Below are 142,428 nucleotides of genomic sequence, written 5' to 3' on the forward strand. Positions count from 1 at the left end.
TCATGAAGTGGGCCTTAACTCAAATTAGATATTTGTTGTTTTCTCCCACATATTTTGTGCCATTATTGCGCCAGAATAGAGGTGCAAAAATAGCATAACCATTGTAGATGAAAGGGTTTGTAGTTGGGTTGGAGTTTACCTTTCTCTTTCAGTAGTGCACAGAGTACCTTCCAGTATCATGGACACTATTTTTTAGGGGTGAATACTCTAGGTAGACACCAGCCTGACTTCTTCATGCTCAATGAATTGTGTAGGTGTTGTCTTCAGCAATAAGACCCTACTGTCAGTTTGCAGAGAATAACCAATAATCGTGGCAATAGCCTGGGTTGTTTGGGGATTCCCATGGGATCCCTTTGGCTAAGAACTCAATTGGATGCAACCCATATCCAGTACTGAAAGCTTCATTTGGGGAAAAGAGATGTCCAGTTGGTACTATGTCGCCCCCATTATTTAGTGATTTCATTTAGACTGCCTACATGTATATTTTAAGAAGCTTTACTGTACTAGGTTTCCATATGACCCCTCAAATGACCCTTAGTTTTATCTGTCCCTCCCTGTATTCCCTTCCCTTACCCTACCTTTTCCCCTCAGTTTGACCCTCCTATTCCAGTACTACCTCATCCATCCATAACTGTCTATTCTATTTCCCCTTCCTAGGGAGATCCATCCGTCCTCTCTAGTCCCTTACTCTTCACCTAACCTCTGTGGTTATATGGATTGTAGCTTGCTTATCAATAACTTAACAGCTAACTGAGAATACATATCATTTTTGTCTTTTGAGTCTGAGTTACCTTACTTAGGATGATTTTTTTCCCCTCATTCCATTCATTTACCTGCAAATTTCATTTTTTTTTTTTTTTTTTTTTTTTTTTTGGTTTTTCGAGACAGGGTTTCTCTGCGTAGTTTTGCGCCTTTCCTGCAGCTCACTTGGTAGCCCAGGCTGGCCTCGAACTCACAGCGATCCGCCTGGCTCTGCCTCCCGAGTGCTGGGATTAAAGGCGTGCGCCACCACCGCCCGGCTGCAAATTTCATTTTTTTAACAGCTGAATAATATTCTACCATGTAAATGTACCACATTTTCTTTATTCATTAATCCATTGATGGACATCTAGGTTGTTTCCAATTTCTATCATGAACAAAGCATCAGTGAACATAGTTAAACAAATAACCTCCATAGTAGGGTGAAGCATCCTTTGAGTATATGCCCCAGAGTAGTATAGCCTGATCTTAAGGTAGGTTGATTCCATCGTCCTGAGGAACCACCACACACATTTCCATAATGGTGGTACAAGTTTGCATTTCCACAAGCAATATATGAATGTTCCCCTTACTCCACATCCTCCCCAACATGAGCTGTCATTTGTTTTATTGATTTTGGCCATTCTGACTGGGGTAAGAGGAAATCTCACAGTAGTTTTGATCTGTATTTCCCTGACGACTAAGGATGTTGAACATGCCTTTAAGTGCTTTTCAGACATTTGAGTTTCCTCTTTTGAGAATTCTCTGTTTAGATCTGTACCCCATTTTTTAATTGGGTTGCTTTCTCAACATCCAGTTATTAGAATTCTCTCTCTCTCTCTCTCTCTCTCTCTCATATATATATATATATATATATATATATATATATATATATATATATATATATATATATCAGCTCTCCATCACATGTATAGTTGGTAAAAAATCTTTCCCCATTCTGTAGGCTGCTGCATTGTACAAATGATGCTGTCCTTTGCTGTACTGAAGCTTTTCAATTTCATGAGGTCCCATTTATTAATTGTTGTTTTGAGTGTCTGTGCTAATGGTGTTCTGTTCAGAAAGTCTTTTCCTGTGCCAATGAACTCAATTCCCCACTTTCTCTTCTATAAGATTCAGTGTATTTGGCCTTATGTTGAGGGTTTTTATTTATTTGCAGTTGAGTTTTGTGCAGGGTGGAAAATATTTACATTCTTCTACATGCAGCTGTCCAGTTTGACCAGCACCATTTGTTGAAGATGTCATTTTTTCAGTGTGTATTTCTGACTTCTTTATAAAAAAAAATCAGGTGTCCATAGGTGTCAATGTGTCTGTTTTTTGTACCGATACCATCCTGCCGTCAGATGACAGCTACTTTTACCCGCTGAGTCATTTCAACAGCCCTAAACTGAATTGTTCAGAAAATAGTGATGAAGAAAATGTCCTTTGTCTGTGTATGTTCAGTACAGATGCAATCATGTTAGCCCTAACTACATTTTCCACCCAGGACTGATTTAATCTGAAGATACAGAACTGGTAGATGGGGATGGCCAACAGCACTACAAGCAAAGCTAAGGGAATATTTATGTAATGAAGGAAACACAAGCATCAGTTTTCAAATGTTCTTTCTCTAGTATAATTTTACTTTGAAAAAAGATTGGCTAGAGTATCATTTTTATTTCAAAGGCACAAGTTAAGACTGCTTATTAAAAATTTACCTGACAGCCATTTGTCATCACAGATATGGACAAGAAAAAGAAACCATTGTCTTTTTGGTACTGGCAAAACATGTAATTTATCTTTGATGTTGGTGAATCTTTAGGTACTGGCCAGGAGATGCATCAGTGAGCTTCTATGTAAGTTGAAGATCTTCCTGATCACGCTACATCCCATTACAACATGTGTGAGAATTCTATTATAACTTAAGGACCTTATATGTATAAAATGAAGAAAGTCAATGGCATGTGTCCATTTTGTGCATGCCTGACTTTAACATTTTGGCAGCCCAGTGACTGAATGTCAAGTGTGGATCTGTGTTTGTAACCACAGGAGGCTCCTCTTTTTATTCCAGTCAATAATTTTCCCATAAAACACTTTTATTAAAGAAGTCATTTATTTTTCTCCCATACAACTCCCTTTAATGGATCAAAAACAGCTCTCTTTCATACATTTCAATAAAATCTAGCAAATTCCATTAACCAAGCTTGTAGAAATCCCCATACTTTTAATCAAATGCATAGTATGCATTCTATAAGGCATACTGTCTTAATATTCATTTCTTAAAATTTTCAATAATGTTTTCTGTGCATCTCTCAATAATACCTGCTGACAAAAGATTACATTTCTTATTACCATATTGCTTTCGTGTATTATTTCAACCATTTTTCATGGTAGAAAAGGCAAATGTTTCCCTGAGGGCATGTGGCTTTTTGTGATTTGCAATGACTAGGAAGCACCAGAGGAGTTTTGTATATGTTTTTTATTACATCTAGCAAAAAGTGAAATTCTATATTAAGCTGTACCGTGATTTTAAGCATCAGTGAAAAAAATGAAGAAAGTTTATCCTCATGGTCTATATATTTCTTTTTTTAAAAAATAATTTACTAATTATGTAGCTTTTTTCTAACATTAGCTAATAACTCAACAGCAAAAACTTTTAGGAAAATAACTTTCATTACCAGTGACAACTTGTCAACCATATTCAGGTAGTTATTTTGAAAATGTTAAATGTTTTGCTATTGTTTTCAGATCTCTATTGTAATTTCTATTTCCTTATAACAGGAGTAATGAACAAGATGGAGTGGTGGCTTAGCAGTTAAGAACACCTGCTGTTCTTGCAGAGGACCCAGGTTTGATTCCCAGCACCCACATGGCAGCTCACAATCTTCTGTTAATCAATTTTCAGGGGATCCATTCCTGTCTTCTGGCCTCCACAGACATCAGATATGCATATGATGCACAGACATGCAGGCAAAACACTCACACACAAAAAATAAGGATAAATAAGCTGTGTAAAAATAAAGCAAGTTATGAAGATCATATAAAGAATGAAGAGGGTCTTTCTAGACATTTTCTTTTCTTTCTCTTTCTTTTAGTCAGGATTTTATGTATCCCAAGACAGGATACTTGCTATAGAGCTGAGGATGACCCCAAGCTTTAATTCCTCTGCTCTATTTCCCCAGTGCTGGGGTTTCAGGCGTGTGCCACTAAACCCAGTTTATGTCATGATGAAGACTGAAGCCAGGGCCTTGTTCGTGCTAGAAAAGCAGCCTACCAGCTAAGCCACATCTGTAGTCCCAAATACCTTCCTAATTCATCTTATGCATTATTGTCTCCTATCTAGATTTCTCTGTAGACATCGTACAAAGACATTTGTTCATTTCACATTTGTTCACTCAAAGACATATTGGAGTGACTGAGGGGATAGCTCAGTGGTAGAGCACCTGCCTAGCTTACACAAACCAGGTCAATCAGCCCTGAGAAAGAGAAAGAAAACAAACAAAAGCCACACCCGAAACAGGTGAATTGAGAAGAATCTAATGGATGATACAGCCACCATTTTCTCTCTACAAAGCTAAGTTCTTAGAAATTCCAAAGAGTCAAGATCTACCACCTATGATGCTGTGAACAGGGAACACCCTTCTCCTATACTTGGGGGAGAAAACTGACCTCAGGTTTGAGAGGATTGAGTTCTTCATTCTGAATTTGCAACCAAGAGACATTTTCCTGAGCGCCATATTCTCCCCCTGAAGGAGTAAAAACAATCTATGGAACGTCATTCCTCCCATTCCCTAGAGTGATGCAGATGAGCAAGCAAGGAAAGGCTCAGCCCTGCTGAAAGGCACGTATTATGATCACTACAGGCACGCTCCCTCTGCCAGGAGCTCTGAGGGAGAATTTAGCTGATGCTTGTATCCTGATAAACAGTTGCGTTAACCAAAGCCTGATCAGGCTCCAAATGTAGATCAAATGAGCCTGGGGACAAGCCAGGTCAGGCACTGCATATTGTTAGTTGGCTCTGGGTCCTCAGTTCTGGCAATCTTCAGACAGAAGTTAGGATTTTATGTGGCTCTCTATAACAGAGATTCCTCACTGGCTTAGTCAAATGGGAATAGAAGTCACAAGGTCTGTGTGTCAAGGAAAGGGGCTTGTTAAGAAAGTCATGAAGGGCCTTAGATCTCGAATCCTTTTAGCCTCCCATCCCACTATGCCCTGCCCCCAAATTAAGTGACTCCCCAGAACTTTCTTCCCACGCCACTCTCTCCCAAGCAGTAAGAAGGAGTGAGTGGGAGCCATGTGTGGTCTCTTCTTGGTCTTTGCCTCTTGTTCCGGAATCATACTTCCCAGAGACTCTACCAGTGAATATTTTGTTGTCCAGGACTGTGGCTATCTACAAATGTCTCTGAGGAGTCAAGGTCTTTGACTGAGCACACACTCCCCTCAGCTCAAATCTATTTTTGGAAGAAAGGATCTTGAGATGAATAAGGATGTCTGGGCTCATCTCAAGGATAAATTCATATTTCAATTGCACGTGCATAGGCCAACCCTAGTTTGGTTATCATCCCTTCTTAGAACCTTTTGTCATGCCTTGAACAACAAAGCCTTGGAAGATAGTGTTGGAAAGCATCACTCTGGGACACTCACCGGCTTCCCTGTGTTCTTGAAGTATTTCAGTGATAGCGGCAGGAAGTGAAGGCGTGGGACCAGGCTTTCGATTACTTTAGGGTTTCTCTGCTCTGTGAGGAAGAGAGCACTCCTGCACGCTTTGACCAGTCTTTAACTCAAGGATATCTCAGATCCAGAAAGAACTGTAGCCTTGTGAATGCTGTGTAGAGGAAGCTGTGCCTCAGCGAAGGCTCTGCAATCTCCACACAGCATTGCTGGCTGCCCCGGCCTGAAGGAGCCTGCTTTCAGCATTCCTGAGCTGCTCAACAAAGGATCCGGACTCTCCAGGAGGGCTCTGGGACAGGTAGCTAACTGTGCTTGAAGCCATGACAGCCCTCTAGCTCCTTGGTGGATTAGTTACTTTTGTTCCAGCCTCTCGGAGCAGTGAGATGGCCCATTGATTTCCTTCAAACTTAATTGAACTAGCATTTCATTTTGTTTCTAGGAAGAACTAATCGTCACCTATATGGATGACTGGAAGGACAGATGCTGTTTCCCTTCTTCATTGCCAAAAGCCTCTATGCCCTGCAGGAATGCTAGAAAACAAATGTGTGTGTATGTGTGCATGAATTGGTGTGTGAGGATGCCTCGAACATAAACCATGGCACTGTGTGGTAGTCGGGATAACCTCAGGGGTCGGTTGTCCCTTTCTACCTTGACACGGGGTTCTTTGTTTCTGAGAGTTTTTTGATTTGTTTTTCACAACCCCCACCCCCATTGCTTCTGCCTGGTTAGCTATCTTGTAAACTTTCAGGAATTTTCTTATCTCCACCTCCCATCTCCCACGAGGAGAGGTGGGATTAGAGACACACAGGCTGCCACACCGGGCTTGCTATGGGTTCTGAGGAACCAGTCTCAGGTCTTCAAGCTAATGTCGTAAGTACTCTACTTAGTGTGCTGTTGTTCCCCAGCTTCAGAAAACTTTAGAGATACAAGACACATGAACTCTTCATAAATTGTCAAGGGGAAATGTGCCTAGCAAGACACACGTGGTAGAAACTGCCGTTCTCCCAATATCATTCTCTAGTTCTTCATTTCTTCCCGCAACCTTCATTTTATTTAGGGTAGCAATGGCCCAGGTGAAAGACGACCATTCTGAACCTCCTGCACAGCCAGCAGGTGCTAATAGGTTTTAAATGGGGCTTCGATTAGGAAAGATTCCTACATAAAAGGAAGTAGCAAGCAGGGCACACAGACATACCCCTTTGTCCTTTCTCTCCCCACTTTTCCTACACGGAATGTGGGTGTGATGGCCTGATACCACAACCATCTTAAGCATTTTAGAATTAAAACTATGGGGCGGGGTGGTGGTGACTCACACCTTTAATCCCAGCACTCAAGAGGCAGAAGCAGGAGGATCTCTATGAGTTGGAAGCCAGCTAGGTCTACAGAGTGAGTCCCAGGACAGCCAAAGCTACATAGAAAAACCCTGTCTTGAAAAACCAAAAGAAAAAAAAAAACTATGTGCTAGAGATGGTGATGAAGAACAGTAAAAAGAACCTTCATCCCTGATGACTGGGTACCACTTCCGCCCCAGTTCTAGAATAGCTGCCTCTGCCTTTTTGTTATTATTGTTGTTTTCCTTTCTGTTTTGAGACAGGCTCTCACTAAGTTACCCAGGCTGTTCTTGAATTCACTCTGTACCCAGGCTTGTCTTGAGTTTTTGGTCCTTCTGCTTCAATCTCAAAAAGCATAGGATCTCTTATGAGAGAGAATAAACTAATGTTTAAGACATGGAATCAATTCTTCATTAACAACAACTCAATATAATCCCCCGGCTGCTCCATTGCTAAAGGACAATCCAAAAAAATGTTTAGGAGAGCACATTTCTCTGGGAGGACATCTAGGGGATGAGAGGAAAAGTTGGAAAATGATCCTGCCCTTGCCCCTCTACCCACTCCTTGGGTCAATCATGTGCTTTCTCTGAGCCTCAGTTTATTCTCCATGCCTTGTGAGAAAAAGGCTAAATCCTCTCTTAAAGGGGTCATTGGTCGGGACAGCATGCTGCCCTCTGGCTTTGTGGCTTACTAGGTTTGCCGGGGCAGGTGGGCTACCCAGCTTCTTGGGACCCCCACTTGCACCACAGTGGCTTAGCACACCACGTGCACAGGGACCCCAAGGATAAAATGGGGCGATCCTTTGCAGTGCCACCAGAAGAGAGGGGTTCTGAAACTCCAATGGCTCCGGGGCTGGCTTGAGTTTGTCCAGGGAGACAACCTGGCCTTTTCCAGCCTCACATAGCACTTTCGTTCTAGGTCTGTGCCAGGTCTTGCCTATCCCTTTCTTACCTTCACCTTTTCCAAACTGCCACTCAGGAAAACCCAAGTTTTTCGGGGAAAGAAGAAAAGGGGATGTACCTGGGGGAAATAGACTTAAATCCCTCTTAAGAACGAAACTCCAAAGACAATGCCCTCTGTCTTCTGGCTGACCCCTGGCCCCTTCCAAGGGTGCCAGGGAGTTCTGCCACCATTTATCTCCAAGGCAGGAAGATGCGGTCATTCAGAGAGCTCCTTGCTTCCCATTGGCCCAGAGATCTACCTGTGCTGTGGCTTTCTGACAGGAAGTTCAGTTGTCCTGGCACTCAATCTCCATGGCAACACTTGTTCCAGAGACATTGAATGGAAACTGCTGGCATGGGGAGGCCAGTAGCAGAATACTGATTTGCCCGGGTGTCTGTAACATCGACTGCATTTCAATACCTTTCCAGATACCCAAAGAGCTAAAAATACATCCAGCTCTGTCTAGGGCTCCCCAGCCAGCCAAAGCATCTTAAAGTATCTCTGTGCTGAGTCTGATCTGCTAATATTAGTATCTTTGCCAGTTCAGACTTGGGGGACTCAGAATGAGACTAAATGCCAAGGTTGTAAAGCTCAGGTCTGTAGAGAAGCACTGTGAGAAGAGGAGAGCCCCACCCCCTATCCCCAAGGAAATGGAAGGGTTTGAAAGAGGAACAACAGCAGAGTGCATGTTGAATCCTAACTCCTTGCAGAGTTTTAGGGTATTGCTGGCTCAATGCAGGTCATCTAAGCATTTTTCATTTGCTTATTCAATAAACGTATATTCAGCATCTACTCTGCTCCAGGCTCTGTGCCAGGCACGGGGGTTGCAGGTGTGACTAAGGCAGCATGCATGTTCCCTGATCTCAGCAGACCTTACACGGGAGTTGAAGTCAATATTAGCTGTGAAAGTCTAGATAGACTACGTGTCTATCTGGCTGACATATCTGCAGGCAATGAGCTGCTTTGGCTGGAAGATCCTTTTGCGTCTAACCCTGGCACCATTTCCACCACCTAGTAGGCAGTAAACTGATACGGGATTAGATGTGATGGGACAGAATAGAAAGGCGCTGTGGTTCCAGCTGTGGCCTCTTCCACCCTAGTGATGTAGCTTCTCTATGGGCCTCCATGAGGCTTGGCTGGCTCTGCAAAGTGCATGCTCAGGCTATGAGGTACTGTATTGGGGATAAATGAGGTGACCGTTGCGCTGACACCTGCTAAGGGAGCTCACTATAAAGTGACAGGTTGAATTAATTCCTAGTCTCTCTGGCAAGATCTACAGACAGTCCTCCCCCCACCCATCTCCTTCTTCCCGTAATCACTGCACATGTCATTCAATTAATTCTGCATTTCCCAGAGCAGGAGGCTGTACAGTTTAAAGCATGCACTCCATGCCAGGACTGCTTTTAAAAAAAAAAACAAACCAGGTGCCATGCACACTTGGCTCCAGCCGCAGCTCCAGCCTCCTCCACAGGCAGATAAGCCACAGATGGGAAAATAGAACATGACCTTAGCTTTTGGGGACTGTTCTTGGATACCCAGTATGGGCAGGTAACTTAGGCACAAATGATGCCCCAGATTACCCAACAATGTTGTGATGAGTCTTGGGGATCAGACTCTGCAGAGACAGAGAAGGGGCTGGGTTCCTGGAAGCACTCCTGATCCTCCTTAGTCCGGCTGAGAATGAGAAGGAATATGAGCTACCTAATCCTCAGTCCTGGCAAGGCAGCTCCAGGGATGCCTGTGGGGAGGGGGAGGGCACAGCAGTGCTACTTCAGGTTCCCTCTGCAACCCTGCAGTTAAGACAAGAAGAGCTCATTGCTTCCTTCTGCTCTATTTCCTCTGTCAGGTGAAAGGGAAGCCAGCCTTTGATGCTTCCCCTTGCCTCCCTGCTGGAGCAAGGGTCTTGGGGCTGCTTGGAACCTGGTCTGGAAACCATCCGCTGTCTCCATTGGAGGTTTACTGTGGTCAGGGTGTGGGGCACAGACCCTGTAGATGGCTAAACTAGTATTAACTGGACCCTCTGAAGACACCTGGAAGGTCTTCTCTGGACAGACTTCAGCGTGGCTGGGGGACGAGTTCCCCCAGGTTTCTCCTGATGTGCTTTTCATCCCTGCCCCTCACCCCCAACATGAGTTGCCTTCAGGCAGCCTGATGATCTCCTTCACAAGGCCCTAGCAGGATCTAAGTCACAGGAGAAGCAGCAGAGAAAACCGTGGACAGAGGCGATGGATCCATTATATGTCTGCAGTTTCTGCAGAGAAGGGGTGTTGGGTTTGTTGCTGTGCTGTTCCTACACACAGCTAGTCACCTTAGCTACATACAGCACCAGTCCCTCAGAACCTGCCCCACGTCAAAGGTTTCAGAAGGACCCACTGGGACAATGCGCATTCAAAGGCTTTGAATCACAAAGTAAAGCTGTGAGGAGTGTCCGACTCTGTGTGGCTGACCCTGGCTGTGCATGGTCGCAGGTAGGGAAGGGATGGCCTCCACCCTGAAGAAGTTGTGTGCTCTGGAATGGACCTCTCAGGGCTGTGAACAATGTGACTTTTCGCATAGTTGGTGGCTGCTCTTTAGGGGACACAGGAGGAAGGCACACATGGGTGACACAGGAGGACACACAGACAGACAATGACAAAGGGCCTTTGGGGTCAGTAAATGCAACAAGAGACGAAAGGAGGGGAAGACAGGAAGGCCCAGAGTGTCAGGGGAGCCTCCATGAAGAAAGTCGTGAATTGGAGTGTGAGGATATACAGCCATGTTCCCCTTGTTATGTTTCCACGAGTGAAGAGCCAGATATCTGTCGGTGCTCCCACGAGATTCTGTCACCTAGCAGCACCACAGACATCTCGGTTTGAACACACTTAGGGACACGCATCCATGGAACCACCTGAGGAGACATTCCTCAGAACACATCCCTTATTAAGCAACCCAAGACTGCCTTCCTGGGCTTCAGCTGAGTATATCGGCTGCGGTGGAGAGTGGAGAGGACCCAGCCTGCAGAAGGATGGAGCCTGTGGCCTGGTATCAGTTTGCTTTCCTTCTGAGCTGGCAGGAGGTGCAGTTCTAAACAGGGATTGGTCATCTCTTCCACATATGGAATTATGCCACATAGGGTGATGATGTTCCTCCCAAGAAACATGCACTCTCTAACACCCCCTCCGGGTGCTAGGCAACAACCTTCAGTTGTTGGTAGTAGGAACGCAAGAGTCTGTAGACTGTAACCGTCTTGTTAAATAAGAAACACAGAGCCAAACACACAGTTAAAAGCTAGGAGGTCAGAGCAATAGCTAAGAGCTGAGATTAAAAACCTTACCCTTCACTGTCGCTGCTGTCCTACCTCTCCGCAAGAGAGCTACTTCCTGTCTGTCTTTTTTATTGACTTTCTATTCTGTCTTTTCATTGGTTGTAAACCCAACCACATGACCTCCTCGTCATTGCCTGTCTGTACAGACCTCCAGATCTTCTATGGTTGGTATTGAGATTAAAGGCGTGTGTCTCCATGTTGGCTGTATCCTTGACCTCACAGAGATCTGCCTGGCTCTGCCTCCCAAGAGCTGGGATTAAAGGCGTGCGCCACCACCGCCCAGCTTTTGCTATGGCTTGCTATTAGCTCTGACTCCAGACAACTTTATTTATTAACATGCAAATAAAATCACATTTCAGTACAAATAAAATATCACCGTAAGAGTCTTCCAAGATAATATGGGATATTGCCATTGCCCCTGGTTGCCTTCCAGGACTCGAAGGTAAGACCCTGTTGCTGAAGACACCACGCACTTTGGGCACAGGACTTGGAGAAACTGAGCTAACTGACCTGGAATCTTCTTCCCTGAGGAGTTGCTCTTATAATCTATCAGAAGGTGCTATGCAGGCTGCCAAGAGGAAGGAGCAAACAGTGGTCCTCCGTAACTGTAAAGCCTACAAACACAACAATGACTGGACTGGCATGACAGCCGCAATGGTGTAATTAATAGCGGCGCTTCTGCCTTGACCAACAGCTATCTAATTAGACTCAAGGCTCATTCGATGGGAGGAAGTTCATCCATGGTAGAGTCAACCCGGCCAGTTCCTCGTGGCTAGAGAAGTCATGGACCGAAGAGGAGAACCTGCTACCGCCATTTTTCTAAACCAATATATTTGCTGACTGTAACCTAAATACTTATCATTACCCCACAAATATCTCCTCTCATTAAAGAAGCTCCTTTTTTTTTTTTTTTTTTTTTTTTTTTTTTGCAACAGACAGAAAATAAAGAGTTCCACAATTGGTCAAAATAGGTGGCTGTGAGGTGCCCAACCCCAACTGATAAATCTGCACCATAACCCCGTACCTAAGGCCCAGGAAATTTGCACAATAGCTGGGTAGAAAGATGGCAAGAGCCAGAGGCCCAGGACACTTGCTGCTAAATAGCACTCCCTAGATATGGCAGGGGAAATGCAGCCATCTCAACAATACGGCTGTCTGAACGAGACCAGCATAATGACAACACAAGTTGAATGAGGACGGGGCAAATTCCGCATCGTCTCACCCCTAGATGGTCAGTGACTTCCTCTGAGAGAGGGAGAACCACTTTCCTCCAGGAAGGAACTCCCACATAGATTTTCCAGTGCCAGGAGGTATACCCTGGACACATGCACATACAAACAAGGCCAAATGGATTCAATAGGTTGTATATGCATATATGCATGTACATACATTGTATATGCATGTAATGTTGATAGCAAAAAGAGATTGTGAATTTTGGAGGGAGAGGGGAAGACACAGGAGGATTTGGATGGGGCAAGGATGGTTCAGTGCTTGTGTATAACATTCTTAAAAACTTAAACTAAAAAAAAGAAAGACAGGCTGCCACATGTAGCAGCACCTCATTTGCCTGAGTTTGGAGTCTTGGAAACTTAACTCTCCTCTACTCTCCTACAAACGGACCTCGAGAGCTTGTCTTAGAGGTTCTAGAAGGGGCAAGCAGCTACTCAGAGACCCTTAGAGATCGCAGAACTAGCCTCCTCACGCAGGGAAGGTCATCTTCATACACTGAGCACACAACTTGGAGAAGGACGCACATGGAGCAGTGGGGTAGAAAGAGGCCATCCACCTAGTCCACCAGATCTGCTGAGGTAACCCTGGCCATCAATGAAGTGACAGTTGCCACACTAAGATGCCCCCCCATCCCCATCTGGCCCATCCACACTCTCCTGTGACCAAGGGGAACATTTCAGAGTACTCCGACAAAAAGACGTAACTGTGCCCAGCAGGGAGAACCCACTGAGTGGCAAAGCCCCCGACTCATCCCAGACTGGAGTTAGCAAGTGAAGCAGGCCTCACGCCCACTTTGCCAGGCAGCCTTTCATCTCCAAAAACCCCAGTGACCAATTCCATAGCTGGAACCAGGCTCGTTCAGGCATTTGGAAACAGCTCTCCTCCGGTGGCCAGGGATGCATTGTGAACCTCATTTCTTTGATGGAAGGAAAAAAAATAAATCATTTTAGTGGATTTATTTTCTTGCAGGCGTACTGAGTCACAGAACCTGGACATCCTTCCCTAGCCATGCAGACTCTGAGCTCTTCAAGCTACCCCTGCCAAGGTCTCATCAGATAAATGCACTCAAGCACATGGCCAGTGGGCTCTAGGTACCTTGATTTGAGTGGAGGCGGCTTGTGGTGGGCTGCCAAGGTGACTCATACTCTGTCCCCACCTCTGCCCTTTCCCTTCGTCAGTCCTCAAGAGACCTAACTGGAGCAGCTGGACAGCTCACCAGTGTGGGCTTGTTCCCAGAGTCCAACCAATGTGGGGCTCACTGGACTCACGCCTACAGGACGGGCAGCCTGCAGGAGCAAGGCCAGAAACACTGGGGTTGAGCTCCATTTGCTTTAAGGATGGATGAGTAGCCCAAAGGGCCTTCACCTTTGGGTGTCTTGTTTTCTTTGCCTGCACAATAGGATCTCTCTCTATGCCCGCCCTGCTCATCTCCAAGGGCTCTTGTAAGGACCATCTGAGTCAAGGACCATGTTGAGCTCTCAGAGAAATAGCTTATAATTAATCACAGCCAACTCACCTAAGTGCCTCCTTCTCTCTTGGGCAAATAATCCCCAATCCCTGACTTCTGAGCAAATTCCACTTCTGTGTCTTTCTGCTACACACTTCATGCTCTTGACCCGTGGAGTTGAAGTGCTCCGAGATGCTCTAACGGTTCGGGGGTAGAGGATGAGCATGGTCCTCGCCTGTGTAGTTCCTAGCCAGCAAGCCCACACCCCACAGGCATTCCTGGGAATATACGAAGTGTGGGTATAGGCAGCTGCTAGGCAGGAAACCTGGCTGTTTCTTTCTGTGCCTGCCAACGCCCTTCTCCTCTCTGTCTGCCATGGCCCTCTTCCCTTCCCCAGTGCTGACATCAAAGCATGAGTTGAGCCTGCAGAAGGTCAGGTCCAGGCTTCCTGGCCATCCAGGGCTTTCAGCCACAGCCTCCTAAGGGTGGGAGGCCTCCGAAGCCAGGGCTTCTCTTAGGCTGCTGGTCCTTTCCTGGCAGGATGCTGTGTCTCGATTTATAGTCATCCTTCAGAAGGTCTCTCTTTCCTGTTTTCATTTCATTGTTTCCCTCAATGAAGACCCACTGTGGGTCTGTGGCATGACTGGATGAAAGCAGGAAGGAATGACTGGAGATCTCAGAAACAAACCGTCCCTTCAGGATTCCTGGATTCCTGACAGGAATTTCAGCCCCCATCACAAGCCCCTCTGCCACACCCTTAGACCAACTGTGTGGACACATTGTCAGGATAATTTTATCCCATTCCTTGAGAATCTCTCATGCCAAATGGCTGAGGCTTCTGATAGCAAATATGGCACAGCAATTATGCCGAAAGCTCAACAACCAGATCTCTCACAAATCCTGGGTAGAGGAGGGTAAATCTGGCTCTCTCCTTTGTTTCCTTCTTCCCGATGCCACTGATTGAGTGATTCAAAGGCTTTCAGAGCATCAGGTCATGCACACAAAACAAAGCTTTCTCCTTCGGGGAATTGAATGCTTATTTACTCTTGATTTGACAGCCTGGAAACATGGATACAGGTTTCCCCAATAGCGTGAGCCATGGAAACCATTCATGGAGCTTTTATAGTGATAAAACAAAAGGAAGCCACACATGCAGGCATCTTCAGCTCCATTGCTAGAGACATTATGTGGGTGGGCAACAGCAAGGCAAGCTCGTCTCAGGTCCCAGATGCTGACTGCCTTCTTAGCTTTGGGATTGGTGGAAACTAGTGGTCTGTTAAGTTAACACAGTCTAGATTTAGCTAATAGTCACAAGGGTATTAGATCAGACACGGGGTGGACAATGAATGGTTGTTAAGAGGGCAAAAGATAGCTTAAGATAATTTGGTTCTGGAAATGCAACATTCCAACTCTCCACCATCATGAAGTTCTAGTCAGTCCGTCCATCTTGCAGATTCTTTAGTAGGTCTGGCTTTTTCTTGGTACCATCAGTTCCCAAGATGCATTGGTAGATGTGAACCATACCGAGGGTGTGATGTGAACTATGCCCCAGGGAGCTAGTATAGGAAGCAACAAGGACAGAGACTCTTCAGTGGAAAGCCCAGAGCACAGGAAAACATGGAAGAGCCCCCTGTGTGTGGGGGGGGGGGAGGAGTACAGCTGATTTTCTAGGGAAAGGTAAGGTTTGTGCTAAGAGGCCAGTCCAGGGAGGTAGCCTGCCCACTAGGAGGAAGAAAGGTTGGGGCTCAACAGCTGGGCTGGATCTGGAGACCATTTGGAAGACTGTTCCATTTGATACAAAAAAAGAAGGAGCTGTGGCCTGTTCTTGTCACCAACTGATCCCCTGTGAAAGTGTTGCTGTTAGAAAAGGGAAAGTGGTATTTTATAACGGCCTCAAGGTGGGGCCCCTTCTTAAAGGCTTCCCCCCTTTTTCTGTCCTGTTTTTTCCCTCCCAGCATAGCCTCACTGGCTGCAAACACTGGATTCCCATGACTCAGTGTCCCAGTGCAGAGAGCACAATGGCTTGGGAATCAAGCAGAATTGGGTTCAAAACTTGCTCTCAGTCACTGAAGCAAGTCAGCTTTTTTCAAACCTCACTTTCTATAAAGTGGTGGCCACCATCTCCATCCCTAGGGCTGTTGTGCTGGTTAGAGAAGATCCTGTGACTATACCTTAGAGCCAGCATAAAATAGCTGGTTAGAGAAGATACTGTGACTACATCTTAGAGCCGGCATAAAATGGCCCGGACATGCTGCTCTTACCTTGAAAAACTAAACACAACATTGTCATAGGTCCCAGAGTCCTACTTTGTGAGTATACTCCCTCAGAGGATGAAAACGGGGACTTGAGCAGATCTTGGTCCACCCGTGTCCCTGGCAATGCTATCCGCATTAAGCCAAGGGGATTGGGTGGGGGGGTGTCTAAGTGCCTGCCAATAGATGAAGACAAATAAAATATTGTCTACACGTATGACACTATTTTTCAGCCTTGAAAAGGAAGACAAGCCAGGCCTGGCAGTGCAGGCCTGTTACCCTGGCTACTCAGGAAGCTCAAGCAGGAGGATCAAAAGTTCAAGGGCTGCTTGGCCTTCAGAGAGTTCAAGGCTAGCCTGGGCAATTTAATGAGACCTTGTCTCAAAATAAGAGAGTTTTAAAAAGGGTTGGGTGTGCAGCTCAGTGGTAGAGAATCTACCTACCTAGCATGTTTCAGCCCAGTAAAACACACACACACACACACACACACACACTAATTCAGACACATGCTACCTGGATGAACCTCCAAGACATTATGCTAATTTAAATGTTGCTGTTAAAGGGCACATAGTGTACTGTTCTGTTTAGATGGGGTACGTGAGTAGTCAACTTCAGAGAAAGAGAGTAGAAGGATGGCTTCCAAGCGTGGGGTTAGGGGTTAGGGGACTGAGTGTTTAATCCGTTTAGAGATGATGAAGAGTTCTGGAGATGGATGATGTGACGGCTGCACAGCAGTGTGAATGGACTTAATGTCATGGGTGCAATAAAAACGGTTTTAAACAGTAAATCTATGTTGTCGTTGTTTTAACAATTCAGAAAAAAAAAAAATGTTGCTTTTACTCCATTCCAGAAGCAAAGGTTTTCCCAGTTTCTTCTTTCTCTTGAAGAATGTGGACAAGGGGAGACTCACTGTGGCACTTCTGAAAGGTCACCAGCCCTGAGCTTGATACCTAATTATCAGCTGATCCTGCCCAGACTCCCAGAGGGGGCTTTGATTAATGGCACTCTGTTCAGGCCAAGAAGTCTATAGATCAGGCTCATTGGAAGCTGGCTCTGTGCTGGAGCGGGGCAGAAGGGAGGAGAGGGCACATTCACGTCCACTGCATACCAGGCCATGTGCTAACCAGGTGCCAGGCATGCAAATGGAAAAATCTGCCCTCAAGGAATTGGTAATCACCTTCGGACCTCAGTTGCTTGCCAGCCAGGCTTCACTGTGAGGATGCCCAGGAGGAGATAAGAGACATATTTTTCCAATTATTGGTCAAGACTCGGGACCGAGAGACATTTCTCCAAGACTTCCATATGACCTGGCTCTCGAGGTGGGCATTGCTACTTGACCTCACTACCGACCTCTAACAATAAAAATGCCTGGGTCTCGATGGAGGAGCATGAGGCTTGACTGATGGAATCTTTGAAGCACTAGAATTGGCAAGCACTCGGGCCCTGGGGCAGGGAGGGTAAGAGGCCAAGCTGACTCTCACTTCCTGGGGAACTTGCGTTGCCAGCCTCCCTTTGGGATCGTAGGTCTCAGGAATGGAAGAACAACCTAGAATCTGGGGGTCTGAAGAGAGGATCGCATACTTTTTCTGCCTCTCTACCTCTTAGGTCTGCAGCTCACAGGAATCCTATTGGGTAATATGGCTGGCAGTACAAACTTAAGGCCCCAGTCCCAAACAAGTGCTTTGGATTCACTTTTTATTTATTCATTTATAAGTCTTGATGTAGCATGAATCTTAAAGGGTCTTGTTAATAAAAACAAACCTGGAGCTGGGTATTGGGGTGAATGCTGGAAGATCAGAGAAGCAGAACAAGCCACAGCTGCCTCACCTTGCCAATTCCTCAGCTGATTCTGTTTCCTCAGACTGGAAGCCTCTGAGTTCTCATCCAGAATGAATCTCAGCTGAACTGTTGCTCAAAAGCCTAAAAGCTTAACCAGGCCAAAAGCTTAACCCCATGTAGTTCCTGGTCCTCACACCTTACATACCTTTCTGCTTTCTGCCATCACTCTCTGGGATTAAAGGCTCACTTCTTGGAATTAAAGGTGTGAGTCACCATGCTTGGCTGTATCCTTGAACACAGAGATCCAGGTAGATCTCTGCTTCTGGAATGCTAGTATTAAAGGCATGTGCTACCACTGCCTATCCTCTATGTTTAATATTGTGGGTATTCTCTTCTCTGACCCCAGATAAGTTTATTAGCATGCACAATATTTTGGGGATCACAATGGCACCATATCTTGAAGTAATGTTAGGCATGCTGGCAGTTTAGTTTTTGCTTGAAAGCTGGGCAGAGACAAAGACCTAGCAAAGCATAAGTCTTCTTTTTTTTTTCAAAGTATAATTTTGAAAAAATTTCTTAGAAGGAGAAAAAATGTGAGTCTCATGGAAAGATCTGGGTGATTGGTAAGGAGGATTTTAGTTAGAGGGGTGAGAGAGAGTGATAGGGGGCTGAAAATGACCAACATTCATTATATACCTGTATGAAATTGTTCAAGAATTTAAAAAAAAAAGAAACTAGGTGTTCCCAAATATTATTTTAAAAACAACAATAAAAGGTTTCATTGAATTCGTTAATAATAAAATGACAATGTTGATTTAAAGACCATTTGAGGAGTAGCACTTAAAAGAAAAAACAAAGATCCTATTTTTTTGTTGTTGTATTCTTTTCTTTTTAACATGTAAGACAACTCTGGTTAATGGCAGGGCAATAAAACTGAGTTTATTTCATAGAGAAAAGGAGTCATTGGTTAACCAAGAAAACATGATTCAAGTTAACACGCAACTTTATGGTCTGGATCTGCAGTTAATCCTAATGATAAATGAGAGCCCACCTTCTGGAGCTACTTCTATGGGTATGATTTAGCGACTTCTAGTAGCCACATTAAGAAATAAAACCATGGGGTTGGACAGACGGCTCACTTGCTGCTCTTTCAGAGGACCCAGGTTCAATTCCCAGCCCTGCATGTTGGCACACAACCACCTCTAATTCCAATTGCAGGGGAGCCAGCACCGGCTTCTGAAAGCACCATGGTGTACAGGTGGACATACAGGCAGAGCACTCCCATTAACAAAATAATAAAGTTCATTTTGAAAGAAAGAAAGCTGGGGGGTTGGTGGTGCATGCCTTTAATCTCAGCACTTGGGAGGCAGAGGGAGGTGGATCTCTGAGTTAGAGACCAAAATGGTCTATAGAGCCAGGTGCAGTTCAGCCAGGGTTACACAGAGAAACTCTGTCTCAAAAAGCCAAAGAGAAAAGAAAGAAAATAAACAAAACCATAAGTTGGGTGTGGTGGTACAGGACTTTAATCCCAGCACTTAGGAAGAAGAGGCAGTTGGATCTCTTGTGAGCCCAAGGCCAGCCTGGCCTACATAGTAAGTTCTATGTAGCTCTAGAGCAGCCAGAGCTACATAGCAAGGCCTATCTAGGAAAAAACAAAGAAAGAAAACCAAAAGCAAGGTGTGGCCCACACACCTGCAACCCCAACATTTAAGAGGTTGAGACAAGAGGATTTTGAGTTTGAAGTCAAATTGTGAACCTCTAAAGAAACAAAACCCACACACAAAAGAAGCAAAAACAAACACAAAAGTAATTCAAATAATATGTTTTAACCCGACAAGTCCAAAATATTGTCATTTTGGCATATGGCACTAGCCACATTTCAAGAACTCAACAGCCATCTGTGGATTACAGTTCTAGAGAATTCAATAATCTTTGTGTGGATGTGTTAAACAAAGCTTCCATATGACATTGAAGAAATGTCCTCCACTTGGTCTCCTCTGTACTTGAGATCATTCTTTTTAACAAAGATGCCTAGGTTCCTATGACCCAACAAAGGCTCCAGGAAATGTGACTCTAAACTATGGATCCTAACAGGACTTATGCAAAGCAGTGGGTGTGCAGGGCTACAAGACAGAACATCCGGTGGACAGCACATAGTGGATCAGGACAGGTTTCAGTTTGCATAGTGGAGGGACACTAAGCAGAAGGCCAAGTGAGCCCAATGCAGGGAAAGGCACAAGTTCAGGGAACAGTGATGTGGGGCTGTGGCTGGGGAGCAGGGTGTATGGAGGAGAGGCAGGGACCGACTAAGGTCTGGTAGGCAGACTGAGACCTTGAAGTCAAGGGTCTGGAAAAGCCATGGTAGCATATCTCATCTACATGCAGAAAGGAAATGACGTGTCTTACGAGTAAGCTCCTTCAAGGAGCTCAGCCTGGCAGCTGGTCAAGTCTTCTCCAACTCTTTCCCTCCAGTTACCACCACTGTGAATGGGGATAAGATTTGTACCAGGCTTGGTAGCTAAAAATATTTTCTGGCCATCAAATGACAGATATGTCTAAACCCAGGATGATGAAAGCGTTGGTAGAGGGGGCAAAATGACTGCTGAGATCTCCAGTGAACAAAGACCCTTGGGACTGAGGGAGGCTAGAAGGTGGTTTATGGATTGTCAGCTTCATGCCTGATACTCAGGCAGCCTGTAGGTCAGGTTCACAGGAGATATGAATATCCAAGCCCGGCATTAACTCACCCACTGGCCAAGTGAGCAAGAAAGGGCATCGCTGGACCGTTTTCATCCCCATCATCTGGAGGGAGATAAAGAGGTGACTTGGATTTCTCTTGCCCTTTCCTTGTGAGAAGCTCAGAGTTCTTTGCAAGCATTCTCTAAGTCACTAGTCTCAGCTTCTAGAAAAAACAGGCCAAAAGGGAGTAGGTAAAGCTGGGATAGATCACAGAGTAAGAAGAACCGAGAATGATTCAGTTCTTGGAAATATCCTCCAGGGTCCCCCACCCTATCAACGTCAGAAGGGAACTGGCTCCCTTCACTGCTAGTTCTATAGGAGAAACAGTACATGGGCACAGAACAAGCATCTATAGCAGAGAGCCTGTAGCTGCCAGGAAGGGAAGAGGCAGTGTGGGGGAGATTTCACGATGCTCTGCGGTCAGCTGACTCTCCTGCACACTCGTGTGTGCGTGGGGACAGGGCTGGGTCTTAAGCCAGCTTCTTGGAGAGCTGGTGTGTTTGGTAGGCAGCAGACTCTAGCTACAGTCCTCATTCCACTTGGGGCTACGCAATTACCATATGCAAGACTAACCATCCAGTAGGATCAGGGAAATGCTGATCTCATCTCCTTGGAGATAAGACTCCCTCTGCTTCAGTTCCCACACTTCGGCTATGAACTGATCCGCTGCTGGGTTTCACAGGAATGCCTTCTGATGATAGTGAGAGGAGAGAAAACTAAAGCCCCAAGCAGCAGAGGCTACTGAATTGGAACTCGGGAATGGAGCCAGGCCTGCCAGTTCCCAGCTCCATGTTTAGAAATGAGCTCCATAAAATGTCAAATAGTTGGTTAAAGCCAAAATGCAGTGTGATCTCCAGCTGTGCTCCAAATATCACACACCCGTTGGGTTGTCTCTCTACCAGCCACCTCAGCTGCCAGCACTTCTGCTGAGACCTCTGGTCTCTCTATCTCCCACCTTCAGCCAGATCTAAGCATCCAGCCCCAGCCCCTCAGGAGAGGCTGTGGCTGACTGTGCTCAGCAGCTACCCCGCCCCAGTTTAAGAAGATGTGAGGAGACAGGAAACTTCATCAGAATCAGTTCCTGAGCTCAGTAGTAGGTATGGGATTTTATTCACACCCCAAGAACCCAGGAAGGTTGACAGAGCTATCCATGAATGATAACAAGTGGGAGCTGCAGTTCAGACAAGTTAAGCTAAGGTCCTCAGGTCCTGTTCACAATCAGGTCCAAAGAGCCCTGATCTGGACTGGAAAAAACAAAAAACAAAAAAACAAAACCAGGGAAGAAACAAAAACTTCTTGGAAGATGGAAAAACATCAGCCAGGGATGGCTGTCTTCAAAGTCTACTCAGTAAATAACCCTTTACAATTTTTTTAATAACCTCCGTGTGTGTGTGTGTGTGTGTGTGTGTGTGTGTGTGTGTGTGTGTGTGCATTCAATATGGCGTGCATGGGGAGGCCAGAGAACAACTTGTTGGAGTCCATTCCCTTCTTCCCACCATGCAAGTCCCAGGTATCAGACTCAGGTCATTAGGCTTAGCGGCAAGTGCCTTGACCAGCCGAGCATCTCCTTGGTCACAGAGTGGATAACTTCAAGCCTGAGTTCCTCCCAGTGCAGAGGGGAAGGAACAAACTCCACCGAGACTCTAATGGAACTCCAGGTCTCTTTTTTCTGAAAAGTGTGCTTTAACCCATAGATACAAACTATGCTACACACGATGGAAGTTCACGGGCTTTAGGAGTCGGTCAACTTCCTTTGAAGACCAGGAGTCTACAGGATGGATGCTTTGGTAGAAAATGAGTGCTGTAGGTAGCATGGGGGTGGGGGCAGTGTTTTGGCAGGGGAGGAGAAGGAGCAGAGGGATGATGCCACTGGGGCCAGAGGAGTCAGCTGTGCGATGGTTGAGGGCCTAGGCACTTTTCAAGACGAAGCTTGCCGGTGTCCTGGTGTTGTGCAGCAGTTTCTTCTAAAAGTAAAACCTTCCACTTTGGAGAGAAACCGTTTAAGACACAAGATGCTCACAGGAAGGTGAAATAATAGGGAAGTTCCAATGGGAAGAGAACACTCCATCCTGTAAGGAAGCTCTTTAAGACCCAAAACAAACCATCAAAATAGCTCAGGAAGTCCCTGAAACTGATCAGACTCACTAGGTCCCTCCTTCCCTAAGTATGTATATAAACAGTAAGGACTTCTGAGAGATACTATCAGACCAGCTGAGCAGCCCATAAGAAGCAGGGCCCAGCTAAGCTGCCTAGAAGCAGAGAGACCAGCTGAACTGCCTAGGAAAGGCTCAGACCAACTGATCTACCCGAAAAGGACATTCTAACCTGTTGTGCCGCCTGCAAACTGAGCACTTGCTACTCTTGTGGAAGATCTGGTTTGATTCCTAGCATCTACATGGCAGCTTACAGCTGTCTGTAATTCTAGTTCTAGGGGATCCAACGCTGTCTTCTGATACCCTCCTCTGGCTTCTGTGGGCACTGGGCATGAACATGGTACACACACACACACACACACACACACACACACGCGCGCGCGCGCGCGCGCGCGCGCGCGCAAGCAAAACACTGATACACATAAAACAAAAATATATTTAAAAAAAAATCTTTGCAGCCAGCAGCATCCATACATAGACTAAAAACCCAGAATAGTCTTGGTCCCAAAGTAACTTTACACTTGCCAAAGATGGGTGGTGTCAGGCTAACTCACTTCTAGGCCAGCCTGTTAAAAGTAATGATTGCATGAGGAAAACATCCCCAGAAAAAGAACCTTAACTACTTCATGCCAGACTGGAATGCGCGTCTCGTGGACTGACCTACCTCTGAGGTGAAAAGATCCGCATCTTCCTTGAATTGCTGTGCCTGCTCCATCCATTTGGGCGTTTGCTCAGCAGATGAATATGTGGGGTTTGCCCAGTGATTCTATTTCTAGCCTGTTTGGTTCATTTTAGGCTTCATAGCTTTGGCCTTTGGTCAGGCGCTCTCTCTCTCTCTCTCTCTCTCTCTCTCTCTCTCTCTCTCTCTCTCTCTCTCTCTCTGTTTTCCTCCTTCCCTCCCTCTTCTCTATCCTCCATTCTCCCATTCCTTTCTTCTCCTCCTCCACTTCTAGACTCCTGATGTTCTAGTCTGCTTCCTGTGACTGTAACCAATACCTGAGATAATCAACTTTGTAGGAGAGACACTTGTCTCACAGTTTCAGAGGCATCAGTCCATGGTCACTCCGCTCCGTTGTTTGGAGCCCAGGGATAAACAGTACATCACAGAAGGAACACACGGCAGAGCCATGCAAGGCAGTGTGAATTGATAGCAGTGGTGGTGCTGAATGAGGGGTTAGGTCTGCTCATGTCATGGAGTCCCAGCAGCAAAAAGAAAGGAAAGCACTGGAACTCCAATATCCCTCTTAATGCCACTCCCCCGGCAACCTAACTTCTTTCCACTAGGCCTTAGATCCTATAGGTTCTGTTGCTTTGCAATAGCATCTTGAACAGGGGACCAAGTCTTAGGGGATACTGAAGACCCGAACTATAGCATCTGTTTCCAATGTGTTCTGTGCTTCCTCCCATGCCACTGTCTCCTTGACTCCACTTCCAGTGGCTGGTGTGTGTGTGTGTGTGTGTGTGTGTGTGTGTGTGTGTGTGTGTGTACAAGTCCTGGGTCTTGGGAGAGAGATAAAGAGCAACTTGTTAAAATAAGGGCTGAGTTACATCATGGGCAGCAAACAAACACATGTTGTCCTGCCTCTGGGTCACCGAAAAGGAAATGAAGCACCAGTGAAGAGTCTCATGATTATTAATATCCTAAGGCCTGGCCTCAAGCTGGAGACACACCATTCCGTCATCCCACAGTGAATGGCCTTAGCAAGAAATTTGAGGGATATGAATTCTGTTACTTCCAATGGTGGAAATCAGGCCTGAAACTTTATCCCCTGGCCAGTTTCCCCAAGGACATAAATTGATCACTGTTCAGCTAGCTGGGTCTGTCTGGAGTTTCAGACGTCTGTCTCATCTCTCTACTCCTCTCAATGGAGTCTGAGATGTACAGTTCCCTGGAGGAGAAACCAAGCTCAGAGAGGTTAAGTCATTTACCCAAGGCCATAGAGTTCCCAAGCAGAAAAAATAGTTGCAGCTAGAATTAGCTGAACATAGTGTGAATTGATAGTAGTGGCGGTGTTGAGTGAGACCCACAGCTAGGTCTGGTCCTAGTCTCAGTGGGGGGCCCACAAGACTAGAACCAGCCCCAATGGTTTGTGTCCATGAAATTTACCTGCAATCTCTGTTGAAACATTCCCTCCGCTCTGCTTTCCTTGTCCGCACTGGGGTTGTTCAGATGAGTGACTGCCCAGAGCATGGAACTAGCTCGAGTTGTCCAGGACCACATCAAAGGGAGGTGTGTTCTCTAACTTTCCCGAGTTAACTGCCTTTTCTGCAGAACACCCACATCCCTACAAGGGCAGGGGATTGATAGCCCTTCACCCCAGCTCCTGCTTTACAAGGTCCCAGAGGACCTGTTCAGAGTCTCATTTCCCTCAACATCTTCAGGCGATGTGATGTTTGTGTGGGTTCATCCCCATTTCACAAGTGTGGAGGCTGGAGCTCAGCAGCATCATGGGCCTGGCTTGGACCCCATGGAACACTGCTTCCCTCTCCAAGCCTCTCTTTCTGTGGCTCCCTTCTACAGCAGGGATTTTTGTCCAGGAGCACAAACCACATACTGAGTGAGAGCTGGGGAGGGAAAGAAGCGCAGAGCACTCTTCATGAAGACTGTGAAGGAAGAAGGCTGAAGGGAAAAGACCCAGTACACAAGCCTGACTGTCCCGAGTAGACTGTGCACAGGTCCACAGCCACTAACTAAGGAAAAAGCCTTGTTTAGAGCCTGGGAGCTGGAGGGCTGAGGTGGGAGCTGTGGATGGGGGAGGGCATAGAGACTCAGTGGTGGGATTGTAGGGCATAGCATCCCAGGGGATTGTTCTGAACAAATTCTGAAACTCAGATGTAGGCTGGAAAGACAGGAGTCAACAGTGGGTGGCCAACTCATTCACTATTGGTCTATCCATTCCCCTTGGAGCTCATGAGCAACGAGCAGGGGCTTAGCTGAGTAAACCAGCCAGAAGTCATCACTGCGATAAATATGCAAAGTGCTTATTGCGCACTTTGCATAATGAAGGACAGCAGAGTTCTCCCTGGGAGAGCTCAGGAAAGATTCTCAGAGGTGATACTTGAGTGGGCCTTGAGAGATGTGTAGTTTACCAGGAAAAAGACTCCATACTAGAGTGTGGGAGGGGCAAAGCAGAGAAGGATCTCTTAGACTGAGGCAATGCCAATGCGTAGCATTTCTGATAGTTTCCTTCAGTGCCGGGGATTGAACTCCAGGCCCTTTAAATGCTGTGACAGCTCTCTATCACTGAACTACAGCTCAAGCACCTTCATTTGCTTTGTGGTTAATCAGAGCCAGGCGAGAATTCCATGTAGAGCCCTATCATCTAATTTTACCCACGCGTGGAAGATCTGCCTTCTTCTCTAGATTTAAAACAAAACAAAACAAAACAAGCAAGCAAACAAAAACTATCCTGCTTAGGGCTCTTTGGTGCTACAAGTTCCTGTAATAGAGAACAAGGCTTTCACTCTGAAAAGGTGAGAGGTCATACGGTTTTATCTCCTGGGAAATAAAACATGCATGGGCCCTAATTTACACTGGAATGTGGATGATTAGCATTATCTTGTTCCTAGAGTACCTGACAAAGTGCAAGTGAAGAGGATGGAAAAGCCCTGAGCAGGGGCATGGAGAAGGCAGTAGTGAGAGTCCCCTGGCTGGGAGGTGGGAAGTGGCTGGGAAGAAACGAGAATTCTAGAAACCAACATTTCAGCCCTGTTTAGGGAAGTCCAGTTTGTCGCAATCCAGCACTAAGGTCCAGAGAGAGAGAATGGTCACCCCGGGGCCTTTGTGCATCCTCCCTCCCCATCCTGCCCAGGTTTCCTGGGAACTGGTTGCTACCTCTAGTGGGGATCCTAAGAGACAATGACATCCCCAGCGAGTTTGCCAGGAGTATAAACAGTGCTGTCCCCTAAGGGGATGGGAGGGTCTGCTACCACACCGGGTGTCACAAGATGTCAGGGGAGGGCTGGCCAAACTTCTGTTCCCCAGACATGGAAGATTACACTGACTCGTCACTGGCTGACTGGCTGATGGCTCAGGAAGGGGCTGCTTCTCCACAGAGGCAGCCATGATGGTGATGGTGCAACTTTACACTTCTGTTCTCCATGGCAACTCGGGAGCTGCCACCCCAGGGAAACCACTATGGTAACAGCTATTGTGGAACAGCTCTGGGCCTCCAGGCCTTCTGGGCTTGTCCCCTTGGTCTTCCTGAGGGTGGCTGGCTCATCTGGGCCTCCGAGAAGAGGTAGAGGCAGCCACTGCTCTAAGCCTCTGGGTCTGAAAGCCTGCAAAGAAGTCTCTTGGTGGTTGGTTTGTTCTGAACATTCACCACTGACCCATAAGGACTTTGAACGTCACTGGGCCAGGGCACCAGATACAAATGACAGAAAGATGAGATACTAAGAGGGTCATGGAAATCAGGGGTGGAGTTGAACCTTGGTTAAGGAATCTTGGTCTCTTGTCCCTACAAATGTTTTCCTCGTGGGCAGTCACACCCTGCAACCCCAGTAGGTATGTGGCCTACAGCATAGGAAGCCCCTCTCATGAGTGGACCAAAGAGCCCTATCATCCCATCTGAGGTCTGGACAGGACTATGAGGCTTGAGGATCCATGAAGAATAGGATTACTGGGAGTAATGCCTGGAGTTGGATGCTGGGCCAGGTGGCTGGGTCCTCCTTTCCACTTCCTAGCGTCATTTCAGCCCCCGCCCCCCACCGCCTCTTTCTCCTCAGCAATTCTTCACATCTTTTTCTTCTTTCCGGCTCTAGCTTGTTCTTTTTTTCTGCTTGCTTCTTTCTTTCTTGTTATTTATTCATTCAGTTAAACATTTCACTGAGCATCTACCATGCAGGAGAAGCCAGGAGTCAGCACTCTTGAGAAGCCTGTGGCAGGGTAGGGGTACTCCACCAGTGCCAAGAAAAATCGGGCAGAAAATGGAGAGCTCTGAAGAACAGAGAGATGAAGAGCTGTTGTGCTCTCTCTCTCTCTCTCTCTCTCTCTCTCTCTCTCTCTCTCTCTCTCTCTCTCTCTCTCCCCATCGTTATTCTGACAGCTTCTCAGGCAGGAAATGCATAATGGAAAGAGAAGAGCTTTCACATGTTCCCCAAGGGCTCCCAGGAATGTCCTAGAAGTGAGGCGCACAGGCCAAATGGAGGCAAGGCTGAGTATAGCCGCCGTGAGCCAGGCTGGTCTCCTGCTCATTCATTCATTCATTCATTCATTCATTCATTCATAAAACAGGCACTGAGCCCCTAGGGTTGTGCTAAGGCCCTAGAAATTCACAGAGGCCACCAAGAGGCAGATATGTAGCATGAAGAAAACAGCTGGCTGTGATAGAAACGAGCAGGGAACAGGGCCGGGGCTCCATTAGACAGATGCCTCAGTTGGTAAAGTGTCTGCTGCTGCACCAGTGTGAGGACCTGAGTTCAGTTCCCCAGCACACATTTAAAAAACCCCAGGTAGGGAGGTATCCACCTTTAACCCTAGCACTGGGTAGAGGGGGACAGCAGAGACAGGTGGGTCCCCTGGAGCTCGTTGGCCAGTCAGTCTAGATGAATGGATGAGACCCAGACTGAGTGTTTCAAAAAGGAGAGGGTCTAGAAGGTGGCTTAGCAGCTACAGATGTTTGCCACATGAGGACAAGGCCAGCAACCTGAGCTTGATCCCCAGGACCCCCATAAAAAGCCCTGATGCAATGTAATCCCAGCATTCCTACAAAATGGAAAGGGGAGATGGGGGATCTGCCAGAAGTCCGTGCGTCAGCTAGCCTGGAGCACGCCCTGCAGTGACAGACACCGGTGGGAGGTGAGACCTGACTTTAGAAAGTTGTTCTCTGACCTCCACATGCAGGGCATGGCATGATGTCCGCGTGCAACAGGAACATCTACATACGCATCGTCACACAAATAAATACAGATAACAGCTATAGCACCAATGGTCACAGAAACGGAAACGGCAAAAGTAAAACTATACAAATACATATGGAAAACAGAGGTGAGGGCTGGGACCAGGCGAGAGGGCACACTGGGGTTGAGAGTGTGGGTTATTTTGCCAGATGCAAAGGGTCAGATGGACTCGGCCAGCCAAAGGGAGTGGGGAAGAGAATTGGTCATGTGAGGGAAACAGCATGTGTCAGGACATTTTCAGTAGTCTGGCCTGAGAGAGGGGGGGAGGGGAGGGAGGAGAGGGAGAGGGGGAGGGGGAGGGGGAGGGGGAGGGGGAGGGAGAGGGAGAGGGAGAGGGAGAGGGAGAGGGAGAGGGAGAGGGAGAGGGAGAGGGAGAGGGAGAGAGAGAGAGAGAGAGAGAGAGAGAGAGAGAGAGAGAGAGAGAGAGAGAGAGAGAAAGAGAAAGAGAAAGAGAAAGAGAAAGAGAGAGCTAAAGAGAAGCCAAGCTGGGGTCTCCTAGGAGCCGAATACAGAGGTGGGATGAGTCTGCAGAGGTGGAGGTGGGCTGGGGTAGGGACAGGAGCTGAGAAACAGCCGTGGCACAAGCCCCCTTGAAGACTCTGGATTTTATTTGAAATGCAGGGAGAATGAAGCCACCAGGGGTTTTAAGGGTAACAGGATCTGGATTCCATTTTCAGCTGCTCTCTGGTTACTGGGTGGAGACCAGTGACGATGATGGAGGAGCGGAGGGGTCCCAAGGAGGCCTGGGAGGTGTCTCCTGCAAAAAAAGACCAGGCTGGGGACCTCAGACAGAAATGCACCAATCTGGGAAGGGAGCAGGAAGAGAATATTTGATATACATTTCCAAGGCAGAAAAATAGAATGTCTGGCCTGTTTCTCCATTTAGCACACAAGCTCCATGTGGCCAAGGGTCCTGTTGACTGCTCTTTCCCCAGGACATAGCACAGGCATTTAACAATTTTGAGCTTGAAAACAGTGAGTGAAGTAATATGTGAGCGAGGTGAGATTGTGGATGTACTCAGCCCCCCTGTTTCTGGTCAGCTTTAGGGTGTGTGGATAGATGGTAGGAAAGCAGAGGATGAAATCAGAGGCCCGTGGAGTAGCAGGAAAAATGCTGCGACAGAGCCAAGCAGGCAGTGTTGGGAGCCGCATGGGAATGAAGGGGTCCACTATGTGCTTGCTGAATGGCTGACTGAGCGCATGCGAGAGGGAATTTCTGAAATGGGGATCTTATCGCAGCATCTGTACATGTTTAAAGTATGAGAGTGGGTAAAGTCACCTAGGAGACCGTATGGAGGAAAAGGGGGCCCCTCCCAACAACCAGGGATTGTTGCATTAGGCAGCAGGGACCCAAATTCAACCAAAAGCAGGACCCTGCATTTCCAGTAATCTAGTCCCAAATGACTCTCGTACATACTTTAACCATGCCCTTGCCAGGAGTCCCTGGAAAGTCGAGCAGACACCTGGCAGGAGGTACCACTGGGGTACTTAAGGGACAGCCAGGTCTCAAGAGCCCTCGACAGTCCTCTGGAGCAATGCATGTTGTTTGAGCCTGAGTATGATGACTACAGCCCCCAGGGACTGGGCTAGCTCACACGCCAGCTTGTGTGTGAGTACAGCCATGCACAAAGGTCTTGGAGCTCTAAGTACAAGTGCTCACTGTGACAATGCCACAGGGATCCCTGGCAGTTGATGCTGGGTCACAAGGCAACCCAAGCTCATATCTACTGAGTTGTTGCTATCTCGACGTGTCTCAGATGTTCTTTGCCATGTCAGGGAATTTGGGAAAGTCCCATCGGGAAAGGAGCTCTTCTGAATCTTCCCTGAATCTCTACGTTCTGGACCTGCTCCAGCTGAGTCAACCTTCCAGTCGGAGGTCTAACCACCTTGCACACCAAGCAGAAATTCTTCCCACAATCAGCACTTGGCTACTGGTGTCCCTTCATACTTCTAGGAATGGCATTCCCCTTCAACCTATGGGGACGGGTCTGTTCCTAATCTTTGGTCATTTTTTTTTTTTTTTTTTTTTTTTTAGAAAGCTTGATTTTGAAAGGCCTGGAAGACCTTGACCAGCTGTTCACAGTGCCACCTCTTGGGGGACAGTGAAATGCAGGGAAGGAGATCCGGGCTTCTCTCCTGAGTTGGTGTGGAATATTTTCTAACATTTTCCCACTAAATTTGTGAAGGAAACAAAAATAAGGTGTGTGTGTGTGTGTGTGTGTGTGTGTGTGTGTGTGCAAACTTGGGTGTTGTTTTTTAGACAGGGTCTCTTGCTAGCCTGGGACTTGACAAGTAGACTAGACTAGCTGGCCAGTGAGCCTCGAGGATCTATCTGTCTGTCCTGCCTCCCAGTGCTAGAATTACAAACACACATGGCCATGTTCAGCTTTTTAAAAAATGGACGTTCTGGGAATCAAATGCAGGTCCTCACGCTTGAAGGGCAAGTACTTTATTGACTAAGTCAGCTCCCCAGCCCCAGAATAACATTTTTCATTCTTCCACCCAACTGGCCTCCTTAACATTTCTACCAATAACTGGAACCCACTAAGGCATAGTATTCTTCAAAAACCTGACATCAGGAGCTGGTTTTCCACCAGATCTTCTCCAGGACAAGCTGCTCCTCATGGAACCTGGTTCCCATGCCAGTCCCATCCAGGCTTCCCTTCTGTGGGTCACTGGCTTTGCACTGGGAAAGGACTTGTCACTCTCTGAGCTAGGTGTTGCCACCTGATCATTAATTAAAGAAGCCAAGATGCTCTTTCCCCCAGGATGTGTGTGTGTGTGTGTGTGTGTGTGTGTGTGTGTGTTGTGTGTTGTGTGTGTGTGTGTGTGTGTGTGTGTGTGTTTACACAGACATGAGAGAGTGAATTAAATTACCCACTTTCCCAAGCCCTGGTTTTCTTATCTTCTAAGAGGGAACCAATACTTTTGCTAAAGGCATCAATTGAGATTAAGGAAATGAAAAACAGAAGTTCCACACCAGGCGTTTTACCTCCCAAGCCTTATTCGGTTTAGATGCTGTCCAGGCATTGGGACAGTAGAGCCATTCTGTTGGGCCTGAATCTCAGCTTTGCTTCTTACAGGACTGTGACTCTGGAGGAATGACCTTATGTGCTGTGCTCCACTTTCTTCTCTGTAGAGCAAAGGGTCACACCAATTTCAGAATGCATTTCCATGCGCGTTATGTGCATGTCTCAGGTGAAACACGTGCATTCTGTTTAATTAGTCCCCTCTCGTATGTCAGAAGGGTCTCCCTGAAATAAGGTTAATTCAAGGCACTTCTTTTGACAAGCGAAGGCATCAAACCAAACTGCTGCTGGTGGTGAAGGTTGCTCCACAGTAACCTCCCATCCATGTTTGTTTAAATGCAATGATTTTTAGTAATTTATTTATTGGTGTGCATGTGGAGGTCCGAGGACACTTGCAGGAATCGGCTCTGTCCTTCCACCACATGAGTCCTGAGGGATCAAACTCAGGTTGCCAGGCCTGGCAACAAGTGTCTTTACCCACTGAGCCACCTTGCCAGCTCAGTTACGCAATGATTATGCCATGCAGAAAGGTTCCTTGGCGGCACCTTGCATCACTCTGCCACAGCTCAGTACACCCATTGTTTGCTACTCCAGTTATGACAGTGAACGGAGATTCAGGCAACCTCAGCAACTCACAACTAGGAAGTTACAGATCTGGGATGAACCTCTGAGTCCCTCTGACTCTAAAGGTCCCTCCCAGCACTGTTATTCTATCCCCTAAGGCAGCTCCCAAGTTGGGACTCAACTCTGGCCCCAGGGACAGCAGGAACCTACAGTGTGCCTTCCTTCATGGTGCAGCTGCTGGGACACATGGGCAACTCTGCATCTGCCCATTCCAGAGTTTTGAAGGTTTCACTATGTATCCCAGCATAGGTCCCCTTTAGGGTGTTCCTAGCATCCAATACTCACAAGCTGTTTGCTAGGTTCTTAGCCCATAAATATGGTTTCATATTTATGTTAAAAACAAAACAAAAAACCCAGCTAAACTAAAAAACAGCCATTCTGGATGTGGGCCCTGATGCGTAATGTCATTAGGGAGCCAGCAGTACATCCCATCCCATTATCGCCTGGCCAAGCTTCTCTGAGCAGCCTGGCTGCAAATGGCTTTCTCTTGGGGGGTGAGGGGGGGGGGCACAGCCCTATCTGCCCTCCAGTTGGAGGAGAGATTTTATCTTTAATTGACAACTGGCCGCCTGCCACCGCCCAGCCTCTGCTGCTGGCCCAGGCTCGTGGCTGGTTTTCCATGCCACTTCAGGAATAGGTTTCCCCTGGTTTCTTCCTTCCCCAGGGCCCTGCGGTCCTCACCCTGCCATTCTGCATTGCCCTAGACAGCTCCGAGTGTGCTCTTGTCTTTTCTGAGTGTGTTTGGACATGAAGAAATCTGCAGAAAAAAAAAAAAAAAGCCTGAGCTGCAGGCAAGGGTGAGGAGGGAGCTAGCATTTTATGGGAGATCTCCTGTCTCCTACATGCTGTGTGCAGACCCCTGACCCTGGGCCAGGCTGTTCTGCTGTCTTTGGAATGGGCACCATTATTTTACAGGCATGAAAACAGATCGGAGGCATTGCCCCCAAGTTACATAGCTAATAAGTGGCAGATCAAGACTAAATGGGGGCTCCTATGGCTTAGTTTGTGTAGACAGTGAGGAGTGAGGAGACGAGAACATGCGCCCGGACCTGGCTCTGTGATATGTAGAGCCCGGTCCAAATGAAACCACAGCTCTTGTTGAGGATTGGTAACTCTACAGCGATGACCGTATGGAGCCCCTTCTGGGTGACTGCAGGGCTCCGCATCCATAAAGTCAGCCTTGTGCACGCCCCTCTGTGGGAGTGAAAGGGGCAGCGAGGGTCACCATGTATGAGAACTTGCCACTTCCCTAGCCCATGGACCCCAAGTATGTTCCTCCTCCATCCCCAAGAGGCCCTTGGTGGTGTCACCAGTCCAGCGCTGGCTCCAGTCCTTCAGCCATCATGCAGTCCTCGCGACGGCTGGCCTCCCCAGGGCCTTGGCCCACTTAACACTGATGCAGCTGCAGGGAGAGGGAAGTCCCTGTACAAACAAGCAGGCACACAGTGGACTTCCCTAAACAAGGAAGACTTAGTCCATGCTACGGGGGGAGGGGCATGGAGCAGGAGGGTATCAGGACACTGCCCAGGAGTCAGGGGTTCAGAGTTATGTCCTTGGCTGCCCTGAGCAGATCACTTTTGAGTACTTACTGCTAGCTGTAAACTGCAGGAGCTGGGCCACAGGGAGGATCCCTGGTAGGGGCTCAGGTGTGCTTGCATTCCTGAGACACAGATGGTAGGTTGGTTGGAATTCAGGGAGATCCCCCCCACAGATCCACAGCCAGAAAAGAGAGTCGAGGCAGATGCTCACAGAGGAGCAGCAGGACACTTGGATGTCTTTATTGGTGTTCGAGCACAGCATGACAATTGAGGGCATGCAGACAGGGCCCAGTGGGCCCAGCCTAGGCGTGCCTCGGACACACACAAGGGGACAGCTTTAGAAAAGGACTGACCGAGACCAAGGGTGGGCAGGAAAGGGCAGAGGGAGGGGCAGAGGCCGAGGCTGAAGGGGTCACCTGGCCTCTGCTATTGCACGCATCTTCTGGCCACCGGCCAGGAAGTACAGTATTGCAACTAGTCTCCTCTCGCCGAAAGTGTCCCCTTCTCAGACCCCTGAGCCAGATGGGCAAACAGATCCCCTTCCACCTGCCCAGCAGCATCTTTGAAAACAAGTGGACAAAGGAGACTCACACAGAAGAAATGAAACTCCCCTCTGTCAAAGGCACAGAGGGGTGCTTGGAAGGAGTGTCAAGGGCTGTAGAAGAACCCCTGGAAGTGCCCCCACAAACCGGGGTGTGGGGTGGGAGGTAGAACCCCAATCTGGGGTGGGGTTGGGCTAGTGAAGCAGTGGCCCTGGAGGGCAACCTTGCCTTAGCAGACTTCCACAGGCCACCTGCTGGCAGGGGAAACACCCCCAAGTGAGAGCAGCCTGGGTCCACCCAGCTGGAGGGGCCGGTTCCAGGTGCACTTTTCCTGGGACAATCCATACAACACGGTCAGAAGAAACAATCCATGAAGGAAGAGGGGGGTGGGGGACAGGGTGGGAAGAGGACTTGGGAGACATAGCCTAACAATGAAGACAGACCACCAGTAGCACGTGCACTACACACAAGAGTTATATAGTATGTATGAATATAGATACTATATGTGCATATATGTCTCTTCAATGTACAGTAGAACAGAGTATCAGACCCAGATGGCTCTGGGCCCCGAGAGTCACATGGGAGGTTTTTCCACCAACCAGTCCTGTGCAAACAAGGATATCTGAGTCTTTCCCAGCGAAAGATTCGTGCCTGGGTTCCAGAGTTTCCCTAAGCCTCTGGCTTTCTGTCTGTCTGCCTGTCTTTCTCACGTTGGTGCCGCCCGCGTTAAGAGAGGGTGAGGACTTCAGCGTGGGCATAGTTGGACGAGAGGGCGTCTTGGCAGGTCTCTGTGTTTAAAGAGCACAGGTGTGAGACACTGGGACGCACGCTTTCGGTTCAACATTGCCTTCTGGGGGAGGCAAAGAGTTCAGCAAAAGAAAGAGAGAGACAAAGAATAAGACGTTAGAAGGAAGCCAGCCAGTCGCTGACCCGTAGGCTGTGGGCTAAGGAACAGCCAAGAGCAGAGCTGGGACGCATAGGGAACCCAGGGCTAAGAGGCGAGGAAGAGCTGGGGTGGTACAGGGGGTGGGGTGAGACCTTCACCTCTCCTCTGCCAACCAACTCCAGGCCAAGGAGACCCAGGTGACGGTGAACTCAGGGAACCATTTCCAAGTACTAGCCTTTCCGGTCTTCAGAGTTCTAATGCAGCAAGGAGAGGAACCATAGCAAACTCCATCTGGTCTAGCAGGGAGGCAGTGGGCCTGATGTGGACAATGGCTCATGGCCCATCACCCATTCTCTACTCTATTTGTGCTCTCCCCCAAATAGCTCCATCTGCCCCCACCACCATGGACAATCTCACTATCCCCAGGAGCCAGTGAAGATGGCTCTAGAGCGTGGAGCCATGTCACACCCAGCCCCTGACCTCAAAGTGATAGGCAGAGTCCTGAGGCATGGGGTATGGAGGGCACACAGCCTCAGGAGAGCAGGCTGGCCCACAGCATCTTACTAAGAAACCCATGCCCTCAGCTTCAGATATCTGAGGCTTGGGTCTTTCCCCCTATTTCCCAGTGGCAGTCCTGGCTAGACAGCCAGGAAGACTGGACTAGTAGTGTGGTAGAAGTTTCCACCCGCCCACCCCCCCAGGCTGACTAGTACAGTTATTAGGCTTGCAGTTAAAGGTGGGTACGCCATTTGGCATCCAAGCCTCACAGCTGCTACTCTGGGGTTCCCTGACATGTTCAAAAGCTTTTTTCTTTGATAAAAACATGTTCTCATCTCAGCATGACCTGCTACCACCTCCTTAAGACTGTGTCCCCGATCGCCCCCTTAAACACTGTCCCTTGGCCTTCTAGAGTTCTAGGCCTTTGAGTACTGTCCCTGAGGAAACCATAGGAGTGAGCCCAAGACTCTTTGGTGCTCCGTTTCTGAGGACAAGACAGAGCTACCCTTTGCCCTGCATGTCTAACTTTGCTCTGTCTGTGAACATTCAGAAGGACCCAGCCATTGGTCCCTACCCACCTGGAAAAGAGGAGTGGCTTTGGGCACTCTACAGGCCACTAGATCCTAAGACACACTGGAGAAAGAATGGCCCCGGGTGGCTTTCGTCAATGGCTTCTACGTTCTCCACCCTTGGGGTCTTGGGAGATCCTTTCTAGGAATCTAATGCTGGACTCTAACCTCCACGACTCACTAGGATCGAGGCAGGATATTCAGACTTGAGACTGATCAGGGGCAGGGGAGGCCTACTCTCTTGATACTTTGTTAAGGGCAGTCTTGGCCCACGGGTGCCTCCTGAAGCCTTGGCCAGCACTCAGCATCCTTTCTTTTTTTTTTTTTTGGTTTTTCGAGACAGGGTTTCTCTGCGTAGCTTTGCGCCTTTCCTGGAGCTCACTTGGTAGCCCAGGCTGGCCTCGAACTCACAGAGATCCGCCTGGCTCTGCCTCCCAAGTGCTGGGATTAAAGGCGTGCGCCACCACCGCCCGGCCAGCATCCTTTCTAACTCCTTGTTGACCCAGCTGTAGACTGGCCAGGCCCCTTCCTGCTGGTGACGCCTCACGGTCACTTGTCTTAGAAGACTGGGCTGCACAGCTACCTCTAGGGTTCTCAGTTGTCCTGGCAGAGTCTGGAAGGTAAGGCTAGGAGTTTGATCCTGGGCTGCCTGCTTGCTCTTTAAGTGGGGGCCCGGTCCCAGGCTACAGGGCCAGGTTTCTAGAAGCCAAAGCAACAGGTCCAATTCCAAGTCCAATCTAAGGAAAGGTTAACTATGCCCTCGGTGGGAGAGACCTTTCTCCTAGCGAAGGACGTTCAACATCTGGATGGGCCTGAGACTTGTATAGACCACTGCCTCTGAGGGAGGCATGGAGACTCTGTAAATGATGGCTTTATTTTTTCCCAAGCCCCTGGGCAAACACCAAAGTCCTAAGAGGTAGCTGAGGGCAGATAACTCACCTAAGTTCTCCCACCAACTGAACCTGTCTCTTCCCTATGGAGCTAGGAGACTGGGGGTGGGTATAGGAGCCCATCCCTCCAACAAAAACTAGGGGCTTCAGCCTGGCAGAGGCACTGTGCTGCCCAGGGACATCTGTGCCCCGCACTGGGGTGCTGTGAGCATGCCCATCCCCGTAGGAGGGAAGAGGGGAGGAGGCGGTGGGTGCCGTGGAAACTTGGGCTCCTGACAACTTGAGGGATGCCACAGAAATAGCTACCTCAGCTCCCCAAACCAGAACAGCAAGTCAGAGAAAATAACTGTGGTACCCATGCTAAACTGGACACCTGGCTCATCATGAATCTGTCAGACCACAGTCTCCTGGTGCCAGGAGCCCTGCTGGGTGGGGCCGAACCTACCACAAGGAGGCTAGATTCAGACTCAGCATCTTCCCCTGCTTCACAGGCTTTCCTGTATCCCCTCATCTCAGCTCTCAGAAGACACCTCCTTCTGCGAGCAAGCGGCTACAGGCCCGGAGAGCATGGCTGAACAGGAGTGTCCCAGGGCCTGATCTGACAGAACTTCCAGAAGGTCATCTAGTGTTTGCTCAGTGCTGGCAGAGCTTGTCCCATGCTTTGCACTCCAACCCCAGCAGTTTATGCCTGGGCCACCTTTTGAGTTGAGCCCCTGGTTTCCCAGTTTCCTGCCAGGTCCCTAAAGCGATCTCACCAGGTCCCTTCCTTACCCTGTAGGGAGCAAATATGGACCTTCCGGTAGTCACTCCCTGTCCAAAGTTGCGTAATCCGACCCTAAAATTGCCAGGCACGTGGCTCCGCTGTCAGGTCAATTCCCATCAGGTGAAACAGGGAATGTCTTGGCTGAGGCTTTTGTCCTTTAGCCCTGGGCTGAGGGAGGGGCTTCCTGGGGGCAGGCGGGGCCAGTGGCAGGTGTGGGTAGGAGAGCTTCTGTCTCCTCACTTCCCCTCAGCTGTCCCCGCGCAAGGTGTACCCCTGCTCACCCAATGACTCACAAACCTGTTGTGCTCCCGGCCTCGTTAGGTAAATGAATACACTTAATTATAGAAATTAGATGAGTCTCCGGTTCTGGCAGGAATACAGAGCAGAGGCTGGGTGGGAGTGGCAGGTGACTCAGAGGCAGGGCTGGGAATCTGAGGGAGCGGGGAGAGGGAGCAAACTGTCGCGGAAGCAGAGGAAGCAGCATGGAGAGGGATGCTGAGGCGCAGGGCACAGATGGGATGCTGGGTGGGCCGCGGGGTGTCACCCGCTGAATCTGGGCACAGGCTTCAGGGAGGAGGGCCTCCCTGCACTTAGACACCCTGCCCGGGGCTTGCACCAAGCCTGGGACTTGGATTCTAGGAACTCCCATCTGCGCCCCATGCTGCAGCTGGAAAACACCAGGTCCTCCTCCCAGGGCAGCTCTGACCACAGGTGCTGCTCTTCCAAGGAGTCAGGTGTCCTTTACACCAGCAGAGATGCCCCATGAGACAGCCTTGTTACCTGCTGATCTTGGAGTGGGGTGGAGAGACAGACAGACAGACAAGCTGTTTGGTTACTGGTTAAAGGCATAAGGGATGCAAATGAAATTTCTGTGATTAAAATACAAATGTAGGTTTGACTTGCAGGCAAGGTTGAGTAAATTCCAGATACTCCACGCACCACGCACCCCCTGGCCTATAGGATCCTGAGCTGGAGGCAAAACCCAGAGACGCAGATCCTGTGTGTGCCAGCACCTGGTTCAGGGAGAAGCTCTGAGAATATCTCCCCCTTGCACTCGGGTTCCATGTCTGAACATTTGGGGGAGCCAGGTGCTGTGTAGGGCAGGCTCCGGGGTTCGAATTCTCCATCCTGACTGAAGTTCCCTTCTGCTGTTTCCTCAGGCCTCAGGAGGGATAAGGGATGTAAACATGCCTGCTTGGCTATGCGTCCCCGTGTCAAAGCTGAGGAAGGCCGTAGGTGTAGCTAAGGACCTGAGTGACCGGGAGGGGGGCTGGTGAGAGGGGGGAAGGGGTGAGAGAGCAGGAGCTTTCTCGGAGGATAGGGCGAGCTGTACCGCGATGCCAGTGGAGACAGCCCCAGACTGGTTCCAGTCGCTCCTGCTATGTTGTTTAGACTCCGGGACTTTTCACAGCCTTGGTGAAGAAAAGGCACATGGGTCAAAGGGGAGCATCTCCTCACCAGGGGAGCTCCATGGAGTCCACGCTGCTTCAAGAAACTGTAGGGTGGGTGGCCCCAGACTGGGGTGAAGGGAATCTCTCCTTGTTGGGAGTGGCTTTGATTCTTCTCCCTGCCATCAGTCTCCCGGGCTCCTGAGGGCAGAGCATGGGACCTACACCCAGCTGACCTGTGTCCTGTCTTGTCTCGGGGCTATGTTTCCGTCTAGCTCCTTGGTGGCCCAGCTGCACGGAGACATCATAGCTTCCAGCACCTACCTTCCCCAGTGAGCACCTGCGTCACATACACTCCTGGCTCAGGGGAAACCACTGGTTAGTGAAGGGGTCAGTTTGAGGGCTGGAACAGGCCTGGCTGGACTCAGCCTCTCCTTGTCCTAGGTCTAGATGACTGCGGAGAGGCGTGGTGTGGGGAAAGTTGTTAAGTGCGCACTGGGAGTTTGGTGATATTAATTGCCACACTTGCTTAGCAGGGCCTGTTTCCCAGCAACCCACCTGTTCCCTCTCGAAGGTCACTCTAATTGGCTGAGCTACATGCATGTTGCCAAGAAGCAGTGTGGAGGCATCTTGAAAATAGAGCAGATGGGCCTCCAAAGGCACCCCAGGGGGGCAAAGTGGAGGCATGCAGGCTCTTTCGCATGGTGCCTGTGGATGTGAGAGCACCTGCCTTCAGGGCTCTCCTAACTTGCACACTCATGGCCTCTCCCACCACTCTCCTTCCACCAAGCACTTCACAGCACCAGAAGGGAAGCCAGGGCGTTCATCCTTCAGCTCTGTGTTCACAAGAGTGAGGGACACACTTTACACCGTTGCTCAGCAGGCTGCAGCCTGAGCAAGGCTCTCTTGGTGTGAAAAAGGAGGCAGTGGCACTACTGCATTCTTGAGGTGCAGGAGAGAAAGACATTTCCAGGGTCTGAAGGTTGGAGCCCTGGATTCCCAGGTGAGGGTGTGTGAGCTCTGAGCATTCTACCTACAGCCATTTGGCGGGAGCCTCTGGGCCATATCCTTCCAGGTGCCAGACTGTTGTTCCTGTTGCTATCACCCACTAAGATATGGGCCCAGCAAAGCTGGATGCCCACTTTTCAGAGCTTATTAGCCCAGGGTGCCTAGGAATCACATGGGAAGGTGCCCCGGAGACTGCCCAGACCAGGGCCCATCTTTAGGGCCCAGAGGCATCTCAGGCTGTTCTGCAGCAACCACTACCCTTGTCTGACTCAAACCAGTCAGTCTGAGATTTGGGACCATGGGAAGTGGAGAGTGGGAAGCCTTGTTAGTCAAGAAGTGGCCAGAGAGAGAACTGGGGGATGACATTTGTTTAGGGAGAAGCATAGCTTCTCTTGGAAATAGGCAGGATGTTAGCAGAGGTCAGGACACAGGACAGCCAAGGTAAGTGGGCTCAGGAAACAGGGAGGACCAGGGTCTGGTCTTCAGCCTCCTGGTTCTCAGCCATCACTGGCCCTTGCCACCCTAATGGTTTCCGTTTCCCTCTCTCATTTAAGCCGAAGAATCCCTGCTGGCACAGACCAACTTCAGCTCTGTCCCTGCCGTATGCTGGAAGCCTGGTGATAGAATTCCAGACTTCCTTGACAGACAGGGAAGGGGCTGCTCCACTAACTGTGAGGATCCTGCAGATGACTCCTCAGAGAGAACCACGCTCCCTGCACACCTCCTCCTAGCCACTCCTGGACCTGTCCCGTGACCATCACACCCCAGCAGCCTGTAGACATGGATCAGTCCACCTTGGGATCCAGGCCCCCAGTGAAGAATTGGAGATACAGGGCCTGTGTGGGCTCTCTGAAAACCTAGGACCTGGAATCCCTAAGTCTGTTTCCTTGGGGAAAGCTTTGGCAGTGTTTAGAACTAGGGAATAACCTAGTAGGTATGACCCTGTGGGCTAGGCCTGCAGGACCAGAGCAGGGAGGTAATAGATTATCCCCTAAAATGTCTAGCACTACCCTTCCTGGTGGGTACCTTTGGGGGAGGGGCTCCATAGACTCATGGAGGATACTAAAGACCTTTCTAATCCAGACACTGGCACTTGGGACATCCATTCTAAAAGCGAGGGCGCACCCAAGGCAGAGGAGATGGTGGCCATGGGCTCAGGGGAGGCGGGGACCTCAAGCTCTGTGGGGAGGGCTGGGGAGACTCAGCTCTGGGGGGGCTCCCCGTCTGCCCAGCCCGGGGAGCCATACCTTTCCGGACACTGCCGTCAGCGCAGGTGTAGTCCCCAGCACTGAGCAGGAAGCAAGCGGCTGCCTTCCTGTTTCTGTCTCGCGTACCTGAGCGTCGCAGGGCCCGACGCTCCTCGGGGGTGGGGGCCGAGGCCAGGGGCTGGGTGAGGCCAGCTCCCTCCTCATCAGACAGCACCGCATTAGCATCACCATTCTGCTTAGAGTCTGGAGGGGACAGAGAGGAAGGAAGCTGAGATGGTTGCTGGGACCTCCTTCTTAAGGGAGCGAGCTACCTGGGGCCTCTCAGATCCCAGGTCCAGGAAGCAGAGGCAAAATGGCTGTGCTTGGTCCGAAGGCTTTTCTCTCCGCTTTGGCTTAGAGCCTCCCTTAGGGGGCTGGAACACAGCACAGACACCCTACAGCCGCAGTATTTCCCAAATGGGCTTGCGAGGATGTCCCAGGAGATCAAGCCCTGCAGGCACAGACTCTTATTTCCCCTCTGGTCTGGCTCAGGTAGGCTGGAGGTGAGTCTGCGCTCCTTAGAGAATCCCTGGTTGGTAGGAATAATGGGTGGTGGCTCGAATACCAGACCTCGGTAGTGTCTCTGACTTCCTCCTTGCACCACTTAAGGTAGTTAGTTATTCTGTTCCTCGGGCCCCCGGGCCAGTGCTGAAGGGCTGGGGCAGAGCTCTCACATCTGCAAAGGTATAGGCAGGAGGCTCCAGTTCAGCTCTTCTCTGTGGGGCTCCTATGGTCCCTAACTGTATATGGTGGAGCTAACCTGGCCTCAAGACTCTATCTGGCCCTGGCCATGCAAGACCTCAGTGTGGCTAGTCGGTCAAGCAGGAAAAGGGCCTCAGTGCTGTGCGCCTCTAGGAGGCTGCCTAAGGCCCTCTGTATTTGGACACAAGGATTCTCTCTGAGCTCCGACTGGGCCTCAGAGCACATCTTAGATCCCCAACAGGATCAGGGGTACCACTGTGGTAGGGAACAGACGGAAGCTTCTCTATTAAGTTCTTTATCAAGGAAGATCCAGACCCCAGTTAATCCCAGAGAGCAACGAGCCCCAACACGTGTGGTGGGTACATGCCAAGAGGTCACGAGTAAGTGTCTGAACTCAGGCACAGCTCTGGAGGACTAGTCCCACTTCTCGAGTTTAACCAGGAGCTGCTGCCTTGGTCTCCCAGCCCTACCTAGCCCAGCCTCAGTGGCCTGACAGTCACCCTCCAGACCTGTGCTTCTACCGTTCCTGGCAGCCCCACCCATTGAATCTGATAGTGCTTTTCCTGTCTTCTGACCTCCTCCCATGTTCTTGGGGACTAAGCTGCTTTTCCTTCTGCTCTCCTGACCCAGAGCAGGTGAGTTTTCTTGAGTGGCCTTTCCATGGAAGGACAGTAAGGCCCAGTCTTACTCCCCTCAGGACACAGGCACAGGCTCCTTCTTCCATTTCCCCCCCCCTTTTCCAAGACCCTGGACTACTTCCTCCTTGGTTCCCTTCTATCCATGTCAAACCCCGAGCCCAGGACTCACTCCAGCTTTAGCTGAACAGAAGGCAGCCTCCCACTGCTGTTACGTTATCACATCTATTAGGCCAAGAGACAGCAGACGTGAATGTTGGGAAAGAAGTGACTCATGTGTTGATGCACCTTGGAGGAACAGCTGCCCTGATCTCTGGCTAATCATATCAGCGCTGGCATTTGCTCCAACTCCTCCAAGCGCAGCACATCACCCCACCACTCATTTGGGTCTCATCAGAGTCTAGGGGGTAGGATATTGATATGCCATTCCCATCGATAGGCTGTGCCTGAAGGGGAAGGGACCGGCCGCTGGGAACAAAACAAGGAGGCCCAGGAGGGACTCGAAAACAGCCCTTCTAACAAACAGTCCCATGAAGGACAACTCACGCCACAGAACCCTGGTGTTCACCAAGATCATTAAACCACAGGACAAAAAAAAATTGATCTTAATCCTTGGCCCTCCTAGAGGCACACCTTACACACAGCGGAGCTCACACAATACAGCACAGACCCGAATTTGAAGGGCTAAGGGAACTCCGTTGACTACTTGGGAAAAAGGGGTCCTCTTCCTAAGCCTTACTCACCTGCCCGTTTCCTCTCAACCATACCCTCTTCCCGGGCAGGGGGGCTGGTGTCACTGTAGGTGCTGTCCCGGGGCGAAGTCTCCTCAGACTTGCAGTAAATGGGTGACTCCAGCTGGGCTGGCCGCGGCACATGCTTCTTTCGCTTCTTGGGCAGCTTCTGCTTGGCCATAGCCAGGGAGTAGTACATACCAAAATTGTTGACGATGACGGGTACGGGCATGGCAATGGTTAGCACACCGGCCAGCGCACACAGCGCCCCGACCAGCATCCCAGACCATGTCTTAGGGTACATGTCCCCATAGCCAAGTGTCGTCATGGTGACCACGGCCCACCAGAAGCCAATGGGGATGTTCTTGAAGTCAGTGTGGTCATTGCCCCTTGGGTCAGATGGCCTGGCCCCAATTCGCTCAGCATAATAGATCATGGTGGCAAAGATGAGCACACCCAGGGCCAGAAAGATGATAAGCAACAGGAACTCGTTGGTGCTGGCCCGGAGTGTGTGCCCCAGCACACGCAGCCCCACAAAGTGGCGCGTGAGCTTGAAGATCCGCAGGATGCGTACAAAGCGCACCACACGCAGGAAACCCAGCACATCTCGAGCTGCCTTGGATGACAGACCACTCAACCCCACCTCCAGATAGAAGGGCAAGATGGCCACAAAGTCGATGATGTTGAGCAGGTTCTTGACAAAGTCCAGTGTGTCCGGGCAGCACACGATGCGAACCAGGAACTCTAGAGTGAACCACATCACGCATACACCCTCGATGTAGGTAAGAATGGGCTCTGTTTCTACCTCCCGCCGGAAGCGCACGCTGGTGATATTCCCTACCCGGTGGATCTCCGTCACATTGCGGTCAATGTTGAAGGCCTCATGGGTCTCCAGGCAGAAGGTGGTGATGGAGACCAGGATGAAAAAGAGAGAGGCAAAGGCTACCACCTGTAGGTCAGGAGAATAGGGAGTGGCCGTCAAATCAGCAGTAGTTGCCCTCGCTGGAAACAGTGACCGCTACTCATGGAACATGAGCATAAAGGTTACTAGTCCACTGCTGGTCAAGGGGTGGGATTAAGGTAGAGAGATGAGAGGATCTGTATGCACTGGCGCACTAGAGCAATGCTTCCCCTAATCTTTGCCAGGGTTCTCAGAAGACAGAGGCAGGCTGCTTTTGGCTGGAAACCACAAGTCAGGGTACCATAGCTGCCTGGCCCTGCCTACAACAGCTCTGCCCAATTTATGTATGCTTTGAGGGTTCTCAAATTGTGGTGTGTGGACAAACCAGCTGAAACACCTGTTCCAGTGTGGCTAACTCAGGAGGTTTAGGAAGGGTCTATAGTCCCACCCTTTCTCACAAGCTCCCAGGTGAAGTGTAGTCCACACCCCACACCTGGAATAATCAGGCTCCCTAAGTGGAGGCCTAAGCCAGAAGCATCAAGTGTGTGGAAACAGGTTAGAAATGCAATTTTCAGCAGCACAAACCTACTGAAAGAGAAACTTGAAGGAGACACAGGCCAAAAAGTACTTTCGTAAACCATCTAGGTGACTCTGATACTCACTCAAGATAAAGGTCCATTGCTTTAAGGGATGTCCAGAGACAAGGGCTATAAGGAATAACCTCTTTCTGCCAACTGACCCCACTAACATGACCTACCTCCATGACCCCACCTGCCACCCAGAACCGCCTTCTGCCTGAGTGGTAAACCAGGAAGGAAGACAAACATGGACTGTGGTGGTTTGGAAGAAAATAGCCCCCAAAGGGAGTGGTACTGTTAGGAGGTGTGGCTTTGTTGGAGGAAGTGTGTCATTTGTGCTGGCGGGCTTTGGGGTCTCATACCAGCCAGTATCCCAGACCACTTCCTGTGGCCTGCAAGTCAAGATGTAGGGCATTCAGATACTTCTCCAGCACCATGTCTGTCTGCATGTCACTGTGCCACACTATGATAATAATGGACTAAATGGCTGAAAATGTAAGCTACCCCAATTAAATGTTTTCCTTTATAAGAGTTGCCATGGCCATGGAGTCTCTTCACAGCAATAGAAACCCTAACTAAGACATGGGCTGTGACAGGTGATGGGGAGGGGGATTCTCAGCACAACCAATGTCTGTCTCCTTTTCTGCAAACCGATGCTAGCCGGGACACTGAGCTTCAGAGCCAAATGAACTGTACTTATGAGGATCAGAATGGCGGCAGCTGATCTGACAGCCATGGGGATCTCAGACAGCAGTATTCGGCAGAGGAATGGCTGGACTAAGTGTCCAGTCATTATGAATGGAGATGAGATCCGTGTGTAATAACACCAATTACAGAGCCTTCATCTGTTATTTATGCCGTGCCATTCAGCACTGCCAAGACGTCCACTGTCAAGGTCCACTCTCCTGCTACTGGTCCTGCGTGGTGGCTGGGGCTTGGCTTCCCTCCCCAACCTCGGGTGGAGGACCGAACCTACTGAGGGAGAATGATGGAGGGAGGTCCATGGCCGCACATTTGACAACCCCACGCCTGCCCTGCTCCAATTTCTACCTGGCCTTGTCCCTATTCCCGTGCGGTGAGCACTCAGACCTGCCTGTCAGGGGTTTTCCTCAATGTACCTACATTGAAAGGAGCAGTCACTGCAAGATACCAACAGAAAACATGGAAAGCCAGGCAAGAAATCACATCCCCAAGACCCTCTGGGATAGAAGTAAGTCGAGGAAGGAACTTGGACCATGACATTCACTATCTCTTCTCTCCCTGGGACTATTAGGCACCCTATATGGGTCTCTGTCTAATCTTCTTAGTGACATGGCAGGCAGATTTCATCTTTCACACAGGAAGAACTGAGGATCAGAGAGGTCGAGTACCTCTTCTGGGGCCACACTGCCCAGAGCAGGGAAGAACCAGGTATGGCCCCAAAATCATGTGGCCTGTACATTCCTTTATACCATACCATCATTACTGTCATCCAAGCAGAGTCGCTTCCCAGGCCCAGGAATCCAGGCCCTGATTACTGAGCCTGTCCCAGTTCCCGGATGCCTGCTATTTCCACATGAGGATGTGAGCCTACACAGGACAGGTCTCCCATCATACATGACCGCGTTATTTCCCTTCCGCTTTAGATGGGTTGATCACAGACGGTAAGGACAGGAGCAGGTTGGGGAAGAGGGCCTCTAGGCTCTCTCCTTATTTTACAGCTCTTCCTGGGGCACCTCCTGCCTACTTCTCCCTGGGAAAGTAAATTTCAAGTGCTTTTGCTGGCCTCACTTCCCCCCCCCTGAGATATGGGCTGCCAAGACAGCACAGGCTGCTGCAGGCTCTCCGCGGCCATCGCCATCGCCATCGGCTAGGAGCTGGTGACAGTGCCTGCCTGGGGCTCTGGCAATGGTGGGAATCCAGGGTCCTGGCTCCACCCTGTGCTCCAAGAAGCAGAAGGAACCAGAGTGAGGGCTTAGGACAGCACTTCCTAGCTTGGCCAGGAGGCTGGCGTGCGCTCTCGCTCTCTCTCTCTCTCTCTCTCTCTCTCTCTCTCTCTCTCTCTCTCTCTCTCTCTCTCTCTCTCTCTCAGGGACCATTAGCCAGCAGAGCCGGCCCACCTGGGAGCCTGAGTGTGAGGTTAATTAGTGATGTGGAAAAACAAGGTCAGGCAGAGCTGCCAAGGGGCTGAGCACAGGGAGCAGAGGCCAGAGGGAGGTGTCCAGCCTTGGCTGCAGTCTGCATTCCTCAGCTGCCTCTACCACAGGTGTTAGCAGCAGGCCCAGACCACCTTCACGGGGAGCAAAAGCAACCCCAACTCCTGTGGTCTCCTTGGCTTTTTTTTTTTTTTTTTTTTTTTTTAAGCACAGAGCCATCCCATGATTGCCATAAGGTTGTATAGGTTTTTTAGGATCTGTAGTGACCTACAGTATTCCTCTCCTCTACATTACTCTCAGGCAAATGTTTCCTAAGCGGTCGGTCGGCTGGTGTAATTAGTGCTTTTTGCCCGGCCTCATCCTTGAGGGAGGGATACTGTTTCATGTCCCACAAGGCCCTTGACTCAGGCTGCCCAGGACCAAAGGGATCCCAAGAGACAGCAGCTCCAGAAACGGCACCCTGCAAGGGGTCACAGACTGTGCTTCAACTTCAGCCCCCGTGAGCAGTGACTGTAGGTCTGTCCGCTGCGCCTGCCCCTCCCTCTCACCCGGCCCTGCACTGCCAGCCTGAGGGCAAGGCAGAGCGAAAGCTGGCAGCCTCAGCTGGGAAGTCTGTTGTCTCTTAGGGTCAGTCAGGTAAGCGATGTGTGCCCCCTGGGCCATCCTCCCCTTGTGTGCTGGGACCGTACAAGTCCTCGCCTCTCACCATCACTGTAGGATGAGTGAGCTTCAACCCAGCACGCGCCTAACATCTGCTAAGTGCTCCGTGAAATGGTGACCAAGCTGAGGTGGAGGTAGTCTCTAGGGGAACTCCCTCCCACATCTAAAACTATCGAGTCACCGAATCCTCAGGAGTTTATACAAATCAAGCCCCTTTCTGCTTTGGGAGACAAACCTGAAGGCTAGAAGTGCTCTGTCCTGGATGCCATGGCTGACACCGTCTGCTCTCTCCTTGGCATGAGGACACAGGCTGTGGATTCTAATGGAAGTCAAAACTGCCCAGGCAGAAAACTGTTGGTGTGAACTGGCTGCCCCTGCCAGAGGAGGTAGGTGGGCCTCAGCACCCAGGACAGGTCACCCCCAGCAGTCAGGACAGCACTCTACCAGTACCCTGTTCTCCTGAGACACCCCCCGAACACACACACACACACACACACACACACACACACACACACACACACACGGGCCATTGTGGCCTTTAAGGGACCTGCCCGTCTCTAAAGGCCCAAGTGTTGCAACTATCAGCTTTTCCTAGTAACTCCACTGTCTTTGAACAGATGAAAGGTCACACTTGTGGGTTCAAACTGGGTTCTGTTACCAACTGCCTAGGAGACTTCTGTGAATTTCTTAGCCCCAACGAGCCTTAGAATCTGCATTTATAGAGTGGCAACTTGAACACCTACTATGTGCCAGCATGCTGGGAACAGCAAGAAACATCTAGAGAAACCCTCCCGACTTTCGACTTTCGGACCTTGCATCCCCGTGGAAAGAAACTGCTGTCAAACAGATCATTTACACAGCATAGCCAATGGCATGAGTGTTGTGGAGAAAACCAGAAACAGGAGGCATCGACGGTGGAGCCAGGTCACAATGACAAGGTGAAATCTGAATGGAGACCTACAAGAAAGAGTTCCTGAGGCAGCAGGAACAACAGTGCGAAGACCCCAAGTCTTGGAGGGGATGCGAGCAGAATCTACCTAACAGCGCTGTTCTGAGAACTAAAAGAAATGATACCTGTGAGACTCAGCCCAGAGCCTGGCGTGGCTGGGATCTGGCATAGGCTGGGTGAGTGGAGAGGTGACAGACACTAGTCAATGGGAACTGAATACAATCACTGGGGGCTGGGGAGGGGAGTCCAGGGAAGGAGGGCCAGGGAGACAGATGGACAGATAAACATAAGGAGACTCATGCCCAAAACCTATATTAAGGAAGACGTGTAGGAGAAGGAAAAATTGAGAACACAGCCAAAGATGCTTGCAGAGGAAGATCTGTGGAGATCGGGTGAGGGGCTGAGCCTCCTGGTGAAGCCAGATCTTAGTACCCAGGCAGTGCTGAATAGGGAGTGGGGTGCCCTGGGGTGAAAGGGAAGGAAGGAACAGGGCCTGCCATGAAAGACAGCTCCAAGCAGCTCCTGGCTCCCAAGTGAGACACACATGAGGCTAGCTGAGGGCCACTCCTCCTTTCTCTGTCTATCAAACCTGGCTGTGAGTCAGCAACCCCTAGTTCCAGCAACCAGTGTTGACCTTCACCTGTGCTCACCCTTGCTGGATGGGCATCACTGGCCTGCCCAGAAACTGGGAGTCCTCAACCAAACGGGATCTGATCCAGCCCAAGCCACTGTCCAAGAGCCTCTCCTTGGTCAAGTTCTTTCTGCCATGTCCCATACAGACCTGCCTTCCCTGGCCAGACAATCCTGTCCCTGACTCTGCAGAGTTGGGCACTATGTGTTTTTAAAGCAATGCCTTCATTTAGCCTTGATTCAAGGAGATAAGTCTTTATCCTACAAGGCCCGTTCAGCTCAACTTTCTGCTTCCTCCCAGAAGCCCCACCCCGTTTAGAGGTGGGACTTGTCACTCCTCTTTGCCTATTGGACTTTATCTTTCACAGCTACCACATCACCCATCACAGTACACCTAATATTACGGCTGCTATTCCTGGTCACTAGTGTCTTTATTCTACCTGCCCTAGCTCTACCACTGGGCTCTTCTTTACATGTCTGGAACCCAGCATGAAGCTATTCATGTAGTGCTCGGTAAGTGTCTTCCAGATGAGAAGTGGCTGGAGCCTCTTCTCACAGGACTGGCAAGCTGTCAGGAGAAGGGATCATTAGCTATGTGGCCGGGGCTAGAGGTAACCAAGGTATGCCCAGGAGTACCTCCAGACAGCAGGGAACTTGACAGCTCGCTAGAGTGGGCCAACCCTGCCTCTGACAGGGCTCCTTGCTAAGCACCAGGTGACCACTTCACGGCCAGAAGGACAATCAGCAGGGAGCTCGGCCATCATGGCATGTTGGTACTGAGTGGCTGGTGCTAGGCACTTAGTCCAACAATGTCCGCTGTGCAGGTGGAGGACCAAGGAGCAAGCTCTTCCCAAGGCCCAGCTACCTAACTCTGCTCCTGCCTGCTCTTCCCTTAGATCTCCAAAATAGCCCGTCGAATTTCACTCCCCTCCCCCACTCCACGTTCTTACAAAAAATGGTGACAAACAGAAACAACTCATCATCCAGAGACAAGACGCTCTGAGGCCAATGGTGATCTAGTCAGAATGAGAAAGAGAAACAGCTCGAGGAGGAACCCGAGAGGCCGCCTGGGGCAGAATCAGCAGGGAATCTGCAGCCTTTGGCTGTCCAGGGTGGGCTGGCACTACCCTTCTGGACTCACATTTCATGTTCACCCTACACCCTCGCTCCGAGGGCACAGCCTCAGCGAGTGCTGGCCCTCCCTCTGAAGCCTGTCGTGACTGCTGTGACTACCAACCATGTCAGACCCAGAGAGGGGCCTAAGTTTTGACGCTCTACTCCACAACCTCGTGTTGATCAGTAACCAAGTCTGGCCTCTTGGTTCTTCTCAAAGTCACCCGGTGAAAAAGTGAGAGCCAGGGGTCAGACCCAGGCAATTCTAGAAATGAAAAGAAATAAAGAAGGGGATAGGAATGGAGTGGAGGAAGAGGAGGTTCTCCAGTGAGAGCCACCCCCAAGCCCTCCAGAAGCCAGAGACCCTTTCTGGGCCGGAGCTGCAGGGGCAGGAGGAGCAGCAGATGTGGACTCATGCGCCCTGAGTTTGGATCCTGGTGGGACGGGCTGTGTTGTCTGGACGGGTGTCACTGTGGCTCCGTGTTCTCATCTGTTCACTGAGGTGAATGATTCCTCCCTCTCCTGACCAGAAGGTAGCAGAAGAAAGCCCAGGTCAAGCTCCTATCACACAGCAGATGCATTTCTAGCTGACATTCATTTCAACAGACATTCATTTCTAGCTGCCCTCCTGAGGCAATGGGAATCCTGTGATTAGCCCCTTCTATTCTGAAGGGAAACGTGGTAAGAAAAAAGATCCATCCAAGAACCTTAGCCAAAAGAGAAGGGCCGAGGCCCTTTACACATCTGACAGCTGAATTAAATTCAGCTCAGCTTGGGAACTCTAAAGAACAGAGCAAGGTAGCAAGGTAGCCCAGGGTCCCTTTAGGCCTCTAGTCCACTCTCAGAAGGAACAAGGCAAGATTCTATAGATCTGAGTGCTGCCCAAGTCCCTCCTGGCCTCTCCTGGGTTATACAACAATCTAAGGGAGTCTTTGCTCTGCCCCAGGGCAGTGTCCATGAGAGGCTGAGCACAGAACCAGCCTGCCCTCAGCTCAGGCCACAAGAAACAGACCTGCAGGAGCGGCCTGACTACCGTGAAGGCAGCAGGGGGCGGGGGATCATCCTGCCTAGGCGCCTTCCTGAATGGACCAGCTGATAGCCTGGCCAGTAGCTAGGCAACAGGCTCTCCTAATTAGCTCAGTTCACTTGTGTGTCTGCTGTGCTCCCGTCAAACATACTATCCAAATGACGGGACCGTTGTATGGGAAGAGCTGCCTCCAGGCCAAGAGCACAGCTCCTCTGCCCTCACGTGCCCTCCTGGGTGACATCGTGAGTCTACAAACCCCTCGGGTTGCAAACTCCTTCCAAGGAAACTGCAGCTGACTGGGATGGGATGCACACATATCCAACAGCACAGCGCTCCTGGGGGTACAGTTCTGCCAACTTGGGGGCCAGTGGAGAAAACAAATGCAGCTTCAGAACTCTCTGTGGCTGTGGGCCCTCAGGTCTTAAGGAGTCACAGGGTAAGCATCCCTTCTGATGTCCCCCCGGACTTCTGAGTTCCATTGGTTCCTGGGTTTCCTATGTCTATTCACAGACGAGAAGAACATAAGGACTCCAAGCAGGCTGGAGAGAGGGAACTAGCCACTTCTCCACCCAGCAAACAGCCTCATCCGGTGGGGAAAGCTCGTGGTAGCGACAGAGTGAGGGCTTAGGCATGAAGGAGCCCCAACTTTGATTCAACAACCTGCCAGAGTGCTGTAATCCCAGGCCAGTGGTTTACTTGCTCCCAGCCTCAATCTGTTAAGTGGGCATTGTTTTAAATTCATTAGGAAGAGGAGAGATTAATGTAATGTCTTCCTAGCAGTGTACTGGTACAGGATGCTCAATGAAGAGTCGTTATTAATTTTTTAATAAATTGTGTATCCCCACTTGTGTGACCAGAACAGCTCAGAACTGGTCTCTGCCTGTGTTCCTTAGGTGTGGGCAAGTCTTCTGGCACATGTGCCAGCCAGAGCTCCACAGTGTTGTCCACATCCTAATGATCTGAAGGTTGGGAATTGAAGATGGCTTTGGCAAGACAGTTACTGTGTCTAAATCCCCGTCCCTTCCCTACTTAAATGGGAGAATTAACCCTCTGCTTGATGGTAGAGCCTCGCGCAATTCCAGAGGGAAAAAGGAAGCAGGGGCCCCAGGATGCTCAGAAATAGGGCCTAGTTCCCTTCGTCACCTCTTTCCATAACGGCTTCCCTCCTTTGGCCTCTTTCTGCCTCCTCTCTACCTCACAACTTTGAAAAAAGTCTCAATGACTTGTGGCTGTCTCTCTTTCCTAGTGAAGACCAGCTAAGGGCCATCAAGGTGAATAAACTCACAGCAGGGGTGCACTGGCCAGGGGCATTACTGTGTTCCCTCCTTCTTAGCTGGTTTTCAGGACCACAAAGCTATAAGCCAAAGCAGCTACAATAAATAAGGCCTGGAAACGACTCCAGATGTCCAGCGGCTACTTCGAGTCGCAGCCCTGCTTGGGACCTCTTGGTAAGATCTCCACCTCCTTCCTCTTCCAGGCAGGAGATGCACTGCCCTGGCTTGGTATTTATACCAGCCTAACCCATCCCTTCAACTGCATTCTTCAGCCGTTCTCTCTCCCCTGGGTAGGAAGTGGAACTTTTTCTCCCGTGACTAGGGTGAGGACCAGCCCATGGGGCGTTGAAGAGAGATGGAGACCAAGGCTCTGAGACTCATTAGCATGACAACTTGGGATGCCAAAGGAACCAATCAGTCCAGCTTCAGCTCACAGACGCAGACCGCAAACACAGCAAACCACACTGCTGTTCTTTCTCTCTCCTGTCTCCTAGACAGACCTCAACCAGGTTTTAGGCTAAGGCCATGAGAGCAGATACCAGCCTGCAGGCTTTTCTATTTTTAAATTTCTAAAGCCTTCTTCGGGGTTTTAGCTGCCCAAGCACGATGCAGTGAATGAATACCTATCTTTCTAGCACCCCCTCCTCCCTCCAGGGTAGGGACTAGGTCTTATCTAAATCAACCTGTTTCCCCTTCTCCCCACACTTGTCCATTTCCAGTGTAACCTGAACCAGGGCTTTCCGGGAAGCCACTCTGTGCTAGAGCAGAAAGAAAAGAGCAGTGACAAGTCTGGTAGCATCACCAGGAAGCTTGTAGCTGGCCAATGTCCTGGGATCCCAAAGAGCCTAAAGCAGGAGGCTTTTCCTGTCTAGTTCTCCACACCATCTCAGAGAGGCCAGGCTATGACAGAGGTACAGAGAGCCTGGGACATGGCCCTGGAAGAAAGATCCCCAGTCAGGAAGGGAGGCTTGGGCTCTGGGGATCTCTGCCTCTTATGAGCTGGGCATTATGGACACTGTGCCCCTTCTATGAAATGCACAGCTGCCCGCACACAGAGCTGCTGGCAAGATGGAAACAGGTAAGTGTCCATCACAATCCAAGATTTCCTTCTCCTGATCTGGCCTTACCCCTGCAAAAGACCAAATGCAAGCTCTCCAGGACTATGGTCCTGTTCAGGGCAAACTGTGCTGACCAAAGAGGAGCAAGCAAAGCCAAGTTGAAGGCATGCCACTCACTGAGGGTTATGTGGAGAGGCAGACAGCTGGGATTAGGTCCAAGTAGAAAGTCAAGTGTGTGCAATCTCCTGGTGGAGCATGCAAGGGGGGAGGGGGTGACTTCCAAGGGCCCAGGAGGGATTTGGGAGGCAGGCAGGTATAGCTCACCAGGTGTGGCGGTCTCCTTCTCCACCCCACCCCCACCATCCAACCCACCAACACCAGCATCAAGAACCCCTTAGACACCAAGATGTGGAGACCCTGGCTTCTGACACTCACCCTGGCTGCCCGGGATGAGTAGGGATCCTCGAAGAGCGCCCACATTCGGGGCTGCCAGCCACGGCAGCCTCCAGATCCAGCACCAGGGCCCGCGCCTCCCTCATGGGGGCCCAGACGCTGCAAGGCCAACTCCCGCTCATCGTCGCCAGCCTCATCGCTGGGCCCTGCGCCACCCCCGCCCCCGTCCGGGCTCTCGAAGATGTCCAGTGCTTCCTCAGCATCACGGTGCTGCCTATAGGTCATCCAGCAGCAGGGTTCCACATCAGTTTCATCGATACCCCAGAAGGTGAGCTCTTCTTCGAAGAGAGGCCCACAGACGTCGGCGGGGCAGTGCAGCTTGCCGGTACGGTAGTAGTTGAGCACATAGGCAAAAACACCCGGGTGCCGATCAAAGAAGAACTCACAGCCCCCGCCGCCGCCGCCGCCGCCGCTGCTGCCGCTGCTGCCTGCACCGCCGCCATCCGACTCCGGCCGACCCCCGCCGTCGGGATCCGCCAGCCAGGCAAGACGGGTGCCCGGTAGGGTGCGCAGGGTGCTGCGGTAGGTCTCATGTCGCGTGCCGCCCACGTTGATGATGATCTTCTCCGACGCCTCGCCCTTGGCCATCTCCTCCTTCAGACATGTTTTGGACGGAGGCTTGTTCCCCGACTTGCGCCCGCGGTAGGAGGAGACACACACCGAGCTGATCATAAGAAGCGCTGCGGGGCTCCGGCTTGGGGCGGCCGCTGCCCTCCAAACACCCTTCCCAAGGAGGCAGCGTCAGACCGGGGAGGGGGAGGAGACGAGGAGGAGGTGGAGGAGGAGGAGGAGGTGGAGGAGGAGGAGGCAGGAGGCAGTGGCGGCCCCTTCTGCGGCGTGGCTCTGCCCCTGCCTCCCCCCTCCCCTCCCCCCCAGGGCGCGGAGCAGGAGTTGGGTTTCTCTAGTGTACAGGTGGTTGGGAATGGGGCAGGCAGAGCCTAGGGGAGGCAGGAAGTGGAGACCAGGGTCGAGGACTCAAGCCAGGGGTCCCGGGAGGTAGGGGCAAGCACAAGGATGCTCAGGGCCGGGGACACGCCCCCCAACCCCAGAAAGACAGAAAAGCGCACAGTCCCAGAGCACTGCGAGGGTCCGCGGCGCGCGCGCTCACACTCACGCGGGCCACCCTTTGGCTCCCAGACCGCGCTGAGCCTGAAGGCGGCTGGTTTTCTCCCGGTGGCGGCGGCAGCGGCAGCAGCGTAACAGCAACAAGTCCTCGGAGCAGCTACCGAGGCCAGGCGGATGCTCTTAGGGTAGTCGGAGCTCTGCGGGGCCCGGCAGTGTGCGGTCAACTCGAGGCGGCGGTGGCTGCATGTGGCCTCTTCCCCCCATTCATAAATCCAGCGCGGGGCACCGATGGCGGGCGGGGCTGATCCGAGCGAGAGGGACCAGCGGGCGGGGGCTGTGCAGGACCAGGCGGCAGCAGGAGGAAAACAGGCGCGCCCGCAGCAGAGAGCCCGGGTCCTGCGTCCGCGGCCGGGAGCTGCGCCGGGCTGGGTGCCGCGCTGCGGGGGCAGCGGCGGGACGAGGGGGGGGCTCAGACGGGGCGTCCTGCGCAGCGCAGAGCCTGGAGGGCGGGGCTGCTCTGAAAAGCCAGGCACCCGGCGCTGGCGCAGGAGTATCCCGGGCGGCGGCCGAATGGCCAAGGACACCTGCAGGCATCCGGGGCCGCGCCAAGGGGGAGCCTCAGCGCAGCGCCCCGGCGCCGGGTTCCTGCGATCTGGCGGCGCCGGGAGCCGCGCCATCTACGCGCCTGCCCATCTCCGGGCGGGGCGCCGGCCTTGGCTCGCTGTTAGGGGCGGGCGAGAGGTGGTCTAGGGGAGGGAGAGCCTGGAAGCCAGAGGAAGAGGAATAGGGCTCCGAGGGCTCTGCGTCTCCCTCCCGCGATGGCAGCAGATGCGGCGCTCCAAGTGGCGCCTTTTCCTCGAGGCCCCGCCTGACCCCGGCGCGCCCTCCGCGGGGCGGGGTGGGCGCGGCACGGCGCCTGGCCGATTAGGTACGTTGCGGAGCTGGGGCGGCGGAGCTCAGCCTTCATCCGCGCATCCCAAACCAGCCGAGGCGCGTAACCCGCTCGCATCTAGTGCCCAGCGCCGCGCGCCGCCCCTGCGCGCCTCCGCCGCCATCCCCTCTCGGCCCCACTCCCCGCCTCTCCCTAGCCCTCAGCTCCACCCACTGCAGCCCTTGGTGACACCCAAGCGCTCTCGACTCCTGACCTCTAACCTCTCTCTTTCTCTAAGCCTTTTCACACAGAACCTAACCTGTGTCTCCCTTGCAGCTAATTCGATCGTATCGTTGCGATTTCAAGGCTTCATTGTGACTGAATGGAAACCAGGATGGAATAGAGTGGTAAGCCTCATCAAAGAAGAGGCTGTCCTCTCCCCCTCCAGAAACAGTGTTAGGGCCTTCAGACTACCATGGCCCCATATCTTGGGTGTTCTAGACCTGGCTATTCATGGTCTCTGCCATAGTCATCACAGCCTCCACCTTGGAGCCAGGACAGCATGGCCTTGGGCAGAGAAGTGCTTCTGGTCTAGGAGGGAAGCCCTCGACCTGCGGCTCTCGGTGGAGAAAAGTGTTGAGTGTGGCCCTGTGACCCAGAAGATCATCAGGTTGAAGGCCTGGCTCTCTGTGCCATGAAGGGAACATAGGAAGCGCCGCACCCTGCCTTGTGCCATCTTATGGTTCTGTTATTGCCCCATTCCTTGCACTTTGCCTTTTCCTGCGTTTCTGTCTTCTCTTCCTGACTCTGGGTTCTTCTAGGCTGCTCTGTGTTTTTTCATCTTGATAACACAAACAGTGCTCGCCTCTGAGGATCCATTTGCTAAGTAATTGAGAAGCTGCCATATCCAAAACATGAAGCACTGGATCTTACTGGCCATGTCCCCAAAGCAATTTCCAGATTCACTAGTTTTTAGCTTTTTTTTTTTTTTTAAATCCCAGAACCACCTATATCTTTAATATCCTCCCTCTCCAGCTCCTTTGCCTCTCTCTGCTTCAGGCACTCTGGGTGATAGAAAGAGGATTTTTAAACAGAAGCACAAGGTGATTGACACATCATACCTGATACTACTTGTGTACCATCTGATTTCTGAATTAGGCAGCACCCATCCATACTGGGCAAACGAAACCACAAACTATCCACAAGCCTGGGGCTTCCCTGTTCTTCAGAGAGAGGTTAAAAGTCCAACATAAGTGCAAGGGATTTTTATAAGCAATGGTTTCATCATGAATGAAGTTTAAAAAAAAAAACAAATGATAATCTTTGATGGTCTGTACTAACATGCAGGGGAGGGCCAGACCACCATCTTAACTACAGTTAGAAGCACTCATTTGTGGGCATCCTCTGTGCGCATGCACCCTCTTACACCTTAGACATGCTGTCTGTGTTACAGAGTTTAGCTGCAGCAGAAAGAAATACTGCAACGTGACTGAGAAGATCCAGGGCTGGCCGGGGCTGGAGTGAGAAAGGAAGAATTACCAGAAGAACATTAAAGAACTGACTGTCCGGATGACTCTCAAGTTCTCTCAGGACCGTGTCCTGGCAAAACCTGGGAACCTCCCTTCACCTCCCATTCTTCACCCCGAGAAATCGGGCACGTGGATGGGCCTGGTGTGAGGCAGAAAGAAGACACAGCACGGCGTCCCCAACTTGATCCATGTATCCATGGAACACACACTACCTTCCAGAGCTATTCCAGACACCGAACACACACCTGTCAATAAAACAGCCCCCGTCTCCAACCCCAGTCTGTGCTTTTATTCTGCAGTACTGGTGGGGTGGTGATGAGTGTCTGGGGAGAGTGCAGGAGGAATCTGGGCCTGAAGGAAAAATAGAGGCGACAGAGGAAGGGAGGGAGATGAGAAAGCTGGTCTGGAACTAGGGGGTCCCAAGAAGAGCTCAAGAAAAAAAAAAATGGTAATGGTATTGTAGGAGGAAGAGGGCCAGCCCCTACTGACAGCTTATTCTAAAGCTCTGAACTAGCCTGCTTCATAGGCCTTGTCTCTGGGTGTATTGCCCTCAGCTCCGTGTGTGAGGTAATGCTATTCCCCTCCCAAGCCCACACTTCTGGAAAATGTGAGCCCCCTGCCCTACTGTGAGTGGGTGGGTGCTGCCCCCTGGTGGTGCTTAACTGGGTTGTCCTCTGCTCCAAGCAGTTAGCTGTGTAGAAAACCGGCTGCTTGCTATTGGTTCCTGATAGCAGCTGGTCCAGGGTTTCCTGTTGGTTCCAAGACCTCGGGGCTTAGCCCCAACCCAACATTCCCAGCATACTGCCCAATCTCTCCGTTCTCCATTCCCCAAGATCCTGACCACTTATAAAAAGTAAGCAAGCCTACCGCCAGCCCCTGCGGCTCTCCCCATCTTCATCTTTACTTTTCTCACCCGGGGATGCCTTGGGGGGGCGGGGGGCGCTGTAGGTAGGCAAGAGCATCTAGAGTCAGTTCACAATGTGGAATCAGATATCAGATGCAGTAAGTTTCCTAGCTAGAATTAGGGGGGTAGCTGAAGAAGAAGGTCAGAAGGCAAAGCTGAAATCTAGAGTGTGCTTACTGGTGCAAACTCTTGGGCTCCTCTCTCCTTTGCGGGGCTCTTGAAGAAGCCCCCCTCTCCTGAGTCCAAAGGGAAGCTGAGGGGCTAAAATTAAAGCCTTTCCCCGTTAAGGGCATGTATGTGGTCTCCCTCTTTAGGGTGGCAGGAGCTATCTGATCACTTCTCCACACTCCTTTGGGATCCCCTTTTCTGAGGGGCTCCAGGCCAAGGAGCTGGCCTATGGCTATCAGGGCAGTTATGTCCTTTGGTACCCACATCTCTTTTTAGCATTCCAGATTCTTCTGGGGACCAACCTCTCCTTCTTCAGATCCAGGCCAAGGAGCCAGCATCCTTTCCCAGCACACCCTGCTCCCTCTCAGCCCAGCAAATTGAATTGCTTTATCGGACCTCATCACCAGGCACATGTGGCAGACCTTTTATTCTGTGTAGGATGAGGAGGGTGGGCAAGAGAAGGACCGGGGCTGTGTTTGCTCAACGGCTCATTTTATTCTTCTACTCCCACCCCCAGACTCTCAGGCTCCAAACCGAATGTGAGAGCTGCCCCAGGAAGGTTCTAGAAAGGATCTGCTTAAGACAATGGCCCAGAGCACTCTGGGCAAGGTGGAGGTCAGCTTCGCTGATTCTGACAAGGGCTATAGACAGGGCTGTTTTGCTTTCAAAATCCCAGGGAACTCCAGATGCCCTTTGATGCCTTTCTATCTCTTAGGAAAGGAGAGGCCAAAAGGTGCAGATCACAGGCTCAGGCCTGGTTCGGAACTCAGGGTTTTAGAAACAGTGGCTTAGAGTCATAGGGCTGGGAGGGACCGGGTGCTACCTCATAGGCATGTTCCTATTAGGGGATTTCAGGCCTATACAGCAGCAGCAAACCTTGGAGATGAAGCTCCAGCTGAGTTTGGGCCAAGAACAGAGAAAACATGGAGTCTCATGTGGTCTCCATATGTAGGACAGTGTTTAAGAGAATCACAGAGGCAGGGGCAGTCAGCTTAAGGGACCCCCTACAGATATTTTTTCCCTCAAGGTTGTTGGGCTCTGGGAGGCAGCTGGGGCTGAGGAGTGTATACACACACACACACACACACACACACACACACACACACACACGCACACGCACACACACACACACACACACACACACACACACACACACACACGCACACACACACACACACACACGAGTGCAGGGCCCAGCTGGCATGACTCCTTGGCATTCAACATCGCTCCATCTAGAAAAGTACAGATTCCTCCTACCTGGGCTAAGTTCCAAAAAAACGGATTCATTCCAGTAGAGTAGCTAATTAGTACTGATGGGTCCGATCCCCTCCAGCAGTATCCTGGAGAAAAGGGAGCAGCTGTCTGGAGAGGCAACTCAAACCCAGGCTCTTGTTCGGTAGTCATGAAACGCAAGGATCGGCTCTTCTTAGATTAGCTCTGGACATGAGGGAAGGCACATTATCCTGCCGACCAGGGCCCTGGGAGCCCGAGAGCAGACTCCTACCAGGTCCTTCTGCTTTGCAGCTAGCACTCGGTCTACATGGAGTGATCTGACTCATGATGTGTTTTTGGTTGACTAACTCGTCTTCTCTCCCTCTTCCAGGTTCCTTCTCACCTAAGCTCGTGTGTCTGGCCCCACCGGGAGGTGGGCACCCCAAGTCTCATTGTGACTGTGTACAAGACAAGGAACACTGCCTGACCTGAGCCTTTATGTAGATTCTCAGTGTTTGGTAGGATTCTAGGCACTCTGAATACCTGCGTCATGCTCCATGCAAGGAATTAGGAGGGGAAGGTTAGAAATAGGAGACAGTTGGGGGTCCTTTCCATCAGGGCTTTGCAGCATGGTACACAATACACTGATCAGAAGTCAGGAAACCAGGCTTTGGCCACGGTTTCCCCTCTGCTTGGTTGTAGGTATTCTTTTTTTTTGTTTGTTTTTTGTTTTGTTTTTTGTTTGTTTGTTTGTTTGTTTTTTGTTTTTTTGTTTGTTTGTTTGTTTTTTCGAGACAGGGTTTCTCTGTGTAGCTTTGTGCCTTTCCTGGAACTCACTTGGTAGCCCAGGCTGGCCTCGAACTCACAGAGATCCGCCTGCCTCTGCCTCCCGAGTGCTGGCATTAAAGGCGTGCGCCACCACCGCCCGGCTGGTTGTAGGTATTCTTAGCCCTGGCCTCTGTTTCTTCAGCTGTTACATGAGGTGCTTAGGTCAGATCAGCCCTCAGCTTCACTTCCTGGTTATTTTTTACCGTGAGGCGAATTGACCCTCAAATGTAAGTTTAACCGTCATTTTCTTTCATTCATTAATTTATGGGCCGGGAAGTTAGGAAGGGCTCAGTGGAGCAGTACTTGGAACTCCTGCAGCTGCAACCACATGGCCATTGGTACTGCAGATATACGAGGCTCTTGAGCTGAATGTTCAATATGGCACACTCCATTCTGGTGATTGACACAGGCCATCGGCCGAGAGCTCAGCTGAAGCGTCAGCAGAAGGGCAAGCACGCAGCTTCCAGCACTGTGGTCTCTGGTACCTGGGCTACGTCACAAAGCAGGTAACTCCCCTAGAAACCGCCATCTCTAGAACACTTCGAGGAAGTAACACTGCCCATGTTGACGTGGCCTTCCTTGCAAGTCACACAGCATTACTTCCTCCATCTTCTGCTGCTCAGAAGAGATTTGCTTGCCCGGGTTCAAGAGGAAAGACAGAGAATCTTCCCAATGGGAGAAGAGTTAAAGAATGGGGGTGCCTTTGAGAATTCACCAACAAACAAACCGCCACATTCTTGGAGTTTATAGAATTCTTTAGCCCGTGCCTGTGGCTAGAGCTGGATGAGGCTCTGTGTCTGGTTGTGGCTAAGGAGGAAACAGGACAGTGACTGGATTGGTGATCACCTGCTTCCCTGGAAAGGGAACCATCTCTTTCCTCCTTCCTTGGCTTCTTCCAGGGTTAGGCTGAGACTGTCTTTTAACAATAGTCCTAGGATGCTGGTTCATCGCATGGGCGAAACTTAATTAGCATATATTAGATTATCTGCTTAATTAGCATATATTAGATCCCCTATGGAAAAACTTCTATGCTAGGCTCCACCTGGTACCTCCGGAGCTCATCTATTCCTTCCAGCATCTCAAGGAAGAGATTTTATTGTCGTACAGGTTCAGAGGGTTAAGTGGCCTCCCCAAGGCTGGTGACAGACTCATGACTGAAACAACCTCATACTGCCTGCCCCTGGGGTGAGATGAGGCAGACGCTGTCTCGCACGGCCTTTAGCATGGCCTTACCACCTTCTTGTCTACTTATTGCCCCCATTCAGGTCCCGAATTTAGCCACTCACCTCCTCATTAGATCAGATTTAGTGTCTCAGTTCTGTGCTTCAAAGCTGAGAGCCTCTCAGGAAAAGCTCCACAAAGATGCCAAAGGTGGATGGTGGAGACATCCAATGTCCCAGAATGGGTTTATTCTATGGGCACCCTCCCATTCCCAATCTACAGTGAGGACTGGGTGCCCTGTGAACAGATGCTGTGACCCATAGACTGTGGTGGCGGTGATATATTCCCAAGCCCCAGCATTAAGAATCGGGCAGCTTTCAGCTTAGCTTCCATTTTTCTTCTCTTGAAAGGGGCTCCCTGGGCACTTAGAGTCATCAGGTAAGAACTTGGTCGGGGCCACTAGCAATGAACCGTGTTAGAAAGGTCAGTTACAGAAAGTCGCTCTGACCAGCAGGACCGGCTGAACCCCATTCTTACCCATTTTCACCCAAGAATTAGATTTTTGAATGCATGTGAGAAAGGGGACTTCCACACCAGCTCTTCTACCAACTGAATACCACCTTAGTTTCCACTCATCTGCTGCTCCAATCCGTACTGGAATTCCTCACTCACAAAATCATGGTATGATGGCCATTTTAACATTTGGGCTGACTTGAAACACTGCAAGAAATAATTGGTTCGGGGTGTGTTATCTCCTTCAAACAATTCTCTCCCCCCTTCCCCCTCCCTCCCCCTCCCCCCCCCCCCCCCCCCCCCCGCCTTCCAAATTAGAAAATGTAGGCTCAGAGAGATTGAGTAGCCAGCCTAAGGTCTCTCAGGAAAGGCAAGACTCAGCTGGCACTTGAACTTAAACTTGACTTTGAGGAATGCCTGGCTTCAGAGCTCCACTGCTGTAAAGCCCTTCCTATATTGTGTCTTAGTGTCTACGTACCCCACCCGGAAGGACAACTGCCATTTCAACCAAAATTACCAAAAAAAAAAAAAAAAAAAAAAAAAAAAAAAAAGACAGAGTAGCTGTATAAGGGATAATTTGTCCAGTATTAGAACATTCCCTTGTTTGAGAGAAGAAGGGGGATTTGATGGGACAAGAGAGGTGCCTTCCTTGGCCAAACTCGGGGCACTGGGCGCTGATTTGCCTGTTTGGGGGGTGTCTATGGCTAACATGGGGACTGTGCACGGTGTGTTCTTAAGGTCGGTTCAGTGAATACCCCACAGAGTAAGTGACACTTGAAGAGGGGGTTCCCAGGCTAAAAGCATGGACAGAAAGGGGCTCCTGCCACCTGGTGGCTGCTCTTGGAACAACAGGTGGCGGGGAAGGAAATGGAAGGTTCTGAATGAGCCTGGGATGGAGTGAGGTAAGAGTGAGGTTCTTCTGAAGACTATGCTCCTAGTGGAGGCGGGAAGAGGGGCTTTTCTGCCACCAGCTTGCTCTGTTCTTCATGGTCCTGCATTCAGTAAGTGCTTCTGCAACAAAACTTAGGGTTACCCCACGTTACACCTCACCTTGAGCTCCCACTGAAGATTCCAAAGGACAGCAGCTGAAGTGAGGGGTAACTCTCTCAGAACTCAGAACGTGGCTGGCTGTGAATCAGCTCACTTCACCTAAGGACCAAGTCAGGCCTCTGCCTTTCTTGTGTTCCCCCACGGACCTCTGGTACCCATCCTTGCAGAGTGGACATATAGAGTATTTTCCTGAAGCCAGGCAGGATAGGAATGGCCCCCTGGAAAGCCCTGGAAGAAGACACCAACCACCATCCTCAAAGTAGATGGAGCCTCACTTCCCTTACCTGGAAAAACATAGGTTCCAAGCATTTCCCCCAGAGGAAAGATCTCAGATGTCCAGAGTTGCTGAGACACAGTAAGGCCAAGCACAGTGCGCACATTGTTAATACCTAGGAAACTGACTGTATATCCATCCCCCAATTTCTCAGCCAGCACCCACAAGAATACTGCCCCGACCCCACCCTAAAACAAGCGTTTGTCCCCAAACCTCCCTCGGCTCCCCTCACTCCTGTAAGTATAAGAAAGGCAAGAAAGGGTGGTAAGAACAGACACTTTATTGTACACCAGGGTAGGGGAGATGGAGGAGGGGCCCTGGCATGACAAGGACTCATCCCTTCTCCTGGGCTGAGTATCCAGTCTCAGGGCTCTGACCAATCCAGGACACATGGACTTAAAACTGTTCTGAACCTGGGCCAGGACCTGAAGGGATTGCCTGATAGGTCTGTACAAAGCAGGCCTTGTCGTGAGAAATGACCCTGGGCCCTCCTCCCCACTCCCTGGCATTCCAGACCTAAGAGGAGGGACCCAGCAGTGCACAGAGTCCAGTCGGGTGTATTGCAATCTTCTCGCTCTCCTCTTTTCACAGTGGGGCCTGTGCTGGCTGGGGGAGGGGTGTGGTGAGGAAGGGAAGAAGGGCCGTCCCTGCCTGTAATACTGCAGGCCTGCATGGGGTCTGACTCGCAGCCTTGGGGCTCACACAGGCTGCCTCTGGAGGGCGTTTCCTGGCACTTTAAAAGCAGCAGCCCCTGAAGATTTATTGCTTGATGGCAGAAGCCAAGCTCACCCGCATTACCTTCTGTGCCTCCTGTCTCCCCCGCCACCCAAACTGGGCCTCAGGCTTCATGCTATCTCCCTGAGGAGGGCTGAGGGCTCCTGGTGCCTGGGGCTGGGAGACAGGCAGAAACAAGGAATCCTTAGGTGTATCTCTGCCCAACTCAACTGACTCACAGCCCCTGAAACCCCTTGTCTCCTGGTGGGTACTGTATGGGCAGCATCAACTGGTGGCAGTGGGGACCCTTGGCGAAGTCTTGGAGACCTGGCCCTCGCTGCCAGTTCCTCCAAGGAAGCGGAGGCTGGGTCTTCGATGGTCTGCTGGCTCCGCCTCAGCTCTCCCGAGAAACCAGCAGAGGTCTAAGAAGCAGCTGCTGTTTTCTTGGGCACTCAGGACTGTTTCTCAAGGACAAATGCAGGACAGAAGGGCCCAGAGCCGCCTCCCTCAGGCAGCCACCCCAAGAAACCCAGTACTGTCTGCCGAAGACCATGTGACTCCAGTGTGGGCAACAGAAGGTTGACTGGAAAATACACAGGGCTTTCTCCCCACCCGAGGCCCTCCTTCCCACCAAAGGTGTCGTGACAATGAGTCACCTGTAGGAAACACATGCCTTTCCCCACAGCTAGTCTCTCAGAAGCACCTGTCCTGAGGCCTCCCCCAGAGAGCTGAGAGAAAGACCCGGGTCTTCAGAAGTGGTGAACACTGGGGAGGGGGGGGGGGCGTCACAGATCAGCACCTTATGCACTCACACCTACCAATGTAGCACACACACACACACACACACACACACACACACACACACGAGAGAGAGAGAGAGAGAGAGAGAGAGAGAGAGAGAGAGAGAGAGAGAGAGAGAGAGAGAGAGAGAGAGAGCTGGGTCCTATGTCCAACTCGCAGCAAAGATGCAGAGGAGCCAGGGCAGGCTCTGGCCTACTGCAGAAGACTGTAACAAACACTACAGAGCCCACAATGCATAAGCAAACAGCCCTGGCTCAGCTCCCCCTCCCCCCACTCACTGCAAGCTCACAGGCTGGGGCCTGGCCCAGCCACGCTACAAAATTAAAAATATATCAAATATACAATGAAAATAGATCTGTACAGCACTGAGGATGAAAATAGTCCACCAGCCACAGTATAATATGGGGTTTGTCATTTCACAGCGTTTACACCCACACGTACAGATTGAATGTACAACAGAAATAGCGTGGAGAGGAGTATGGATGGTGGAGTCTCGGCTGGGGCCTGGTTTTCCCGTCTTCTAATTCTGCTTGGGACTAGGCATGGGGCCAAGTAGGAGGTGTTGTCAGGTGAGGGGGCCGATAATGGGATGCTGTGACCCAAAAGCTCATCTCTTTAGGGAGATGCGGACTCCCTCTCACCTTAAAGACTAGGACAGATGGGACCCAGAAGGCCAGAAGGGAGAGAAGGTGTGAGGAACTGAGGGGAAAGAGAGCCGGCAGGCTGGGGGGATGGACCTCTCAGGCTAGGAAGGGAGGTAACCAGGAGGTATAGGAGCAGACCGTGGGCACATGGTCCCAGTCTGCCGCTCTCCGTACTGAGGGAACTCAGGGCCACAAAAATGACCCAGGAAACTCTGAAAGGTGCCCAGGTCTGTTCCTGCCCACCAGAACTTTCATAGGCAGAGACATCTATCCACCCATCCATCCGTCCATCCATCGTAGTCTGCCAGCCATATATATTCATACACCTTCTCTCTGAGGTTATACTGTGGAGATACTCAGATTCTCAGGTCAGCTTCTGAGTCCTTACAGGCTGCTCGGAAAGAGCCCCTCTCCCAGGGGAGCTTTGAAAGGAGGTCAGAGACACAGCCAGAGGCTGCATCTTCCTTCGGGGCCTACGGCCAGAGGCTCTGCCTTGCCCCCACACCTTCCTAACACCCCACCCCCACCCCGGGAGCCTCCTGCCCAGAATTACCTGTGCCACTTCTCTGGACAGGCTAGGGGAGTTTGGGGAAGGTTTCCAAGGTGCACGTGACCGTGACGTGCACACTGGTGGCTGTGCTTTGCAACAAGGAGAGTGAGTGGCGGCCCAAAGGGGCGGTGAAATTACCCATCTCTCCCTAGAAACGAGGGTTCCTGGTGAGGCCCTGAACTCCAGGAACCCCCATTCCAGGGGAGAAGCTGCCACTAAAGAGGAAATCTGAGCTCCAGACGAGAGCGGAAGAGAGTGTTTCGCTTGTGCTCTAAAGCTAGATTGTGCTGGGAACCTTCAAATTGTGCTCTGGAAACCTCACCGTGCACTGCTCCTTCTCTCTCCGGGACAGAGGCAAAGACCACTGCCCCTGGCTCCAGGCTGGATAGTGGAGATTGAAAAGTGGCTAACCCCCTAGTTAAGGTGACCCCCTCCACCATGCTCCCAGGCAGACTCGGGAACATACCCCATCTGCCCCTGGCAGGGGAAAACAGAGACATTTCGAAGATCCTGTGAGCTGGCTGCAGAGTCGTTCCTTTCACAAGGCCAAGGTTCCTGTTCGAGCCTGAGGGTACCGCCTATCTCATGAGACAGAATCGAGGGGCTTCCGTCCACCTCCTGCCAAGTCAACGCCTGAGTCCTGACACACGTGTCCCTATCCTCCGTCTCCGCTCAGGAGCAGCCACGCTGGGTTGGACAGGATGATGCATCCTGTTCTTACAGCAGACTGGGCTCAAGTCTGCCTCCTGCGCCCTCGGCCCCAAAGCCTCTGCCCACTACCGCCATGACCAGCAGCACAAAGTGACCCCCCCCCCAAGACCTGAGAACTGCAAGTGGTAGGTTTACAGGGAGAAGGGGGTAGTGACTCCTAAGGTGCCCACTTGAAGCTCCCCCATACTGGGACTGGTGTGGTTACATGGCTGCTACTTGGCAACAGTTCTCAAAAAGTTACATGGGGTGGAGGCCTGGAAAAGGGGGTGGAATTGTCCCCAGTCCCCTGCTCATAGGCAGGGAGTCTGCTGGGACTTGGGTGGGGAACAAGGCAGGGCAGATCCTCTCTCCTTGGATTGGCCTGGGTCTGGTGGCTACCAGGGAGGAAGAGGCCAGGCCCAGCCAAGTGGGCAGGTTGGGTATTGAGGGGAGGCAGGCAGGATGGAGCAGTGGTCACAGCTCTGACTCGGGGGTGCTGGCCAGGAGGTAGCCACTTCCATAGCGTCCGTTGGGATTGCCGCTGGTCTCCAGGGGTGATGTGCTGCCGGGCCCCAGATAGGAGCGGTGGGTGGGCATGGGGGAGGGCGCCTCACTGGGCACCTTGCTGAGGATGAAGCGGGTCTCATCATTCTCCTCCAGATTGGAGATGTCCTTCATCATCCGGCCCTTCTTGTAGGACACAGAGAGGGTGTTGGAGCCGTCGGACAGCAGGTGGAAGTGCCGTAGGATGAACACCACAGGGATGGGCAGGGTGGCCACCGCAATGAGGGTGATCAGCAGTGCCATGGCCCAGTTGGGGAAGTACAGGTAGCGCTCAGCAGCCTAAGGTTGACAGCAGGAAGGATGCTGCAGGGCACCGGACAATGCCCCGCCCCCAAGCCTAGAGGCTGATCTTTTCCCACCCTTGCCCATGGCCTCCCTTCCTCGCCTCCCTCCACCCTGGCCAAGCAGCAGGAGAGATGGTGTCCCCGGGGAGTGCTACTTGAGTTCAGTAAGTCACCTTGGTTAAAGGGGACCTCAGTGTCTACATCTGTAGGGAGGGCAGGAAATCCCACTCCCCAGACATGAAGAGAGACTGCCTTAGAGCACCCAAGAAGTGTGCTGAGTTTGCTGGGCTTCCGTCTCTCCAGTTATGCGAGAGGAATCATGGCACTTCTTAGGGTTGTCCTCAAGACTGCACATCAGGAGTCCAAGGCACCTGGTGAGACCTGTCACCGAGCAGCTGTCCTAGAAAGGCTCGCTCCAATCATCTGCTACGCTAAAGGCCCGAGAGGATACATACAAGGGACTCTGGGGTTTGTGGGGGCCACGGCTCACCTCCTCTTTAATCCAGGCACTGTAGCCTGGGGGCGACACCCCCAGCTGGATGATGCTGGCTGTGGTGAGAACAGCCATGAACAACGGAGACACAAACTTCCACATGTAGAAGTAGAAGCGGTAGGGTCGGAAGCCCAGCATCTCCGTTAGCTCCTGCATGAACCTGCCAGGCACAGCCGAAGACGACAAGCGTTGGTGCCTTCACCACTGAGCACAGCCGCCTCCCACCCGCCGTGCTCAAGCCTCCCCCTGCTGGAGGAGAGGCAGTAACGCGCCTTCCTAGCATGGGAAGGAAGAAGCTTCCCAAACCCCAAGAGCTGTAAACCAGACTCTGCGCTGGAATTCCAGGCGGCAGGCAGGCTATGTGTGCGCTACACAAAACTCATCTTTACCTCAATTGCACTAACTGAACCCGGTCATTCCTTCTATTATAAGTGCAAGCAACCTCAAGAGTGTTAACAGTACTTGTGACTTTGTCACAAGTAGATTGAATCAGACATTTTCTTATCATATGCCAGTTAATTGAAGATGCCTAGAAACACTTCTATCCATCACTGCTTTTAAATTACAGTTATGACTAGACCCACAACTAGATCTCCAGACTTATGGCGGTAAAAATAGAGCACATGTTAAACTACACTAAACAACATTCGGTCAGTTTTCAGGACCATGAGCTTTCTGTAGAATTATGTAGAGATGGTTTATCGTGTGCATTTAAAAGTAATACTATGAGACTAGCAGGAGAGCTTCCACAAACTGCACAGGAGTCCACGGCACCCACAGTCAGAGTCCTTCCAGCAGGGTCTTGCAGCCCTGGCTCGTGGGGTGGATATGGATTCCTCCTTCCTTCCCTTCTTCTTCCCTTCTCATCCCTCCTTCCCATTTGCCCTTCCTTCCTTCCCTTCTGTTGTTTTTTAAACAGGGGCTTACTCTGTAGCCCAGGCTGGCCTCGAACTCATGGCAACCCTGCCTCAGCCTCACATGTGATGGAATAATAGGCATTTGTCATCACACCTTCTTGGGGGCTCCTTTTCGTAAGCTTCCTGCCTCTCCTCCTGTGTGTGCTCTCCCAGGAAGCCCACGTCCCCTGTGGATTCCAAACCCATCTGGACAACCAGGAGGGTCAGGCTGAGTGAGTGGTGGAAGGCCTGAGTCCCTCTGAGGACAAGGACAGTGGACACGGTAAACACTAAGGAGTAGAAAGCTGGCAGTCCCAGAAGTCCCTGGGAATGCAGAGCTGACCATAAACAAGAGCTGACAGTAAGTGGAGACCTGCCTTGGGGTCAGGCCTTGAAATCAGATCGGACCTTATTGCTAAATCCTCTTTCCCCATGAGGCCAAAAAACCATACCTTCAAGTTATAAAGCAGGCTGGCTGCTGAAGTCTACCGACTCTTGAGGGCAGGGGCCTGGAATCCCAACCAAGTGCTAAACCATCTTAGAGGTCATCCAAGGGCTGGCATTCGGCAAAGGGCTGGGGAAGTTAGTTGTTTAGGCTGACATCAGGACCTGAACCTAGGATTCCCAAGGTCCTTAGCATGGCTCTGTCTCTTACTAACCAAGTAGCCTCCAGTATTCATGTCCTCTTGAGAGGCCTCAGTTTCCCTGTGCCAAGGGGCCCTTTAGCTCTGATGGTCCATAACCTCTTACCCCTTTCACAAGCAGCCATGAGAACACAGGACTCCCCAGAAAGCTCCCCCCCCCACAACCTGTCCCCACCACTCCTCGATGACCTCCTTACTTCTTGGTTCCATAGATCCAGGCCACAGCGATGTTCTCAAGGATGACGATGACGGTGAGTGGCAGGGTGGCCGAGTAGTCATCAAACATGGTGACAAAGTAGTTTCCGGAGCGCTGGACGAACAACAGCCCCACGAAGAATGCAAAGACACAGCAGCCCACTACAGAGAGCCGAGAGGCCGGTGTGGGGGCACAGGCGCAGGGTGGGGTGGGGCTTGGGGACTCTGGGAGACCTAGCCACCTCCCACCACACTGCTCCCAAGCAGGCCTGCAGTCTGCCTCCTCTAGGATTCACTGACCCAGCCCTGCAGGAGAATGTGCTGGAGGCTGAGCCTCTGAGTTCCCCCTAGATCAGGCAGGAGACTCTTGAGGAAGGCGTAAACTCGGTATTCTTCCCCCATGCTCCCCGCTCCTGGCACAGCCCCAGGCTCAAGAGAGCTGCTCCACTTAAACACTGAATTGAATTGAGATGATTCAACTGATTGGTCCTACAATCCTTCCCCAGGAAACCTTAGTTTTCCCATTTGAGAGTAGGAAGATGTTCTGCCAGACTCCTACCCCCGAGGGATGCAGGGAGGAGGTAGACAGGTATCCTGACAGTGTGGGTAGCTGCATGGCACATCCAGGTCCAACTGTCTACAGTCACGGGGGAGAGCCTTCTGCAGATGGGGTGCTGAATTGCCCAATCAATTCAGAACCTAATTGTCATGTGCATGCTGGGCTGGTGTCTGGCAGGGCAACAGGGAGTTAGTTACCTGTGAAGATCTCCTTGGGCACCTTGAAGGTGTCGATGATGGGTGTGGTGATTCCTGCCATGGTCCCGATCATGCTGCCCAGGCCCAGGTTGATGAGCATCAGGAAGAACATGACAGACCAGAAGGGGGAGGCCGGGAAATGTGTCATGGCCTCAGTGAAGGCGATGAAGGCCAGGCCTGTGCCCTGCACAGACTGAGGGTGGGGCAGAGAGTGGGAGCCACCCTTACTCCAGAAGTCCCCTGCCTCCTTTCCCTCTGGAGGAACGGGAATCACCGTCCCCTCTTTCACAGGAATCCCCATTGCCACTTGAACTCTTTCAGCTTGAGAGAATGGATCTCAAACCTTAGTGAGTATCAAAATCTCCAAAGAAAGCTAGCTGTAGTGACTCGCACCTGTAATTCCAGCACTCAGGAGGCTGAACCATGAGTTCAAAGCCAGTCTGGACTTCACACTGAGTTTCAGGCTAACCTGGACTACAGATTAAGACTGTCTCAAAGCAACCAAACTAAACCAAAATATTTTTTTAAGTCCCTGAGAGTTTCCCTGGGGGACCTAGAATCTACAGAGTGTTTAAGGACCCCAGTGATCCAGGCGAAGATGCTCCCATCTAGAAACACACACAACGTGAGACTCTGTACGTCTAAGACATCATCTTCACTGATGATGCAGCCACAATGACCACTCCCAGTTCTGAACTGCTGAACTCCAGACCTTAATACAATACACTCAGGCTCAGCTGTCCAATGGAAGCAACTGAATTCTTTAAATACTCACTCTGTGTCAGAGTCTCCTGCAGACAATGCTTTCATTGGTCTAGGGTTAAGCTGGAGTGAGGTTTTATACATCTGGGGGGGGTGGCGTTGGGGGGGGTTATGGACAGTCCGAGTAGGGAGTCATTGCTTTAACACAGAGGCCCTTCTCACAGGCACCTGCCCACACACTGCCTGCTCACGTCACTCATAACTGTCCTGTGATATTGAGGAAACACATGGTCCCACCTGAGATGTCATTTAGATACTCTTGAGGTTTCATTGTGTGGAAACCCTGCTATATTCTTAGTTTTTTTCAGAGGATCAGATCATGCCCATGAGAACAGAGCATGGAAGGAAAGGATGTTGCCTGGGAATGGCTAGTTGGGCTCCTTCGTTCTCAACCACAGGAGAGAAGCCAGAGATGGTGGGATGCAGCTTCCCTAGACCAATGAAGCTGTCTTTATGCTTTACTTCTGTTAATCCTTTTTTTAAAGTGCACAGAATAAAACCCAGGACCACAGGGATGCTAGACCAGCTCTCTACCGACAAAACTGCATCTCCAAGCATGGAGCAGCCTTTGATGTGGTGTTCAGACACCTCGATGGGAAGCTTCTGGTCTCATGAAGAAACTCAGGGGCTGATGGGGCTTTCTATCCTCAACTTGAGCCTTGGCTCTAGCCAGAGTCCCGGGATCTGTGGGTTTGTTTCCTGTTACCACTGCAGAGGTGCAAATGTAAACACGAGAAAGTTATCTCCACTTCGACCCGAGCATTACTGAGGAAGGCAGCATCTCTGTTCTAGCCCAGGAGCTAAGTGTCGCTGTGGCCGTGGACGTGAAGGCAGTTGGGGGTGGGGGCAGAAGTTTCAAGGGATGGTGCAGGACAAGGACTCTGGGACAAGAATCCTGGAATTTTTTTTTTTTTTTTTTTTTTGCTTGCTCACTAACTAGCTGTGAGGTGCTGATTAACCTGATTAACCCTCTCTTCCAACCCACAGGCTGCTTATTGATAAAACTGGGAATGATATTCATAAAGCTGCCTCGGGATCAAAAGAAATGGGAACTATAGGGAATTAACATTACCTGTTTCACAGGTGCTGTTCAAAGTGGATTGTACACACAGGGTCCTGTGTACAGGAAGCCTGCTCAATAAATGCAGAAGCTGACTCAAGCTGACAAGGGCTCCTGGGATCTCAGTGTTTCCTGTGGCCCTTCATCTAATCATAAGCTCCCCTCTGGGCAGCTTTGGCTGACACTTCCAGCCTTTCTCCACCTGTATACACAGTGAGTCTTCGCTTGTTAGTAAAGGAATGACTCTGTGGCGGTGGTTCTCAACCTGTGGGTCACAACCCCTTTGGAGGTCAAGCAACCCTTTCACGGGGGCCACCTATAAGATATCCTGTGTACCAGGTATTTACATTATGACTCACAAATGTAACAAAAGTATAGTTACGAAGTAGCAATGAAATAATTTTATGGTTGGGGGGTCATCACAACATTAGGAACTGTCTTAAAGGGTCGCAGCATGAGGAAGGTTAAAAACCACTGCCTGTTTTCAGCCTTTCACAGCCTGTTCCCAAGCTCCAGGCACTAAACCTATCTTCGGGTTCCTGCCTATGCTGGGAAGGGCAGTCTGTTTCGGTACCTTGTCCAGCTCATCCTCCAGGAGGCAGGGATCCAGGCCCAGGGCTGAGAACTGCTTTTCCTTAACAGTCATGATGACGTTGTACATCTCTGAGTAGTCCTTGGTGGTCAGGTGTGAGAAGTTGACATGGGGTGGGATGAGGTCCCGGCTCAAGACGTTGGAGTTGAGGTACCCTAGGATTTTCTCAGCATTCCTGCATTGCAAAGAGGGCAGGGCCAGGTAAGGAGGTGGGAGTCGGACCCGAGAGGCCCCTCCCAGGAACCCAGGCAGGGCACCCACAGGCCACAGACAGAAACCTCCAGGAGCCTGTCTTTGTGGACCAGGGCTGAGGAAGATGATGCTCTCATCCCTGATGGGATGGAGGGGACCTCTCACCCTGCCCAGCCCACCCACTACCCCCGTGTGAGGCAGGCCGGGGGAGGAGGGACCGGAGGGGCCATGGCACCTACTCGACCACACATTTCTCATTCATGATGTTGGCCTTGAAGCCCAGCACAGCAAACACCACGAGGGTGGCCAGCACCGAGGTGAAGAAGTTGATGAAGGACACCAGGGCAGCATCGAAGTGGCAGTTATTGTCCTGCTTGTTGTAGCTGGAAAAGGCGATGACACCTCCAAAGCCCAGCCCCAGGGCGAAGAAGACCTGTGTGGCTGCCTCCCGCCACACCTGGGGGTCCAGCATCTTGTCCAGCTAGGGGGTGACCACAGGAGCAAAGAAGGAGACAAAGAGATGATGGTTTTACTCATGTGCGCACCATCCCCATCCTTTCCTCAGCCTCAAACGAGTTGATGCGATAGGGCCTGGTACTAAGTATCTATGACTGTGAGATTCTGGGCAATTCACCTAATTCCTCCAAGCCTCAGCCTCCTCAAGCACAAAGGATGGATGAGAATGTCAACCTCAAACATTTAAAAATGCTGAGTGCTTATACGGGAGGCTGAACTGTAAGCATTTGGAAGGCATGGAGCATTTGGGTGGCATGGAGCTTTCCAAAGCCTTTTTCAAACCAAAGGTTCTTTCACTCTTCATTCCTCAAGGTAGGAGCCAAGGAGAACGAAATAGGCAGGGTTCCAGCATCCTTGGGGTTTGTGGTCTAGTTGGAGAGATGGACATGGGGAAACTGATCCCACCAACAGCTGCAAAATTGCAAATATGGCAAGGGCTGGGCAGTCAGGTACTCAGTGCTCAGAATGCCTGTGACAGGAAGATCAGGAGGTGAGGGATGCTGCCCAGGGGAGGGAATCCTCAAGCTGGTCATCTGACCGGTGACAACAGAGGTGAGAAGAATATTGGGGAAGAGAGGTCAGTGTGAGCACAGGGTGGCCTATAAAGGGGTGTGGAAGTGCCTAAGGTGGTTACACAATGAGGGGGTGTGGCTGGACCATGAAGTGATATACATGTGTTGGCACAGGTAGGGGGAAGGTGAGGTGAGCAAGTGGGGTGGTGCAGGTGGGACGATGTGGGCAGCAGAGGTGATGCAGGTGGGCTGGAGCAGGTGGTACAGGTGGGATGATGTGGGCAGGAGAGGTGATGCAGATACAGTGGAGCAGGTGGTGCAGGTGGGATGATGTGGGCAGGAGAGGTGATGCAGGTACAGTGGAGCAGGTGGGGTGGTTCTTATGAGATAGTACAAGTCCGCAGGTATGTTTGGGAAGGGACAGTGAGGCAGCCCAGGTGAGGCAGGTACAGGTGGGACAGTGTGGGGAGGCTAGTTCAAGTGGTGCTGAGAAAACCCAGAGTCAAAGGCTTATGGAGATCTCTGTATTCATCCTAAGAACACTTGATCCCGGATGCACTAAGGGGCTGAGGAAAGAAGGCTGCTGTTAGATGTGCGTCACAAGGAAACCGGTGTATATAGCCAGGAAGCTGCAAGGAAACACCTTCTGGAGGTCCAAGTGGCATGTGGGAGTGGCTTTGCCAGATGGTGCTGAGGGAGAGATTTAAAAGGGAGAGATGAAGACCTTAAAGATGGACTGAGATGGGTATGCTAGACTGGGAGGCCATGTTTGTGGTGTGCCTGGAGATGGGGCTGAGGGAAGAGAAGGTCCGTGGTGCTGGGCAGAACAGGTCTAGACAGCAGGTTTAGAGAGGCTGAGTTTAACGTGCTGGGAGATGTTGAGTAGGGAGCTGGACAGTTTTAGTAGAGAGCACATCTGGAGATGGAGGCTGGGACTAGCGCGTGTCCCTGTAGGAAGTAAAACTATAGACAGAGAGTGAGGAGGGGACTGAGCCTCAGGCCAACTCCATCTCTAGAGTTTCATGCCAGGAAGAGGAAGTCATCTCAAAGGGAGCAGGAGACGCATAAGGGGGAAAACCTGGGGTGGTACATTGTAGAAGGAAGGTCAGTGTTCCCAGGGACAGATCCCCAGAGAGGAAGTCAGAGGTCAGGAGGTCACAGGTGGGATTAGCTGTTCAGAGATCCAGAGGCCCTGGAGCCAGGTGGGGGGAGGGAGACAAGAAGCATACGGAAAGAACCAGGCATATAAACTAGCCCTTGGAGAGGCCAGCCTTGGGCAGCTGAAAGGGCATCATTAGGAAAAACCAGTGAAATCAGTGTTGTTTTTCTATATTGTCATTTTTTGTTTGTTTGTTTCGGGCACTAAGGCTTGATGATCAGATACACAAACTAGTTGGGGACAGGGATGCAGGGAATGGGGATGGAGTTGTCTTCCACAAGAGCCCTTTGAACTACTCATTAGAAATGGAGGAGGGTGAAGGACAGGACAGGTGCAAGCTGGTCTGTACACCCAGTTTCTGCCCGTCATTTGGGGGGCTCCTGACTTGATAGCCCTGCTTTCCCTGAGAAGCCAGAGGGGAGGGTGCCGAAGGATGGATGCTGCTGTATCAGTGGTCCAGGAAACAGGGACGGGGTTTCCTGCACTGCTGTGGGCTACCACATGTGCACAGGGGAAGGTCTGGTTTTCGCTGATGTTTGTCTTTTGAGAAAGGGTCTCGCTGTGTACTTCAGACTCCCTGAAAGCTCATGCTTTCCCTGTGTGCACCATCATGTCCAACGCCTTTTCACTCTCTCTCTGTGTGTGTGTGTGTGTGTGTGTGTGTGTGTGTGTGTGTGTGTGTGTGTGTGTGTGTGTAACTCAGGGCCTCCTGCATGCTAGGATCCTGCTCTACTTCTGAGCTTCATCCCTAACACTGAGGTTTGGCTTTTGCTGGAAATGAAAGGTTTTAGTTTTAGTTTTGTGTTTTGTTCTTACAGAAGTAACCCAGGCCCAGGGCTCCTATGTAAAACCTTGGGGCCAAACTGGTTTGGACTTGAGGCTTTTGCTTCTAATTTTAATTTAAGACAGTAATATGGCGCTATGAGACCCAGCCATATTAACATCCCCTAGCAAGGTTCAGGGCAGAACCCTGTAATCAAACACTTCAGGGTTGCAGCAACACAATATGAATCTTCACACCAAGTGAATCAATAACGACTATAAATAGCCTGGCATCTGTGCAGGCCGTTTTCCCTCCAAAGGAGTTCTGCAGGAACCAAAGCAAAAAGCAAAGCGAGGCGTGTGTTTTTAAGGCATTAAGAAACAGAGGTCTGTGCTGGGCCTAATAGAAAAGTGGAGATTAGAGAAAGGGAGAAGAAACTAGTCATTCACTTGTGAGAAAGGACACACTCCTCCCCTACCCCCTCGGGTGACAGATTTTCAATGACTCTCCAAAACCCAGAAATGGGTTGAGGGATTACTGTAATATGAATACCTAAATGATCTTAATAAAAATCCCAGAGCCAGATATTGGGGTGAAAGCTGAAAGATCAAAGAAGCAGAGCGGCCACAGCCACCCCCTCTGACCTCACCAGCTCCTCAGCCTGAAAGAGCTCTGGCCGAAAGGGCTTCAGCTGAAAAAGCCTCTAGTTGAAAGGGACGCTTCTGATGAAAAGCTTTTAGTTCCTGTCTCCTCACGCCTTATATACCTTTCTCCACCCACCATATCACTTCCTTTTTAGTGCTGGGGTTAAAGGCATGTGACTCCCAAGTATTGGGATTAAAGGTGTGTGCCACCGCTGCCTGGCTCTGTTTTCTCTCCTAGACTGAGTCAATCTCATGTAGTCCAGGGTAGCTTTGAACTCACAGAGATCCAGATGGAACTATGCCTCCTGAGTACTAGGATTAAAGGTGTGTGCCACTACTGCCTGACCTCTAGTTTAATCTAGTGGCTTGTTCTGTCCACTGATCTTTGGGTAAATTTTATTAGGGTACACAATAATTCACAACTGATTACATATACTCTGAGGTCATGCTGGCCATCACTGGCGCTTCCTGGTGTCCACTGTCATGGTTTCGCCTATCTTTGAGACCCAAACATGGGACTTTGTTAGGATTCCCATCATCCCCTAAAGCTAAAGCAAGAATGTGGTTATATGTCAAGCTCCATCACTGTTTAGGGCTAAATTTCTTAAGTGAAAGCAACTATTCCAGGGGAGACAGCCCAGTCCCAAACTGACTAGTTAAGTCTGATCTAATAACTTGAGGAACATCTCAAAGAACAGGGCAGAGTTGAGGTGTATGTAACCATTTTGGTTAGAAACAATTGTTTCTTTTATTAAGATCATCATAGCTATCATTATTCCTTTTAAATATGGCCCGTGTATTATAAAATGAACAAAAGTAGAAAAGCGTAGTATAGCAAGACCCTGCTATAGTCTTTACCCAGCTTCAGAAACCATCAGCAGGAGACCAAGCTCATTCTTCTAAATCCCCACCCCCAACCCCACCCCCAGCCCTAGATGACTTTGAAGCAGACTGATAGCTGCAAATTGAGATCGGAGGCCCCATAAAATCACCTAACAGTAGCGTTTACCCTTGGAGGGGAGATTGCCCTGTGTGGGTGTTCTCCCACACCCTTGCTTTTCTGGTCCATAGCTTAAGTGGGGGACACTTCTGATGATGGAGGTGAACAGATACCCAAAGCCAATCTGGAGGTGCACTGCATCAGGAGGCTTCAGTACTGACCGCCTGATGCTACTTGATTTTAAAGGAGGCTCTTGTCGGGCTTCATGGGATGGCAGTATGTGGTTTCAAGAAGTGCCAATGGAGGTCAATCGAGAGGGGAGGCCCCATGTCCCTTCCAAATATTGGGATAAGACTACAAGAGGAGAGGTGGGAAGGGATTTTCTGCTCTGGAGAGAAGCCCATTCCTGCCCAGTGTGAAACAGCATTGGCTTCCTGCTGTTTCTTTCGCATGGTGTCTAAGTCACTTCCTGCCAAGGGAACAAGGCATTTTGCAGCATAGAAGATGCTTTCTGAATGCACAAGCAGCTGCTGAGCACCAGCCTGAGTGACACATCACAGCAGCACCCACGTGAGACAGCAGCACACACCCTTGCTTCTCAGTATTTCTCTAGCACCTGCCACGGCAGAGCCAGACTGAGTCGCAGACACCAGATGGCACTGGAGTGCCGAGTTCCCACTGCCTAAGAACAGTGTCACCTTCACCAGGGACAGGGAGAATAATAGCTTGTGCTTGCCGTGTGTTCCCCCCTTGCCAGGAGCAGTTCTGAGCTCCGCTGACAGCTCTGTGCAGGGGTATCACCGTGTACTCTCTCCCACAGCCGTGGAAGTAGACGCCAAGAGTTAAGGAACCTCCCCAGTGGAAGCTGGGTGTCACAAGGCTGGGCATCTTCTTCAAGAGGTCTTTGCTCAAATGGGAGTCAAGAAGTCCCACAACTAGGTTGTTTCCTTGGGATCTTGGAACTTTCAAGAACCTCTCTGCTTTTCTCTGAGAGTTAATATATATATAGACTCATGGTCCTTTGGGCTCCTTTTCTTTACCTCTCAACCCCAGAAGTTCAGTTTCCTTTCCCAGAAATAAGTAACTGTGGTTTGGCTTCCTGAGTATTCTTCCAGTGAGGTTCAGACAGATACCAGCACATGAGAGAGACATCCCATGTTACAACATATATACAGACACGTGTGTATATTCCTCCCACACTCCATGGAGCTCTCCCATTCTTGGAGCATGCCATCTTGCTCTTGGTCTCCACACTTCCTCAATGTGCGGCATCCCAAAGAGTCCCAGAGTACCTAGCGAGCTGCTCTGCTCTTTCCCCTCACAGCCTCACTCCATCGTTAATTCGCCTCCTTTGGAAAACAGCAGTAATAAGAACACTTGCCCTGAGGGGCATTAGAAGGTGTCGATAGTTGATATACGAGAGGAGTATAACACCTCACTGACCTGGGAAGCAATGTGCTCCCAGAATGTTCATTTGCAAAAAGCTGCATCTCAGATTGCTGAGAGCTAGGGGAGGCCCGTGCTACTGAGGTCCCGCCCACTCCAGAGCCCCATCTACCAGATGGCTTTTAGGGCCATGCCTGTCCACTGTTCCCAAGTGGACAGCGACCTGACACTCACACCTCCTTAGCCCTCAGTGCTCCTCCTTCATTCTTATTCCTAGCTGACCAGTTGGTTTCCTACCTCACTGAGAAATGCCACTATCACCATGAGAACCCTCCCTACAGCTTCTTCCTGCCAGCGCCATGCCAGGGGCTGCCCTCTCCCTTGTGGGTGGGTGTGGATCCAGCTAACGCCAACTCTTCCCTCAAGGACCCGGGGCCTCTCTCTGATGCCATCTGGATCTTTCTAAAGTGTACAGGTCAACAATTTTTAGCACATAAATGTTGAACAGTCAGTATCACTATCAATTCAGAGCCTCTTCCTTGTCCTTAAAAGAAGCACGTTTCTATTAACTAGTAGTCACGTCCCGCCCTAGGTGACTACGAGTGTAATATCTCCGTGGATTTGTATATTCTGGACATTTCATGTGCTTGGAATTGCACGCTCGGTGGCCTCTTGTGTCTGGCTTCTTTCGATTTGCTTACTGTTTTCCAGTGTGCGGCAATGCTTCCTTCCCTATTGTAGCATGTATCAGTACTTTATTCTTGTGTGCCGCCTAAATATATTCATAGGGGGAGGGTTGTCTATTTCTGTGTGTCCACTAGCGGAGGTCAGAGGTCAGCCCTGAGTCTCTTCCTCAGTTGCTCTCCACCATTTATTTATTTATTTTGAGACAGGCTATCTCACTGGATTGATTACCAATTCATTGAACACTGACGGCTAGCATAGAGCTTAAATAGAACCCGGTCCCAGGGATCCTGTCCGCATCCACAGAGCTAGGTTACAGGGACATGCCACCATGCCTGTCTCTTTTACGTAGGTTTCAGGGATCAAATTCAGGTCCTCATGCTGGCGTGGCCCACACTATACTGTGCCATTATCACAGCTCTGGTGCATCATGCCTTTCTGTGGCTGGGCACTACTTCATTTGATGCACCTGCCACCTTTTGTTTGTCCGTTCCTCAGCTGATTGACATTTTGGTTGTTTCTACTTCGGGGCTATTATAAGCCATGCTGCTTTGAACATTCATGTTCAAACTTTGTGTGAATACACATTCGGAGTTTTCTCGGATACAAGTCTAAGAGTAGAATTGTTGCATCATATGGAGATGCCAGACTTTTTCGAAGCTCTTGCATCATTTTCAATTCTGGCCTGTCAGTGTTCGACGAATTATTTTCATCATTATATAAATTCTGCAATAATATACTTGACACAAGGATCTTCTCCATGTACTATTCCATTTCTCCTTTTGTTTTTGTTTCCTTTTATAGTGAAACTACTGGATATAAATGCTCCTCTTACTTGTTTCTAATGCATTACCTTGCATTTCCTTTTAGTTCATTACTATAAGAGTTTGTCCCCATATTCTACCAAAACATCTCTTACGAAGGTCACCAATGACACTTCTGTTGACTGATGATTGGTCATTGGCCATCTTCATCATCTGCGTATCTCACCTTTATTCAAACATTTCCCCCACTCTGCCTGGGGGGACTGGATATGTGTGCCTCTTTCTTCTCCTCTGCCTCCCTTACCTGCTACCCTTCACTGTTTATAGAAATATGTCTATGTTTAACATCTCAAAGAGTGCATTAGCAAGATGAATCCCAAATTCAGGACAACAGTTTCTGTAACCCCCAATTTGCATATTGGAAACCAATATTCAGGAGCGGTTCCCTGGAAGTGATTAAACTGTGAGGAAACCACTCTTGTGAATGGGATCAGGGCCTTTACAATAGAGGCTCAAGCTGGTTCCTTTGCCCTTTCACAATGGAATCTTCTGGTGCCTTCACCTTGGCCTTCCCAGTTCTAGAACTATGAGCAATAAATTTCTTTTGCTTATAAATTATTTAGTCTAAGGTATTTTGTTATAGCAGTAAGAGCAGACTGCCAGTGGCTGCCTTTGAGAAAGGAATGTGACAACAGAGAGCATTACAAAGACACTTGATTGGCATCTGTAATGTTTTACTTCTTTAAAATGCCTATTACACTACTAGAGATATAATTATAAGCTTGAGATATTTCAGAATTAAAGAGACATTGTAATGGGTGTCTGAATCCAGTGAGGTGAATTGAAGTTCTGTGTGTGCTGGGGCTGGTGGCCAAATCCAGCGAGTCTCTGCCATTAACTTTAGGATCTTCATACCAATGACTCTCAAGTCCATCAGCAGCCTATCTGGAGACATTTGTGAATCTCCATGTTCATGTGCATCGTCAGAGCATCTAATATCCTCATATAGATCAGTGAAGTCTAGCTCAAAGACTCAAGTAGACATCTAAGATTGTGTGACTAGGGTAACTGTTGAAGTAGTTCATAGAGGCTGATGGCCTTCTCATGATCACTTACCCCAGAGGAAGCAGACTGGTTCTCTGTCAGATATCACATGTTAACAGCCCTATGGTTTGCTTTAGGAGACATACTTCATGCTTTAGAAGGCGAGTCTTTGTAAGCATGTCTGTAGAAATCTTGGTTGTTCAGTCCAAGGAGGCCTAAGGCCAGTTTGTGCAGTTATGGGTAGTATAGGTCCTAACCATGGCCATCCTCCACACACCAGGAACCTACTCACAATATCAGGGCAGGAGAGTCAGAGATCTGGGGACTTCAAACTCCATGGAATCTGGTGTTGTAGAAAAGGTGTGTTACTTTTGTTTATGTTGCATTTGTTTAACTCTGTGAAGCTGTGTTACTGTGCCTGTCTAAAACACCTGATGGTCTAATAAAGAGCTGAATGGCCAATAGTAAGGCAGGAGAGAGACATAGACCAGGCTGGCAGGCAGAGAGTATATATAGAAGGAGAAAACTGGAAGGAGCTAGAGCTAGGAGCCAGAGAAGGTAGAGGACATCAGGGACCAGCCACCCAGTTACACAGAATGCCCACCACAAAGTAAGAGTAAGATTTACAGAAGTAAGAGAATGGGAAAAGCCCAGAGGCAAAAGGTAGACGGGATAATTTAGTTAAGAAAAGCTGGCAAGAAATAGGCCAAGCTAAGGCCGGGCACTTATAAGTAAGAATAAGCCTCTCTGTGTGATTTATTTGGGAGCTGGATGGTGGGGCCCCCAAAAGAGCAAAAATAAAACAACAATAATCTGGGGTTTTCTTTATCACCCCGTGTGAACTACCTGTGTATGGGAGTGTGTGTGTGCATTTGTATGCATATGTATGGTGGCACTATTGAGCCCTGAGGTTTCAAGCTGTTCTGGCCCAGTCTGACCTGGAGCCCATGGGCTAGAGTCTTAGGAAGCTCCTTTTGGCTACTACTTATCAGGGGAATTTGGAGGTGAAATTCTTAGCTCCACCAGCCGGAGGCGCTGATGCACATTGTTTAGGGCAATTTGAAATTATTATTCCCCTGTGGCCTGACTCACATAGCTGTGCCCAGTGGTCTAAATGGTCACGGCCATGAGATGGGGACAGACCACCTTCCCGAAGGCTAGTGTGCATATGCAGGGCACCTGTTTCTCAGCGGCATCCTCTATGAACAGAGATCCCTCACAGCACCTTCACAAGCTAGTCATCGGATTAGGAGAGTGGCTGAATGGGCTCCTTGCTCTCCTGACTTGGGCACGAACTGAAATTCCTGAGGGGGGTCCATCCTCTTGGCTCCTGTTATCACAGATGCACGGAATGAAGCTCCCTCTCAAAAATGAGCGAGTAAAGCTCCCTCCTCACATTGAAACGGAATATGCCTCTGCCGTTGCTGCAGGCACGCGCGGTGCTTTTCCACGTCCCTGCTCACGTGGTTTCCTTGGATTAATAAATCATCCTGGTACTCACCGAAGCCCTTTCTGCCCTGCAAGGCTCATTTCAGATGCCGCCTCTCTTCGGAGCCTTTGATTCTACTCAGATGGAAGCAGTGTCCCTCTCCTTGAAACATGAGGGCAGAGCCTCTGCCCCTTTCTTGTGCCTTCCTACAGAGGCGAGCAAAACCCCTGACACACAGTTGGGTTTGGGTGTAAACGCGCATGAAGCCGACCAGGCCCGGTGGATCTGCCAGGGCTCCCCCCCCCACGCCCCGCCCATGTGGAAACCACAGACCTTAGGAGTGAACATGTGCAGGATGCCATCTACCGCCCCTCGCAGCAGCAGCCCCCGAACCAGGAAGCAGGCCAACACCACGTAGGGGAAGAGGGAGCTGAAATACATGACCTGCAGAGAAGACAGAGGCCCCTGTCAGGCAGAGCCCCTCCTGCAGCTGGCAGCACCCCCCTTCCTGGCTCACAGCTGGGGCCCATGATCCTCCTCTGATATCAGCCAGCAGCACTTGGAGCCTGGAGACCCCAGGCACCGAGCCAAACCCACTATCCATCTGGCCCAGGCAGGAGCAGAACAAGCTGGAGTCAGCATGGCTGTGTCTGGAGCTGGTCTGCCTTTCAAGGGCTGGCGGGACTGAACTAGCGGTCCACACTTGTAACAGCTGTTGTGGGGTGAAAAAACATGGTGCTCATCCTCCTCATCGTCCCGTCTCATGTCCCCGGTAGACCATTCCAGGATCTCCCCTGTCCTTCGAGGTCCTATAGCAGAAGGCATCTAGGAGGTCTTGACACTGTTCCCCAACAGAACCCACCAGAAGAGGGCCTAGCCCCTAGGGATCCGGAACCTGAACTACGTGCTACTTGCCTGGTACAGAGCCATACTCAAAGAATTGGATCATGGGACCTCGGCTGCAGTGAAACGAATCCTGGGGTGCGAAGGACAGGGCAGCAGAAAGGCTGAGAGGATGCTTCCTGAACTACCTGCATGAGTACTGACCTTTCAGCTTACCATCAACGGATCCTGAGGCCTCAGGCCACCCACTTAGTATGCGTCCATCTCCCCATCTCTAAAGGGCTGTAATATTCCTAACTTATCACGTTGGTGAGAGCCAAGGACGTGCAAAAGTGACAGTTCTGACAAATGCCATGAAGTGTCAGCTGCTATTCTGGCTTCCGGAGAGGGAGGAGGTTGGAGGCTGAGATGATGCCACTGGTGTTTCTACAACTCAGCTTCCTTACTCATCCATCTGACAAAGAACCAAGAGCCTCGGCCGACCAGCCGGGGCTCCAGTTCCAGCCCAGACAGACTAGCCATAGGACCTTAGATGAGGCACTTTCCCCTATAGAGACCTCAGTTTCCTTGTCTGTAAAATGAGTGGGGGCTCTCGGATGTCTGCCATCCTTTCTATCCCTGGCGGTCCAAGAATTCTACTGGGTCATAAATAATAAAGATTGAACTGCTGGGAAAGGAGGATAGGGCTCAGCTGTGATGACCGTCGTTGACTGGACTGTTTGGGGGCCTCAAAGTTCTCAGATGCTCTAACAGCCCTTCATCTGCAGACGGCACAGGGCAGAGTTTCACCAAAAACTTCTTAGACTACCCGATGCAAGGGCTTTTCCTCGAGAACTTAAGGGGGCACCACCTAGACAGGTGGCGCCCCAAGGCCAACACCTCTAGCTCCTTCATGTTTTCGGAACAGGCCTGAGCTGGGAGCACCAAGGCACACAGGGGTCCCAGTAATGACTCTCCAGCAAGCTCACCCTTGAACTGTCTGTGGTGACAGTGCCCCGCCCCCTCCCAGGAGGCCAATGCTGTCACTCAAGTAGTCTTCCTTGGTGGGCTGGGACCCAAGCTCCTGCTGTCTGGGTCCCTGCTGCCTTTTCCCAGCTCACCTTTCCAGAGGACTGGATGCCCTTGACTACTGCCATGCCCACGATGCTCCAGGCCACGAGGAGGCAGAGTGTCATCTTCCAGTTGAGGCCTCCACTCTCTGAGATGGAGTTGGAGATGTCCAAGGCCTCTCGGTACCAGAAGTAGGTAGTGGCTGAGCTCTTCTCACACTCAGGTTCCACCACTGAAAGCACAGCAAAGGCCACAGGGCCTCAGCTTCCAGCCCTACGGGCCATCTCCTGTGTGGGACCCTGCCCAGGCGGCAGTGGGCGAGTGGGTAGCTGAGGGTGGGCTGTGCCACGATCTGGCCGATCCCTGAGGAATCCTGAGTCTCTGACGGGACCTGTGAGGCTTTGGGCCACAGTCACGTGGCTGAATTCCCACCTAGCCCATCGTCTGCTCATTAATTCACAAAAAGAAAGAAGTGCCAAACTCGTCTAAAGGTTCTTGGGGGAGGCCCTGAGACAGGCTGGAAACTCAGATGTCAGATCACTGGTTAAACGGACAGAATGAGAATGGGAAAATGGCTTCAGGATCTGCTTTCCTATCTGTGGATTGGGACGGTCTGCTGCGCACAAATTAAAATTATTCTTAGACATACGCTATTGGAGTAACACAGTAGTTCATAATAACTAAAAAAAAAAAAAAAAATTCAATCCCTGAGACCTGTGTGTGCCAGGCCAGCAGGAGATCAATAGGTCATTTCCTTAGAAGGATTAAAAAAAAAAAATAAGGATCAAGATGTAAAGTGATTTCTCCAAAGCGACTCAATGAACTAATGAAACCCCAAATCTTAGCACTAAACAGTTTAGACTCCTTCCCGGGATAGGGCTAGCCGGAGACCACAGTTGGGGTTCCTCAGGGGTCCCACACTTGCCTGCTGTAGTCCCATTCCTAATGACAGGACATTCGCTCCAGGGCAGGGGGTACTGGAAAGACTTGAAGAAGTAGAAGACACTCCACCCAATGATCACATTGTAGTACAGCCCGACGAAGAGGCAGACCTGAGGACAAGGGTCAGGCTAAGGTCACAGAGGCTGCAGGTGAAGCCACCCCCTGCCCCCTGCACTCCATCCAAGGCCCAGCAGCTCAAAACCAGCCATGATGGAGGATGTGGGGATGGGGTGGGGGGATGGGGTGAGATGGAATGGGGGAGGGGGGTGAGATGGAGTGGGGGCGGAGGTTGATCCCAGTCCTTCTCCATTCATCTGGTACTCAGGCAGTCCACAAAGGAATTCCTGGGATATTAAAATTTTCTCCTTTAAGCAATAAACTCTTAAAATGTTAATCCTTTCCAGTTTAAAATTCCTGTAAGACATTTGAAGCCCTTCCCCCATCATTTCCTGATGACTCAGGATTCTAATTAGAGATGCCCTCCAGGACCGTGGAGACGCACCACAGCACTGGTCCTTACAGGCCCAGATGGTGGTGCCTTTTGAGATTGTACGGATCACTGGTTTTCCCACCTCTGCTCTTCTCTCGGGTGCTGCTCTTTCTCTGGAAATGTGAGCAGCCCACCCCTAGAGACACGGCAACTAAGCTTGGCAGTGTTTTATTAAAACAGGAGGGTCTAGCAATGTTTAACAGACAGGGTTCGGCTGCATCTGCCCCTGATGCTCAGAGGTCCCTTCCAGAGGCCTGGCTGTCCCAGACAATTGAGAATGCTCACTAGTGTGAATGCAGAGGGCCCCTGGTTTCTTCCCTTTCACGTGAGCAACTGTGTGAAGGAAGGAGCACGTGTCTACAAACACAGAGAGAACGAGGGAGGGGTTTGCACTGGGATAAACACACGGAGGGGCATCCATTTCTTTAACTGTGGTTGGTGTTTTCGGTCCAAGGTGTTTTCGGTCCAAGTAGAGGGTTCCCCTGCTCCCCCATGTGCGCACAGGGCCAGCCTGGCAGTTACACTGTAGCTGACCAGAGTAAGCTGAGCAAAGGTGATGCCTCATTTGACAACAGGATGGAACAGACTTAGGATAACCTTCCTACCATGTTTGCTAGGCTCCTCAGTCCCTTCCAGAAGTGAATTCCAGATTTTATCTCAAGTATGAGAGTGGGCCCCTGCAGGCTTCACCTTTAAGGGATGCTCAATTTCCTCAGCCATTTGTAGCTCTCAGCAAGATTTCACCTACAGCCACACAGATGAGCCTAGAAGTCCCCACCTAAGTCCCAGGAAGTCTCCCAAGCCCTCATGGCTCCTGGGTTGACCCTTAGGCTCCCGTCTGAATATTTCAACTGTTCATTTGCATGGCACTCTAGCAAGGAGTCCTAAGCCACATATATTTGAAACTCATTTCCCAAGGAAAGGGAAAGGAATTTGTGAGGAGCTGAGCTGGTGAGGAGTGGTGGGGACCTGGGATAGTCCATCTGTCCCCAGCTAATAAGGACTGAGATATCCTTGTGAACATGGCCCATTTTTTTTTCATCGTTTATGAATGTCACATATGGTTTCTGGCAGTGTCAACTTTCAGCTTAGGAAATATGGTGACAATGGCCCTGAAACACCAGCTGTAAGTTATTCTCTTGATGTTCCTTCTTGCTCCCCTTGCATTGGCCCAGGACTCTGGCCTGTAAACCTGGTGACCTCCTCCACACGATCCAAAAGTGGCCCTTCTGCCTCCCACACAGTGCCAGCCCCCAGCTCTGAACTCACAATACAGCTGGAAAAGCCGATGCCCCCCAGGCGGGGGCACACGTAGTGCCACACGCCGATGCTGCCACGGCGGATCCTCTGGCCCACAGCCAGCTCCAGAAAGAAGAGGGGGATGCCAATAATGATCAGCAGCACCAGGTAGGGCACCAGGTAGGCACCTGCATGGAGAAGAGAAAGGCCATTAGAGAAGGTCTGGATCCGAGTGGCAGTGTGAGGAAAGGGGTGGCAGCCATGCCCTGCAGTCTCAGCTATAGTGTGTGGGCAGTGGCAACCATGTACGGGAAGGGGTGGCAGCCACGTCCAACAGACTCAGCCACATCTTAGGCCATCTGGAGCTTCTCTGCAAACGGTGTGGCCCGTGGCTGTGATCTCTCCAACACTGGCCCATTCAGACCTCTCCTCTCCTTGATCCTCTGACTTGAGATGTGAAATGAGGGAGCATATGGATGCCAGTGCCTTCTGCTCTCAAGGCTGGGCTCAGAAGCAGATATCTCCCTGCCTCTCGGGGAGCCACATGTCAAGTCACAGACGCTGGCCTCACATAGTGCTCTGTGGACACCTGTCCACCACCCTCCCAGATGTCCCAGGTCCTGCTCACTCGTTCCCAAGGGCTCACTCCCACCCACCTTCCCACTCTGTGGTCCAGCCTGCTGGCATCTGAGACAGATGCTGACGCAGCAGACTGAGCAACTCTAGAGGAGCTGAGCTTGGAAACTCTCCAGGGAGAGAGAGGGTCTGATCAGCTTCACCATTAATCTGCAGCTAATTGGGAGGAATGGAAGAGAAATTAGTTGTTCAGGAAAGCGTGATAAGGGAATCATAAAGGATGGAATGATCTGCTAAAGATTACAGATAACAAATTAATCTTGCTGTCTTCAACCTAGCTACAGACAGGATCTCAATTCCAAGTGACAGGGCATTTAGCAAGAGAATTAGAGCCACGGCTGGACATGGATGAGTGCACCCCACCAAGAGTTGTGCCAAGAACATAGCCCTGTTAGCAACACTATCGGCCAGGCCCTGCCTGTCAAACTGTCTTGCTGGCTCCTGTCTCCTGGGTTACCTAGCACCTTCAGGGAAACCCTCTCAAGAGAGGAGTCCCCCAAAGCCTCAGCTACACTGCTCTGTCCCTTGTCACTCACCCTTCTCAGGCACATGCCTAATCTGCCAATGAACACTGGAGGTCAGGCAACTACTGGACACCTATCCGTCAGCAACAGAAGCTGTTTTCCATGGGTCTCCTCTATGGCAGACTCAGGCTTTGGGGGATGCAGGAGAAACAGAAGGCCCCAATGCCATCCTGGGAGACCTCGTGGGAGGCATGCTCCCTCAGGTTCCTTTAGACAAAGTCAGCAGGCATGTGTATGCACACATCCTGGATTGGTCACACCACAGGGGGCCACCTGAGCCCACATCTGCTGAGAGAACTCACAGGGGAGAGCCTTCCAAGAGAAGCTTCCCACGGAGCCTCACAGAGCAGCTGCATCTTAAAACACACACGCACATGCACGCACGTGCACACACATGCACGCACGCATGAACGGAGGCACGTGCAGTTATCCACTCATTCATCCTGTCCCTCACAAGCAGCCCCATCAAGTGCTCAGAAAAGGGAGATCCTAAAGAACCATAGGCACGAACCCCCCCCTCCCCCCCAGTCAGTCTTGGTCTTTGGTGGAGAGAAACAGAAGCAACAGAAACAATCCATTGCAGGAAGACAACAAGGAGGAGCCTCGCTGTTTTTCTTAATTTTACCTCAGTGTTCTCGGGAAGGACAAGATGTACAGGGAGATGAGTGTCGGGGTGTCAGAAAACATTGGTATCTCCTTTAAATGTTTCTCTCCTCTTCTCCAAACCTGGGGAGATCCTCTAAAAGTGATCTGTGGCCAAAAGACTGTGGATTGGCCTCCCATGGCCCAGGTTCCTTCTGTCTTAGTCATGACTGCAGGTCATGACCACATGAAGTTTAGTCTGGCCAGAGGGCTCAAGGCCAGCACACTTAGATGAGCTGAATTCATGATTAATCAAAGGCACTTTTGTGAGTCAATCATTGAAATCATGCAGCACCCTCTTCCACCTTGGAAAACACAACTTGGATTTCTTCTGATGCCTCAGTGCCTCTCAGGAGTCTTAGGACTAAATAGCGGGGAGCATCACTCAGGGCATCAGGACAGTTAGCAGAAGGCAACCACAAGTGAGCAGAGCCTGGCTCTCTGCAGTTCCCCAGATCCCTGTCTATACACCATACCTTGCTTTTGGCACAGCCCATTTATTTCTGGGGCTTAAGAGTCCATTTTTGGCCCCATTTAATTGAGATACAGACTGAAAAGGAGCTGAGACCAGACTCATGGGTCAGATCATCAAGACTGGAACCCGGGCTCCGCCACCTACTCTGCACCTTTGGACAAATTACTTGATCTCTCTTTGCTGTTATTTCGTCGTCGTCTATGTTGACAGAAAGAAAATATTAGACAAAACCATATGAAACCACTGATATGCACCCATTTTTTATTTACAAAATAAATATTCACTTCATACTCCTGCACTCTCCAAAGGGTGCTGTGAAAAAGGAATGAGTTACTTTGAACAGGAAGACTAAGGAAGAATGCTGCTGTGCAGCCTTGAGGAGGTCTGGCTGGCAGAGTGAGTCCCTGGGTGGACCTTGGAGAGTTACAGCCTGTCCCTGACTCTGTATTTCTCTCTGCTTCCTGCTGCTCTGCCTCAGGGTGAGCTCCCCAACAGGCTTTCTCTGACAGGAGACACTCATTCACATTGCCACCCGGACAGACTGAGCTGCCCTGAAACCCTGAACCAAACTAAGTCCGTCCTCTCTCAAGTTTCTTCTGTTAGCTATTTTGTTCCAGTAATGGAAAAAGTAACCGATCCAAAGGTGGGGTGTCCCTCTCTGAATGGAGCAGAAATTTTGGGAGAGGCTACAATATTAGGAATCCCTTGGAGAAGGCAGGAAGGAGCTAAGTCAAAATGCCTAAAAAGCTGTAGCCGTCCAAAAGGCTGGAGTCGGGTGGTCCCGGGGGGGGGGGGGGTGGTGGTTCAGGAGCTATGAAGTTCCATGGTGTACAGATTTCTCAGGAACACAAGTGTGGGCTTGGAAATGCAGCTTCTAGCGTTCCTTGTTAACACTGACCATCAGCGGGACTATAGTCATGTGAGAAGGGGAACTTGGTATAGGGACCGGATCAGACCGGCCGATGGGCATGTCTTCTGGGGATTTCCTTGATAAGTAATTGATCTTGGAGAGCCCAGCCCACTACAGGCAGCTCCATTCTCTGGGGAAGTGGTCTGGGCTACAGGAGAAAGCTAGCTAAGCAGTATACTGTAAGCAAGCCAGCAAGCAGTGTTTATCCAGGATTTCTTGAGAAGTTCTTGCTTGATCTCCTGCCCTGATTTCCCTCAATGATGGGCTGTGAGCTGGAAGTGTAAGCCAAATAAACCCTTCCCTCTGCTTTTAGTCAGAGTATTTTATCACCCATAGAAAGGAAACTAAAATATAAGCCTACCACGGTTTTCTTTATTTTCTGTAATTTTCCCATCATTTCAAGCCAGTCTGCCTCTAGAAAGTTCCGGTAAACTTCCACACTCAGGAGAGACAGTACCTAGGGAGATCTACGTGCTCTGGGTGCTTCGTCAGCACTGAGGACAATTTTATAGCAGGCCATATGCTCAAGAGGAATTTGCATCCAGGTGCAGCGTGAGGATCCACTACAGGCAGCCAGCCCATGTTGTATAAAGTGCACAGGCCATGCCCACCAGGTGGAATCCCACCATTAGCATTAAACCTTCATGTCACATGACCTGGAAAAATTACCCAACTCATCTGTGCCTCAGTTTTATAGTCTCTAAAGTAAAGACAACGACCTTCTCCTTAAACAGGGTTACTGGGAGGAACCCACGGGTGAACCATGTGAAACCAGTGCTTTTGTTGTTCCAAGATGCTCAAATGGGAGGAGTTACAAGCAGTTGAGCCCAACATCCATTTAAGAGCTTAAAACCGTGCTTTGCATCTCCTAAGTGTTCGATAGTCACAGCCAACAGTTGTTCTTTACCAAGGTAGTGTATAAAATTCACGGAATCCTTCCAACTCTCAAGAGTAGGCAGGAAGTGCTCTTACATTCAATTTGCAGAGTAAGCAGTGACAGGCACAGAAGTCCAGCAGCTTGTACTAGGTCCCAGGCCTGACTGGCTATGGCCAGGGTGGGATCTGAACTGTGGCAGCCTGCAGCCAGAACCCCCACTCCTAACATGACCTCCAGACTTTTTATACCTACGAGCCACTGTGTAACTCTTTTTTTTTTTTTTTCCCAGACAGCGTTTCTCCATGTAGTTTTGGTCCCTGTCTTGGATCTCGCTCTGTAGACCAGGCTGGCCTTAAACTCACAGAGATCTGCCTGGCTCTGCCTCCCGAGTGCTAGGATTAAAGATGTGCGCCACCACCGCCCGGCACCACTGTGTGACTCTGAGTCTTGTTCTGGAATTCTGCGCTCCTGTCTCCAAGGACTCCAGTTCTGCCACAGCAAAGGCATGGTCCTTTCTCTCCCAGCCCAACCCATTTTCCAGGTACCCTCGATCAACCATGGTTACCTCTTACCTCCTCCATTTTTCTGGCACAGGTAGGGGAACCTCCAGATGTTGCCCAGGCCCACAGAAAAGCCGATCTGGGCCAGGATGTACTGCAGCTTACTATTCCAGGCTGGCCGGTCCTCCGCGTCCAGCTCCTCCTCCGCCGCCTTCTGCCTGCCACCTGTCTCTCCCGCCACATTCAGTACACTCTGCTTATAGTCCACAGGCTCCTCGAGGGCCAGCAAATCAGCCACGGACTCGGTGACATGCTCATTGCTGTGTTCACGCTGGGTCACCTTGCTGTTCTTCGGCATGGGTGCCACTGGGGCTGTGTAGCCCTGTTCCCCAGCACGCAGAGAAGGTGGGGTTCGGCTTCTGTCAGCTCTCTCTCATCCAAAGGCCTGTGAAAGCAGATAAGCAGCAGAGGATTGGCTGGCAATGCCAGAAATAAGGAGCCCTGAGTAGACGCACAGAACCAAAATCAAGTCCCCGGTACAGAGCCCATATTGGCTCCAGATTCCCAAGTGTTAAGTTCACCTCTGTCCCCACCAAGGTGCTCACTGGGGAGTGGAAAGTAAACATACATTGTTTTCCTATAGGTGTTACCTGGGTACCACTAGAAGGTGCTGGAAACCCTAATGGGGCAGAACCAGTAAAACCATATGCGAAACACAAACACAGGCTATCTGCCATGTCATCCACCTTTTATAATGCATAGCCTAGACCTCTGGGGATACCCATACCCTTCCCCTTCTGAGGTAGCGTGGTTGTGGCTCACACCTACCCCTGCTGTATTCTACTTAGCCAAAACCCCATCTGCATTGGGACGCTGGAATGGTAGTTGATTTCAACGGTCAACTTGTTGAATTAAGGAACAGCTTCGTGAAGTACACCTTTGAGTGTTGAAAGAGGGCGTTTCCAGAGAGGAGGAAGGGAGGGGGTAATATCTACCCTGAATGTGTGCCTACCATCCCACGGGCTGAGGTCCCGGATGGAGTGAAAAGGGTAGAAAAAAAAGTCAGCATCCCTTCTGGGCTTCCTAGCCTGTGGGGATAGATTTGAGCAAGCAGTCTCGTGCTCCTTGTACCAATGCCCCTAGCTGCACCCACGATGGAAGCTGTTTCCTTGATCTATGAGGCAAAAGAAGACTGTGGAAGTTTGAATGTAATTGGCCCCCATAAGATCATAGGGAGGGGCACTATTTAGGAGGTGTGGTATTGTTGGAGTTAGTATGGCCTTGTTGGAGGAAGTGTGTCACAGCAGAGGCAGGCTTTGAGGTCTCATATATGTTCAGGCCACACCCAGGGACTCACTTCCTGTTGTCTGTGGGTCGAGACGTAGGACTCTCAGCTCCTTCTCCAGCACCATGTCTGCCCGCACAACACCATGTCACGCCATGATGATAATGGACTAAACCTCTGAAAGTGTAAGCCACCCCAATTAAATGTTTTTCCTTTTAAAGAGTTGCATTGGCCACGGTGTCTCTTCACAGCAACAGGAACCCTAAGACAAAGTCCTGCTTCTCTCAAGCTGCTTCTTGTCAGGTCTTTGGCTACAGCCATGAGAAAGTAGCTAACACACACAGGAAGCCAGCGTCTGGCTTCTCCAAATTCTTCCTGTTCAAAACATAACCCATGGGCCAAAGAGCCACCAGGAGTTCGGTAGAACTGAGAGCCCACCTATGATTCAGAAAGCTCCCTGGGTCTCCTGATGGGGCTCCTGGACAGTAGCTACTAAGTCCCTTTCATTTCCCTGGCAGGAAAGCTGCCCGGGCTCAGCTATGGATTCTGGCACCAGAGCCCTAGAAATGCTTGCTTGGTGCCAACACAGCCTGGGTCATTGCTCAGCACTGACATTATCTGAGGGCCACTGCAGCCAAGAGCTGGTTCTCCATCCTTCAGCGACAGCTTTATGGCAGATAATGTCGGCACAACATGACGGGGGAGGCCAACCCTCCCCTGCTGCTGCCTCCCCTCATTTGTCTTTTACACTTTCCCTTGAAGAAAGGAAGCACCGAGAAAAGGAGCGCTTTGAAGAATCCCAGCGTTCTGCTGTATTTCAAGGCACCTCCTCATTAAGGAGAGGCTGGAGGATTTAAAATTAAACACACACTTATCCACACCCCCCAGCCTACCGTTGCCCTGCATCTTTCTAGGGATGTAAATTAGCCAGCTCTGTAATTACTTTATTAAGGGAACAAGCTGTCTCTGAGCCAGGCTTGCTCTTCTTCCCATGGGTCTATGCCCCCTGGAAAGCACGGGCAAGGTCACTGTGTGGCAGAAGGGCACAAGGCATTCTTTCTTCTGGAGTTGGTACAACCCTTCTGGCTAACTCCAGCTGGGACCTGACTGGCTAGCCCGTCCCTGCTATGAGTGTGCTAAGGCTGTGAGGCCCATATGATGGGCACGGGGGAACCATCCATGCTAGCCTGTGGGGCTGGCTAGCTCTACCCAGGCCAGGCTGTGGGCCACATCAGCAGGTGACACTAACCTGCTCTTTTTGTTCAAGAACAGCAGTGAATCTTTTGCAACTGTCCTCTCTACCCCAGGAACAAGACATCAAGGTCTTGGGCTTTGGAGGAACTAGGGCAGAGTCAGCCTGCCTAAAAGGTCTCAGAATTCACAATAAGACACTCTGTTGAGACACCATAGTGGGTTAGCTGAATAGTCCATCGCATCCTGGAGGATGCCCCACATTGGCACAGTGGGTTAGTTGAACATCCCGTTGTGTCCTAGAGGGTGTCCAAGGTGGCACTTGTGTGTCTGTGGGCTCTTGAGTTCTCGGGCTCTCTTCCCAGTTGCTGCATAGCCCATGCTATACAGTGAAGGGTGTTCTAGGAGTTATGCAATAGGGAGGCGCGTGTCTGGGCCTGGGATGTCAGGGTGAGTCATCCCAGACATGCAGAAGGTCCCTGACCCCATGGCCCTCAAATGGAGGAAGCCTAAGGCATTCACAAGCACTCCTTGTCTGGGAATCTGCTCCTCCCCTGCAGCTAACCTTGAAAGCTTTTACTGCAGATCAGAGCCAGGGATATGGTTGGGGGTCTGGAGATTGCAATCACTGGGAGGCCTTGGCTTAGACTTTTCCCCAGCTACCTCTCCCACCTAGGATTTCACAGAACGTTCTGCAGTGCATTAGGTCTGATCTATTGATCATTAAGCTCAAAGTGGAGAAAGCCGGGGGAGATCTCTGCCAGCTGCAGAATCCACCCAAATGCTGACCAACTATGTTTCCCCATAAACACCTGGTGAGTAGCAGCTCTAGTCACTATTGTGAAAGGAAAAAAAAAAGTACCACTTTCAGCTATGAACACTCAAGGACAAGGGCAGCACACAGTTGGAAAGCCAGAGGACAGCCATAGCCGAGTGCCCAGCAGCCACAGGGCCACACTCTGCTGCATGGCTTTCCCCTCCTGATGTCAGAGTGTCCTCCACTCTAGGGGATAGGGGCCTGGGGACCCCTGAACCACTGGGTCTGCAGGATGCAAGCTTATGATGTGAGCCTGCAAGCTGCGGTGCTGGGCGGAAGCCACAATCAGGAAGTTCTAAATCCAGTGATTATTTTCAGGTGATGACAGAAGCATATTCTGAAAAAATTAAATGTCACCCAATATGACATTCGACATGCATATATGTGTATGTAAGCGTGGGTGCATGCATGCGTGTTTGTGTGTGTGTGTGTGTGTGTGTGTGTGTGTGTGTGAAAACTAAGGCTCAGAGAGAGGAAATCAATTACCCAGACTACTCCGTCCTCCTGACACCCTAACAGGGTATCCCACTCATCAAGTCAGGATCAACACTGTTGATCTGGGGGAGGGGTTGCAGGAAGGAGCCAGGCATACCTGGATCTGTTCTGGGAAAGTGACACTGCAGTGAGCAAAACAGACCCTCTTGTGTAGTTCACATTTTTCAGAGGGACAGGTACTAAAGAAATAAATATCAAATGTAATGGCCAGGGGTGAAGTGTGCGGCAAAGAAAGAGCATGGGTGGAAAGGAGCCCCCTGCCTTCACGCTGGAGAGGGAGGAAGTCAGGAAAGGCATTGTGGTGGCTCTGGAGCAGAGGCCTAAATGACAGGAGAGAACACTAGCAGAGATAGGAGTCACACACACACACACACATGCACACACGCATGTACACCCACACACACTTATGAAAGGAAGTAGTGTTAGTAATGTGATCCAAGAACAGCAATGTGGTCCAAATGGTCAGGGTGAGGCACAGGGAAGAGCAGGAAAAGCATGATGGGGAGCAAGGACGTGGATGGGCATTCCTGATGAGGTGCTGACCACTGGAGGACCTGGCCACATACGAGCTGTGTGCTCCTGGAAAAGACCCATTAGTTACCCAAGGGCTGATCTCCTCATGATGAAAATGGCTGCATTTAATGACAGCCCCCCTCTCCCAGAAAGCTGCTGGGGGATGCAGCCAATGGCTGGAAGGAAGAGGAGACACAAAGGAAGGATCCAACTGCCAACAGCTGCAGCCTGAAGGCCTGGCAGTGTTCGTGGCTGTACACTGAACTATGTACGTTCTCATGTATATTCACTTATGTGATTCCCCTTTCTCCTTAGAAAGAACCAGAGTGGCGGGGCCGTGATGGTACATGCCTTTATCCCAGCACTCAAGAGCCAAATTAGATGGATCTCCATGAGTTTGAGGCCAGCCTGGTCTACAAAGCAAGTTCCAGGAAAGCCAGAGCTACACAGAGAAACCAAAAAAAGAAAAAGGAAGGGAGGACGGAAGGAAGGAAGGAAGGAAGGAAGGAAGGAAGGAAGGAAGGAAGGAAAGAAAGAAAGAAAGAAAGAAAGAAAGAAAGAAAGAAAGAAAGAAAGAAAGAAAGAAAGAAAAAAGGAACTCAAGAGAGAGAGAAAGGAAGGAAGGAAGGAAGGAAGGAAGGAAGGGAGGGAGGGAGGGAGGGAGGGAGGGAGGGAGGGAGGGAGGAAGGAAGGAAGGAAGGAAGGAAGGAAGGAAGGAAGGAAGGAAGGAAGGAAGGAAAGCCTGCAAGACAGAGTGAGCAGAGGGTGCAAGTAGAGGCAGGTGGCTGAGAGAAACATTTCGGCCCACCTCAGAAATGCCCACGTTTTTTTCTCTTGTGGTGCTAATGATCTAACCCAGGGCCTTGTGAACACAGGCAAGTGCTCTCCTGCTGAGCTACATTCACAGCCCAGAAATGCTCATTCTTCATAGCAAGAACTAGGCCCTCCTAAGTCTTCTGACCAGCACCACACTCATCACACCCAAGTCAAGTAAACACCATGCAGTTCCAGGTATGGATCCCAAACCTCAGCAACACAATTTATAAAAGTTAGGCACTGTTATTAGCAATAAAAACAGTTCATATATAGCATCTGTGGTCATTTAAAGTCATTTTAAAACCATTTCTCGCACACCATGCTGGTATAGTATGGGGTATTGATTATGCTGGACTTGGATTCGAATCCCAGCATCACTGTGTATCAACTGCCTGGGCTTCGGTTCCCTCATCTGTCATGGGTATATTCTAAAGCATACAACACTAAAAGGTTCTCACCAATGCTTCTCTCTGTGGGCTCTCGTTTGAGCACTGCTCCAGCTCAGGGAAGCAGGCAGTAAACTGTATGCCCTTCATCTACACACGGGAGCAACCAGAAAAGGGTAGTCCAGAGCCAAGGCCACACCCCACAGATCTACTCCTCTACCTGTTCATTCTGTGGGCGCATGCACACGCACACCACAGCACACATGGAGGTCAGAAGACAATTTGTGGGAGCTGATTCTCTCCTTCCACCACGTGGGTGGATTGAACTCAGGTCATCAGGCTTGGTGGCAATTGCCTTTACCTCCTGAACCATTTCAGCAGCCTTGTGCAGCTTCTTTAAAAGGAAGGTGGTACCAGCCCCTTGACATGACCTTTCTTAACCCTAGTCCTCATAACTTGCCCCCCAAGTCTGGAGACCATGCTCTGGCTTGTTGTCTATGGCTAACTGCCAGCTTCCAGACCAGGATGTGGAAATCCACAGTTACCTAGCAAATGGCTCTAAAACAGCCTGGAACAAACACCAAGATACTAGACTCCTGAGAGGGCAACATCTCTCCTCTCTGCCTTTTCATTCCAGAGGACCAGCCATGAGCCAGATATGTGAGCAGCACCCTAATTTTGCAGGACCTCAGTTTCCCTGTGTGTAAATGAGGAATCTGTGCAGCCTCCCAGCATACATGCAGAGTGTGTCCCTCCTGCACACCACATGCATGAACCAAGTATGACCACTCAGGGATTGGGTGTCGCAGGCTCTGCAGTCTGTCTGTCCTACCACTCTCCATCAGCTGAGATCCTGCTGGAGTGTAGTGAGGAGGTGTTGACAAGCAGCCTGACTCTACTCCAGTTATCCCCCTGTAGTAGTTGGGGTGGGTTGTGAAGTCTTTCACGAGCAGCACATCAGACGATGAAGTGGCGTGGTACTCTGACAGGAACGCCTCCATTACTTAAAGCACAACACAGAGGGGCTGGAGTGCAGAACAACCTCCATGCCAGCTTGTCACTTAGCAACCCGTGTGCATGGCTCAGAGCTCAGAATAGCTCACGGGAGAAAAGCAGGACTGAGCAGTGAACTGTGAATCTTCTTTAAAGGAGAGAGAGAAAAAATATAGTGAGACTAGGAGGCAGACAGGTAAAAAATACCTTCCGCCAGAGCTCTAATGACTCCACAACAAATGTTCAGGCACAGCGCCTCAGTAATCAGCCATAGGCAGGGCATGGCTGTTCTCATGCTGTGAGCAGGGCCACGCCCAGGGTCCCTTACCCCAAAGCTACTGAATACAGAGGAAAGGCTCTTCCGGAATGATAGATTAGCTCCTCTGGATCTGAAGTATCTCTTATATCAGATCATTTAAAGCATGAACTCCCCAGAGAAGCTGAGTGAACAGGATGCTATCTTTGGGAAGGCAGGCAGCTAGCCCAACCATTCACACTACAGTGCACACATTTTCCCATCTGTGGTGTGCCCAATTCTGCTCCCTAAAGTTTACGACCCCGGAAAGCATCCTGTGACCCGGCCATCCTGAAGAAAAGCAGAGGTGTACTCTAAGCAGGAACTGAGAGCTCCAGCATCTCGGCCTCAAGGCCAAGGGTCCAGTTCAAGAATATCATCAGGCGGTGGAAAGAAAATGTGGCTCCATCCCTTTCTCTCGGAGAACGAATAGTGGCTTACTGATTTCCACGTGACAAGCGGTTGTGACCCTAGCAGTTTTCCTAATTACCTCAGTACCTCGGGGCTTTCACACAGCTCAAAACATGTTAGACTGCTATCAGAAATACAAATTGTCCTCCAAGTTATTTTTAGTTATTTTCTCCAAACGTCTGACCGTCCCCAAAGGTAAGCTGACATGCCCTGCATGGTTTCAAGGCAGCTTCCCTCGGACTTCCTTTCCCAGAATGCACCTGCAAGGACTCCAGCTCCATTTTGAATTCCTCCCTCTTTCACTCCATCCAGTGGTCATGAAGTCTTGCAGGGGTGTCCGTCTCTGTCCTGACCCCACCACCCTGCTCTGCTTCAGGCCCTCTGTTTTCTCGGGAACCTTTGGTAGGCTCCCTATTCATTTATCTTAGCCATCCTACTTACGGCCTTTACATTTTTTTTGTTTACATACGAGTATGTTTGTGTTAGTATGTGTGCATATGTATGTGTGCATGGGTGCATACATGTGCACGTCTGAGGACAACTTGGGGGAGTTGGTGCTTTCTGTCCACCATGTGGGTCTCCAGGACCAAACTTAGATCATCAGTCTTGGTGGCAAACAACTCTAACTGCTGAGCCATCTTGTTGGCCCTTACATGTAGCCTTCGGAAGCAACTGCTAGAAACACAAGGCGTTCTAACGAGAACCCATAGCCCTTCTTTCTTTCTTCTTCTTTATCTTTGTTTTTGTTTTTTGTTGTTTCTCGAGACAGGGATCCTCTGTGAAACAACCCTGGCTGTCCTTGAACTCTGTAGATCAGGCTGGCCTCAAACTCACAGAGACCCACTTGCCTCTGCCTCCCAAGCACTAAGATTAGAGGCGTGCTCCACCATGCCCAGCCTTAAAGCCCTTCTTAAGGCATTTGATCCCCTCCACGTCCACATAAATGTTGGCCTTCAATTCCTCCCTCTACAGTAACCCATGTCTTCAGCCTCCAGAAGCCTTCTATGTCTGCCTCTTCACCTTACCTCAGTGACACCTTCTATAATGCTCTGTGTAAGCACTAGTGACCCTTTTCTCTTCCCGCCTTGGCATACTCTCTAAGGTTACCTTGGTTCCCAGGATAGTTGGCTGTTCACATGCTCCATTCCTTTTCCAAACATGACACCCCTCGAAGGCAGGAGCCAAGGGGAAGCTTTTGTCCACCTTCGCTGTTCCTTGTGCAGCGCCTGCCTATTACACACAGGTTACCCTACAAATTTCCGTGGGTGAAACATGGACTTTCTGAAGTCCTTGCTTTCCCACCCTCCAAGAACAACCTTCTTTCCATGTTGAAATTTCAACTGCTGCCTTTAAAACAGAGAGGCAGGGTGAAGAGTGAGCAGAGCTGACCAGGTAAACACTGAGCCCGACCAGAAGCCTGCAGGGCCTGCCAGGGTACTAATCAAAAGCAGCTCTCTGAGCATGTGGGGAGGACCCAGCGCTCAGAAGCCAGCTTTCTGTTCCTTATTCATCTGTAAAATAATAGAGAACATCACTTACCTACCAACTGCATCTGCCTACCTCATGGCTAGAAGGAAAAAGAGAGCAGGAACTCCTTGAGGAGACAAATACAAGGAATGGTGAGTTTTCCGATTATTCCATTTCACAGGCTTGTTGGGTTTGTGTTTGGGTTTCCTCCTTGGCAAGACCAAATTCTGATGTTTTTCTATTAATGCATGTTCAATAAATAGGCTATGAAAAAAAATTGAGCTTGCATTTTGAATGCCCCTTAATTTTTTTCCAGTCCTGCACTTAGTTTCCTAGCTTGAATATTTTTCCATTTTCTGATGCAATATTCTGATGTCATGGACCAAGGACATCCTCAGGTGGTAGTTTAAAAACCGAGGGGGCTGGAGAGATGGCTCAGTGGTTAAGAACACCGACTGCTCTTCCAGAGGTCCTGAGTTCAATTCCCAGCACCCACATGGTGGCTCACAACCATCTGTAATGAGATCTGGCACCCTCTTCTGTATACATAATAAATAAATAAATCTAAAAAAAAAACAAAAACAAAAACAAAAAAAACGAGATGTGCCAAGCGGTAGTGGCACACGCCTTTAATCCCAGCACTCAGGAGGCAGAACTAGGCAGATCTCTGTGAGTTTGAGTCCAGCCTGGTCTACAGAGTGAGATCCAGGACAGGCACCAAAACTACAAAGAAAAACCCTGTCTCAAAAAACTAAAAAAAAAAAACAAAAACACCTCAAAAACCTGAGGACTAGCGCTCCACCTTCACCATCTCACAAATGGGATTCATCCTCATCTCAGAAGTAAGTGTGTATGATGGGGGTGGAGGGTAATAGGGGGATGGTCCCCAACAACAAATGAGGCTGAGGAGTCCACTGTAACTCCTGCATTGCTTCCCCCCCTTCCTGTCATATTTGCCGAATGTGTTCTGTGTGGCTAATATTTTGTTTTCTTAGTCAAGAGAGAAAAGAAGCAGGAAAAGAGGCAGATGGTCCAGAGGGGGAGGAACTGGCACTGGAGGATGTGGGCGTGGTCAGTGCAAACAAGATCCTTTAGTTCCTTTGTAGCATTTCATATGAGGGGGAAATGCGTGCCCGTATGTAAGATGGATGGCCCGGTGCCTCTGCGTGAGTGCACTCTGACAGCATTCGGTGCTGAGTTGTTTTCCGGGGGACTTCTGAAGATAGAGCAGGGTGGAGCCCGTAACAACAACAGCTGCAGCACACAGGTCACAGGGCTTCAGTCCCACCTCTGCGGAAGCCAGGGTGCTAACACCATTCAGCCATTGTCTCCTCTAATCCCTCCACAGTTACAACAGGAAAATACCACTGGTATTCCCACTTTACGAATGAAGAAGTACAGGCTACCAGGAATCGCCTCTGTTTCACGGAGCTCAAGATCCCTTGATCTTGGGCCAATGGAAGTAAGTAGGTCACCCCTGCCACAGATCAGCTGCCATTTTGAAATGGACATTGATTGCACATTATGGCCTGCTTTTAAGATGTATCAGTGAGCATAAACATGTATTTTGGAACTCATGGAATAAGGCAACTAGTTTATGGTCAAAAGTGGAGGCCACTGGATCTATACTACCATGGTCTGATTCCAGGGCCTGACTCCCAACCTGGCTGCAATCATAGGAAGACATGGGATTAGAGGCAGGTAAACCTGACTATGTATCCTGCTCTGCCATCTATCAGCAGTGAATCTCTGAGAGAATATGTAGCCTCTTATGATTCCCAATTCTGGACCTGAAAAGATGGGGATGAAAACTCCTAATTCATGTGTATAAAAACCTAAGGACTGTGGTCAATAAAGCACCCCCCCACCCTCCATAATCCAATACCAGCCGCCTCCTTTAGTTCAGAAAATACAGGAATTTGGCTCAACCCACAGGAAAACCCACCTGCATTCCTATGATGCCCTGAATGAATGTGGAACAAGCACACAGGGGCCCACTGACATGGGGAGCTGGTGAGGACAAGCAAGTGTTCATTGCTAGAATGATTTCCCACTGTCCTCTTGGGCTGGAAGAATGGAGCCCAGATTCCTGTAAGTTAGAGGCACTACTGAAAATACATTTTTTTTTGTTTCCTTCATTTCCTTTATTTCTTTCAATAAATATACACTATCCACTATGTGCCAGGACCTGTTCAAAACAGAGGAAATTACATTCCTGCCCTGTGAGATTTATATTCTCACACTGGGGGGGGGGGCAAATTAATACATGGTATCTAATACAAAGTATGCAGAGGAGGAGATGGAGTTGGGGGCAAGGATGGTATGAGATACAGAGGCGTTAAGACAGCAAGCACACTCGGATAAGAACACAACAGAGAGAGAGTGAGCCATTCAGATATCCTGTGAATGCATTCAGGAGAGAGGAACCAGAAAGCACAAAGGCTCGGAGACAGGACCAGGGTGCTTGGTGGCTATAAGCAACAGAAAGGTTTATGACCAGAGCACCCTCAGTCAGGGAAGTGGAGAGGGGTTGAGGCAGGAAGACGGGGAATGTCCAGAGCAGGCAGGACCCACAGCCATGGGAAACAGCCTGCATTTTCTCTGAGGCTGGCAGAACGGTCTGGTCTGGGAGATTTGTGAGCTGGGATAGGATCTAACACAATTGTTTTCAAAAGGATCAATAGCTGCTTGTAATTTAACAACTAGAGAAACTAGGAGGGTAGATGAAAGATGGCGGTGACCTGGGCCAGGCTGCTGCAAGAGGTGTAAGTATTGAAGAGAGGAAAACAGGGAGCCGGACTGGTGGAGGACACTCCAGGCCCCAGACAGAAGGTCTATATGTACGCCAATTTTAAGAAAGAAAAAGGTTAAAATTAGATATGAGAACAAAAGTGATTGACTGAAGGCCTTACTCTCTTCTTTCCATACCCATGGGGACTCAGGATGGAGGCAGATGGGTCTCCTAGCATCTGCCCAAATCTTCTGACCTGGATTTCCTTAAACTCATTATTTTCTCTTGTTTCAAAGACACACAGAGGATCTGAGTGTCCAATTACCTGAGTTAGCCAGCAGAGTTCTGAAGAGCACTTGAAGGAATAGTAATCAGAAACCCTTAATTATGGTCCCCACATGGAGTCTCCTCCCTGGGAACAAGAAGGGTTGGGCCTCTTTCCTTACCTGCTTTCTGTGCAGTTTGGTGGACAGCTGGGCAAGAAAGTATTCCTTACTGGGGACAAGTCACAACTAAGACCTACTATGCTCACAATGACTTAAGGAAAGTGCAATCATTGTTTGATAAATGAGGATTCCGAGAGGCAAAGAAACTCTAACCATCCTGGACAAGGTTACCCAGCCATTAAGTGCAAGAGCTGAGTTTTAAATTGCGATCTACCAAGCTCTGTAGTGAAGACTCTTTTTCATGTGCTGGTATTTTTCCAACTGTTCACAAATCATGGTACACAGAAAAATTAATACTGGTCTGGAACACTATGATAAATGAAGGAGGCTTCACAACCCTGGGCTACCCCCAAGCTATTCCAAGAGATATGGGGCATTGTGGTTTCTGGATCGCATGCACCCTCTGGCACCGATTGGGAAGATCTGTAGTGTGTCCTGCTGCCTTGCAGAATGGTGCATCCAAATCTACCTCCACATGCCAAGTAGAACAACCTCATGGACCATGGCCTCTCCCTGAGGTCAAGAGCTTCCTTACTCCCTTGGGTTCTTCAAAACTAATAGCATACCTACTCTTGGGACACTGGTCGAGCAGATTCTTCCTAGCTGTTATAAGGAAGTCTCAGATTACCAGCAGGCAGTTGGTGTCCGGGTATGGCAGGACCGTGGACAGCGCCCACCAGCCATTCTAGGAACCAGCCAAGTGCTCAGCAGGAAAACTCTGTTTCTCTTAGATCCCACAAGAAGAGATAATCTAAATCCCCACTGACTTCTCACCTGGCAGCACCTGCTGGAATCACCTACTGGATGATGTTCACATCTTTTGTGGGCAGCCCTTCTCCTCTGCTTACAGCTCCTGCTAGTATTTAAATGACAGGGGTCTGGGAGTTTTTTTTTTTTTTTTTTTTTTTGGTTATTCGGGACAGGGTTTCTCTGTGTAGCTTTGGTGCCTGTCCTGGAACTCACTCTGTAGCCCAGGCTGGCCTCGTACTCACAGAGATCCACCTGCCTCTGCCTCCCGAGTGCTAGGATCAAAGGCATGCGCCACCACCGCCCGGCGGTCTGCGAGTGTTACACAGAGAAAAATATCATTGGCAGAGTTTTGGGAATGCGGACCAGTGAATTCTATTTGTGAGAAAAAGAATAGTTGGCAAATCAGTAGCACATAAGAAATCCTAGTTAAACCAGTAAGTATGAGTGATGGAGTGCGATCTTCAGATGAACTGCTGGGTAAGCTCCGTGCCAGGGCTTAGATCGGAGGCTCCTCTGGCCCTTAGTATTGCTTCCCTCCCATCCCATAAGAACTAGAGTAGAAACGGGTCTTTACACCCCAACTCCAGGTTGTATGTAGACTGAGGCAGCCTAAGACTCCCTGGACCCAGAACCATTCCCTAACAAAGCATAACAAGGTCTGAGGTAAGAACACTTTAGTGACTCAGTAATATTCATACTGCCTCTGAGCCTATGTTCTCTCATGTGCTTGCTCCACATTTATTTCAGGGCATTACCTGTGCACAGTGATATATGAGTATGTATTTTTAAATAACTGAATTTACACATCAATGAATGCCTTAATACTAAAAAAAATACTCATGGAAAGAGGGATAGAAAGAATGATTATCAGCAGATTGCATCTCCACAAAATGGCTGCCCCTGAAGCAAAGGTTCCTGGGTAGCTTCTGTCTGCTGGGCCAGGGGACCATTAATGCTTATGTTTCAGTTATCTATCCTTACTTACAGGAACTCCCCCCTCTGGGAATGGCAACTTCTCAGAGAGAGAAGAGACAGACAGACAGGAGGAACCAGATGCCAGCTTTCCCAGAACAGCCAAGGACACACGTGGTAGAAGCCTGAGAAGAGGAGAGTCTCCGTGGGATGTGACCAGGAAACAAGCAGCACCCCCCTTGCCAGCCCCTGCCAGCAGCGACAGTAATAACCTTGCTAATGCCAGCAGTTTGGCTCTGGGGTCCAGGCCTCATCAGAGACTGCAAATCCCTGGCACAGACTGTCCAGCAGGGAAACCTGACACACCAGAGCTCCCATCAGCTCCTGGCTGTCCTTGATTCTGCAGATGCAGAGATTCTCAGAGCAGCATCTGACCTGCTCCGCCTCATTCCTCCCTTCTCCAGGCACCAGCCTGGAGTGGACAAACTTGAAGGGAGTGAAATCTGGAGCTGGAGAGTCAGGAAGAGAAAGACAGGAACAGGATATAACGCACCAAGATAGAGCCTAGGGTCTTTTTCTGGATTCTGACTCACCGGGAACCAAATGTCATCTGCCTTAAACCTTGGCAGGATGGGTCTGGTCATTTTCTACCAGTTTCCCACTGGTAGAGATCTGATTCTCCCTTTCCCAGGACACTAGTTTGAAGAGCAGAGCCCACAGATTTTAATAAACCTTCATTTTGATAAATGCCTACACTGTCAGCTGCATTCATTAAGAACTTGTTATTGGAAACGCATCATGAAGTGGTTAAGAACATGGGATTTGAAGTCTGACAGAAGCAATTCACTAATCTGAGTGACCTTGAGCAAATTAGTTAACCTCTCTGAACCTCAAAATCCACATCTATAAACTACAGATAGCAATATCTATCTCCTGGGATCACAGGGATGATTGAAGAAGATTGCCTGTAGAGAGAAAGTACTTAGCAAAGCACAGAGGCCTCAATAAAAAACTGGGTATTATCTATGTGTGCCAGCCACAGTATGAAGTGTGCAGTCCAGAACCGCTTTTTCCTCTGCTAAAATCATGTGTGTGCTACTGCACACTTGTAATCCTGGCGCTTGGGATGCAGAAGGGTCAGGAGTTCAAGGTCATTCTCAGCCACAAGGTGAGTAAGGAGGCCAGCCTGGGCTACCTGAGACACTATCTGGAGGGAAAAAAGGGTGGGAGAGGGAGGGAGGGAGGGAGGGGGTCTGGAGGGGACTGGAATGTAGGAGGCGTTTCCCTCAAAGCACTGCCTCACTTGTGTCTGGGATAGTGCATCAGCAATCCAGGATTGTGCTTCTGACCTCTACCAGCCTAGGATGCTGCTCAGGGGAGGCTGGCACAGGGTCTGAGATGCAAGGGTTTTGTTTTGTTTCCCACCCAAGTTCTCAGATGTCTGGCTGTCAGGATTTCTTGCAACATAGCCTGGAAGCCAGTGATAAGTTAGGCTTTGCCTGGGAGTTGGGGGGGGGGGTCCAATCCACCTTCTTTTTTAAACTCTTCTGCTGCTTATCTTAGCGGTTTTAGAGGGATTAATGATGAATCCTCCTACTGCAGCAGAATTGGACAGGAGAGTCTGAGGGGAGGGGAGCACCAGGCAGGAGGCTCCTGCTCTGGAATCCTCTCATCCCTGTCTTTTTTGGTCATGGAATGTGTTTCCAGATGAAATAGGGAAGGCACTGACTTCAGAGTGAACACGCAATGTAGCCCCCCCCCCCTTCTCATAGTAGCCAACTACAGTCCCACAGGTCAGCTTGGACGTTTTCTGGATACCTTGGGGGAATCTTATGTTCTTGATTCTTGAAGTGAATACACCTTAGATCAGCCTTAGATCCAGACATTTTACAAAGGTGAAGGACAAGAAGTCCAGAATCCCTCAAAAAGGTAGGAGACCCATTCTTCTCTTTCCTCTCTAGAAAAAGCCAACAACAGCTCCACTGAGCATCTCTTTTGAAGCTTCCAACTCCATGACAGATAGGGCAGGTGAACAGGGAGATGGCAAGACCCATTCAAAGAGAAAGGACCCCTGAAATCTACTCAGCAGGTGTCCCAGCTTGGGGACAGGCCACAGTCATACGTAATACCAGCGAGTCAAGGTCTCGCTGTTGGGAGTCATCCAGGAGCCATTGTAAGTGGCCATACTACTTACCTGACTTACTAGCCTGGTTCCTGTTCCAGCTTCCCCATCCAGGGCAGACTTGAAGGTTGGAATTAGGTCCATTTGAAGCAGAATTGTGGGTTCAATCGTACAGGATCTGGCCTCCTTCATAACCCTATGCCTACACACACACACACACACACACACACACACACACACACACACACACCCTCAGGAGCACAGCAGGAGAGGGGGGGGGGAATCATCTCTGGTTGAGATCCACAAGAGAAGAGGTGGGAACCGGATGTCTGTCAGCACCTGCTGTATGTCTAGCACTGGCCACAAAGTAAGACTGTGTAAAACGGCACCAACTGCATCCTCCTTAACGACTTTGGGAACAGAGGGTCCATGACTTGCCCAAGATCACCATGCTGGCACCTGAGGGAGCAGTAGGCCAAACTGTCAAACACTGTGCCCCCTCTGCAGCCAGACCCTGCTGGCCATCCCCATGAGGACAGAGTTCAACAGGCCCTCGTTGACAGCGGGCAAACTGAGATCTGCTCCGAAGACTCGCGCCCCCCCCTCCCCAAGTCACTCGGAGCTCAGGCCTCTCCAGCTCACGAGTCCTGCTAAAGAACCGCACCGAACTCACAGACAGCTGACACACGACTCGGTGTGACTCAGGCTGAGCACACTCCAATCAGAGCTGGTGGGCACGATTCACCTCCTGCACTGAGTCACTGAAGGCTTAAGCTGCAGAAATTCCCTCCTCAGCCCAACCACCTACTTAGCCACCGCGGCTCCACTAGAGGAAAAGACAACACACGGGAGCTACCACCTCTGGTGGCCTTGTCCGTCGCCAAGGGCAACCAGGTGTGACCTGAAAGTCCTTCTTTCCCAGGAGATGGATCTACCTTGCTGGACATGATACAATGTGAGAACCACTGAAGGCACCAGATGCTTACGCTCCACTCAGTCAGAAACCCACCAAAGCTTGACAGATACTATAGAGCCACTCCAGGATTGTCTCAGTCCCTGGAAGTTCTTGTTAACAAGGGCAACGGCAATCTTTCTTCTTCATGAACCCCATTGCTCTAACCCAACCCAGCTTGCCTCTTGTTCGCAGCTAAACTACCTCCCAAAGTAGCTCTACTTTGAAATGTCCTAAGTCATACGGCCCATTCAACTATTTCTAAAGAAGGGGACAGGAAGGATGGGAGAAAGGGAGAGAGGGAGAGGGGGGAGGAGGAAGGGAGGGGGAGGAAAGGAGGAAGGGTGGGTGGGGAGAGAGGGAGGAAGGAAAATTTTCAAAGAATAAAGCCCACTTGACAGCAACTGGGTTCAAGTAGCCTCAGAACTTCTTGACTTGAACCCCTGACAGAGCTGTTTGGGCTTTCAAGAGAACTGAAGCATTGGGCTTCCTTCCAAGGCGGCCGCGCCCCTGGGGGAGCAGCCTTGGCATACTGCGAACATCCCTTCATAGCACCGTCTGCACAGGTATAAATGTGGCGGAGGCCTCTCTCCAGACAGCGGGCCCCTCTAGACTGTGGCCCCCAGTGCATGACTCCTGTCTCTGTCTTTCGGTCCCCAGATGCGCTTCCCTCGGGGGAGGAAGGGCCTCTTCCACTCTAACTCCAGATTCACTGAGGAGCAGCCCCGGGACTGGGAATTAAATATTTATCTCCGGCGCGAACGTACTGCTTCTCTAGCCAATGTTACCGTCAAGGTCACGGGCCCGAGGCCGAGTGGCTGGGGCTGGGGTCCCCAGCTGCGCCGGAGCCTCCTGGTTGAGCTGCGCCCTGGGCGCGCTCCAGGCACAGGGACCCACCGAGCTGGCCTCCCTGGTCCTCCGCTGGTCCTCGCCTCTGCAGCTGTCCTGTTACCTCCGGAGTTCTGGGGCATCCTGAGCTCCAGAAGCTGAAGCCCAAGTCCAACCTGTGCAGGAGCTGCCGAGCACCCTTGACAAGCCAGCTCATCGCCGCCCCTGGGCTCTGTCGCCAGGCAACGGCGGCCGGAGCGCCGGGAGGAGCCCCCGCGCCAGCGCAGGGTCGGGCGGACCAGGAGGAGCGCCGCTACGCACCAGGGGCCTCCGGCCTTCCAGGCTGGGGCGGGGCCGCAGCAGGCAAAGTTGCCGTGGCTGGCTCGGGTATGCCAGACGGGGAGCAGACGGCGACTCACCTGTCCCGCGTGGGCCGTCGCGTGGACTCGGTCCCTGGACTACCGCCGAGTGGCCGTGGTCCCCGACGGATCGTAGGTGCACCGTCCTTCCCGAGGGCAACTGGAGTCAAGCGGCGACGGGCCCGGGCCCGGGCTGGGGGACCCGGAGCTGCGCGCGCCGGCGCACGCGGCTCAGCTGGCTTCTCGTTCCCTCCCTCGCCGTCAGTCCCAACCCTGCTCCCGCCCTTCGCCCTCTCGGGGCTCTAGGGAGCCACCCCGGGGCCCAGGTCCCGCAGCGGAGGGAGCGCGTGGTTGCGAAGGCCCCGGCCGACTGCCGCCCTCCCCGCGCCCTGTCCGCACTGGCTCTGCGGAGCGGAACGGAGCTGGGCGGAGCGCGGCGCGCACTGTTCCCTCGCTTTCCGAAAGGCCACCCTGGCGGCGGGGCGCCGTGACGCAGGCTTGACTCACGCGCGGGCCCGCGTCAATGCGAGGCTCCTGGGCTGCGAGCGAAGCTCTGATGGCCGACACAGGCAGAGGGGTGGGCAGGGAGCAGAAGAAGGGGTGCCGGGAGCAGCCTCTTGAGACCTGAATGCTCTCTCTCCTTAGGGCATCTGCCCTCGCGAAAATGGACCCCGATGGCCAAAGGCCACCTGAGCCCGGGACCTCACCTGTCTTTACAGACTCAACCCTCTTTCAGGATTCCAATCCTACCCCGTGGTTATTCTTTCCATCCCTATGCGGATGTTGCCTCTATTCCTACCTTTGGGCTGTCCTTTTCCTCCAGCACTCTACCACCGTACAAGGCCAAGCCCTGCACAACACAGTTTCCCAGACCCCTGCCAAATGAATGAAGTGGGGAGCAGCGAGAGGGAGGGGGAATTGTAACTGGGTACCAAAAAGTTGCTGAAGGATGCTGGCTTTAAATAATGTATAGACACGAGGAGAAAGGGCAGCCACTGTGGAGGGGACCGCGTGCCCAGGGCGGATGCAAGAGTGAAGAATGCGTGCAGACAGGTGGTTGCCTGAGCTGGAGCAGGGCTGGAGGTGAAGTTAGACATGGTGACGGGACCTGGCTGGCTGGAAGTGCTGTTTGGAGAGTCTGAAATGCTTGTCTCTGCTCTAGGGGACCTTGGGCATATCACAGGCGGGTACCTGTTTGGGTGAGATGGAGAAGGTGAGATCATCTTCATTGTCCTAGCTAAAGTTGATAAAGACCAGAAGTGAGGACTCGGAAGAGACTAAGACTCTGTTCTTACAGTCTAACCAGTTGTCCTGCAACAGTTTTATGGATGTTGACAGAAGAGACAGAACTCCAGGGCCAGAGACAATGGACTTGTATTACTCTGGACACAGCGAGTTGTACACGCTTCATATTCAGATCATTTCTCCTAATCCTCAAGTCCTATGGGAGTAGCCTCAAGTTTAGGGAAGCCTAACGTTTTATAATGGACTACAAGAAAAACTGCTGTTGATTTGCACCGACAGAATTTTTATCATAAAGGACAGCAAACAAAACTCCCCTCTACTATCTCTGTTTTCTGAGGCAGTTCACTATGCAAAGATCTGCAGAACCAGATTGGAACAGGAAGCCATCGGTGCCTCTGCCTATGAGACATCTGGAAATGCAAGATGCCCATTGAGAATGATCTCTCCCAATAGATGATGCTTTTAGTCAACAAGTATTTAGCAAGCCTACCATCTGCGGGCACTATTACCATCCTGCGGACATAACAGGCAAGACCCATCATGATCCCTGCCCTTATGGAACTTACATCCTGGTGCGCTTAACCAGGAAATGAGCAGGATGGATGTTCGTGGAAGGAAAAAGCAGGTGATATAAGAGCTATGGTGGAGGTGAATGAATACGGTGTGACAGCTGATGTGTTGTAGGGGTGAGAGGAAGGGAAGTCTCAGATGTAGATGGTTTTGAGGAAATGGGCTTTAGAGTTGGTGTCGTGATGGGAAGAGAACTTTGAGTCTGGTGAACCTAAGTTTTTTCCTAGATTGTCATTACTTACATACCTTGAGTAAGATCTATCCCCCAATGAGCCCCAGTTTCCACATCTGTAAAAAGGTACACACTTGCAGAAAATACATATTCTATGCAGTTGTGATGATCACAAGAGATGATTGTTTTAAATTATCTGATATCACATGCCCTTGATAAATGACTGTTATTAGGTGATTGTATTATCAGTAAGACAACCTAGAAAGAGGAGATTTGGGAATGAGGGGAAAGTGCTCCTGGATTTGAGGCATACTGAAAACAGCATGTCTATCAGGTACGAAGGCCCTTGTATCACATCTACTGGCTGACAGACCTAATCTTGAGTGAACTCAGTACTTGTTTTCTTCATGCAAAGTTCTCTGGGGGGGAAAGTCACATTGTGAATCCATCTCCTTCTGCCTTCATGGTCCCCAGACTTGAATGGGCTTCTTATTGCCTCCATGCAGCTCTATGATCCATTCCTCTCTCCAGTCAAGGCCACCCCAACTTTCTATTCTCTCAACCACCCTTCTTGCCCTATCCATTACCTCCTTGGTCTCAGAAACTGCCTCAGTCCTCAGAAGCTCCTTGAATTTCGCCCAGCGCTGTTGTTCCAGCCCCACCTACACCTGCCTGAGCATCTACACTTTTCCTCCTGCCGGTCCCTACTGTCAGAGTCCAGGCCCTACTTAGCCCTGGGCCCTTGGCCCACACCTTCATGACAGCCTCAGACAGCATCAACTACCCTAGACTCTCCTGGCTCATCAACCTGTCCCCTGCTACTGGGTCTTTCTCTGCAACTATGAACCATGTTCGGATATTTCCTTTAGAAGTCACCCCAACTTTATCCTGCCAAACCCTCTGCCTCTGTTTGCTCCTTGCCCCCTCACCCCTTAGTCAACCCTGCTCTCTCATGGTGTCAAGATGGATCTCAGCAGTGACCTCTGAGCCACTAAACCTGCAGGACGTTTTTCCAGTCCTCCTGCTATTGACCCCCTATAGTACTTTCTTGGACCTCTCTCCTTCTTGAAGTGCCCACTCCCTGTCTGCCTCTGCCCTCTAGTCATCCCTGTAGTTCTCCTGCTGACCTTTCTATACTGGACTTCCCAGATCCTTTGTGTCTCTCTGTCACTCACGGTTGTTCTTCTACACCGCCCGCTCTCTGGCTGCTGTCCTCATTCCAGAGTCTCCTGAGCTCTGCACACTCAAATGCTTCCTCCACCTGTCCAGACAACCCCTCAGAACCACCTCCTTATCCGGAAACCCATCCTGCAAAACAGTCAACAGTTTTCTTTCTGATCCACATCTAAGTTCCCTCCCGGAAAAGCAATCGTCACTTTGCAACCCGCTCCTTCTTATCCCCTCAGGATACGCATCATTAAATCCTAGAGGCCTTAGCGCCTAACTGCCGCTAGAGTCTGGCCACTTCTCTTAAATTCTACTGTCACAATCGTAACACAAACTATAACCATTACTCACCTGGACACTCAAAATCTCCTGACTCACATTCCAGGTTCACCCCTCTTCCCCACAAAAGAGGAATTTTTAAATGGGTTTCCAGGACACTGTTGCTCTGTGTAGCCCTGGCTGTCCTGCAGCTCTCTCTGTAGACCAGGCTGGCCTCAGACTCAGAGATCAGCCTGCCTCTGCCTCGCACGTGCTGGGATTAAGGGTGTGCACTAGCATACTTGGCTACAAGAGAAATCTTTTAGAAGTGAAAATGTAACGGTACCCTTCTCAAGCCCACGGCGCCCTGAGGCCCTTTCCCCTCTCCAGCTTCATCCGCCGCTCCTCCCTCCTGACTTTCCTGCAGCCCACTTGCTCCCTCAGCCTTCTCTCTGCTCACCCCACTCTTCCCACGCTTTCCTGGCTCAAGCTTCGGCCCATCTGCCCCCTCTGCCAGGAATCAGTCAAGGCCCCTCCTCCTCTTCCCTCACTCAACAGAATCCCCCATCCCCTTCTGCCTGTGTAGAAGAAGAATAACGCCAGCCTTTCAGGTGGATTATCTTGCCCTTTGTAGCTTTGTCACAACTGTGGTGAGGTATTTAACAATGTGACGGGCGGCTTGAGGGGGTCCCCTTGGCTGATGTGGAAATGCCACAAAGGCAGAGACCATGTTTATCACCAATACATGATGGACTCTCTACAAATATCTACTAAAAGAATAGAAAGGGGTGGTTAGAAATATAAGTGGAGAGGCCAGGAGAGCAGGCTGGAGATGAATTCAGAAGTCCTAACCACAGAAAACGTGGCCGACTTTTCCTCTGTATGTTCTAAACAGGGGAAAAGTGGAGATGAGCTGGAGAAAGCTTCAGTGGGAGGACTGACTTCTAAGGCAAGAGCAAGGAGGGTCAGAAAAGAAGACAGGGAGGCAAGAGTTGGGGGGACAGTGTGTGTCACAGACGTTTCTAGAAGGAAAGCCAATCCATAGTGTCAAAAACTGCAATGAGTCAGAGATGAAGCCTGAAATGCATCACCGGTGGGTGGGCTCATGACATGACAGGAAGCCACAGTGCAGGTGCTGAGGTGGAAATGGGCCGTAGACTTGCACCATGGAGTCTTCTCAAGCACGTCAGCTTCCAATGGCCATCTCTCCTCTGATCATCCTGAATAAACTCTTCCTTTTACATAACACTGCATAGTATTAAAATTATACTGTGTGATACTGTAAAGGTGGTATGACTAGTACCTTCCTATTACTGATGGGGAAGCTAAGATTTAGTGTGGGTAGTCAATCCACCTAACTATACAGAGAGTTCATCCCAAGTTTAAAGCCTTTGCTCTCGTTGTTGATGTTTAGGGACTTGTAATGTGTGTCCCCTTTCATGTATGTAACTTCTGAGTATGTTGAACACAGAGATACTAAGATAATGACATCTCCTTTGTTCTGAGTGACACAATTATTGCCATTTCCCTTTCTGGAAATGGCCATCCCTTCCTCTGGATAGTCTCAGCTACATCTTCTGTGGTTAGGACTTCTGAATTGGTCTCCAATCTTCTTTCCTGGCCTTTCTACTCATATTTCTAACCCCTCCTTTCTGTTCTTTCAGCAAATATTTGTGGGGGTTCCATCATGTGTTGACGATAGGCATGGCCGCTGCCTTTGTGGAGTTTCCACATTAACCAAGGGGACCTCCTCAAGCAGCCTGTCACATAAATGTTAAATACCTCACCACAGTTGTGACAAAGCTACAAAGGGCAAGATAATCCACCCAAGAGGTTGGCATTATTTTTCTCTACAGTCAGAAAGGTATTTCAAGTGTTTGAAATTATGGCTCCTGAATCCTTTCATAACACTTTCTTCAAGAGATGATGTCTGTATCTCCTCCCTTTGAATCCGGGCTCCATGACTGCTTAAACAAGAGAAGTGATATCATGCCTGTTTCTAAATAAAGGCTATAAGCAAGAATTGCCGCCATTATCTCTGTCCTGGAATCCTGTTCTAGAACTGACTACCATCCTGTGAGGAAGCCAAAGTGGCATACAGAGAGGCCTACCCTTGAGGAAGCTGAAGGCCCCAGACCCCAGTTCTCACTGGACCCTTGACCTAAAATTACCCACAGCCTACCAGCCAAGTGAGCAGATCACCATGGAAGCGGATCTTCCAGACTACAGCCAGAGCCTGGTGTAAGCTCCACATAGAACATACATAGCCCAGAGAAACTATTCCCAGACACCTGGTCCACGGAACTCATGAGACAGAAAAGACGAATGCTTTAAGCCATTGCATTCATTCATTCATTCACTATCTAATTTTATGTGCATGGGTGTTTTGTCTGCATATATGCCTATGCACTACATGCATGCCTGGTGCCCGCAGTGGCTCGTAGAGGGTACAGTATCCCTTAGAACTGGAGTTACAGACAGTTGTGAGCTGCCATATGGATGCTGGGACTCCAACCTAGGTCCTCTGGAAGAACAGCCAGTGCTCTGAACTACTGAGGAATCTCTCTAGTGCCTAAGCCATTACATTTGGGGGAGATTTCTTATGCAACAATAAAAAACCAGAAAAGCCATATAATCATCAACATGTGTGGATGAAAGTAGGTAGATGTTCAGTGACCACGTGTCATCTACCTGCTACTCTCAGTTCTGGGAATTCCTTCAGCCCTGACTTAGTAAATTGGGCCTCTTCCAACAGCCGTCATGGGAACCGCATCCCCTCAGACTGTGTTTAGTTGGTAAAGAATAGCAAATCTCACGCAACTAGTGTTTAAGATCTAAAGCATAGCTAATAAGGATGTCTCTCTCCACTACTGTTACTGAGTCATTGAACCTGTAAAATAAAATAACGGCTACACTTCTGGGCTGGAAGATGATCATCCTGCCGTGGCTTCAGAAAACACAGACCATCTTTGTGGCTATGTGACCTTTCACCTGAAGGAAAAGGCGAGTGTCACGCACTTCCCTGGGGCCATAGACACTGGGGCCTGGAACTCGAGCTCCATGTATCCCGCATGCTAACTCACCCTCGAGGCACTTTGGTCTCCTTAGCTCCCTGTCTTTGCCCATCCTTAGCCACTCTCCCTAATGACCTGCAACAGTGCCCAGTGACCTTGGATTCACCCTCTCACAGAGGAGTCAGCTGGAATCCACAGAAGAGAAGAAGCAAGTTTTTCAGCCTGGGAAGGAAAATGAAGAGTCACCAGGTCCCTGTTCTCAGTGTACAGAGGACGGAGCTGTGGATCAGCACACAGTGCATACTGGAAGACCTGGCCCCCAACAAGGGGCAGTGAGGCAGACCGTAGTCCCAGCCACTCATGAGGCTGAGGCAGGAAGAGTGCTTAAGCCCAGAAGACTAGGATCGGCATGGGGAACACAGAAACACCTTGAGACCCCATTTCACGAAGAAACAAACAAAAAAAAACAACAACTTGGCTCTAGGACTCACAGGGTTAGTATCCGAGTGTCCTTGCTCATGACATGGTGATGACGCTACTGTCCCCTTCATAGCTGGCTGGATGCCAATGAAATTTCCCCCAAGCAATACATTTCTAAGAGCAGTGGGTGGCGTCATGAGGCTTCCATACATGTGAGGTGCTGCGGCTGCCGGGGTGGTGATACAGTGAGCACATGGTAGGGTCTAGAAGTGAGGATGCTCTTCATCCTGTGACCCTGTGTACCTGGAATGGAACTCTGAGAGGGGAGAGAGCTTGGCCTACACACCAGAGTGTTCCAAAGGTCACCTATCCACAGCTGAAAGGGGAGGGGACTTCAGGAGCAGAGGCAGTGTAGAGCGGCAGCTACTCCTCCCCACATGGCCACTGGAGACCAACCTTGGGGATGGCAGTTCTTCCTATGGCTCAACGTTTACCTTCTCCTGTTGTCACACAGTACTCTGGGTTACAAAAGCAGATAAACTGCATCTGGGAAAAATCTCTGCACCAGACAATGTGCTCAGTTTCTGGCATATCTCAAAAAATGGCCTATACACCAGCCAGAAACAACTGGGAGGTGGTTAGGGTGCTTCCCTCTGTATAGGCCAGGACCTAGTAAATGTCCCAAAGCAGCCTGTGTGGTGGAAAGACAATGCTGAACTTCACCTAGATGCAAGAAAGGCAATGTTTCCAGTTGCAGGAAACAGGGTATTTGTCATACGTGGTGGTCGGGGCAGGGGTGTTCCATTCAACCTTTGTTCTGAGTACTGTTTTTTAGAAGGACAACTGCTATGGGATGTTCTGTATGTTAAATGTGTTGCTCTGATTGGTTAATAAATAAAACACTAATTGGCCAGTAGCCAGGCAGGAAGTATAGGCGGAACAAGGAGAGAGGAGAATTCTGGGAAGTGGAAGGCTGAGGTAGCCACCGCCATGAGAAGTTAGATATAAGGTACTGGTAAGCCATGAGCCACGTGGCAACTTATAGACTAATAGATATGGGTTAATTTAAGACATAAGAACTAGATAATAAGAAGCCTGCTGCAGCCATACAGTTTGTAAGCAATATAAGTCTCTGTGTGTTTACTTGGTTGGGTCTGAGCGGCTGCAGGACTGGTGGGTGAGAGAGATTTGTCCTGACTGTGGGCCAGGCAGGACCAGAAAAACTATGATTTATTTTCATTCCCCTCCCATTGCTATTTCTTGTTTCCATCATTATTGATGCAAAAACAAAACAAAACAAAACAAAACAAAACAAAAACGGAAAAAGAAACAAACACCACTTCAATAGCTTCATATGTGGACTATTTTCTTTTGGGGGGCAGAGGAGGTTGGCATAGAAGCCTTCAGTGTCTCTCATTCTCAGTTATAAGTCTGCAGTCATCTTGATACCACTGCTGAAGATGCCTCCCTGCCCATAGCAGCCTGCAGCAGCATGAATCATGAAAATAAACATGGAAACCTTATATCGAGATAAAAGCTAAGATAATGGTGTGAGCTATGGGGCCTGCATGGGACTGGATTAGACCCTCTGCATGCTGAGATAGCTGTGTAGCTGGGTCTGTTTGAGGGGCCCCTGGCAGTGTGATCAGGATCTATCCCTGGTACATGAGCTGACTTTCTGGATCCCATTACCTGTGGTGGGACACCTTGCTCACCCTTGATGCAGTGAGGAGGGGCTTGGTCCTGCCTCAACTGAATGTATTAGACTTTGCTATGCTCCCATGGGAGAACTTAACCTTTAGGAGAGTCGTTGGGGGGGGGGAGTGTGGGGGGCTAGAGGAGGGATGAGAGGGGAATCCGTGGTTGGAATGTAAAATGAATAAAAAAGAATTTTAAATAAAAAGATAATGGTGTGAAATGTCTGATAAAACAGTGTCAAGCCATCTGACTATTAGCATAACAAATATATGAGATAATCAATTTGTAAAGACAAAGACCTCTATTTTGGCTCATTTGTAGAGGTTCTAGCCCATGGTCCATTGGCCTTATCATTTTGTGCCTGTGGTATGGCATCTAGGCAGGAAAATGTGGCAGAGTAGAACCAGCGAGGTAGGGTCCCATAGATTCCCTCAAAGGGCACACCCAAATGACCTGTAATTCTTCAATTAGACCCCATCTCATAATTTCTATCACTTCCCAGTAATAATAAACTGGGACCAGGCCTTTAACTCTTGAGCTATGGGGTGGAGGGATATTCCAAATGCAAACCACAGCACATAACTACTTATGGTTGAGCCTCTTTAGGATAATTATGGTTTTCAGGTGAAGGCAGAGGTAGACCAAATCCTCTTGGGTGTCTCTCTTTGGGAGTAATCACAAATGAGTGCAATAAGGAATTTACTCTGTGTGGGTGGACTTTTCTTTCCTGCCCACCAGTTCCCAAATAACTGACATGGAAACTTAATATTAATTGTGAATGCTCGGCAAATAGCTCAGGCTTGTTACTAGTTAACTCTTACATTTTAAATTAACCCATATTTCTTATCTAAGTTCTACCATGTGGTTCAGGCCTTGTTACCTCATTTTCTACATATCCTTCTTCCTCTGCATCTGCTGACATCTCCTCTGACTCCCAGCATCCTTAGTTTGGTTGTCCCACCTATTCTTCCTGCCTGGCTACTGGCCAGTCAGCTTTTTATTAAACCAATTGGAGTGGCAAATGTTTACAGTATACAAAAGGATTACTCCACAGCAACTTTGTCCTTGAACTCACAGGCAGGTCTGGGTTCAATAGGGACATTTACATTCCTGGGCTTAAGGAACAAGAAGGAGATAAAGCTGGAAGATGAAGTCAGTTCTCTAATACAGAAAAGAAATGTGACATGTCCGGCCTAGAAGCTTCTACTTAGGGGATAGGGAGATAGCTCACTGGGTAGGAGATCTTGCTACACAAGTGTGAGGTCCCTAGTTCAAGTCCCTAACACCCACTGAAAAATATATGCCTGTAAGACCAGAGATGTGGTCATGGGGGCCAGAAGATTGCTGCTGGAATGTGTTGGCCCTTAGCCTAGCTCCAGGTTCAGTGAGATGCCCTATCTCAAAGAAATATAAGAGATTGATACAACAGTACACTCAACACTTTCCTCTGACTCTGTATAAGCATACTAGCACTTACATGTGTGTATATACCACATACACATACACCATCCATGTGTTGATTCACACACACAAAGGGAATGCCTTAGGATGTCTATTGCTGTGAAGAGACACCATGACCACGGCAACTCTTATAAAGTAAAACATTTAATTGAGGTAGCTGTTTATAGTTCAAAGGTTCAGTCCATTATCATGGTGGTATGCAGGCAGATGTGGTGCTGGCTACATCTTGATCAGAAGGCAACAGGAAGTAGACTGAGGTACTAGGCATGGCTTGAGTATATATGAGACCTCAAATCCCACCTCCACAGTGACACACTTCCTCCAACAAGGCCATACCTGCTCCAACAGAGCCACACCTCCTAATAGTACCACTCCTATGAGCTTATAGGGGTCATTTACATTCAAACTACCACAGGGGATATTTTTGATATAGTATCAAAAGATAATAGTGAGCTATTAAAAGTTTTAGAGCGTGTAAAAGGCATCATGGCAGTGACTTATCTAGGCTTAGAGGTGGTGACACCAGAGGCCTTCAGAAATATCCTGCTTTTTTAGAAGAGATATCAATTTCTAGTCCCAGAGTCCACTCGAAGTAGCTTCTAGGAAGTTCTTCATTGTTGGCTTCATATGTTTCATGACAGCCTCACTTTGGGGCCTGAGTAAGATTCCTAAAACCAATGGACTCCAGTGGCAAACAAGTGTGGGGCAAATGGCAGAGAAATGGGAGGGAGCTGAGGACAGAGAAAGACAGCAGAGGATGACACACATAGAGAACTAATGGAGGCCTCTATTTCCTGCCTGCCTCTTCACATCCCTCCACCCATGACTCAGAGGAGCCTCTGAATGGCTTTGTTCCTTGTCTCCCATGGCAACACAAGGCCACTATGCTGGTGACGGAGACTATGAATGCACAGCCCTTCACAGGAGCAAGATGTACCACGCAGGCTGTGTGACCTGGCTCCTTTGTGTCTTGGAACTCAATGGCAGAAAACATGGCTCCCAGAGAACCTGATTCCAGAGAGTTCCTTCTAGGCAGGGTGGGCATCCCAACTCAATAAGCCACTGTCAAGGTCGGGAACCAAACCCAGAGCAGACCTTTGGAAACAAACATTCTAGGGCAGGGTTCTAGGCAAACATCTCACTGCAGGAAAGGACCTGCTCCACTCTCCCTTCCCCCGGATGTCAATGAAAAGCTAGGTAAAATGAGGTTCTGATGCTAGCACTGCCTGAACACTGCCTGGACCATCTCTGACAGATCGCTCAATGTCTATGACCTTCAGACTCTTTATCTGAGAAATGGACATGGGATGGGGAGACAGCTCAGCGGCTAAGAGCACATGCTGTGAAAGCATGAAGGCTTGAGTTCCGGGGTGCCCACATAAAACCTAGGCATGTGTACACCAGTAACCAGTGCCAGGGCTTAGAGGAGCAGAAGACTGGAGGATGACTGGCCAGCAAGTTCTCAAGGGAACTTGAGGTGAAGAGTGACAGGACAGGGACACCCAATGCTCCCCGTTCTGTCCCCTGCACACACACAGGAGCACTCAGCACTTGTGCATGCATGTGCACACACACGTGCACTCACACACATACACACATGTGCACGCACACACACACATTCATGGGCATGGGCACACACAAAAATGAGGAAGAAATGGAAATAGTGATCTGTTCTCTGAGTTCACCTGGATGCTGTAAGGACTGGGGAAGGTAGAAGTGCGTGAACTCAAGGCAGTTGGCCACAGCTGCTCTTAGTAAGATGCATTCAGCACTGCTGTGGGCAACTTAACACTTAATGGTAGCAACTCATTAAATCATTAAGTAGCCATTTGCTCCAGGAGTTTTAAAATATACAGCTGCATGCTCCCCTTGAAGGCTAAAAGCTTCATTTGAAGAGTAACGTAACTAAGAAACCCAACAGAAACAATTCAGTAACATTTGGTTATGAAAATTAGCAAACTGAAAGTGTGTAACCTTCAGATACACAGCCACCAGGCAGAGAGTTTAAAAAACTGATTCTGTTACCATAGCAACAACAATTTAAAAAAACACAGGAATATAAATTAAAAGATACATAGAAAATCATTATGAAGAAAGAGTCCACATACAACTGAGAGGCTCAAAAGATGGTTTGACTGTAAGGGAGGAAATGACTGGATGGTTGAATGGTCCATATCCTTGATCTCAGCACCAGGGGAGCGAGTGCCCCAGAGCTGGAGGCCAGCCTCGGCTACATATCGACAATGTCTCAAAAACATAAACAACAACAAAAGACCGTGGTCTTTGAAAGAAATGTTTCTGGAAGACAACATATAGCAAGCATGTTTATTCTCTCTAAAGTAATTGATTTAAAAACAACTACAATACAAAAAACAATGTTTTTTTTTTCTTGACAAGCTGATTCTGAGGTTCAGAGAGAAAAAGTAAGAAACAAAATTAGGCAGGTAAATTATGAAAATGGAAATTTCTGAAGAATTAGCCCCTAAGCAAGAGCGAATTCTAAAACTACTGAAACGAATGTCGTCCTAATCAGGAGAAATACATGAGGCAGAGATAAAGCTCAGAAAACCTCAGGTAAAAAGTTTTAGGCTATAGTAAAGATTGTATTTAAAACAGATAGAAATAGATTTTAATAAATTATATTGGTTGGCCATCTGAAGCAAAAATAAATCTGAATCCTTACCTTGCTCCCTATATCAACATAAATAATAGATGGATCAATATTGATGATTGTAAAAACTTAAGCCACAGGAGCACATCATGAGCAGGACCTAGAGGGATATTATAGCCTCAAATAGATCTATTAGTAAAGAAGAAAGGCTGGAAATCAATGAAGCGAGCAACCACTTCAAACCCAAGGAAAAGAACTACAAAGCGGACCCAAACAGACAGAAGGAAGGAGACACTGGAGAGAGCGAGAAGGGGAAGACGTGGACAAGCAGTGGTACAGCAGAGATCCTTGCCAGATGGCATCCCACATCCATGAACTCAGCACTCAGGGGGTGGAGGCCGGATTCTGAGTTCCACGTCACTGAGAGAATGAGAGCAAGCGAGTGAGTGAGCCAGAGACAGACAAACAGACAGAGAGCCAGAGAGGTGGATTGAGAGATTGATCGATTGATCTATTGGCTGATTTACTACATGGTCTCTAAATATCAGCAGGAAAAATATTAAAGATATGGTTATATAGAGAAGGATGTGATTGGGGGATTCCTAAAATCTTACACTTTTTACAAATGTAAACAGATGTTCCATGTATAATAGGAGAAATGCAATCTGAAAACAATGAGATGCCACTTTCCCTATTATGATGGCAAATAATTAAACATGGGAAAGGGTGTTGAGAACACTCATGTTGCTAGCAGAAGAGTTAAATGGTACAGTCTCAGTGGAAGAGAATTAGGCTATAGTTATTAAAATTCCAATGCCACATATCCCTTGTCTATAAAAATTAGGAAGACATACACTTATTTGTCAGGTATTTGGTTAAAGACACTCAATTGAAGATACTCCTTGAGCAGTGTCTGTTACAGAAAAAAAAGGGAAAAAATCTTAATATCTACCAGCAAGGGGCTGTTTAAATCATTTACCGCATCTCCATACAGTGACATTCTTAGCAGCCATTCAAATGATCAGGGCTGCTCTTTATGGTCTGACCTAGAAACGTCTCCAAGATGGGCTGTTAAATGCAGCAAAGATAAAGAGGGCATGGCTGTGTATGCCTGCAGAGCCAGAGATATCTCTGGATCAATACATGACAGACTGATAATCCCGCCTCCTCGGTGCCAAGGCACTGTGTGAACGGGGGCAGGTGTGGAATAAAGATTTGCCTTTTACTGTTGTGTTCTCCACGTCTCCGCCACCACATTCCACAGGTCACTGTGGGCTTCTGTATGCGTGGCAGAGCTGAAGGAAGAAACCCCCTAAACCAACTAATTTCCCTCCAGGTCCTACTCATTGGTTGGGTGGAGTAGGAAGAGGATGGGCCTGAGACAGACCAGCTGGGTTCTGGTTCTGAGCGTTCCATCTTTGTCTGCACAGTGGGGCTGACAGAGAGGCCACAGGAGCTGGTGAGGAGTAAATAAGAAAATACACACAACTCTCACTCAGTACACAACGATCACTGCTTACAGCCTTTCTGGAAACAGTTACAGTGCCAGGAAGGACAGAAGGGATTGAGCTTTGCACACCCACGTGTGCACACTCCCTCCCTAGGCTCAGGAAGAGAAACAGCAAGCCGCATTTTCTAATAGCAGCAAGGGCATTACTCCTCTCTGTACCTGAGGAGGAGAAAAAGGCGTTCCAACTGCCTTGACTTCAGTCTGGTGGTTGCATTGTCATTCAATGTAAATAATGCTCAGTGGGACCAGAGCATCAGCCAGGAGGGGGCTGGGAAGATGTGCCAGGTCATTCTTGGAATGGGAGGGCAACGTCTGTCCCACCAGGCACCAGGAGAATTGAAGGTACAAAACCCTGCCTCCCTTCAGCTCAGGAAAGGCATGGAGGTTTCAGGCCCAGCTTCAAATATAGACCCGTTTCCATAAAAGCATCAGCAGCTGTTTCTATAAATACCTCAGCCAGTTTTCCGGGGTTCTCATGTGACTTTGATGCCAACCTCAGCTGCGGGGATCCGTCACCATGGTGACTGGCCCCGTGACCAGCCAGTCTTCATTCATGGCAGGTTGCTGCGTCCTGGATTGAGGGTGGGGTGATCAAGGGAGGCAGAAGGAGGACCAAGGAGAGGGGAAAGGAACAGGGATGAGCAAGGAGTAAGGAAGAAGTTTCCAGTCCTGGGGGAGACTGCCATGCTCCAGCCTGGCTGCGAGGATGCTCTGACAGAATTATTGATCTCTCCAGGCTGCTGTCACAGGAGGAACATTTTTATTCAGGTCGAAGTAAATATCTTTGCCTTTGAGCCAGAGAATCAAAGGTTCAGAGCTGGAAACAATCCTCCATTACTGTGGTTGGTACAGATGAAGAACAAGGCCCAGAAAGGTGAGGCAATTTCTACAAGGTCACACAGCAAGTCTTTTGCAGAACTGGGACAACGATCACCAAGCTGCATGTCATTCCTGATTCCTCTCCACCTAAGTAGGGCTCCCCTCTGGGTAAGGTGTGCTGTGGCCCGTAGAGATCTAAGTATGACCTCTGATGATCGGGACACGAGGTTCCTTTGCTCCTGTGTTAGTGAACCTGGATGGAACCATGAGTGAGCACAGAATTCATTTAGTCTGTGCCAGGTCAGCCCTGCCCCTGACTGATAAATGTGGGAGGGAATGATTAACGTAAATCACGAAAAGTCCCACTGCAATTAGCAAAGCCAAGTCAGGCTTGGTCAGCTATGGAGAGCTCTGATCAAAATGTCTCAGAACTGCCATCCAGGGGACTCTCAAATACCACCCTGCTCTGTACCTGCCCATGCTTCATTCTGGGAGAAAAATAAAGAGATATGGAATGAACATTTTCCCACACACAGAGCACACAGTCACTGTTGCTTAGGTGTTAGGGGTAAGCAAATCAAAGAGACTTTCTTTTGTGAGCCAGGATCTCACTATATAGTCCAGGCTATCTTCATTTTTTTTTCCTACTCCAGTCAATGGAAGGGAACTTTATTTGGTCCCAGGGTCATGAGCCAGGTATGGCCCCCAACTTTATTTGACCTTCTTCTTGGGGTACAAGTTATTAGTGTGGCTACACTTCTCGCACAGGGGTACAGATGTGTGTAGCACTTGTGGCAGATCATCTTGTCAGAGTTGTACATCTGGGCAAGCTGATGAAGGGACAGCTCGATGATGCCACCATTCAGGCAAGGCACCAGATGCAAGATGGACTCTTTCTGGATGTTGTAGTCCGACAGAGTGCCGCCATCCTCCAGCTGCTTGCCAGCAAATGTCAGCCTCTGCTGGTCAGGTAGGATGCCTTCCTTGTCTTGGATCTTAGCCTTGACATTCTTGATGGTGTCACTGAGCTAGACCTCAAGAGTGATGGTCTTGCCCCTCAGGGTCTTCACGAAGATCTTTGTTTTGCGTCTGCTCGGCCACCTCATTGAAGGAAAGAGCAGCCTCTTGATTCTTGACCAAATTCTTTATCTTCCTATCTTAGCTTCCCAAATTCAGGGATTACAGGTATGTACCACCATACCCAGTTTGAAGAGACTCTTGCTAATTCACAAGCTATGCTTCAGGGAGGTTCTCAGATCTGGAAGTAGGGTGAACCACAGAAGTCAAAGTGGGCTTCTAGGAAGTGAGGAAGAGAATATAGCCTGAGACATGGGTTGACAGGAACAAGAGGAAATGTTCTAGGGCAGAGGCTGGGTAGTTAAGGCAGAGGAGAGAATGCGACCGTGGTGACCAAGGTTCAGAAAAGGAATTAGCTGCCGGTCACGTGCTAATTCACATGGTTCCCTCACACAGGCTGCAGGAGCACCATTGAGGGTCTGGGAGGCAATGAATCCAGATAAAACAAAGAAACCTTGTGTTAACATTTTCCTGAAAGGGACTGAGGACAAATGAAGACATCATCATGGGACTGGAGAGCAGCAGCAGCAATTACAGGTTCTGTTGTCACCTGGTCTTGGGACAGATGCTCAGCAGGTTCTGCAGAGGTACACACACACACACACACACACACACACACACACACACACACACACAAAACCATGTGTGTGCTACAGCCTAGCAGCTTCCAGAGAAACCCAGACAGAGGCTCAGAGGCTCAGAGGCTCTGCCTCTCTTTATTCCTGTCATGTTCCTATAGCTCAGGACAGGAATCAGAGAGTAGCATGTCCCTCCCGTCCCCACCCACCTCTGTTACCCAGCCAATGGAGGGACTCCAACAGCTAGCTTCCCAACCTGGAGGGGACAGAGCATTCATTTCCTCCAGAAAGGCCGAGCTTCATCTGTGCTGCTCACTGCCACTAGTGTTTACTCAACCAGGACGGCAGCTCCTGGACTCTGGAGACCCTGCTGCACCTGTGTCTGAAACGCTCCTCTGGCGGACAGCAGGGGGCGTGGACATGCACGCAGGGGCATGGACGTGCACGCAGGAAGGCCTGGGACGTGTTGACGTTTTGCTCAGCTTTGGAGGCAGGCCTGAATCTGAGTCCCGGCTGTGTCCCTTACTCAAGTGGCCTTCAGAGCTTATGTAGTCTTTGAGCCTCGGTTGCCTCCCCTGTAAAAAAACAAAGATGTGTCACCTACCCTGAAGAGAACCTGTGGTGAGATATGGTGGTCACAGTGGCACAGGAAAGAGGACTGACCAGGCAAGAGCTTCTTTTCTACCACAGGACACGGAGAAAGGAAGACTGTGTATCCACACACTTGCAAACACACACGCACATGCACACGCACACGCACATGCACACTCACACGCATGCTCACAACATACACACATATCCCCTGTGGTGGTTTGAAAGAAAAACAGCACTACCTAAGAGCCCAAGTCCAAACCCCTGAGTCTTGTGGAGGACATTTCCCATCCAAACCCAAGGAGCTGACCTATTCCCACGGCTTGCTGCACACGGTCCCTCACTGCTGCCTGTGCTGTACGTGGGCACGACCAAAAAATCATAGACCTTGGAGTTAGCTAGAAATGGGAATAAAGCTTACCTCCACCTCAAATGGATTGACCCTGTTCGGTCCTTACCTCTCCATATCTCGCTTTCCTCATTTAGAGTTGTCGGGGTTTTAAAAGATAAGGTATTGCAGCTCATGCCTGCAATCTCACCACTTGGGAGACTAAAGCAGGAGGATTGCTACGAGTTCAAGGTTCAGCATGGGTTGAACAGTGGGTTTCATACCAGCCTAAACTACCAAGTAAGGAGACCTTAAATGATGCTTGTTTTAGTTACTTTTGTAGTTACTGTGATAAAATAGCCTATCAAAGCAACTTAAGGGAGAAAGGCTCACAGTTTGTGGATATGGTCCATCATGGCAGGATGCCCTGGCGGTGGGATCTTAAGGCAGCTGGTCACATTGTAGCCTCAGTCAAGAGGCAGACTTGTACCCAGCTAGATTTCTCCTTTTCTTGAAATCTAAGATCCAAGCCCAGGGAATGGTACCATATAGCATTGGTCTTCCCACCTCAATCAGCCTACTCAAAACAATCCCTCAGAGTCATAGCCAGAGGCTAATACAGTATAGACACTCTCTCACAGGCATGAGACTTCTTTTCTAGGTAATTCTACATAGGGTCCGTTTGAGATCAATATTAACCATCACGATGCTGGTGATATGGCTTAAGCAGTACAGTGCTTGCCTTAAATGCCTGGGGCCCTGGTCTCAATCCCCAGCTCTGCAAAAACTCAGCCTGATTGATGGCATGCACTTGTAATCCCAGCATTCTGGAGGTAGAGGCAGAGGCAGAATTCTTCAGGTCATCCTCAGCTACACAGCAAATTCAAGACCAACCTGGAATGTATGAAACACTGTCTCTAAGTCAACAAACAAGCAGTGATATGCCACTGTGGTGGGCCTGTCATATAGCAAACATTACCCATGTATCCTTGCTGTTCCTCTGCAGCTGTGTGTAATGAGAACTGCAGGTCAGAGGGGGGCGCTCTCCAGCGACATCCTCAAGGCTCCTGTGTACCCTTCCTTTCGTCTCTTACAACCTTCAAGAAGTCCATACTGTTGGCATCTCCTCTACAAAGGCAAAGTTCAAGGAGACTGGGAAACTTGCGTTAACCAAATACAAATAAGAAACAGGCCTTGGATTTGGCCCCAGATCTATCTGATCACAAAGCTCAGCTTCTAACCCACAATTCCTGGGACTTGTTGTTGTCTGAGGCTTACAGGTGACTCCTCATGAATTTCTTCTTCGAGGAAGTTCAAGCAGGATCCCAGATTCTGTCTCATGAAAAAGCCAGGGAGTCTGATCGTTAGCTTTCGGTAACTATAACAACATACTGTGTTAACCACCATATAGAAAGAAAAGGATTGTGTTGGTTTATGGTTTTGGAGCCTCCAGGCCTTGATTAGTGAACCCTGTGCTCACATGAACTTTTTTTTTTTTTTGATAGTTCAATTTTTTTAACTTTTTATTGATTCTTTGTGGTTTTTACAGCATGCATCCCAATCCCACTCATCTCCCCATCCTCTCACCTCTGCTCTCTGCTCTTATGATCCCCCCACCCCAAAACAAAACAAAAATTTTAAAGTATAGCCTAAAAACAAAAAAAAAAAGGAAAGAAAGAGAAAATCTCAGTGTGAAAGTTGTGGTGTGGCCCGTGAGTCACACAATGTACCCCTTGGTCCATACATCCTTACTTGTATGTGTTCTTTGCAATGGATGGTTGGTCTGGCTCAGGGCCTCCAGCTTCTGCTACTCTATTGATACTGGGCCCTGACTGAGACTCCTCCTGGTATCCTGTTGTTGTCCTGTGTCATGGGGATCCTGTAGCTTTGTATCTGCAGGTCCAGCCCCTTCACACACTCCAGCAGTTCACAGATGAAGTGGATGTTGGGGTGGTTCTGGGCCTGGTTCTGGGTCTGGATGGTAGCTGAGTTGGTCAGCCGCCAGCTTCCCCTCATCATCACCACCAGGGCGAGCTCTCCGGCACTGCCCCAGCGAGCTCACCCGATGCATCAGGCAGCAAGGAGCAGGGGTAGTTCTCCTGCTCCCACTCCCTTGGGTCTGGCTCTCCTACACTCACGCCACCAGGGCCAGCTCTACTGTTTTGTCCAGCTCAGAGAGGGGCTGGAAAGATGGCTCAGAAGGTAAAGGCACTGACAAGCTTGTCCAGCAAGTCTGACAGCCTGATCTGATCTCTGGATCCCACATGATAAGAGAGAACCAGTCCCCACAAGTTGACCTCCATATGTACACCAAGGTGTACATACACACACACACACACACACACACACACACACACACACACACACATAAATAGATAGATAGATAGATAGATAAATAAATAAATAAATAGATAGACAGATAAATAAATAAATGTAATACAAAACTATTTTAAAAACCTAGAGTGAGAAAGGGAAAACCTAAGGCTCCAAAATTCCCCACTAGGGCATGCCCCCAACGACCTGAAGGCTTCCCACTGAAACCACTTTTTTGAGGTTCCACTACTCCCAACAGTGCCTAACTCGAGGCCAGGCTTTACCAACTGTGCCATTGGGGAGACATTTGTGGTCCAGCCTCTAACATAGGGTATCAAGAGACTTGCCCAAGGCACAGGCCATTTGGTAGCCATCGGTCCTACAGCTCAGGGCTCCTGAATCCAGAGATTCAATTTCTCCCTTGCTCCCTGCTGCCTATGGCTGAGATCCTTGGGATAGAGATGCTAGAACTGTGGGATCTTGGCCAGAAAGCCTCCAACCATGGAGGAATTTGCTTTGAAGACAAAGGATGAGTCCTGGCAAGGACAGTCATTCCTATTTCTGCTACAGACAAATGGGCAGTTGCCACGGATTCCATGATAAATCTTTCTGCTAAAGATGATGCATCACTTGGGGCTGGTTACAGGCACAGAATCTTTGGACATTATACAAGTCAATTACCGAGACCAAGGCTTCAGCACTGAGCAAAGATATTTTCATCGAGTGTGGCTGTAACAGAGCCAGACAATCCCTGGGATTCAGCTAGGAAACTGTGTCTGCTTTGTGCTTGATGCTCTGGGTGATGAGGAATGGTGAGACTTGCCTCCACTCCCATCATGATGGCCTCTACTCTGTGTCTTCCTCTGAGGTCACCGGAAAGCACTGAATCAATCAGGAATATTCAGCACATTCTAGAATCTCCGATCTACATGGGAAGATGGCTCAGCAGGTTGCCGCCAAGTCTGCCGACCTGAGTTCCATTTCCGGTACCCACGCGTTGGAAGGAGAGAAATGACTCTCACAACTTTTTCTCTGAATGGCACACATGCGTGCACACCTCCACCACCCACACACACAACAAATGAAGTAAAAAATATCTTTTTGTAACCCCTCCCCCCAGCTTAATCCATCCTTGCTCTCAGCTACCTAGAATTAAGAAAACAAGTTTTCACTCCCAACTAAACCCTTAGTACAATCTGAAAACATGGCCTTGCTCCTTCAGCCCCAGGAAAGGCATTTCTGCTGTGCTCTAGCTGTACCTGAGCCCCCAAACCTCCCAGGTTATCATCTCTCCTGCCCTTCCAGAGCCTCCACGACACTGTAATCTTCCGAATGATGCCATTCCCCTGAAATGGCTCTCAGCCAGTCAACTGGCTACACCCTTACCTGAAAAGCGCCTGGCCGGGCCTTCTGGGGCCGTGGGATTTGGCCCTACATGTTTGCTGTGCCTCTGGCCCAAGCAAGGGTTTCTTATTTCAAAATCAAAACTTGCCACCTTAGCTGATCCCCAAAGGTTTCTCCTACTTGTTGTGGTTTGGGACAGATCCTTAATACCTCTGTGCCCCCAACTTTCTCATCTGAAATTGCAGCAATGTTCTACCTGGCCCCCAAATGCTAAGAGATTCACCCTCTGGGGCTCCGAAGGGACAGTTAGAGACTGCCAGAGCATATGATGAGGGGGCTGGAGCTGGTCACAAATGGGGTGGTGAAAGATTAAACCTCGAGGGCAATAGCTTGAGTCACTGAGAGCTTGGATGTTTTATTTTAAAGCTGGTGAAGGAGGCATGGTGGTAGAAGTGCCGGATTTAGCAAGGAGAATGCCAGACGTCCAGTTAAATTAGAACCGGCGTTGCACATCCTGTGTTTCATGTGGCAAGCCTGTAGGGAGGTGGCAGAGAAAGCCCTCTGGATTCTAAGGAGAGGACACGTTGCAGGTGACAGAATGGGGAGCAAGGAGACTACATCAGGGGTTGTTATTATACACCAGGCAGTTATTGAAGCTAGTATTTGCTGAACGCTCCATTGCCAACCACCATTTCTTAGAACTTTACATGTATGATTCATTTAATTTCATAACAAGCCAATGAAACGTGTGCCTGATATCATCTCTGCTTTCCAGGTGAGGAGGCTGAGCACTGAGAGGTTAAGTAACTTACCCCAGGCTGCACAGCTAGAGAGTGACAGAGCAGAGATTCCACGCAGAACCCCACGTGGTCAGCCCTACATACCTAAACCATCTGGTGAAAACCAAATGACAGGAACTACATTAAAGCTCTCACCCACTGGAAGGTGTGAGAAGGGGACTCAGGAAACCCACTCTGTGGCCGGATGTTCGCATGTCACGTCATTTGAGATGCTACAAAGGAGGACAGTGGGACCAGAACCAGAAAAAGAACCAGCTCCTCTCCAGAACCAACCAACAACAAGGCTTTACATCTGATCCACTCCATCCCTCCACTGCTGCCCTTTATGGGTAAATGGGATACTTTAAGCCAGAGAATAAACTGTAGGGGTGAAGGGCATCCAGACAGAGGCCAAGAAGGTACCTACAGCCCTGACCAAGGGACACACAGGAGGGCAGTGGCCCCCTAAGGTTTAGGAAGTAGCATCAGCAGCAATGGTGGTTGACTGGGCTGAGTTCTGGAATAAGCGCTGAAAGACCACATTAAGCAGACAGGAATGATGACCAGAAGGGACCTGGGCCCCTCAGAGGAAAGCCATATTTAGCTTAGCAAGCACTAAATTAATGGGACCAGAACAATGAATCAGTTGAAGCCCAGAGAAACTAATGATGATCTTGGAGTCCCAGGGAAAGCAGGTCAAGGCAGAAATGGGGGCTGGGGTCTTCTGACTGCATCTGCAGAGTCTGGCACTGATGGAATCCTGGTCTAGACTCCAAGAGAGGATGGAAGCAAGGCATGATGGTACATGCCTGTAAACCTAGTTCTCAGGAGCCTAAGGCAGGAGGATCACAAGTTTGAGGCCAGTCTGGACTGCATAGGCAGTACAAGGCCAGCCTGGACTGCATAGTGAGACCCTATCTCCAAAAGGACCAAGTGGAGGGGAATGAGGATGGAGATGCTCCCAAGTGCAGGCCAGGGTCAGTGTTTGAGGTCCCTGCTTTATTTTAGGCACTCAGATTCTGCCCCTTCAAGTGGGAAACAGAAGCTGGGGCAGAGATAGGCTGAGACTAAGACATTGAGAGTCAAGAGACATCTCTCTCTCTCTCTCTCTCTCTCTCTCTCTCTCTCTCTCTCTCTCTCTCTCTCTCTCTCTCTCTCTCTCCCTCTCTCCCTCCCTCCCTCCTTTCCTCCCTCCCTCCCTCCCCGCCTCCTCTCTTTTGCTTAGAAAAACCACTGGTAACTGGCTCAGTAAACGGGCAGCTGCCCCATGGATCCACCCCGTTCTTCCTTCCTTTGTCTCTGCCACTACCTGCTGGCCTTCACCATTCTGTTTCCCTTCTCTTCCAGCTCTGACACCTTCCTTCTAAGACCTTGAGACAGAGCCCATTCCCAGCAGCATCTGCGGAGAATCAGGCGGGAGACAAACGTGCCACCTCCCATCGCAGCCAGCCTGGCTGCCTGCCTGCCTGCCTCTTGCCTTCCACCCCCTCTATGCAGCCCGCATTACCCCCTCCCTCCCAACTGTCTGGTTCACAAAATATCCCTGCTCATCGGGACTTCTCTCCTCCGGCCCACCACCCAGGGAGCTGGCGAGCTAGCAGTGAGGACCGCATGAAAGGCTCAAGGGGATAGGAGGAGGCTCCAGCCCTGCCAGCCTGGAAATGTACAAAGCCCATCCCTCGGGATCAAGCCCGAACCTGACGTCAAGCCGAGGCTGAAAATACAGTCTGGAAAGTCACGAGGTGCCCATGAAAAACGAGCTGCCCTCCCCAGACAGAGACGTGGGAGCGCGGAAGGGACGTAAATCCCAGCTTTTTAGAGTCTCCAGAGAGCAGGAAGAGCCTCGGAGCCTCTAGAATTTTGCCGAGATTTTCCCAGTGTCCTAGTCCTACTTCGGGGACTGCCCTGGACAGGCCACCGCCAGCCCCTCCCTCCTCGACTCCTCAACGTGCACACACACTCCTCAGAGCAACCTGTGCCTGACCCTGAAAGGCCCTGGGTGAATGGGGCGCGGGGGGGGGGGGGGGGGGGGGGGAGTAACAGCGGGTCCAGCGCCCCCTGGGGCCTATCTAGAACTTCTCTGGCTAAGCCATAGTGTGCTGAGGACTCGATTTCCCAAACCTTACTCAGAAGTCCCAGAGAACCCAGATGTGAGGCCCAGATGTGAGGGTGAAGGTCCCTGGCCATACCAAGCCCTGACATCCATTGCTATTCAGGGAACCTCCTTTCCAACCTCATTTTCTCCACCTACTTACTTTTGCAAGCTCTCCTTAGCCATTCCTTTATCCCAGGAAACACGAAGGCCCGAGGTCTCTGAATGGCCTAGTACACACTCCCCTCCCCCGGACACACATCTGTACGAATGTGCACACATACGTGTAGAACACACATATGCACACATATACGCTTACTCCCTCCTCCCTTAGTTACCATAACGAATGCCTATGTATTTTGTTTGCTTCTCTCCTCATTAGAATGTAAGCTCAATAACGCTGGGAAATTTATGCTCCATATTCATTCTTCTAATTGAATCACGCTCTTCCTACTTAAAATCCTGTAACTTAGCTTCTGAAATACACTCAACCTTAGTGGGGCATTGTGATGGATAGTTTTACGTCAACTTGACACAAGCTAGAGTTATCTGAGAGGAGGGAACCTCAACTGAGAAAATGCCTCCATAAGATCCGGCTATAAAGCATTTTCTTAATTAGTGGATTGATGGGGGAGGGCCCAGCCCATTGTGGTGGGGCCATCCCTGGGCTGGTGGTCCTGGGTTCTATAAGAAAGCAGGCTGAACAAGCTAGGGAGAGCAAGCCAGTAAGCAGCACGCCTCCATGGCCTCTGCATCAGCTCCTGCCTCCAGGTTCCTGCCCTGTTTGAGATCCTATGCTGACTTCCCTTAGTGATGGACTCTATCTGGAAGTATAAGCTGAAGTTAACCCTTTCCTCCCCAAGTTGTTTTGGTCAATGCTGTTTCATCGCAGCAATAGAAACCCTTATATTAGATGAAGAGAGAATGAGAGAGGGAAGGATTTAAGAAGCGATGATTGGTGGAAATTATAAACATACACATGCTGATGTACAGGTGTTTCTAAAGCTGACCAGGTAGCCATAGTGGGTGTCTTAACCACCTTCTTCCAAGACAGGTATGTGTTCCTGTTGCCCTCAGCAAGATCCTCAGCTGGTTCTGAGGACCTTGTCTGAGGTGGGGTCCAGTGCAGGACATATGGTGGCACCTTAAGCAATCTAATTGAACCAGTGTGGAAGAAGCTGGTTTGTGCACAGCCTAGGATGCAGGGAGGGGACAGAAACTGGTCTGGTTTGTATAAACGGCCAGAAGAAGTTGACCTCTTAAAAGTTTTACACCCAAATATCTTTAAGTTACCAGCTTGCTGTAGGATGTGGTTTTGACAGGTCCCCCCCCCCCCCCCCCCGGTCTGTGGCATACAGAGAGCCGTCACTGTGGCTGACACAGAGCACCCACCTGCCTTCATCCTTCCACATCTGTGGACGGCTCACCCAGGGCTGAGTGAAGCATGAGAGGCTCGGTCTCAGTGGCAGCGTGCAGGTGGAAGGTGCTCCCCTAGGCCTGAAAACCTCCTCCCTTTCTGCCTCCCTCTGGAGAGCACTTGCTGGTGCTGACACCTGTGCCTCTAACAAGGCCCAGGAGACCCTGGGGGACTGACACCGGGGCCCGAGTGGTGCTCTGAGAGGTCCCGCTCTTCCTGCAGAAGGGAACACCTTCCTCTGTAGAGGTTTCCCCTCAAGGCTGCGAGCCTGTGCGATGCCCAGGGCAACCAGACTCCCCTGGGAACACTGTGTGCAAACTGCAGCTTACCTGTAACTCAGCTTCAACTCTGCCCCAGCCTCATGGGCCCCAAGAGGCTTTCCCAAGGAGATGCTGCAGAAGGGCAGGAAGAAATCTATTGGCCCCTACTTGATTCCTAGCCCCAATTCAGGGACTGGTCCAAGAGAGACCCTTGACATACAGATTCTGAACCAACATAAACACAACTGACAAGGTAGAAAGGGCGGCTGGGGGCTGTGAGGGCCCCTGGGATCAGTGGGCCTCAATTCTACCACCTATCACCTAATTATCTGAGAGATCCTAGACTAGTGTCTGGGCTTACCAAGTTCCAATTCTTCATCTGAAGAGTAGGGCTTGCCATACATCTCACCCACTCATTAAAATGACCCTGTGTTTACAACACTAAGCCAGCAGATAGAGCAAGCTGTACAAATGCCACTTGTGTGCAGACAGAGGTAGGATGCACTGTGTCCACCTCTGTCCCTGAAGGAGATATGGGGTTCATCCACCAAACACAGCTGATTGCATGGCATCAGTATCCCCCAGCACTGTATCCAGGAGAAGCAGCACCTGCAGAAGTCCATGGAGTTAGAACTAGTGATGAGCGGGGTGGGACCTGGCTGTGCAGAAGTCAAGGTGGGAAAGTCATGAGCTGAAACCTCGCAGGTACCTGTCCCTCTCAAGGGAGGCTGAAGCCTTCTTGTTGTGGCATAATCTTTTTGTACACCGTGAAGATGTGTTGCTCTCATTGGTTTAATAAAGAGCTAAATGGCCAATAGCTAGGTAAGAAGAGGTTAGGCGGGACTTTTAGACAGAGAAAGAGGGCTGGGATGAAGAAGGGAGCTTTGCCTGTCAGACACAGAGGAAGCAGGATGTATACAAGATGAGGTAATAAGCCATGAGACATGTGGTAGCAAGAAAATTAATAGAAATGGGTTGATTTAAGTTTTAAGAGCTAGTTAGAAACAAGCCTAAGCTATTAGCCAAGCATTTATAATTAATAATAAGTCTCTGTGTGGTTATTTGGGAGCTGGCTAATGGGACAGAAAATTACACCTACACCTTCTCTTAAAGAACTTCAAATGATTGGGTCAAGCCCACCCAAGATAACTTCCCTAATTTTTTTTTTTTTTTTTTTTTTTTTTTTTTTTTTTTTTTTTTTTTTGGTTTTTTTCGAGACAGGGTTTCTCTGTGTAGCTTTGCGCCTTTCCTGGAGCTCACTTGGTAGACCAGGCTGGCCTCGAACTCACAGAGATCCGCCTGGCTCTGCCTCCCAAGTGCTGGGATTAAAGGCGTGCGCCACCACCGCCCGGCTAACTTCCCTAATTTAAAATCAACCAACCCATGATGTTCTAAGATGATCTAAATCAATCCAGAGAAACAAATATTGTGTGTTTCTCTCCTCTGTGGTTCCTATATTTTGCACAGATACACAAAATCATGTATGTATGTAACGTAAAAATAGAAATAAAAGTGTCAGGGTATTGGTGAAATTATTAAGGCCACTCCACATAGTTAAAAGGGAGGTTTATTTTGTGGGGTAACTTACAAATGAAGGGATAGGTAGGTTGCAGGGTCTGGGGAATATGTAGCGCAGTCCAGCAGTGTTCTCTGGAGAACTCTGCTCAGTCTACCTCCAGCGTCCAGGGTCCAGGAACCAAGAGAGGTGGTACATCTGGATCCCGGGTCTTCAGGGTCCTCTCTTGGCCCCGCCTTGTAGACGTGACAGTTACCGAAGCCTCAATGGGGGTTGGAACTTCCAGGTCTAAGCTGGAATGGCTACCCACTACATCTCCCCCTTTTTTCTAAATAAGAAGGTTCTAACCTAAGACAAGACTATATACATAGGAATGGTTATCAAATATTGTCCAGGAATAATAAGGGATAATGACCTAGATAAGATGGAACTGCAACCAATGTGAACATATCAAGCAAGAAACACATACTAAAATCCAGAGAAGTCTAGAGCATAGGTAAATGGCATGTTACAAAGGTCATTCCAAAGGGTGTCCTATCCTAAAGAACCTGAATCTAATACTTAATATGTTCTATCTAAGATAATATATCTATACTAAGTTGTAACTATAACTGCTAGTCTTCAATCCCATCAGAGACCTGAGAAGGAATATAATGGTACCTGAGAAATGGCAGATGAATGCAAGCAACTTTCGGGAATCTTGCAAGAGTAGACCAAGACAGCTGGCAGTCTGGACCGTCACCTAATGTTTCTCAGCATTGTTGGTGCATTCAAATTGGCTACAGGCCTAGAGTATCTGACAGACCATTTTCAGAAGCAGGAATTCTGAGAGACCATCTTACCCTGTCTTGGCAGAGTACAGTGGTCGCTTTCCTTGTGTCCCGCTTGTCCAGAAAGGACAGCATTCGTACTGTCAGCAGTCGAGGCAAGGGCAGTTCTTTGCCCAGTAGGCCATTTTGTGCCAAGAAGACAAATTTCCAAATGGAAATGTCTTAGAAGCCCAACATTCTCTTGGGATCAAATTGGTGCTGCCAGGAGCAATTGTGTCTCACATCAACAGAATTTTAAGTTATTTAAATGCCATATTCTCTAGGTCCATGAAGTGTTTGAAGATTACCTGTCCATCTGACCTATGTATCTGTAAATCTGGATAACCTAACTAATGTAACTATAGAGATGACAGGCATAGGTGACTATAAATCTGTAAGTCTTATCTACCAAAATAACCTAAGGACTAACACTTCATTTAAACAAGGTAAACAGTCTATAAGCAAATGTATGTATGCATGGACGATGACTTCAAAATTATGAAAATACACAAAATATTTATAACAGAGGTAGGTATGTATAGTGCAATATGCAATATGACAATAATCTTAAATATATATCAATATACAGAATATCCTAAACAGAAGTAGAACATACATACAGTATGACAGATATAAATTTACATTTGTATCAATATACAAATATTTCAAATAAGAGTAGAAATATATGTTCAGTATGATAAATATAGTTCTGTATTTGTATCAATATACAAATTATCTTAAACAGGAAAATAAAAATAGTTTACATTTGTATCAACATATAAGAATCCATAACAGTGCAAATTATCTAAGGCTACTATTTTACTAAATTTGTTTACTAGTATATACAATAATCTACCATAATATCTTATACCTATCCATTCCATTTCTTCTGTCTTTTTTTTTAGACACTTTTTCTTTTCTTAAGGAGAATACTGACTTTAATATTTTCTTTCACCCCCAACCCTATAACCACCATTCATAACCCTGAGAAATATGAAACCTTAGGGAGAAGGAGCATCGTTTTCTTAGAATTGGTTCCTGCTGTTTAGGGGGTGATGGTATCTCTGTTGGGTACTATGAGAAAGCTCAGGTAGTTAAATCTCAGACTAACTGTAGACTCCGTAGCAAGTCTTAGAGTAATGGGTAAGATTGTTTGAAATTCTGGCAAGAAGTGTAGTATGATGATGATCACCATGTCATCATTCTGGATTGGGCAGAGTTGTTGTTGGGGCCTCATCTTCCTTCTGGAGACTTCAGAGAGGCTATTAGAAAAACTTATTTTTTATCAAAATGGAAAGTTTGGATTTAAAGAGGACACAACATGTAAGAAAGGATTCCGAGAAATCAAGAGTAAGCATGGAGAGATTTAGAATCTTGAAGACAGTGGTTCTTTTTTTTTTTTTTTTTTTTTTTTGGTTTTTTGAGACAGGGTTTCTCTGTGTAGCTTTGCGCCTTTCCTGGAACTCACTTGGTAGCCCAGGCTGGCCTCGAACTCACAGAGATCCGCCTGGCTCTGCCTCCCGAGTGCTGGGATTAAAGGCGTGCGCCACCACCGCCCGGCAGTGGTTCTTTTTTATTGTAGGGAATTTAATTGATTCACTCAAAAAATGTAATATTTAAGACTTACCACCCCTCTTTGTTTCTCTGTCTCTGTCTCCCTGTCTCTCTCTGTATCTATGTCTCTGTTCCTGTCTATCTGTGTGTGTGTGTGTGTGTGTGTGTGTGTGTGTGTGTGTGTGTGTGTGTGTGTGTGTGTACATGTACCATGTGTGAGGGGGAGTCTAAGGTCAGAAGAAGGTGTTGAATCTACTGGAGGTAGAGTTACAAGTAGTTGTGAGTTGCCTGACTATAGGTGCTAGGACCTGAACTAGGGTCCTCTGGAAGAGCAGCAAACACTCCTAACATCCAACCCACCTATCTAGATAGCCCTTTCCTTTATTTATTTATTTATTTATTTATTTATTTATTTATTTATTTATTTATTCATTTATTTATTTATTTATTTATTGACTTAACTCAAGCTCACAAGCAGACTTGGTATTTACCTGACTCTTTCATATCTTCACATGGAGCAGAGTTTGCTAAGAGGAAGAAGGACAGGAGACCTTTTACCTCTTGCTGAACATCAGAAAAGGCCAGAGGAAGAGACCCGGGTTTCTGAGGCCATGTTAGCCTAACAAGTCCCATGGCATAAAAGAAGATCACGTTTCTTTTTTCAGTATTGGGGATTAAACCAGGACCTTGCACATGCTAGGTGAGTTCTCACTGCTAAGCTGGATCCTCGGCCCTTTTTGTAACTTTAAAACAGTGTCTCACTAAATCACTCAGGCTAGCTTTGGACCTGCAATCCTCCTGTCTCAGCTTGCGGATTACTTGTGCAAGCTGCCCCAGCTGTTAACATCTCTGTTTCCAAATGAAATGCAGCCCATGCCAAGCCTCCATCCTACCAGCCCAGGGGGAGTTTAACATTGGTGTGGGGCTTCCTTGCCCACCCAACCAAGGAGAGCAAAGAGTCTGGGGTCTCCCACACCACTGAACATTCAGAAAGCATATGCTGGTCCCTGAAACAGAGAAACTTTTTGAAGAGAGTGGGGAAGGAGAGAGACAGGGGAGGGGGATTGTTTTCTTGTGTTAAAGAGACTAGAAAGTGAGCTGGGCATGGTGGTGCACGCCTTTAATCCCAGCACTCAAGAAGCAGAGGCAGGAAGATCACTGATTTTAAGACAAGTCTTGTGACAGAGCTATTCCAGTACAGCCAGGGCTATACAGAAAAAGTGTCCCGAAGAAAAAAAGAGGGGAGGGGAGGGGAGGAGGGAGGGGAGAGGAGGGAGAGGAGAGGACAGGACAGGACAGGACAGGACAGGACAGGACAGGACAGGACAGGACAGGAGAGAGACTAGAAAGCACACCAGACTAACTGTTTTACAGCTATGATCCACATGTGACCCAGCTTCACAAGGAAGATCTTACATAACCCTTAGAGACAGGCTGAGAGGGTGAGTTTCCTGGGCCAGCTATGGAGATTTTTAGTGTCCCCAGAGTATGGGCAGCAGGGTAATGGTTTTCCCAGATCCCTCTGGTGGGATTTCTCTAGGGTATTTGTCTCCAAACCATGCATATCCTGGCACTTCAGAAAGTTCTAGAAACAACGTAACATCCTCTAATAAATTCCTGTCTGTGTACATTAGCCAGAATGGCATCTGTCACCCCCAACTTAGAAGAGTAATTCAGATCAGAAGAGATTCCAAGCGAGAAGCCCCCAAGGAAATGAGGATCTGGAACTCATTCTCAGTATTTTGAGGCAACAGAGGAGGTGGGTGGCTCATCTTGACGAACATTCCTGCAGCACCTGAGGCCACCATACAATTGTCACTGGAGGAAGGTGTTTGCACACTGAGAGCAGCTGTTGAAGCCAACTTTTTTTTTTTTAGGAAATTATAATGAAGTATTTCAAACAAACACAAAACTGAGTAGCGAGCAACCCCCCAGGCCCCCATTTCCAGTAATGGCATCACCATCCAGCATGGCCTGTAGCCAGCCCATCCTCCTCCCGCTTCACTGGGCTATTCCAAAGGAAATGGAATGCATCACTTCATCCCATGCATCACCACCTCACTATGCATTGCTAAAGGATGGCTTTTTATGTGTGCATGTGGGTTTGGTGTGTGTGTGTGTGTATGTGTGTGTGTGTGTGTGTGTGTGTGTGCATACATGTGGAGGCCAGAGGTTGATAGATGTGTTCCTCTAACATGCCACACCAAAAAACAAAAGGAAAGAAATGTCATGTGTGTGTGTGCGCATGCGTGCGTGCATGTCTATCTGTCTGTGCATGTCATAGTACATGTGTAGAGGTGAAGGGATAACTGAGAATCTGTTCTCTCCTTCAACCAATCCGGTCCTGGAAACCAAACTCAAGT

General features: G+C 49.7%; 2 protein-coding genes and 1 pseudogene across 8 annotated transcripts; all 3 read right to left on the reverse strand.

Moving 5' to 3' along the window:
- Nucleotides 1-33,899: 33,899 nt before the first annotated feature.
- Kcnc4 (potassium voltage-gated channel subfamily C member 4) lies at nucleotides 33,900-54,984 on the reverse strand. Of its 5 annotated transcripts, none has more exons than XM_042279687.2 (4): nucleotides 54,295-54,984; nucleotides 43,547-44,483; nucleotides 41,554-41,670; nucleotides 33,900-35,067 (listed from the first exon to the last, which is right to left on the reverse strand). In XM_042279687.2, exons 1-4 carry the CDS (start codon nucleotides 54,982-54,984, stop codon nucleotides 35,012-35,014), a joined length of 1,800 nt encoding a protein of 599 aa, XP_042135621.2. In that variant the 3' UTR covers nucleotides 33,900-35,011. The 5 variants fall into 5 exon arrangements, with proteins under 5 accessions (XP_042135621.2, XP_006979564.2, XP_006979565.2 ...); XM_006979502.4 differs by having other exon boundaries at nucleotides 33,900-35,005; nucleotides 41,467-41,670; XM_006979503.4 differs by having other exon boundaries at nucleotides 41,467-41,670.
- A 9,165-nt stretch (nucleotides 54,985-64,149) lies between these two features.
- Slc6a17 (solute carrier family 6 member 17) lies at nucleotides 64,150-110,647 on the reverse strand. 3 transcript variants are annotated; one of them, XM_006979501.4, is made up of 12 exons: nucleotides 110,523-110,647; nucleotides 92,766-93,138; nucleotides 88,160-88,317; nucleotides 86,384-86,510; nucleotides 85,509-85,690; nucleotides 83,899-84,009; nucleotides 73,964-74,205; nucleotides 73,515-73,707; nucleotides 71,119-71,311; nucleotides 70,365-70,524; nucleotides 68,625-68,787; nucleotides 64,150-68,129 (listed from the first exon to the last, which is right to left on the reverse strand). In XM_006979501.4, exons 2-12 carry the CDS (start codon nucleotides 93,049-93,051, stop codon nucleotides 67,761-67,763), a joined length of 2,184 nt encoding a protein of 727 aa, XP_006979563.1. In that variant the 5' UTR covers nucleotides 93,052-93,138; nucleotides 110,523-110,647; the 3' UTR covers nucleotides 64,150-67,760. The 3 variants fall into 3 exon arrangements, with proteins under 3 accessions (XP_006979563.1, XP_076430908.1, XP_076430907.1); XM_076574793.1 differs by lacking the exon at nucleotides 110,523-110,647 and adding an exon at nucleotides 110,064-110,085; XM_076574792.1 differs by lacking the exon at nucleotides 110,523-110,647 and adding an exon at nucleotides 110,043-110,063.
- A 15,450-nt stretch (nucleotides 110,648-126,097) lies between these two features.
- On the reverse strand, nucleotides 126,098-127,484 carry LOC102915472 (ubiquitin-ribosomal protein eL40 fusion protein pseudogene; annotated as a pseudogene).
- Between the last annotated feature and the right edge of the window lie 14,944 nt (nucleotides 127,485-142,428).

This window comes from Peromyscus maniculatus, chromosome 6 (assembly GCF_049852395.1).
Source record: "Peromyscus maniculatus bairdii isolate BWxNUB_F1_BW_parent chromosome 6, HU_Pman_BW_mat_3.1, whole genome shotgun sequence".
In the NCBI taxonomy this organism is placed as follows: domain Eukaryota; kingdom Metazoa; phylum Chordata; class Mammalia; order Rodentia; family Cricetidae; genus Peromyscus; species Peromyscus maniculatus.

Excerpts from the sequence above, each read along its gene's own strand:
- Kcnc4 (XM_042279684.2), bottom strand. The coding sequence starts at position 54,984 with ATGATCAGCTCGGTGTGTGTCTCCTCCTACCGCGGGCGCAAGTCGGGG. Across the intron at positions 44,484-54,294 it reads ACTCATCCCGGGCAGCCAGG|GTGGTAGCCTTTGCCTCTCT; the intron begins GTGAGTGTCAGA and ends CCTGACCTACAG. Across the intron at positions 41,671-43,546 it reads GGTTGAGAGGAAACGGGCAG|ACTCTAAGCAGAATGGTGAT; the intron begins GTGAGTAAGGCT and ends TGTCCCCTCCAG.
- Slc6a17 (XM_006979501.4), bottom strand. The coding sequence starts at position 93,051 with ATGCCGAAGAACAGCAAGGTGACCCAGCGTGAACACAGCAATGAGCAT. Across the intron at positions 74,206-83,898 it reads TGCACATGTTCACTCCTAAG|CTGGACAAGATGCTGGACCC; the intron begins GTCTGTGGTTTC and ends GTCACCCCCTAG. Across the intron at positions 68,788-70,364 it reads TGGATCTATGGAACCAAGAA|GTTCATGCAGGAGCTAACGG; the intron begins GTAAGGAGGTCA and ends TGTGCCTGGCAG.